Here is a 121,060-nt window from a genome sequence, read left to right as displayed (position 1 = left end):
TGGTTTTTGCTTGGGTTTTGGATCACACACCCCCCACCCCCCACCCCAGTTCAAATGGATTAAACAGTGGTGGTTTACTCTTTGAGTATTAATATTTTCTAGGCTACTAGACAAATGAATAATTATGTGGTTTGGTGATTTTAATGTGCCTGTAAAGAAAGAATAGCTACTCCCTCTTAAGTCTGTGTTCCCATTAGCAGCATTCAGTGCCGTACTCTTCTCCTTTTTTGTCACATTTCTTCAGTCACTGTTCCCCTTTTTTCTTTTACTTCTTTGTAAACCATCCCAGCAATTTTGTTACAGACTTTGGTCTCATGCTTTGCTTTCCTGCTCCATTTGCTGCCACAGTCTGGTATTTTTTGGAGGTAAGCAAACAAATCTCCATTGGCACTCTGCTGCAACATCTTCAGCTTTTGATCTTCTCCTGGAGAACTTTCTCATCTTTGTCATGAGGACTTACTTTCCTCTCTTGAACTGGAGGTCCCTGCTAGGATGTACATCTTCTCTGTGATATCTGTGGGATGTTGACTGGAGAAAACCGATTTTTTTGGTCATATTTTGGCTTTGTTGAAGCTCTGTAGAGCATTTGAAGCATATTTGAAGGGATTGTTGGTGCTTGGACCAAAACCTACCAAGCTATGCGGAGACTCAACCTCTGAGGAGCACAGAAACCCTGCAGCGCTGTGAGCTTTGGAGAGGTTAATTTAAAGGCAAAAAAAAGAGGCATTATTAAAAAATGCAGAAAAGGGCATGTTCCAAAAAATAGTCAACATATAATTCAAAAATTGGACACACACAAAACAAAAGTAGAGTTCATTTCATGATCCAAATAGAGCTACCAAGGGTGGCAGGAGCACCTGGTGATTGCAGATCCCTGCGTGATTGCATTTACTTGTCTGAACAAAACGTCTCCTGTCCGGTTCCCTGTTGAATGCCACACGTTCCTCAAGGAGAACAGGTTACATTTTAAAGTGTTCCTGCTTGAATGATCCTCTATTCCTGGATTCAAATCCACCGCATCATAGCCCATGGCCCTTTGACAGTGATAGTGCCACAGATCTTATTTACCCAGCAGCGCTATTGGCGGCCTGGATTAGTTTACATTACAGGTATTAATTACAAGGAAGGGCTATTGTTCGGCCTTATGCTGCTTCACTTGACTTTATGAAGCCTTAGGATTGTATGACTGTGGCTGAGCCTTTATACAACGAACCAGCTCAAAACTACTGTCAGGTGTTGGTTTTCCTTTGAGTGTTGTGGGTTTTGGATCACTCCGAGGGTGTCTGATGTCCTGCACAAGCAGTGGCGGAGGGGAGCCTTCATAATGGCTTGTAGCTGCGCTAAGGAGAACTACTGACCCAACGGAGATGCAAAAGCAAATGGAATTCAGGAGCCAGTTTGATATCTGCAGGCTGGTCATGAATCACTCGTGCCCCTCTGTGGACAGACCCTTATGTTCTCCCACCCATGGTGGCTTTCGTTAGGCTGGACTTCACTCATCTGTCTCTGGTGGTCTGCAGCCCCAGAGCTGCTCTGCATCCACTGTGGGTGGGACACCCTGGTCTTTCCTCATCCCTGTGTGTTATGGGTGCAGCTTTTACCAGCCAGCTGGAAAGCATTGAGTCCTGAGATTTGGTCTGCTGGTGGATTGAGGAGTGTCTCAACATGTGATACTGGAATATTTTTGCAAGGCTACATTTTGTCCTAACTCATAAAAGAAGCTGAGGTTTGGTCAGGTTAGGTGATACATTAGTTAACTGTGGACCATCTTCTCTCTGCAGTGACGACAGGCTGTTACCGCTGTTCAGCTGGTTGGGCTCTCTGCAGTGTGACCTCCAGTTTTCCTCAGAACAGGGGAAAAAGTTGCAGTTAGGTACCACCAACATACACTGGCTGTTTTTGTTTACCTTTGAAACTTCTCCCTAATCAAAACAATTCTCTGTACATGCTCTTTTACTGAGAGAAATCAGGAACGTCCATTTGCAAAGGGAGCATTTACTCACCTGGTCCTTAAAACCGTGTTCAAGAGCACAGATAACTGAAAATTAGTTCCGTCTCCTGTGCCATTGCAATTTATGCTAACCTCTGAAATTTTGGTCAAGTCTTGCTGACCCTCCTGTTGCAAATGAGGTTGAGAGCCAAGGAGTGATTTCCAGCTAGCTCTTTGGCCATCAGCACCCTGAAATTGTTTAGGATCAGACACAATGGGCTGTAAATGTGCGTGGGACAGCAGCTCATGGCCGACTGCATATTTGTAGTAGGACAGAACCATGCGTGTCACCTCGAACTGTAGAACTCCTCCATTCTCTATTTTTTCTGGGTACAGTTTAGTCTTCCTTGGTCTATTAATAAGGAATGTGTGTACAATGGGTGTGTTACACAGCACAGAACAGAGGAGCAGGGTAGTCACAGCACATGGCACACCCAGACCTTGAGGATGGATGTGTCCAACACCATTGTGTTGTGCTTATTTTTTCCGTGCTTCAGAATGCCAGGCATTGATCACTTATTCTTTTTTGTTATTATTAATATTATGTCAAAAATGGATGACAAGACCAGGTCAGGTATAGCTGTGCTGTATCTAGGGTTGGGTCTGCGCTGTCTTTTGCAGGCAGACATGAGTTTTCTGCTTTGCTGAGACAAGAACCAGCTTTGGACTGGAAGGTTGGTGGTTGTGTCGGTTCTGGCCTGGTTTGGGGTTGATATATGGTGCATCTAAGAGTTTGCATGGATATGTCCTAAGGGGTAATGGCTCTAAGTTGACACTGAGCAATCGGGAACTGTCTTACTGTAAAGGCAGATGCGTGACGAAACATGCCCGTGTGCTCGTGCATGCAGAGGGTAGGCTCGCCTTTAAAAAATGAGAACTATATTGATTATAATTACAAATGAAAGAAGTTCTGCCGATCAGGTTGCAAGTCAGCCCCCATCCATTAGTCTTTCACAAGTTTCCTTGAATCATTGGTCTGTCCCTGTCTAGGGCAAAGTTAATGAGATCACTCGAGGAGATCTGGATGTTCTGTGTTCATGGTGGGTCAGAGGAGAAGACCACGGGCAGGAAAGCCACAGAACAGTTTCCTTGGAAGGCAGGCAGGGCAGTCCCTGCAGGCATTATGAGGACAGCCTGTACACATGAAGCAGCAGCCTGTGCTGGACTTCTCTGCCTGATGTGCTTTTGAGAGCGTCTGGGCAAGCACATATAGAGTTAACATGCTCTAGATGTTCTCTGGGGTTTTTAGATCCACCAGGACCTAGAACTGGTATACTTGAGCTGGGAATGTGAGCTGTATTATTTCTTTCCTCTGCAAAAGAGGCTTATATTAAGACTTCACAGTTCATTGTCCGGAGTTTTAAAGTTGGCTGACTTGAAGACTTAGGAGGCACCAGCCTGACTGGCTTGAGGAAACACTTTGGGCAGCAGGTATTGTTGCACACTTGACTTTGGGTTGGTAGCTAAATCCTTCCTGTCCCAATGGGATCTGCATGTCCCTAAGGGCTGGACTGAATCCAACCCTAAGCTCTGGCCAATATTTCTCAGTAACATGCTGGCGCTAGGAGCTCTGAATGGGGAGCAGCATCTGGGATGTGAGGCACCAGTCAATGATGCCCTGTGGGCTTTGCAACTTGGTTTTATAAAGCATCAGGTCTGGACAGTGGGGCTGGTCCCTCTCCTTTCTCCCCTGGGTCATGATTCAAAATGAGGTGTTGCACTTCGGAAACTTCCATGACCAAAAAATCTAAAGAGATTATTTCTGAGGATGTGGAAGGCAGTGGGGGGAGGAAATGAAATATTAATCGGTGTTACCTGCTCATCAAAACTCATCTGTATTTACATTGAGAACTGGAAGTGTATAATAAGTGCAGGAAAAGGCAGCTAAATATATTTATAAAATAAATATGAGTTGTTTACTTTTGAATAATGGTGAATACCCCTTGTATTGAGGATGAAACTTGCTGCATGCTGAGATATTCAATAAACAAGGTTTGTAGAGGGAGTAATATCTTTTACCACCCAACTGATAACACTGGGGAAAAACTGTCATGCTATCTGGTACGTTGAATGTCCAGAAATGTCTTTTTTCTCACCCCCCCCCCCAAAAAAAAAAAAAAACCCTAAAAAAACAAAAAAACCCCCACAACTTTGGTTGGTTTAATAAGGATTTTACCCTCCCTGCAAAATTTGCCTGTCTTGTATCACCATGTCTAAAACAAGGCAGCTATGGACATTGTACTTGTATTTTTTTATTTTTTTTTGCCTCTAAAGATAATAAAGGCAATGAGAAATTGAAATATAGAAATAAAAAGAAACGCAGGTGACTTGTAAACCGCAAGGAAGACAAGATGCACAGAGCTCGGAAAGTGATGGAAATAGAGATTTGTAATTTTTATAAAGGACCTCGTGTTTCAAGAGAAAAAAAAATTGGAGAGGCATGAGACATCTCTCTGTGTGGCTGGTATATAGATCTATATGTGTCCAATACAAAACAGATAATGCAGCTTGTTTGTGAAGATGGGGGATAATTTTGATCAATAATGTCTAGGTATTATAATTAAGTGAACAATCAGTTTTGAAATAAAGTAACTATATAAATATCACATTTATACAAAGCAAGACTGAAGTACCGTGACAATAACATGTTTTTAAGCAATACTGTAAAATTGTTTCACTCTTCATTCTGAGCAAAAATGTTTAACCCTTTTTCATTTATTTTCAGCAATTTCCTCAATTTTGATAGCAGGAGATCTGAGGAAAGCAGGTAGCAGATATTTCTTTTGTGAAATGTCTATCTGGTTGTTTTTTAATGGGCTCCCCACCCTGGGGCTGAACTAATGAAAAATGGTGAGAAATCTTGGAGAATTAGATGAACAAAGATTTCCATGCCACTGTCACAAGGTGGGTTGCCCTGTGCTAAGCTCCATGCCTCTGCAACTAAACCGCTATTGTCTCTCAAGCAAGGTCATTCAAAGCTCACTTCAAAATGTCATCATCACTTTGAAGTCACAGTAGGAACATCAGTTTAGCATATCCTACAAGCAAAGAATCCCGCATGTGGTAGATTGCTTCTCACAGGCTTTGCAGAGGGATGATCCAGGCTGAATCCTAATACATTAACTGTTCGGAGGCATACTTCAATTTCATGCAAGAGCAAAGTGGGGCTGAAGCTCGTGGTCTCTGGCCTGGATGGCTGAGTTTGTTACAGGAGGGGCATGAGGCAGCGGCTGAGAATATTGCAACATGCAGCAGAGCAAACATGATAATTTCCCATGTGCTATGCCTCCTCTGGCAGCAGCAATAATATCTCCTAAGAACACACTTCCAGAGACCTCCTCTGAGGTTAAAGAAATGCAGAGCCAGGGTCACACTAGCCTTGCACCCTTGGTGCTGCCTCTAACGACACGCGCCCCAAAGCTGTGCAGAGGCTCTTCAGCATCCCTCCCTCACTAACACGGTGTTTTGGCAGAGGTGCTCATGGCCAAAAGCAACACAAAGCTCTTCCTTCATCAGCACCCCCTGCACCCCAGGAGTGCTTGTAATCTGCATTTCCAGTTTGAACCCTTGGTTTAAGGAGCTGTTCACCACCTCTGAAGGCGCAGCTCATTAAGAAAGATAGCTGTCGATTACTCTTGACAGAGACTATTTTCAAGCCTCTAAACCACCCCTTTGAATCCAACCCTTTCCTGCATGGGAAAAAAAAGATTTCTTTCCTAACTGTGTGCAGTTGCTTTGTGCAACCTTTTGCACTTTTTCTGCTTTTGAGGCAGAGCTAGCTCCTGGTGAATTTAGCAGGGCTCCTCTGCTTTTACAGGGGTTGCTTTAGGTTCTCATTATGTCTTGCTCTGCGTAGCTGTCTCTAGGATCCCTGCTATTGCAGTCGGGAGAGGTGTGATGATTAAGGCTGGGTGAGTTTTCCTCTCTGCAGTGTTTGCAGGGACTCCAGAGACAGGGCTGTGTGTGGAGATGCAGTAAGGCATCTGCACCAGAAGGTTGGGAGAAGCTTGTCTAGGAAGAGGTGGTGTTAGCCTGGTGGGATGGGCTCTCTCCCAGGAGAGACAAGAACTAAATTAAAACACTTGCAATGAATCAAGCGTGTTGGGAGGCTGGATCCCAGCTTTGTGCCTTAACCATAGCTGTCTAACCTTTGAAGGTTGCTCTAACCAAGAAGTCTAGCTGTCATTGCAGAATACGCTGTCAGAAGTGACATCAAGGAGCTTCCATTTTGACAAGTCAGTGTTTTCCATCAAGAAGATATTTTGCCAGACAGTTTCTGGTGGGCTGGAATGATTGACTTGATCTGACAACGAAGGACCGAGGCATATGGACGTTAAGCCACCTTCCTGAGCTCGTGCAAAAAGGCAGTGGCAGACTCAGGTTGAAACTGTGACTTGCCTGTGGATCCAGCCCCCTGCCCCTCCCTCCAGCAGCAATTCTTTTCATTTTTCACGCTAACCACAAATGTATTTCTTTGCCAGCAGCAATTCAGGGACAGTAGTGGTGACTCTCCTCTCCCCGTCCTGTCCCCACTCTCTTCTGAAATCTGCCTGCTCAGTGCTGAGCAATACAGGATGCGGCTTCAACGTTGCCACCCTTGGGAGCGCCGTGAAAACAGAAGGGTAGTTGCTAAAAGCTGCCTTATGAGAAGAATTCGTCGCTGCCTATGACTTAGTTCTTTGCTTTTAACCCAGTGTGTTTTGCTTCCAAAGGCTGTGACATTTCTTAGATGTTGGATGCTGTGCTGCTGTCCTGCTCCACGACAGGCCATGCACACGGGGGTAGGCTGGGATGTCTAGCAGGGAATTCTGTGCCCTGCAGGAGGTGATAACTCCAGGTAATGAAGCACGGCAGACTTTGTTTTCCTGTCTAAATCTGATGCTCCTGCTGCTGCTGCTACAAACTCAGCAGCTTATGCGTAAACACCCTATCTAATGCCCCAAATAATATCAGCTACAAGATTTCTTTAGCTGCAGCTTGCAGGTGGAAGGATTTGGCTGGGATGTGTCTGTGCATTTGCCATGGTTGGAGGCAGGAGAGAGGTTGCACAGGAGCACCCAGGGGTGCTGAGGCTGGCTAAAAGGAACCTGGGCAGTGTGTTGGGCTAGTGCTTCACCCTGGTTACTCGGGATGGAGACGGCAGTGGGGGCGGCCTAGACGGGCATACTGGGGGGTAGGAGGGTGGTGGCTCCGTGCCCTTCCTCCCCCCTGTGCAGTGTCAGGAGTGTCTGTGGCATCACAGCCCTTCACTTAAAATCACCCCCTTGGCTCTTGGTGGAAAGAGCCTGGCTCTAACCCACGGTGCGGTATTAATCTTTCCTTTCAGCTGCTGAAAGCTGTGGCTGATTAGTTACAGACATGCCACCTGAGTACCACATGCCTCTGCTAAATTAATGCGGTGGGGTCATACCAGCCAGTGCCACCCCACTGCTTCCCAGAGACGGCATCCTGGCAACGTGCCCAAATGCCTTCCTGGGACAGCTTTGCATGTGTCAGTGTGTTGGGTGGGAGATGCTGGGGGGGAGCCGGCCTGTCTCTAACACAGCAGACACCCAACTGTAAAGAAAAAGAAGGTGCTGTAACCGCATAGGACATTTGCACTTGTGTATTGCAATGGGAAGAGAAAAGACAGCAGAAAATAGTTGCTGCTTTTGCTACTGAATTTTTGTTAGCTGCTCTGTTCTTGGCATCTTGCAGTTTGTGCCTCTGACGCTGCTAATTTCACTTGTAGGAAAACTCCCCTCTCTGCGCTGTGCTGCAGCGAGCCTGCGCTGCTAGATGGAGTCACAGCTTTTACCAGCCGTACATTAGCATTTTGCATGTTCCCAGTGCTAGGAAAAGCATACAGAAAAAAAATACCCAGGCAACATCTTGATCTCTGTTTTGCAGATGAACTCAGAGCCATGTATTGAGATTAAAAAAAAAAAAAAAAAAAAAAAAGTCAAGTGGGTATTTTTGAAAAGATGAAGTTACTGTTTTAAATAATGCATGATTAAAGGGCTTACAGAATAGGGAACAACATCCAGCCATGCTTAAAATGGAGAGTGCTTGACTTCAGCCAGATCTCTGCCTGGCTGCAATGAGAGCCTTTTCCTGCATGCTTCTAGCAGCTGAATCCTCGCTGCCTTTTTGAGATGTAGCATCCCTTTCTATTTAAATTTGCACATCCACCGTGTAATTCTGTAAGATGTGCTGATGTGTGAAGCACAGAAGGACCCCTGAGCAGAATGAAGAGCTACTTTCTCTGCTGCAGCTGAATGCTGAATTGCTTAGAGAGGGAGAGAGTGGCTGGCAAAAATTCAGCATGGCTCAGGATTGATCCTGTTTGCTTCCTGAAGGTGAAGGAACTAAAACTGTCCTGCATGCAGAGCTGGATGGGGCAGGTATGGGGACCGGCTTCAGCGCACGGTTTCAGAGTTGGGAACATACGAAAAACATTAAGGGGAAAACCTGGTGAGCACATGCTAGGCATGATCCTGTGGTCCATGAAGCAGGCATGTGCTGTGACCTAACCAAGGACCACTAATGCTCTTGGAGTACCTTTGCCTATGGAAACACTTCTGCAAGGAGCACAGAGAAGAGGCATGCCAGCACATGCCAGGCGCCCCAGCCTCACTGGTATTTCAGGGGACAAGATGAAACCTTTGCAGCACAGTGCAACCAGCCCAAAATGATAACCCAATGCGATGCCCATCTCTGTGGGCTCAGGAACCAGCTCTGCCATTGGTGTCTCCACGCTAATGCTGACAGCAACATCGTTTGTGTAGAGAGCCCTTGGCATCACTTGGTGTTCTGAGCGGGTTGTCAAATGATGTTATGACATACCTTAGATTTGAAATACGGCCATATTGTGAAACCTTTCAAGGTGTTTGATGTGGAAAATAATTTTACCCATGTTTTCCTTGCTGACCAGGCGTATTTCTGCAGAAGCTATGTAAGGTGCCCTTCCTGCTCTGCTCTGAGTGACTGCTGCCAATTGCTCTTCAGGGACTCGCTCTCTAAATGTCCTTCTTGGTGTTCAGGCATGTGCTCAGTCATCCTTCTGGTCTGTACTTCAGAGGCGTAAAGCCTGATCCTACAAGGGTAATCTACGTTCAGCTGTTGATGCTTGTCCTCTTGTGGATCCTTTTATCTCATTGGGTTCTTCTGGCCCTGGAAAAGCAGAGTGGAAAATTAATCACTGACATCAGAATAAATATTCTAGAGGAGGTGCAAGGAGCAAATGTGGTCTGTGATTAAAGATTCCAATGTACAATAGGTCACTTTTAGTTACAGCAGCTTAGTGGCCAAACGGGAGCTGTAAATTTCACCATCTCCATCCTTGGCTAATGCAAATGAAATCCTTTGGTGTTGCCGTATCTCTAGCAAGTTGTTAGAGCTCTATGAACTGAAGCAAAAGAGTTAAAGAGGAACACTAAGGCATTCTCTCCCTTGTCTGAGCCTGGCTCTGTCATCCTCTTTCTTGTTATTTAGTATTTATTGCACTTTTATCATTATTATTTTATTTGTAATGGCATGTTTTGTGACGGGGTGCCAAGAATGTCAGCTCGATTTTTAGCCTTTTCAGAGCACATTCATTAAACCGTGACAGGTGATTTTCCCTTGTTTGGGCTCTGCCCTTGTACTCCTCACCCTGGGAGCTGAGTGCATCTTTATAATTCAGAGGATGGTCCAACAACAGCTTCTCAGATTCTTGCTCTCACATCCTCTGCCCTAGCAGGAGCATGTGCACCCGAGTGTCTGCTGTCTTTTAAAATAATTTTTAATTTACACTGATTATGGTGGAGGAGGTGGGTGACTTGCTCTGGGAGTGGTAAGCCAGGGTTTGTTATGGTCTGTGGCTCCCGAGGGAATTAATTTCTGCTGTTGGCTGGGAAGCCTAGACAAGCTTCTCCCCTAACTTTGCGCCTGCCAATGGGAAAAAGTTGCTCGCTGTGGGTCTTGGTGTATAAAGCTGTATTTTTGCAAGGGAGGTATGTGTGAGGTGGCCTGTGCATTTATGCCTTTTGCAGAAGGAGTGTGCCCAGGGCTCAGAAATGAAGAGATGATGCAATGCAGAGCTTTCAGTACCAGCTAGGCAGGGCTCAGTAATACAGGGTATAACAGATACTTTGTTGGGGACGTATACGACATCATGTACCATGCATTAGTACATTTTGCATTAATCTTCATCAGTTTTGTGTCTTGCTGTCTGCCTGCAGCACTGGTTTTGCCCAGTGGATATGGCACTAGACATCTGTCATGGCTGAGTTTGCTTGGAGGAACGAGGTAGCCACGTAGACTTCAGGGGTAGATTTTGAAAGTTGCTCATGTTTGCCCCAAATATAGTCACCCTGAAGTCCATGGGAGTTTTCTCATTGGTTTCAGAAGAAGCTGAGCTCACCCTTGCTGTGCTTTGGAACCAAGTGGGTCCCATCCTGATCTGTCTGAAGAACTTGCTTCTCAAACTGACTGACATGACATGTGAAGTGTTCATGGCATGGCTCACCCATGTGGTTTTCATGTTACTTAGTGCCCCACATGATGCAGCTTCACAGTGTCATAGATCCTGGGATTTACTCTTGTTTCTCCATTAAATGGAAAGGACTGGATTTTGTTTATTTATTTATTTGCTTATTTATTTATGAACTGGGCAGAGTAGCAGGGCGGTCACCTCCATATCTTTGTGCTTGTGCAGTGTGACTGACATTTCCTCAAAATACTTGTCACCAGCCAGGCTTAATGTAAGTTAAGCTGCAAAAATAGCTCCAGGCTAGCATTTGGGCCAGAGGGGTCAAGCCTGAGCTGGGGCAGATGGCTGGTTCAGTAACTCATTGGTGTTTTGAAAAAAGCAAGGCTGGTGCGTAGGTCTGAGTTCATTTAATGGCCATGTATCAAGATCAAAATTTGCACCTTCTTCTCATCTATTTCAGCTTTGAATGTCAAGGCTAGTAACTGAGTGACCTGTTCCTCTTGCCCAGGGCAGTCAATACGCAGTATCGGAGCTCTGCCTACGGATTTATTCCTCTTATGGAGGAGAGGGTCAGTGTACCGAGAGCCATGGTTCAGATGTGCTTTCAAGACAGCATCAGCACAGCCTGCATTGGTTTGTACTAAGATGTTTTGTATCACACGATTGAGTTATTAATGTGTGGGGTTTCTGCCTTTCTCCTTGCAGTCAACAAATACGTGGTCCGAGTTTTTACTGGCGACATTAGTGGCAGTGGAACAGATGCGGATGTCTTCATTAATATCTTCGGTGAGAAAGGAGACACAGGTATTCAAATGCAAATAATTTCCTAAAATATTTCTTCCTGCTCTGCAAGCCTGTGATCTGAACAACACGCAACACCAATCTGGCAAATGCAGAATAATTTGGCTGACTGAAAGGCACAACAAATGGTGTTGTTAGCTCTGGGGTTTCTCACATCCACAGCTTCTGGAAGCTGCGTCTGCAGAGCAGTAGTCGTGGCTGGGCTGTGAGCGTGAATGAAGTTACCTACCACCAAAAAACCCAGACCCTGGAAAAATGCAGCATAAAGTACCAGCATAAACCAGTGCAGTAAGTGCCGATCTGCTGGGGGATCCAACACCACTGTGTATTTATAGTGCATGCAGTGAGACCTGCATGTCCCATCTTTCTGCATCCCCAGATGGGTAATGCAGTCCTTTCAGCATGCAAAGGTTGTGGGTGAGCCTCCTTGCCCATTTAGAAAGATAATCTAACCAAGATTTATATTAGCTGGCTTTAAATTAATGGTGGTAGCTTTTTTTTTTCTTTTTAAATGTAGGTAGTATTACAACAGTGGTCTAGGAACTTGAATTAATTTATATTTTAATATTGTTAACTGAATAATAGTAAAAGATGTGCCCAGATCAAGTTCCCTGGGTCATGCTATAGAGGAGAGTGGGTGGATATTCCTGGAGACCCAGAGAGCAAATACTCTCTCTCTTCTGTACTGCATCTATCCTGTCAAATTCAAGAAATAACGATATGATGTCTGGCAAATGTCCTTGAACAGATTATGAAACCTAGTGGATAGGTCTCATCCTTGATTAATTCTCCAGGCTTTTACAAGGGGATTCATCTCATCTGACTGGAGACATCTGAAGGTGGGAGTCTAAATCTGAGCTGGGTGTCCGAGCACTCTGTCATATCTACAGAGAAATAGCACCCCTAGAAAATCTTTCATCCCCTTCCTAAGATAAGTGGGATGAATTTGCCCTCTGACACCTTCCCCTGCACTGATGCCTTGGGTGGGTTCAATCCTGCTCGCAGCATTGCTTGCACGGGAGTAGCGTTGATTGCAACTGAGGTCAGTGCTTCAACACTTTTCATAAAGGCAAGCTCCTGTGAGATAAAGAAAAGCCAACAACCCTGGTAGGGTCCTAATTTGAAAATAAATCCTTCCTGTGTGATGCAGCAAAGAATCCTGTGTCCTGAAATGTCAGAATCTGCAGCTTGTGACCAAAGCCTTTTTTAAACAGTTTGGAGGTTTTTTAAAGACATTGAAAATAAAAGGGAAATGTGTTTGGTATGAAAAAAAGATGCAAGAGCCATCTGCATATATATTCTGAAAACTCTGAGAGCTGTAAGTAGCTGTGACATTAGAGTGAAAATCCTGGTCTCTTGTGCTCAAGAAAAGGTACCTTTTTTATTAGAATATAAAGTCTTCTGCCTTTACCTTGAGTCCTGGTTGCAGAGAGCTGGTAGCTGGAGAATATTTGATTCCGTCAGTGGTGACATTCCTAAATATTTCTTCCCTTACAAACATGCATGTGCCAGTAACCCTTTCCTCCCTGGTTTTTCTCCATTTATTTTTTTCTCTCAGGTGTGAGGAAACTGGACAATGACAAAGACAACTTTGAAAAGGGAGCAGAGGACAAGTTCACACTCGATGCTCCGAATTTGGGAAGGTTAAGGAAAATTAATATAGGGCATAATAACAAGGGTGGCTCTGCTGGCTGGTTCCTTGCAAAGGTTAGTTACTCCTGAGACATTTAACATAAGCATGTGGTGGGATCAAAATGTCTCACTTACCCTCCTGGTGGTGAGATGCTGAGAAATACAAGGATGTTTGCTGGTGGTACAGGTACCTCGTTACTGAGAAAGGCACAAATCAAGTTTTCACCTTCCCAGCGTATATTCTCCAGGGTTTGCTTTTTTCTGCAGAGCATGGCGGTGGAGTGCTGGCAGCAGCGAGGTGCATCTCAACCAGGTGCAGCAGATTCACACTGGGTGGATAGAAAATGAGGGATGCTCTGGGTTAGGTAAATTGTTGAGTATCTCAGGCAAATGTGGAAGTGAGAAAATCTCGTTGTTAAAAGACTTGAATTTGCCTGCTCTAATATTTCTCCTGTCTTGGTGACTGCAGTTTCTTTGACAGATGAGGGGGAACGCTCCAAGCTGGAGCCTCCAAGCCCCCTCTCACTGTTGACTTAACTCATTACCAAGATGGTAAAGATACCAGGGTCTGAGAAATATCTGTTGAGTCTGTTCATGCCAGAAATTTGCAAAGACTTACAGCTTGGCCAAATTTAAGTGATTTATCATTGGCACAGCAAGAGATACCTGCCACAAAGATCCCTTTCTTCCACTTTTCTCCTCATTTTATCCTCCTGCTCTAAAGCATGAAGGTGTTGCAGCTTTTAGTGAAATGGTTGAAGGAATATTTTAAAAGGACAAATCGATGACTCTTTCCTCTAATCCCATTTTCTTTTCTCTGCTGGTGTCGTCCAACCCAGCTGGCTTTAATCCACTGATGATCTGACCCCAAATTTGTAAATCCTAGATAACAGGGTGGTTTGATGTATTAGAAATGCAAACATTAGCACATGCTTTCCCACCATCACCATATGCTGCGCTAAGAGTTATTGTGTTGGCTGTCCATGGAAAACGTAGCAGATGAAAGAGAGGGATGTTGTGCCCCCTGTAATAAATGGTGTATGTGGGGGGGGGTGGGAGCCTTGGAAAAGGAGCTGCATTCTCCCCTTACAGATGAAGTCTGCCTACCATGATTTCTGATGGTTAGGTTGCTTAAGTCCCAAAGCCTGAAGTAGGGACTAGTTGCAGCCAACACACCCATCCTGTGTTCTGCTACAGGAACCGCTGAGATGTTTGTGATTAAGTAAAAGGAAGCTTTTGCTTTTCAAGTTCAACTGGAAGCTTGGAGCTGAAACATCCCACTTATTGTTTACCGTTGCTAGATGTTTTTCTGTAGTTTGCTGTAATACTTGGGGACTCCAGCACTTGTCATCCTGGATGAACCTGCTAAGCATCATTGGAAGTTCTTCTCATGTTTCTTGTGTTTTCAGCGTGGCTTATACTCAGAGCTGGTTTTCCACCTCTAAAAATGTATGAATAAACGTATTAACAGGAACCCAAAGAGGATCAGCTGGTAGAGGGGAATCCGAGTGTTGCTATTGCTCCCGAACCTCACATATTTTAGTCTCTTAACACTCCAGCACAGCGCTGCTCTCTCATGCTGACAGTCACTGCTGTCTGTATCCACGGAGGTACTATGAGAGTTGGTAACGCCACAGGCAACAGCACAGTGTGGGATGAGTGACAGGAGGGGAAGCTCTGCTTCCCAAAGCATGGTTTCACAAATCTAGCAGGAAAGACAGCTTTCAGATTCTCCCTGTTTGCTGAGAAGGCGGAGAAAAGTGGCAAGGACTTGCTATCCGTAATAGTGATTTTTAATTTTTTTTTCCCCTCTGAAACATAAGATGTACTGGTGAGTAGAGATTTTGATTTCTTCTTTTCTGGCTGAAAATCTTCAGTACTCTTCACTGCTTGTTTAAAACGCTGCAGTAATTTATGGCAAGCTTCGGGAACCCAGAAGAAGATATTGGTAAGAAGTGACTCAGCAGGAGGTGCAATAAACTCCAAGCGGGTAACACTGGCTTAATCTAGTGTTAAAGGGGAAGATCGTTTCCTGGCTTGTTTCAATAAAATATATAACTAAATAGGTCCAAAAGCCAAATCCTTCCAAATTAGAAACTATTTCTACCGCAGGGTTTCATGGCTGTCTCTGTAAGGATTCCATCCTGGAGTAGCTGAGTGGGATAACACAATATTACCAGGTCACACAAGCTGTTTTGATGGTCTCAATTTGTCCCGAAGTTCCTTGGTATCATTTTATAACAAGACTCTAAAACTGAGAGAGAAAGAAGACAGCCTGTTCCCAAACCAGAACAAAGAGCTGCCGTTCAGCTGATGGAGAGGGGTAGCCAGCAAACAGGCTCTGGAGAGAAGGAAGACGGGCCAGCCAGCTGGTCTTGCTAGCAGAGACATCTGGTCTCGTACACTGCGAGAGACGCAGACTGAGTTCACTAGATAAAAGAGAAAAGAAAAAAAGCCTGGCTTTTTACTCGCTGATTGTCTGAAATTCTATCAGTACTAATTAGGGAGTGGAGAGGGATCTGCTCGAGTACTGAATATATTAAATATCAGGTAAGGGTGTGCACATCAAGCTTCTGCTCTTCTGTCACCTCCTCGTGTAACACCTTTGATTTCTCCACTTTGTTTTGCAAAGTGCTGCTTCTTTTCCTTTAGGTGATCATTGAAGACATCGGCAATAAATGTGTGTATGAATTTCCAGTTGGACGCTGGTTTGCTTTAGATGAAGATGATGGAAAAATCCAGAGGGACATTTTGGTTGGGGGCACTGAAGCCACAGGTAAGGTCATGGGCTGAAAACGTGGTGGGAAATGCGGAGATATGATGGCCTAATTAGTGTTACTAGCCATATTTTCTTTAGAAGATTGAATGTCTGAGGATTAGGGAGACCTGCAGTGGACCATCTGCTGGTGGCAGGCAGATTTGTGTTGGGGGTCCCTGATCTACCATTGCATTTCCCACCCCTGTATCTCACTGGGGAAGCTGTGCAGGACCTACATGCTCATCCATCTCCTGGGGCACCTGGAGAAGGGGCTGACGGGCAGAAGATGAAAGGTCTGGCTTGTACTTCAGCAAGTCACTCACCAGCTTTTGGAAAGTAAATGGCTGTCCCCACAGTCACCCATGTGCCACATGGTAGTGCATATTGTACTTCAGGTTCTCGGCTGGGGAGCTGCGCATCCTTTTACAAATCACTAAAGGCAGTGCTGAGACCTAAAACTGGATTTTTTTATTATCCAACATGGTTGGAGCTGAGACAACCAGCTGTTATGTCTCTGTTAAAAGAAACCTGGATGTAAAGTGAATAAAAGAACTTACCACGAGGCAGAAGATTATTTGGGTAGTGTTCTGCCTGTATTTATTCATTAGCATAAAGGTAAACACTTTGACTATGCACATAACAGCTGTTCTTCGCTTCATTGTGTGGTCTTCAACATCTGCAGCCCTCATATTGCCCCCAGCATGTGCACGAGGAAAGCGGTCTGGGTGCAGTCCTGACTGCAGGATGTGTGTTGGGAAAAATCAGGGGAAGATGGGAAAGAAATCTGGAAAAAAATGCAATTAATTTACTGAAAGCTTCCCTTATCTTTTACCATTCGTGACTATGCATTTTTCCCCTGCTCTCACGAGTTCTGTTGAAGATGATATGTATGCAGTAACACATGCTTGAATACAGTTTTTAACCTAAACTTCAAAGAGAGGGTTGTTAGAAGGGAGAGAGTTCTGACGTTTTTACTTCATCTGAAGTCCCTATTGAAATTTCCAGGCGATTTAAGCAAAGGAATGACTTAGCTTGGACCCCAACTGGTTTATACCTGCTCCCTAACACACTGTTATGGTTAGAGGTGTCTCTTTATTTGATGCCATGGCGCAGGTCTAGGATATGCCTGTCAGTGAGCCTTCTGAGAAGTAAGGCTTGTAGGAAGAAGTGTTATCTTTCTTAGATGACAGAGCTAGAAAAAAACAACTTCTATGCACATAGGCTTCTTTTCAGAAATATTCTTCTTTTTCCCAGCTGGACTAATACCTCTCCCAAGGCTTGTTTTGCTGAGATCTTCAGGCTCTCACAGTGACAGTGAAGGTCCTGCTGGCCTCAGCAGCATTATAGGCTGCTGACCCCAAGTTTCCAGAGTTTTGTGATGCTACAGAACATGCCCCCACTGTTTAAAGCAACCCTCCTCCATCCTCTCAGCATCCTCTGGTGATGCTCGGTACTTCTCAAAATCATGAGGTTTGGTGCTTGGTACTTCTCAAAATCAAGTGACTTAGTTGCCAGTTCAATTTTTTTTTGCCTTTCTTCATCTAATCATCAATGCAGGGTGATAAAAAACCTATAATTTTTTCCATTGGGCCATGTGACAGCAAGTTTATTGCCACAAACCTGTTTCTCTCAGACAGTCTGAAGGTAGCGGAGTGTTTCTCAGAGGTATGTGTGGGACACAACAAAATGAAGCATTGCACTGTCGAAAGCAATGGGAACCATTGGAAATCACCAGTGGGAAGACAGTAGAGCCCTATGTAAATCCAATCAAAATTATTACTCTCATCCTTTTTTCCTCCCTTCTTTTCTTCCTAACCAAATTCCTGATTCCTTCAGGTATTGTGTACAACGTCGCTGTAGTGACAGGAGATATCAGGGGAGCTGGCACAAACTCCAAGATCCACGTAATCCTCCATGGCTCCAAAGGCTTAAAGAACAGTGGGAAGATTTTCTTGGAAGGAGGTGAATTTGAGCGTGCCAGAACAGATCTCTTTAACGTGGAGATAGCTGCTCTCCTCAGCCCTCTCAGCAGAGTCACCATTGGGCACGATAACTGTGGCGTCAGTTCTGGCTGGTTTTGTGAGAAGGTGAGACTAAATTGTTCATAGGCAGCTGTCAGGCTGTTCCCTCTCCATAACCCGACCCCAACAAGAAATACAGCTTAAAAATTAAATAAATAATACTAAAAAAATCTGCTTTTATCTGGATGATGGTATCCCCTGGTTTAACAAGTCAATATTATACATAATGCATGGTAGTAACTGATTGCCTCAAAGGCACATTAGATGCATAAGTCAATCACTCGCTAATTGGGTTGATTGCCCCTTTGCAGTCACAAGGATAGAGATTATTGTTTGTTCAGCTCCAAAAGCACCTTCAGATGTTCACCCAAGGGGCCAGACAGAAATGCAGTCTTGGATTGTGCTGAGCATCTCAAAGTTTTCATCCGTACTCAGACTTTGCTGAAGTTTTCAGATGCTGATTCGGAGCTCAGAGAAAAAAAAAAAAAAGTAGCTGACCACAGCTGTTACTGGGCAGTAGTGGAGAAATAAGTGGTGTGAGGTTGTGCACAGGATCAGCAGAAGGTAGTGGGAGGGTGGAGAGGGAGGCAGCTGCCTACCCTGAAGCTGGGAGGAAATGCAGTTTTCCTGGAAAGCAAAATCAGCTTGGGATGTATCTCAAGGCTTTTTGTATCTTGTGTTTCCTACAAAACCCTACTGTGCACTGGTGTGGTGCAGGGCACATGCTGCACCCTGACATGATGGTGACTTCTGCAGCCACACTGCCGGTTCCCTTTCCCTTCCCTTTGTGGTGTTTCACCTCTTCTTGGCTGACCCATTTGGATGTATTTCTAGAAAAGTGGGAATAACAGGACAGATGGGTCCTAGCTATGCTCCAATTTGGGAACTGTGCAACCAGTGCAGGTCATGTCGATCCAAAAAAAAAACCGATTTAGAGAGCAGGACCAAGATCTCCAGCTCTGTCTTTGCTTCAGTTAGTTGAATTTTTCTTATCAAGGTCCTGCCGGCTGCCAGTAATAGAGTATTCAAACTCAGCTTCCCAGTCTCTTTTCCTAGGTGGTGGTTTACTGCCCATTCACTGGTATCGAGCAAACTTTCCCGTGTGGGAAATGGCTGGATGAAGATGAAGGAGATGGTCTCATAGAGCGGGAGCTCTACGAAATGCTCTCCCTGCGCCAGAGAAGACTGAAAAGTATGTACAAGTGCCCAGGAGCCCTCCTGTGACCCCCCACAACACCCTGAGTGTTACCCATGCAACATGACATGGTCAAGTAGAGGCTCAAGGGAATTGAGGCCCACATGAGTTTCAGCTTTGAACATCCTGATTTGGGGAATTTAAAATGAAACTTAAAAATATTTTTAAGAATTGCACTCTTCTTCTTAAGGGAAGAAAAATGGACCTGGTTCCCAGGTTCACTGGACTTTGGGCATCTCACCTTTGCAGACAAGCCAGGCTACATTTCTCACTACTATAGAAACAAAGTTCTCCTACTCCAGATGGAAAAAAACCCTAAATATAACACAAATACAAATCTCGTGGAAAACAGGAAGAAAATCCAAATTCTCCCCACTAACTTCAACATTTTTACTCTTGGTCATTGAGGAAAAGCAGCTCTCAGTCCTGCCCAGCTGCCAGTGGTGCCTCCTGAGGCACGAGTGCTGCGTTTGAAGCCTCTTCTCTAGAGGGAGGCAATGGCACACGTCTGGGGGTGCTGCTCCGTGCTGTGCAGGGCAGCATACTGGCATGTTCATCCATCCAACCCCAGCTCCAGCACCCAGCCTCGCTGGCTGGTTTGGCAGCAAGCAAAAGGGATTGCTGCCGTCTCGCCTGCGCCAGCGCGTATGTGTAAGCAGAATGTTTTAATTAGGATAACAGATACAGTTTAATCTGAATGCTTTGGGTGGGCTCCTGCTTAAACAGCAGGTCACTTAAATAAATAAGCTTTATCTAAATGTTAGTCAGTGTTATAACCACACTGTGCCTCTGACTCTGTCCATTTAACTAAAGCATCTGCAACCTTTAACCCTTATTATCAGCTCTGATTGTTATTGACAGGCTAATTCCCCTGCTGCCGCAGTGCAGGAGATAGCATGAGCCTTGAGAAATCTGTGACCTTTAGCTGCCAGATTATAGAAGCGTAAGACTTGGAGTTAGAAAAGACCTATGTCTTTTCTTATGTCATCTCGCCTATCTCTCCGTGCATGCAGGACCGTCCCCTTCTGCAGAGCTGATCAAAGCTTGGTTCAACCTCACTTTGGGTATCCATGGTGAAACGGCTCCCTGCATAGTGTTTGCAAGCTGTTCCCCCACCTGATTGCAGCTCGATGTGTAGCTTGTATTTATTCTCTTTTTTTTTTTTTTTTTTATTCCCCTTCCCCCTCCAGCCTTAACTTGAATATTATTCTCGAAACTGTAGTGTTAGGTCTAGCCCTCCCTGGTGTTTTTGCCCTGGGGAATATTTGCTCTGGCTCCGAGAGAATTTCCAAGTTGCCAGGATCCCTTGATGTGAAGGGACAGGAAAGAGGGGAATGTGCCCAGCGAACCCTGGGAGGATGAGGATGGGTATTTGGAGAAATGCTTGGACTCCTCCAGCAGCTGTAGACCCAGCTCGCCCATGTTTGTCCCTGACAGCCCTCTATCAGCATTTAATCCTGGTGCAAGTTCCCTTTCCCCGCTTCCTGCATGCATCACTCCTTCTTTCCTTCAGCAAGAGATCAGGGAGGCCAAAGCAGACAGATAGAGAAGTCTCTGGTGTCTGAGTCGCCCTTGCTCTTTTCCCTAGGGAGAGCAGGCTGCCGCACCACATGCCACACACCAGCTTGCCTTAGCTTCATTTCCGCTCACGTGAAACTTGCTTTGCAGCAAGGAGTCGTCATGAACATTTTGCATATTACTGAAATAGGAGCAAAACTTTTTGTAAAAGAGTTCGCTTTCCCCCCTCACTTTTTGAGTTGCTGTTCCCTCTTTTTTTACAGTCAAATGCTGAGTAGATCAGTAAAGATCTAATTTATATGCATGTCATCATATTTTTATATTCCATTCTGGGCTCTGAAGGTCAAGCTGTGCTCATGCAGGCTCAGGCACACCGAAAGGGTTAGCGATTCTTTCATTAGGATTTGTTAATAATTCAGCTGATGTCTGAGTCAGGAAAGAAGCCCGTTCCCTCTCCTGTAGGTGCTGCAAGGCCTACAGAAGCGAAGCACGTTGCTATCAGTAGGGAATGCAGATGAGGGGCTCTTTAGAGGGTATAGTGTCACCTTTAGATATGCAACCAGCCTCTGGTATGAAAACCAGGGTAAGGCTGCTGCAGGTTCACTGCTCCTATGGTTAAAATGTTGGGTGAAGGCTTAAGAGGTACAAAAATGCATAGCTTTGCCACAATCTTTGGGCACATCGCTTAGAGTAACGTAAGCGCTAACTGAAGTCGGGTGGGATTTAGGCATTTAAATAATTTCAAAACTGTTGAAAAATATCTTTACATTGCTCTGAGCGTGTTTGTCCCACATGATGCAGCCTGGCTAGAGACAGCTGAATGGGCTCTGAGCCAGCCTGTCCTGCAAAAGGCGTATCTGGGGTAATTGGTCCAGTCTCAGGAAGGCTGATTAGGTCAGGATGAAGAGATACACGGCTTCATCCATAACCCTCCTTGCTCCAGACTCAGATCATCTGGAGCAAATTTTAGGAGCTACCTGGAGCTGCATTGCTCTGTATGCAAGTACCTGGAGACTCTTTCTCATTGACAAAAAGAAAGCTGACTGTTTCCCTGGCTTTAAGACCTGCAGGTGTTGGGGAAGTGTGCTGAAAGTACAGAGATGGAGCACATCCCTGGACTACCGTGTTAGTAATACATAACACAGAAGAATATGGTTCACCTGGAAAGTGGTGATTTATGGATTTCTCATTTTGTTTTAAATGAAAACACAGAATTATACTTCCAAGCAATCTTGTTCCTATATGTCACGTAGCAGCTGATTACGTTTGTGCAGAAAAGGATAAATTGTCCTGGTCTTCTTACACACCATCCTGCTCTCTCTACCATAATAAGAATAAGAATTATGTTTTTTTTACCAGGACACCTTTAAACATTATTTTTTAAACAAAATGTCTTGAACCTTTCTCTGTAGAAAGCCCCTGGTCTCTGTGGATCTGGACAAGTGACATTAAAAATGCAGGGACAGATGCCACCATCTACTTCCAGATATATGGAGACAAGGGGAAGTCGGATGAGATGAAGCTGGACAACAATTCAGACAACTTTGAAGCTGGACAGACTGACAAGTTCATGGTATGAATCTTCTTCAAGTGGTAAGCTTGGCTTGTTGTTGTTTTCCAGGGCATTAGATTCAGTCCTGCGCAGAAAATCATCAGCATGAGATCTTCACCTCAGTAGATCTTTTTGAAGTGGAGGTGTAGTCGTTTAGTGGTGATGCAAATGATTTACCCACCTATGGATATGGCTTGACTTCTCCAAGCAGGGCTTAGGCTGGTGCTCCTGTGTGCTCAAGTGGTGATGACTTCAAGTCATAGTGGTACCAAGTATCACATCTCCTCTGTGGCTCCTCAAGCAGACAGTCCCCTCCCCTCAGGCACAGCCCCACTCATGTTCCAGACTATTCTGCCCATTTGGACCATGCCACTCTGAAGTTAATAACTTATCTATTTTCCCTCCGTGCCTAAGCAGTCATTAGTTATTTACAGGAGATTTAGCAGTGGTGTTTTGTCTCCTCAGTGATCTGGTCTTCAGCCTCCTTGGATGTGAACCTCCATGAATATTTAGGGCTGAGCTCAACAGCATGCTGAGTTTGGAGGCTGGGGAGGGCCTTCTTGTGTTTAGGAAGAAATACATTTAAAAGTTGATTGGGGACTGGTCAAAGAAAAATTGAGAAAAAAGGGATTTTAATGCATGGCTATAGCCAAAGCATTTACTCACTTTGCAGCAGAAGCAGCCATAGTTGCCTTCTGGGCAGTGTGGCTGTGCTTGGCAGACACTGCTCCAGAAAGAGCTGAAGCCTGAGAGCTGGCCTTAGTGCTTACTGGGAGGAGTGGTTACAAGCAGCTCTCATGATCAAAAGCGTATGGATGCAACTTATGTGTTCTCCTCTCCTGAAAAGAGAGGTGTCAAGCTACTTTTGAAGAGTTGGGTTTGTTATTTTTAAAGGACTTTTTTTTTTTTTTCCTTTTAGTATTTGGCTCTTAAAAGATGTTCAGAGGTGTCCTTTGTCTGCATGCTTTTCTGACTTACAGCAATGGATAAAGCAGTTTTTTTCCCCCTCTATAGATCGAGCTCCCTGATCTGGGCATATTTTATAAACTTCGGATATGGCATGAGAAAAGAAATCCCTTTTCTGGCTGGCACCTGAACAAGGTGAGGGGACAGCAAGGGAAGGCAGAGCTAAAAAGCCAGACTGGTTACAGAGGTCTGCAGTGCCAGTCCTGGGACTGGCCGCTGCCAGTGGCGTTTGATGTGCAGTGGCCAGAGGTGCCTCCCTTTGCAGATGGTGCTGGCCGAGGGGTGGAAGTGGAAATCCTACACAAAAATGGGATGTGAAGGGAGAACGTTGTAGTGTTGGCAAAAGTATGTGGGGACAGAAGGGATTCATTGCGTGTTTTCTGCAGGAAATTCCTTCTCCTTCCCCTCGCTCTCATTCAGCCCAGCTGTATGTATGGGAAACAAGACCGATGGGAAATGGCAGCTCCCAACAACCAGGATCAACGGTGGAAATACCTTTCCCCATCCTTCCAGCATCAGGTCACTGTAGCCCCCTCCACCACTGCTGCCAGAGGTTTTTTTCCCTTGTTCTTCAGAAAGTTTCCCACTCTTAGACATCGTTAGCATACATAGGGGCAAACCCTCTCCTTCTGTGCCCTAGTTAGGCTGGTCATAACGAAAAACTGATTGCACAGTGTGGTGTAACCTGCTGATGGCTGATGCCCCCACTGCAGGAAGTGGACATTGGCAGACTGGAGGAGCCCATGGGGACTGTGCAGAAGAAAGCAGCACTGTGCTGTCTGGGAAATAAAAAGGGTCATCTGCTTGATCTTCAGTCATGTGTCCTTTGTTCTACCAGCCATAATTATTACCATGCTGTCATCTCTGCCCTGTGTCTGCAAGGCAGCAATTTAATCTCTAAACTTCACCCATACTCCTTCTGCAGAGCTTGGATGATGTTCTCTGTACTTAAAACATACACGTTGCTTGCAGCCATAATAAATGATAATAAATCACAATTTACCACTTAGAGGTTTTCCTTGCATGCCTCTAACCTGCCTTGACAGGTCCTGCTCTCCTGCATTGTCAGGCAACTGCGAAAGCATGCACAGCCTCTCCAGTGGGGAGAGGGCATCAAGTACTGCTCTGTTCACCATATGGTGGGAGAAGGCATCTGGCTGCACTTTTTATCAAAAAGACAGTGTTGGTCAGACTTTGGGCCACTGCAATTGTCTCTACCAGTTTGTTCACAGATGAGCAAAAATGCTTAGACCTTCCATGGCTACACATTTCCCTGGGGCATCCTCTTTTGCTGGACAGAAATTGTGTTTAGGGAAGACAAGAAGCACCTGACAGCGTGTCTAGGATTTACTTTGGGCAAAACAATCTAAGCAAACCTAGTGAAGATGCTCAAAATCAATCTGCCTGTGTACAGCCAGTCTGATGTTTTCTGGCTCTATCAGGCTCATGGCACATGAATCCTGTCACTTGGGCATCCGTTTTAGCATCTCAGACCATAGACGAAGCCTTAATGATGCTTTGTTCCATCCCTCACGCATTTCATGCCAGGCTTGCTCTCATGTTGGGGCAGGCTTCCATTTTCTATTACAGGAACACAGGAACAGTCTTACTGGTCAGGCCAAAGGCCCATCTTGCCCAGCACCCTCCCTCCTGTGCCGCATAAGTGCGTGATTAGGGAACAGTGAGGAAAGGGCAAACGTTTATGATACTTTCCCCTAACATTCTTCCTGTTTCTGACTATTTCCAGTTGGAGAGTTATTTCCTGAACGGATCTACTAAACACAAAGCATTTAGTAGGTTTCCCTTCCATTTATTTGTTCAAAGGTTCCAGTCGCCCCTTGAACATTTAAACTTTTAACATCCGTAACAGCTTTTGACAAGGACTTCACAGGTTGGCTGTGTCCTTTGGTTCGCTTTGAACTTCGCTCTTTGAGCATCATTTGATGTCCTGTATTTCTTGCAGCAGGAAGAGCGAATAGTTGACCCCTCTCTGCCTCCCCCGTGTCATCTGTGATTTTGCAGACCTTCACCGTACCCTTCCTTCACCTGCTTTGCCAGCCGTCTGCAGAGCCCCACCTTGTTTGCTTGTTAGTCCTTTGGAAGATCCTGCAGATCTTTCATCGTGCTTGCTGCCATTTTCCGGGTGTCTCCTCCATGTGGCATGCCCTGATTCTGAGCTGCCAGAAGTGGCGGTGCAAATGCCATCCCCCATTTGCTCTGTGGATTTATACAGTGGCATATGACGAGCAATTACTAAAAGCCTGGGTATCCATCAAAACTTTCACAACACCATGGAGCGATTGGAGAAAGGAGGAAGAAAAAGCCATCAGTTATGACAGACTTTGCTCCATGCATCACTGCGGTGCACGAGTTGGGATGACAGTCTTGTTATTAATGCGTGTTATTCCTCTGCTGCTACCTACTCTTGCTTCCCAGGCAAAAACGTGTCAGGAGCTTGTTGCTTTTTTGTCTTTAAGCCTCTGAACTCATGCAGTGTTTTGGTTTAATGAAGGTAACTCTGCTGAAAACGCTGACAAAAGAAAAATACTCATTCAACTGCGGCCGCTGGCTAGATATAAATGAAGACGACAATGAGATTGTGCGGGAGCTCCCTGCGGAGGGATCTCTAGTGACTGAAGTCATGCCAGGTGAGAGCCACAGGCTTCATGCAGGGGCTCGCTTAGGACCTGAACAGAAGGAAACCCTCTTTGTGTAAGGGATGCACAGGCAGACCAATGCAATTCAATTAGCTTCTCTTTCTGGCACTTTCTCTCTGCAGTATTTTCTGTATGCATCATTAGCTGCATGAAGCCTCAGAAATCCCAGGCTCTTATTTTGAGCAGATTTCTCTGTGGTGGGAGGTGGAAGAGATCTGGCAGCAGCACAATTGTTTCCAGAGCTAAATTTTTCTTTCAAACTTGTATATTTTTTTAGTCTCCCTTAAAAAAGTGAACTGCCCGGTTTGAAGGGATTCTCATGGAAAGCAAGCTAAGCTGAAATGCAGTCTGAAATGTAACAATCATTTTTGGGCTCTAAAATTTTATTTAATTATATGCACATTTATGCAGTTATATGTATAAATGTATAGCAAGCTGCACAGAAGAGTTGTGCAAGGGCACAGGCACCTTTAAGTATGTGTGAGCAATCTGATTTATTTACTGAGTTAAATGTGCTTGAACTGGAGATTTGATTAAGGAAAACTGCAGAACTTTGTGTTGGCTTCCTGAAGTGGTCACTTCTGTCTTGACCTAGTGTCACAAGAATTAAGTGTACTTGGAGGGGGAATTTTGGAGAGCAGAATATCTCAAGGTGGCCGCTGGGATTTCTCTTATTTCCACCAAAGCACCCAATGGGGCTCCACACTCTGCAGAGTACGAGTCTCCTGTTTTCTGAAATTTCTGATGAACTCTGCAATCTGCATGCATCTGAGCAGTTCCGCAGAAGAGGAAGAGTAATTGTAATTGCAGATGTTATTAAAATGTAAATAAACCTGGTTTGGAAATGTATTTTTAATCAACTGTGGAGAGGGCTGCTTCAGTTCAGAAGCAGGTGCTTTCCCGTCAGGAGCGGCTGTGCTGAGCAGGGGCCAGACGCAGCATCTGCATGTTGGGCTTGCAGGCGGGTTTGGGGAGCATCGCTTCTCGTCCCTTCCTGATGCCAGAGAAAAAGGTCTCTCTCTTGAAAGCTGGTCTGTGGGTCGGTTCCTTGTTGTGAAATTTCTCCTGGAAATCCTTCACCCAATGAGGTGGGAGGGCAGGGTGGGGGCAGGAAGGTGGCAGCTCAAAAATCCATCCAGCAAAATCCTAAAGAAAGATCTCAAAGGTGACATTGAGGCAAGATGCAATCCAACCTCCTGCACCATGAGGGTCACAAGTAAATGGGGCCAGCTGGGCTTGTCCTGTCCCATAAAGCCAACAGGAAGAACCTGTTTCTCAGGTCCATGAGAGCTTTTTTTTTTTTTTTTTTTGTCTGCCTGCCATGCTGCTGGATGCTGAAAATGACATATTTCCCAAACACATTGTTGCAAGGTCACCCATCACCAGGACCGTCTTCGGAAGGCAGGAGCAGGGGGTGGAAGGACTGGGGCCCCATGGAGGCTATGCACCCCAATTCATAAGGTTTTACTTGAAGGGGGCAGAATTTTTGTGTCCTTCTTTGGAAGGGTTTTATGGGTTTTCTTAACAATTCAGGCCTTCCTATTTGGGATTTTTTATTTTCTTAGTGATAATATGGAAGTGTAAAAGTCAATACATCAGCAGAAGTATCAGCTGGAAGCATGAACACTTCAACTTAATTGCAAGTCCATGGAAAACGTAGTAAATTTAAACGGCAATTAATTGTGTTGCTGAAATTGTTTTATTAATTTATGTCTCCACAGTGATAAAGTACCGGGTGACGGTTTGCACTGGGACGGTAAGTGGGAGCGGCACGGATGCCAACGTCTTCGTCTGCCTCATCGGCGAGCAGGGAGACACGGGAGACCGTGTTCTCTACAACTGCATCAACACTGCCAATAAATTTGAGAAAGGCAATGTAAGTTCACACAGTTGCTCCTTAAGACGGGTTTTAAAGTGTGTGGCCATTTGTAGAGAGACATATATATTTCTCTCTATAATTCTTAGATGTGTATTTGTAAACTTGGTTGATTTCCTCGCCACTTTGCGCTAGGACAGTATGGAGAAATAAATCACATCCACAGAACATCATAGCAGGTTGCAATTGGAGGGAGGCTTAGGTCAGGGACAGTGTGCCCATTTGACATTGGTGTGTTCACACCAGAGGCTCCTGGTTTGCTTCCCAGCTAAGGACTGGGAATGCTAATTGCATCTTCAGGATGGGGGAGAAAAATCCATCTGTCTTCCAAGAACAAAAGGGAGCCTTCTGCCCTCTATATAATATGGGGGAAATCTGGATCCTTGGGCAAAGGAAGAAAAAGCATCTTATTTAATGTGAAAATCAGAACTGAAAGCCTAAAGCATTTATATTTTTTTTTCTTTATATTTTTTCCTTTATATTTCCTCCAGTCTCCCCTCAACCATGCTGTGCTCGGTTCTTGTGTCTTCTTTTCAATCTGGTTTTCAACATGTTTTTGTATGCCCATGTCCTGAGTGGAGGGGGGTGGAAATGGACTGAACTGGAGACAGAGCCTGTTCCCTGGGAAGCTGGAGATAATGAAGAGGTCAAACTGCAGTTAAAGCCCTCACAGCATTAACAAGCAAATAGTGTGCTGATCTGATCTGCGGGGTCAACCTACTTAATATGTATTCAATTATGAGGCATGTTTTGGACCTCTAGGGTCCAACTTCGACTGGTAAAACGTAATCAGTATCTCCTGGAGGAGATTTTGAGAATCTGATCACAGAACTCTGCAGACTTCCCATCTTTTGTGTCATTATTTGATTGGAGATTTGGATTGGAAAGAGAATGAGGATAAAAAGAGGTCACATTTTCAAAATCGACCATTGAATTAGGCTTCTCAAATATACATTAACATGTTGGATTTGCCTTTGAGAGTCCAAAATTTCCAGTTCTTCACTGAAATCATTGAGTTTTTTATACTTTGAAAAAAATTTTCATCAAGGTTTTCTTATGCCCATAAGACCTGTCCATGCAAACATGTGGTGTTTATGTACTGTAAAAGTTTATTCTGCTTCTAAATGATATCAAAGTTTGCAGACACAGATGTTGCAAACATCACATTTTTGCCTATGCACTTGCATTATAGATTTTTTTTTTTATTTTAAAAGGTAAAGCTGTAAAGGACAGCATTTTGTCAAAATGGTAACAAAATGAGTCATGCTTTCATGGTGGTTTGAAGATTGGTTCAATGGTGTTCCAAAGAAAGAAGATACAGATATTTTAAACACAGATGATGACTATTTTATTTTTACTGACAAAAATGAGTTACATGAAGGGGGGGGGGGGGGGGGGGAGATAAAAACTTTGGAAATCAATTGATGTGATTGATAGTATCCAGATGATATAAACCAAACTGGAAGCTGTTACAGGAAAACTGCTCTCTTGGCATGAGGAGCTGAATGCTGGTGAATGAATTGGAAGCTGTTTAAGGATTGATCCTGACAAACTTAAGCTCCTATATTCAAGAAACTGAATGAGTATACCTACACTGGTAGACTCAGGTACCCTATTAAAAAGAAATGTTGCTAAGTCAGTGCAGTCTCTAATCTACGGCCACTTAAACCAAGAGTATCTTGATTACCAATTTAAATTGAAAAGTTTGCTTGCAGATGCAAACTAATAGCCTGTATAGAAGGTAACATTTAAAGATGCCTCTAAATTAGGTGTTTGCCCTGCTGTAGTTCCAGTTAGTTAGCTACTCATTAATTTGTATCAGTCGTTAATCAGTAAGATGAACATCAGGCCTAATGAATTAGAGTTCATTGACTTAGACTGGCTCAGTGAGGGTTTGATACCTTAAGTCCCCAGTTCAGCAGCTTTGAGTATGTAAGTAACACTTGATCATCTATGTAAGCCCATCATTTTAAAACAGTGATAGTATGTTCAGCTGCCTTAATTTTAAAGGTCAGTTTGGAGTCCTGAATACTGGGAAAATTATGGTTGTTCTAATAAATTTGAATAGCTAATTAAAGTATTGCCTTGCCACTACGCTTTCTGGAAGCTAGCTGGGTATGTGTTACCACCGTACATGCTTCATGGGCTTCTGGGAGCTGAAGAATGAATGAATTGCAGTGTTCGGTTAGCTTCCTCTTACCTAGCCAGACAAGTCATCCAGCTGGTAACCACAGCGGTCGTGCCTGTTTGTGGGGCTATATGCTTCAGATACGCTGTGTGTTTACCCACAGTGTTTACCAGGTACGTGTGTGCATCTGTATGTGTGCCATAGGTACTTGCCTAGCCTGGTTCCCAGGGGAGCGACTCGCTCTTAATGCATCTCTCTTCTTTTAGCCATGGGGAACTGATGCTTCCAGCACGCTCTGGAGTAACAGAGTGATGGTCTTTAGGGGACATCACTTGGGCTAATCTGTTGGTTGATGATTGGAGCCCTTTTCCAGGGGAGGCCAAAAAATAATAATATAGAAAAAGCCATAAAATTTGTGTTTCTTGTAGGGTATTAAGGGTATCTAGCTGGTTCACACCAACCTCTGAGCACAGCTCATGGAGCAGCTGGAAGTACCCCTGTGCAGTTATGCCCGGTGCTTGCCCGCCAGGAGATGGCTGGGTTAAACTGTGCTCAGCGGTCCATGTAGTCTGAATTCAATGTAGGTTAATGTCTTTGAACCGTACCTCTAAATACTTCTGTGGATTTAGTCTGAAGTGACCTGCCCCAGATTTCTCAGAAAGCTGATATCTGAGCAGGGGTCTGAGCTTGGATTTCCTGCCTCACTGTATGAACTTCATAATCAAATCGCTTTTCTTTTTTACAGTTGTGGAGGGCACACAATGACATGGGAGATTTAAAATGCTGGCAGATCATATATTCGTAAATCCAACGTTATACATCTAGCACAAATATTCAGGCTTTCATTCTTTGGCAAATTAATTCATACTTTCTCCTTCATCTAGTGAAGAATTATCTTGCAGCATGGTGATGATGTTGGTTTGCAATAATAAATTCAGTTGGTTTGTTTGTTTTTAAGGGGAAATATGCCTTACTTTTTTTTCCTTCTTCTCAAAGGCTGATGAATTCTTCATTGAAGCAGTAACGCTGAAGCAGGTGAGGAGGGTGAGGATAGGGCATGATGGCAAAGGAGGAAGCAGTGGCTGGTACCTTGCCAAAGTGATAGTGAGGGAAGAAGGACAGCCAGAAAGTGAGGCTGTGGAATTCCCCTGCTACAGGTACTGGAAACAATGCTTGCAAATTATGCCTCCATCTATGCATTTGTCAGACTTTGAAGAGCCTAGCTGTTGTTCCAAGACTGGAATTTTCTGAGCACAGCTTAATCCTCCCTTTTATTTATTCATTCGTTTATTTTTGCTAAGCCTGAAAGCAAAGAGTGTGGATTGGGAGGTCTAAGATATGGTTAACTCCCCTTACCGAGCAAAGAGCAATCTGAATTGTGAACTCCTCAGCAATTAGCTCAGTAGCACAGAACATTTCCAAAAGATGAAATCCAACCTTCCAGTACCACATCCAGTGTCACTGCAATTGCCTGCTGCAGAAACACGCTTTGCAATCTGCTGCAATCTGCTAGTTTTATTGCATGCATGGAATGAGGTTCTGATCCCTCATATGCACATCCCATCTTGCCAGGAGCAATAGGATGCTACTTTTGTGTTGGGAGAATGCAAAACTTGTCACGCTGCCATCTCAAGAGCTCCTTGCATGAAGGGAAGTGCATATCATGCAGACAGAGATAGTGGCAGAGCAGAGGGTTGTGACATACCCTGTGGGTGGGTTATAAATGTATTCTCCTCTTTCCTAGACAGTGAAGTGGCCCAAAGAAATGTGCTGTGCTGAGGCTACCCAAGGGGAATGAGATGCACCATCTGCCCTGGCACTAACTAGGGTCTGCCTCAACAGTGCAGCACAAACTAGAGAGAACTGGGTGAAAACACGAGACTAACTTCGGTGTAGCTCAGTGTCCTGTAAAGTCCCCCTTGCCCTCTCAGAATGTCCACCCTGTAGGATGGAAGTTCATTGAGCTCCACCTAATAGCATCAAGCCCAGTTCTAAAAGGTCATCTCCTGGGGGACAAATGGGATTGTAAAATGCAAACACAATTATTTTTAAATTTCAAAGGTAAAACCTCTAAGCTGGTTACTTGTCTTTAGTCTTGGAAGCACTCCACTGTAATGAGGGAGTCAGCCAAATACAAAACAGGAGCCAGCCCCAGCCTCTCTGCATTGCTAAAGCCATGTCACATCAGAGAGCAAACTCACCGGGGAGACGGCACCGAGCAGCAGATGCAGTGTCATCTTGGTTGTGAAAAGCAAGCCAGTCTCTCCCTTCTCAAAGAACAAACCACCATGTTGTCATTGCTGCCTTTTGATGCATATTTAACAACCATATGTTTTACTGAGTTAAGCAAGCAAGCTAGACAGGTTTTTACTTGGACATGAAGTGTCCATGTGAAGAGCTGTTTTGCTCAGACTCCTCAGAGATATTTCTGTGTCTAACTGCTCTGTGCAGCTGGCTTGTTTTAAAGATTTCCTTTTAAATTATCTCCTTACTTGACTGTTTAACTAGGTGCCTTCCCTCAGCTTGGAGTGACGACCACTTCCCCTTACACCCGTGGGTCAGAAGCATCAGTCCCAGGGCATTTCCCTCAGGCCAGGGATTGAAAAAAAGAGGGAGAAAGAAAACCCAAGCCCTTATCCCCAAAATATTCATAGAGTGCATTCAGGCTTCAAGTGACAACTGATGGAATTCCACTCTTCTTACCTTTCTTAATGTCTTTTCCCAAGTGTTATCAGTGTTGTTTGTGTGGCTGTATTTGCTGTCCTTGTGCCAGCATTATCTCTTCCTCTCAGATTGAGAAGGTGACATGACTGATCGCCTCAAAACACAGGGACAGCTGCTCCCTCTCACTATCTTTGGTGCCTGTGTCTCTCGGGAGACTGGGGCATCATCGCAGTATACGGGTGTCGTCATGGAGTCTGGAGATATCTGAGGGCGAAGGTGCTCACCCACTGCATCCTCCATGTGAGGGATAAACACCTCCATGACCTGCAGCGTTTGGATGTTCCCCTCCAGTCCTGTAGGCCAAGGACAGCTTATGTCCTGGCTGCTTTGGCAGCTGCTCAGAGAGGCTTGCTTCACCTGCTTCTTCAGAGCCAAGGTGTTGAAGAGGGCTTGGCCAAGAAGAGCCAGTACAAGTAGGGTTATCTAGGGATGCCATCTGAGGGACACCAGTGAGCTTCAGCTTCTGTTTGTCCGGTCTATGGCCAGCCAGTAGACATGCTGATGTTCTCATTGCCTTCATCTCCAAGACGAGATTAACTTCCACCCTGCTACACAGCATGGTATGGAGCAAACACCTGCTGCTGCTGTGGTGTCCTTACTGAAAGCTACTTCGTTGACTTTCTGCCGCCTAGCTGCTACTGTGAGACAGCTAGAGGACAAAATGCCTTCCAGCAGAAACAGATCTCACCTGTGCAGAAAGCTACACAGGCTGCTTCACTCTGTAAAGACTAGGCTGTACCGGCACGTGGAGAGCAGACACGGTAGCAAAGAACTAGCTAACCAGCTTCCAGTAGAACTGATGTCTGCAGGATACCCTTATAGATCTTCATCGCACAGAACTTGTTGAAGTCTCTGTTTTCGTTATTTACATATCCATATACATGGCTGTGTTTTCTCTTTTAATTTGAAAGCTTTTTTATGACTCTGTGGGAACATCTATTACCTAGTAGTCACAAGAGCTCTATGACAAGAACTGTCTTTGTTGTACAAAGGAGCCAGGAGAGATAAAGGGAAGCTAAGTGGATTAATTGTGAGTTTGTGTCAGATTCAGGAAGAACATTGAGAAATAATGACTCCCAGGCCTGTGCTTTCAACTGTTAAAACAGTTGGCTGTAAAGGGAATGGCTTGTAGCTCTTCTTAGAACCAGTGATTTTTAAAGTGGTCATTTGATCTGTGCGTGCAAGAAGTAAATGCAGGTAATGTCTCCAAGTGTTATTTTGCAGGATTACTAGTGCATCACTTGGATGCACTGCAGTATGATTCCTCCCTTATGACCATGTGACATTATAATATCCATGCATTTAGGGACCGACCACTGACTCATTCCGTGGTGCAAATGAACAATTTATACCTCAGAATACCTGATGTGGTTTTAGGTATCATGATTATGAATACCGCTAGAAAGTTCAAGATGAAGGAGTTCACCTTTCGCCCAGAACTGGAGCCAAACCTTTCTGAAGCTCATCATGGAGTTCTTCAAATTTCATTTTCTCCTCAAGGCTCTGTGGAAGTCCAGGAATGGACTAGCTGACATTCTCTCAAATAGCCTATTTTTTATAATATTTATATCCCAGACAGAAATGAATTTTCAATCAGGCAGTCGTGAGTTCATGACAGGATAGAACTTTATATGCTATAAATCATTACAGCTCCACTGAAATCTTCAGTGATACTTCATTACTTTTTTTTTCTAAGCATATGGACTGCACCATCCTAATTTTTCTCTGGTGCAAGCATAAGGGAACATCGATAATTCTCTGAAGAACAACAGGCAGACCATGAATGGGATGATGCACTAGGAGACTGCTGTGAAAGAACATTTATTCAGTCAAATGCCAAAAGTGTTCATCATACAAAGGATCCAGAGAAATCTCCTTTGGTTACCTAAAAATAAACTGAAATGTCTATCAATTTTACACGTATTTTTATATATAGGTTATTTTTAAAGACACACACAAATACGTATGTACCTCTGAATCTAATGGATGTGCTAATCATTCTAATTGCACACAAGCTATCATCCGCTGGATTTCACATGCTATATATGATGTCATACCATATTTTTTCAAGTGCTTCCCTGACTCTGACCCTCTAGAAATTCTCTCTGAAATGGCTTTCATGTCAGATTTGTGTCTGCTTTGGATTATTGGACATACAACATCTCTTCAGAACCAAGTACGCGATACAGGACAGGACTACAACCTTGCAAATCCCACAGTGGCATGTGAATTACATGCACTGAAATCGTGTGGAAGCTCTGATAAAATAAAAGATTTTGACAGGTCTTTTTACTAGGAATATGATGGCGCTATACTGAAAAATTCTATTTTCTGCAGCCTGATGTGTTTATAATGTGTCAATTCATTTGTTTTCAGTGTAAGACTACAAACCCCTGGTTGCAATCTGCTGCTCAGCAATACGCTATTGGAATTAGATTGAAGTAAAATTAGGACATTGCAGCATATGTGCTGAAGGAAAGGAACACGGTGGCATTGTTCATCCAAATACTTCCTCTGTCACTAAAGTCATATTCTTGAGAAAATAGTGCTTCTGCCATGTCTGGTTATTCTCTTGGCTGAAACAAAGTAAGGAGCCTTAAGCCACTTCTGGTGATAAACCTCCCTCTTCCTCCTCCAGTCCAAGAGATAGTCATTCCCTTGCCATCAGCGACTACCAACATTGGTAGGGGGAATTTCTTTATCTAGGGGTGTGTCCTCCTTTTTTGATTCATTTTTCTCATCTGCCCTTGCTGCCGAAGCAGTTAGCATTTGCCGTGCTGCACACAGAGATCTGTTTCTGGTGGGATGTGTTTTCGTCCAGTGGTTCACCCAGTTTCATCCCATGTTTTCCTAAAGCATCAGCAGTGGTGAAGGTGACAGAAAACAGCAGCACATACACTGGTGGCACCAGAAACAGCAGCTTGCAGGACACAAAAACCAGCAGCAGGAGACCAGGAGTGTGTCTACCTTGTGAGCTTCTGCCTTCCTGAAGGCCATGCTGAATTCAATGGTCCTGGGGTGGTGGAGTTCAGGAATCTTGTGGGTCCTCCCAGTTAACATCCATGTACGCAGAAGTATCTTGGCTTTGGGATGATGTGATCCCCTAGCCATTGCACACCTGCCCAAGGATGTGAATTCTGAGCCAGCATCAAGAACTACATGATACAAAGGTATTAAGGACCAGTTCTAACAGGTAAAAAAAAAAAATAAATCCCCGACCCAAAACTTCAATGAAGGCTTCCTTTCTTAAGATAACATGATGTCTTAGCATGCTCCCTTTCTGCCCTCCTTGCACTCTATCTTTGCTCAATTCTTGACATCAATTTCATGGTCTTCCCCACAGATTGTTCTGCTCTTCTATCCCCACTACACCTCTCAGCCTCCCCTGAGACACACCACCATGCCTGATGTCTTCAAATGGTGTTCATGTGATCATCACATGTTCATTGCCTTCATGCTGCCCCCCTTAGCTTTTAGCCCTTTTCAAGCCACCTGCTTTACAGAGTGAAAGGGAGGAGTACGGGATAGGCTGCATACCCACCAATCCACCAGAACTTGGAGGGGAGCTGGGAGTGGAGATGTGTGTCTGTGCGGTGGGGCTGTACGAACCTCTTTTGCATGGGGATTTTGCTGCTGGTGCTTCTGGGACCAGCTGGCTCTAGCTTGTGTTTGAATTTCTTTCTCGGTGCTGTTTTTCTGCATGGTTTCTTTGTGCGTATTGCTTTCTTCTGGGTGGGAAGGGAGAGGAGGAGACTAAAGATTCTAACGTTCCTTCAGATGGATGAAACAGAGACCTAGCGTCTTTGGTCTTCCAAAAATATCTGGTTACTACCTGGTCACCATGGTGAGTCCAACTGGTCATGACTATAAGCTGTGCTGGCTTATGACCAGTGAGATACCACAGGTTTGATCCAGCTCTCAGTGGGCATTTGTTCCTGTCTCCAAATCCCTGTTAAGAGGCTCGTTTGCTGGTTTCCTTGTGTGCTGGATCATCAGCAAAATCAAAGATGGAAACAAATGGGAAACGAGCTCCCCTTCTTTCTGGTGTGAGGGTCAGCCAAGGAGAGAACACGTGGCACGGCGACGCTGCGGGAAGCTGGCAGCACATCTGCGCTGCATGTGTTTGTGCAGAAGCAGGTCTTCTGTGATCTGGTGTCATTCACACAGCTGCGTGGCTGCCTCTGAAAAAGAAACAGTTTCTAGGAATTTGTTTTTCTTTTTCTAGTTCTGGGAATTATTATAGCAATTTAAATACCTTGCATGACCTGCCAGAACTAGCTCACTTGTCCTTCGCTCATCCCCGCTGGTTTTAAGGCGTAATTTTAACTGCAAAAGACGCTGCTGCAGATAGCTGTGTACCTGGGCTTTCCAGGAACTGTGGCTGCTCTCACGACATGATGTTTGGAGACTGAAATGGCCCAGGTGCACCACAGTGGGAAACCTGACCCTAAGCAGATGCTTACAGCAGTATCCCCAGTGCTGCAGCAGTCTGGGGTTGAAGTGGAAAGTGAGAAACCCCTGCCAGGCCCTTGGCTGCTGCGGTACAGTGGAGGCTGTGTGGTGTATGATGGGGCTGAGGCTCTCATTCCTTCACCTCCAAGGCTGAAGGAGCAGCTGTGAAGGTTACCAGATTAGCAATCGGTTCCCCTCCGTTTTCCTTTCAGATTTTTTTCCCTTGAAATCATCCGGCATTTTGCTTTGTGCCCGGCTCTTCTTCTTAATTAGTCTAGTTGGATCATTTAGGCTAATGCTGAGAAACAAAGGAAATCCTTCCTTTGGCTGATGCCAGATGCCTCCACGTATCCAGCCCTGAAAATGGGAACGATGTAATTCATCCCTTTCCTGGTGGAGAGAAAAGGGTTATATACTTACCTGTAAGGAAGGGAAAAGTAATGATAGAGATTATCATGAAAAACACTAAAATAAAGGGGAGGTTTAGTAACTTAGGTGCCATAAAGGTTGTAATCAAGGCAGCTAGCAGTAAAAGCTGCAAGTACTTCTGCTCAGTGAAGGTCAATGCTTTCAAAAGACTGAGACCGCCCATTTACAGGAGCAACTTGTGGTATGGCATTCATGCTTTCCAGGCAGATGGACACCACAGCAGATGTTTACTGCTGCAAGCAGGGCTCTCATGATCTCTTTTCTTGGAAAAACGGAGGTTTGAAGTGTGGCTGCCGTAGGGTCTGGCCAAGCTCCTGCAAAGTTAACAGAGATACAGAGCCCTGTAAAAACATCTTTTTGACAATGGTGTTGATTCTTACTATATGTGGAGCCAGCCTAAATTTGCAAGGTCTAATAGGTCCTAATTGTTCAGAGATAACTTACTTCTGTTTTTAAACCAGATGGCTTGACAAAAATGAGGATGATGGTCAGATTGTCCGAGAATTAGTGCCTGCTGGGGAGTCACCAATGCTAAAAAGTGAGTTTAGCTTGGAAAAAAAAGAAGGTCTGTGTTTGGCCTGTGTATACACATATTTACTTGCTTTATTCTACTTATATTCATATCAGTTCACAGCAATTCTACTGGCCTTTTTTGGCCATTCTTATGCAATAAGCTGCAGTAGGTCACTCGGGGTGGGGGATGGGGAGGGGGGGCGGAAATGCCTCTGACCCTTGAATCCCATTTTATCAATGAGATTAATTTACATAAAAGACAATAATCCCAACATTATATATGTCGAAAGGAACTTTGATTTTTAATGTCATGATTTGATTAAGAATTGCTTTCTTGTATAGCTTTCTTTGAAAGATTTTGAATTGCCGCTCCTTTAGTAAAGTCAATTCTGTTGAATAACATGTCCCCAGAAGAAAATCATGAAAAAGATTACATTGTCCTCTTCTGGAGAACCAGGGCTCCAACACTACAATTTTCTATAGAAAACAGCACTTGCGGAGCTCAGGTTGAGATGCTTTTTGTTTTGTTTTAGATAAAATGCCAAAGCTATTGAATTATATTGTAAGTATAAATAAAGTGAAATCTCCTTGCTTGCCTAAGTTCATTTTTATGGCTTGGTAATCATCTAACAGTGAGATGGAGGAGTGCAGAATATTTTCTGCTTGAGGAGTGCGGAATATTTTTTGCTTATTAGTGTAACTGTTGCATCTCTTACATTTTGGTGAATAATTCCAAGGTGTAGCAGCTTATCCAGTGTGTCCCTGAGATGCTGGATGCACAAAGGGTGAGCAAAGCCCTCTCTGTGTCTGTAGCTGGAGCCCTCCTCCCCTATATCTGTTAGAAGCCAATTGCCTGGCCGAGCACTGGAGATGCCACTCAGTGTCTGTGTTTTGTACATTGATCTCGCTTTAGATGTCAGTTATCACATCAGCGTGAAGACGGGAGATATCCCTGGTGCCAGCTCAGACTCCAAAGTTTTCATCAAACTCTACGGTGAAAAAGCAGAGTCCGGCAAAGAGCCTCTCTTAGTCTCTGATAATGATCTAGGCAATTATTTTGAACGTGGTCGAGTGGATGAATTTACTCTAGATATGATGGATATTGGGAAGGTAAGAACTAATTGCAGGTGGCTCTGCACTTCACGCAAGTGTCTGAATTCAGAATCAATAGAACACTCAGGACGGAATGTGGTGTAAGAATGCCTGACCTTTACATTGGATATTAAGAAATACATTTTGTATAGACTATCGCATCGGCCGTCTAGCGTACAGGCATGTGAAGTCTGTTTTAAGCTTATAGTTAAATACATCTATAATTTTTTTACATGAACAGGGTGCCAGGGAGGGAGATTTTTACATATTAAATAAATTCTGTTGGATTGTTGTTGTGGGGTTTTTTTTTTTTGTTGTTTTGGGTTTTTTTTTCCCTGCCCTTTCGGTTTTTGTTTGCTTTTTCGAAGATCAACCGAATACTGATTGGACATGATAACGTGGGTCTCCGGTCTGGCTGGTTCCTGGCCAGCGTCCAGATCACAGTTCCAGTCCAGGGAAGGCAGTACATGTTCCCCTGCAACCGATGGCTCGACAAAGATGAGGCTGATGGCAGGGTGGAGGTGGAGGTCTACCCAAGTGAGATTCTGCCTATTGAGAAATGTAAGAGGAGATGCATTGAGAAGTGTGTGCTGTTTTATATCTAGTGCTAAATTTGTGTTACTAGCCTTCCTAAGGACCAGGACACCACTGTCAGACACCAAAACCAGAAAGTCCCTCTCCTAAAGAGCTTACGTTGATGAGGAAAATAAAATATTCTGATTTGTTTTCTAAAACAGTTGGAAGAACATTACCAAGTTCTCCATCTCCATTTCCTGAGATTGTATGGAAACTTTATGTCCTGGGCAGTGTAACACAGCACTAGGTGCTGTGCCTTTTCATTGCAGTATCAGTGGGTTCTGCTTTTCTCACGTTTACACGCCTCACTGCCCCAGTCCTGCACCAGCACCTGTCCCATCCTGCCCGTATTACCCCATTGCACGGAAGGGGGCAGTTGTTTGATCAATAGGGACCAAACCCCTACTGGCTATTTGACTTTTATCAGTAGATTCATTTTCTTTTAAGGCGATAGTTAAAATTTGCCTTGGGATCCTGAGAAAGGATGCTGTGGTTTTCCTCTTCTCTGTGTAATTCCCTCCCTTGTATTACATTAAGGAGATAATTTAGCCACTCTGTAGTTAATACTGAAATGAAATTCCCTTTTAAGGCTCTATTTTGCAACCCTCTGACACTGCCTTAAAACATGCAAAAGGAAAACTATTCATTTAGTCCTTAGTGACAAGTTGTGGTATCTCATATTTGGTTTGTGTAAGTGCAAATGGTTGGCTACGTGGCTGTTTGTTAAGACAAGGTAATTTAATTTTGAACCTGAGCCCTTGGGAATGCTGTTATCTGAGCTTCCATGCTGACTTGATTGCTTTATTTTTGGACTAGTGATAAACTACGAGGTGTCTGTGGTTACTGGAGACGTGCGGGCTGCAGGCACCAACGCCAAAGTCTTCATGCAGATTTATGGTGAGACTGGCAAAACGGAGTTGATCATCTTAGCAAATAGATCAAACAACTTTGAACGGGGAGCCACAGACATTTTCAAGGTATGATGAAGGCAGTCGTTGCCGCTTCTATGAGGGGAAAGAAATGACCAGCCAAAACTCAGATATCAACAGAATAATTGGCCCAATCGTACAAAACAATAGATTTTTAAAATAAAATTGCCAGGTCTGTTCATATCTGCTGTCCTGTATCCGTATTTTTGGGAAGTTTTGTATTGCTTTTGGGAAGTTTTATGTTTTGTGAAGTGACTTTTGTCTTCTGAGGGACTGGTAGCAAAGGTGTCATGCAAGAATATGGTCTAATAGCAGCACTTGTTTACCTATACTTTCAATAGGAGATATTCGTGTTAGATCTCAAAAAACCTTAAACTTACATTTTGGTCCTGACCACGTTTTATTGTCCCTTTATCTAGTTGGGGAAGAAGAAACCCCACGCAGAATGTAAGGAATCCTGGCTTTACCTGTGGGCACACATGCCATTAACCACAGGTACATGTTGTCAGCCCAGCCCTGCAGAGTTTTGCTGTTGTAATTCCTGTGGATGTGTGAGTGCCCTGTGGATTTTACTGCCTGTAGCACTAGTCCAGTGAGAACTGCACAGTCACAGTGCCCAAGGTGTACAGCAAAATCTTCCAGCTCTCGGTCTGGCTAGCATTTGGGTTTACACTGCAGAATCCATGCCTCTTTCGGAACAACGAGGCAGTACACAGAGTATTTGCAGGGGTGAAAAGCCTCAGGCACGGTGAGCCAGGAGCTGGCTAATCCAGCAAGAGGTCCTGAGCTGACAAGGCTGGGCAGCGGGCGTGCACCGCAGTGTGGTCGAACATCCTCTCTGGAGTGTGGTCTGGCTGTGCTCAAATGCTGTCCTTTTCTGGCTTGCTTGCTTGGGTTTTCTGTCCAGAGAAACCAAGGTCTTGGGGAGAGGAAGGGTCTTAGTTTTTGCCCTGATGTGGGGTTAGAGCAAGGAAAGGACGTGCCACCAGGGCATCTCAGAGCCACATCCTTCTGTGTCAAAGGAACCTCAGGAAGCACCAATATCTGGATAGTAAAGCACAGCGTACAGGTGGAAGCAGAATTTAAGGCACATCTGTCCCATGTGACCACAGCACAAGGCTCAGCACAAGGTGGTGCCTGGGTCTCCTTGTGGAATTGCAGTCCCATAGAGGTGGGATCCATCTCATCACAGTTAAGCACCTACCTGGAGCTAGTTGTGGGAGCTCCCCTGAGCCATCAAGACTGGGGTACCCTTCCCATTGTCACTGGCCATGGAGGTGCCTTTAGCCACAGCTTTACCTCAGTTCTGTAACAGGCATTTATGAGTTCACTTCGCCTTCTCCTGCCTCAGTTTATTGCTTTATAGAATGGAGCTAGTGATATTTATCTATTTTTAATGAGTTCTTCGGGATTTAAGATGACTAGCACCTTATAAACGTTTGCTTTTTAAAGACTCTATGATTTTAAGATTAGGTTCCTCTGATTTTAAAGGAAATAAACTTTCCAAGATTTATGAGTAAAAGCTATTAGCCAATATCACATTTATAACAAAGCCATATGTACAATGTTCTGTTTACACAGCCACACTTATATCCTCTCTCAGATGTTTATTGCCAGACTTGAAAGTTCTGCCCATTTTCTGTGACTTTTTTTAAAAAGCACACAAGGCAGAAGCTCTGAAGCATTAATAGACAGATCCTCTATCTCTTTCATTATACGAATATTTACAGAAAGATATGGGTGAGAATAAGATTCTGTGAGCTATGTGCTAATAGGAAATGCCATCAGTTAGGGACAGGGCGTGCAGGATGATTATAACAAATGTAAACTTACAGCAGTGTAAGAAAAGACACATTCTTTATGCCAGGACAGCTCGATCAATTTTAGTTTTCTGACAAGCATCTTGTGTGCAATTGATTTTGTTTTAATCTACTATCGAAAAAAAAAAAATGCTTCTAGACTGCAACCTTCTATGCTAAGTTTCCAGATTTCAGCCTGAAGCAAATGTTTGCAAGTTTTATAACATAAACACTACCTAACAGCATAAGCAATCATCAGGAACAAGTCATTGGTTATGGGAAGATTGCATGGAGTAAAAACTCTCTAATTTTATTAGGTAGTAATCTGGACACATAATCTAAACCAAAAAGATTTTGTATCTTCTGTATTGGCTAGAGAGATGGAAATCTCCTTACTGACAGCCTTCTGCCACTGATGCGTTGTAACCACTAATGATAGATCCTCTAATGAGAGTATCCTCTCTGCACACTACAGCAAAGTGAGAAAATACTTTCTAATTTTCCAGGTGGGAAGGGAGAAGGGCAGCCCAAGCCCACATCTGTGTCAGAGATGAGGTTATATGAGCCCAAGTTTATCGCCTTTTCGCTATAGCACTATTGCTTCTTGCTTGGTTCATGTCTCCTCCTAAGTATTAAATGTATCTTATGATTCATCTAAAAAAAGATTGCAGGCACTGAAAATCTGTAAAAAATCAGTATGGTATTTTGGCATACTCACCTTTAATGCCAACATGGAGACAATACTGGTGAGGAGAGCAATGGAGAAGTAGGGAGCCCAATAAATATGGATTCTATATTTAGGATATATAGGTTCTATATCCTATATATCCTAAATATATATATATATTAGGATATATAGGATCTATATCCTATCCTTGCCGTGGTTGCTCTGAGTTCCTGCAGCTCTGTCTGTTCAGGTGGGATTTGGTAATGGAAAGTATGAAAGAATAAAACAGGAAGGAAAAAATAAAGGTAAACCTGCATAAAAAAAATTGATCTTATACTTGCTTAGATGTTTTGGGTGATGCTCCTCACTTTTAAGAACGCATTTTATGAAGTTGTCTCATATCCTCCTGGGTGCTGGCTTTCCCTTGATGGCAGAGAGAGGCTGCAGATGTCGGCAAGATTTATAAGATTCGGATAGGCCACGATGGGACAGGCATCGGGGATGGCTGGTTCCTGGAAAGTGTCACGCTGAAGCGGCTTACCGTGAAGGCAAAGGAGCCTGATAAAAATAATAAGAAGAAAAAGAAGTCTGATGAGGAGGAAGAAGAGGAAACCAAGGTGGAAGAAGTCATGGATGTCTATATGTTTGTGGCACACCGCTGGTTGGCTAGAGACGAAGGAGATAAGGAGCTTGTGGTGGAGCTGATACCTGATGGAGAATCTGACCTGGAGGGTAAATACCAGGGGGAAGGTGCATGTGTGTGTGGCCGCAGCAGTTGCATGAAGGACGATAACCACACTGCGGTGCTTTGCAGGACGATTTCTGGCTCCCCAGCTATCCCATTGCCCCAGGCCTGTTGTGTAGCTTGCGCTGCGGTTTGGTTGATCAGCTCTGGGGAGGAAGAGGATGGTGGTTAAACTAAGGCAGAGGATGGAGCAGGAAGGCTGAAATGGGAGTATCCTAAAGGACTTCTATAGGATTCTCCAGGGCTTGTCGGGGGCACTTGGGTTGTGAGTGCCACAAGTTACTGCTGTGGCTGGGAGTTTGGCAGGCTGTAAGTGTTCACACGGTTAATGACAAGAACTAGAGAAAGATGGAGCTGCTTTTGTTTTAAGACAGATGCAAATAAACTCCAGGCAAAATCTTCCTTAAAGCTGACTGTGCCAGCAATTTTGGGCTACATCTTTTCGTGGTGAGCCATGGGTCTGACAAAATATGGCTCTTTCTGGGCTCCTCCTGATCTGCCTTTGCACTTTTACTTGCAGAGAATACGTACGAAGTCCGTGTTCTCACTGGGAATGTGTCCGGGGCTGGGACAGATGCTAATGTCTTCTTGAGCATCTATGGCATAGAAAGAGGAGACACGGGTGAGCGCCAGCTGAAAAGGTCAAATAACTTCAACAAGTTTGAAAAGGGCCAGGTAATGAATGAATTCAACTCACTCAAGCGAGCAGAAGGCTGTCAGAGCTCTCTCGGTTATCATGCTGGCCATTCGTTACAGTATCTTCTCTGCAAGGCTTGGGTTCTTCTTTCAGCTTAAAGCTCAGGTGTATTTTATTTCTGAAATATATTATTTAAAGCAAAACACCTCAAAACATTTTCCAGGGGAAATTAATTTGAATAATAAAGCTGAACAGCAGTTATACATCAGAGTCACCTTTTGCATCTGCTTCCTGCAAGTGTTCTGGTAATATACTTCCTGCCAGGAATACCTGAAAACCACAAACTTTAAATTAATATTAGAGAGTATTTGTGAGGCAGCTCAAGTATGTCAGTATTTAGATTGAAAATAAGATTCTGTATGTTCTACTCAACCAGTCGGGGAATAAAAGCAATACTACATGGTGTGCTATAATTACATTATAAGCCAATCCAATTAAACAACCTCTCTTGTAGATTGAATATTTGCCATAAAAATGTTTATGACCAATCAACAAGCTACTATTATAGCCAGGAATTGTTCAAGTTGAATAACGAAAAATTACGGAAACAATAAGCAGCTGTGGAAAACTTGTAATCACAAAAAAGAGCCTAAGGTTGTTAAATAAGCTGTTAACTGTGATTTATGAGCTTGGCACCAGTGAAACTGCAACCTGCACATGGTTCTTCGTGCTATTAGGAGAGCTCCAAGCTGCAAATGTAACGTGCTCTGCTCTTGGGAGTAGAAACCCAATGTCTACCAACAAGTTCATCACATTAAGATGTTTAAAGTATTATGTTAACAAGGACCATCGTGTCACACTAAGATGGCTAATAAATGAGCCTCTTCATTGTCATAAATGACAAAAAGAAGGAATGCTGCAGTTTGAAATAAAGCACATGGAAGTGCACAGGAGAGTTTCTGTGGAGTCAAAATGTTTGTGTCCAGTTCCAGGTTCAATGTGGGGGAAAATATTAAGCCTGAAAGGAACGGGATTTAGGAGAGATGAGATAAACCTAGAGGGAGCTGAAATTGGGATGAGGTAAAGAAAGGAGTGAAGGATTGTGCAGCTCCATGGCTGTTACTGCCTTGTAGAAGCCAAGCATGAGCGTTAATGGGAGAGCTCACAGCTCTGTGCTTATTTTAGTACACCCACCCAAAGAATACAAGGGGGACTTGCCAACAGCTTTTGTTTTAATGGGAAAAAAGTTACCCTTGGCCATTTACTGCCTTTCTTTTCTGCTTTCTGGGATGCACAGTCATTTGTCTCTTGCCTCCTGTGCAGGTGGATGTGTTCACCATCAAAGCCATTGACCTGGGTGAGCTGAAGAAGCTGCGGATCCGCCACGATAACTCTGGTGCTAGCCCAAGCTGGTTCCTGGAGAGGGTAGAGATTGTTGACCTCAAGGAGAGCACCACGTGAGCAGCCTGTTGCACCCTTTTCATACAGTCAGAAAAGGGGGCACGTTCTCAGGAGCCTGCAGAGCTGTGGGAAGGCAAAGGAGATGCAGAAGGGCATCGTTGTAGCTACTCACGACCTCACAGGGAGCAGGCATCCTTTGGGAGCCTTGTGATGGTGACTGTGCTGCTGTACTGAGCGTGGGGCTGTTCTGGGGTACCTCAGTGCAGGGTTTTGCTGTCCCAGCATCCCTGCAATTAGGAAGCCAGTGGTGTTTGGAAGGAAACCTCAGCTTCGTTTCCCCAGGGAGGAACTCTCTATCCTGAAGAGGTCCCTTTGCAGAGCCTGAACTTATAAGTTTCCTTTCAAGGCTCTGCTCCAGAAGACATTTCATTTGTTTTTTGTACCTAATGCAAAGATCTGGGCCAAAAGCAAGTCCCGGTCTAAGCAGAGTCCCACGATTTTCCCAGTCAGAGGGGTTAGCAAAGCCTAGGCTGTTAGAAACCTGAAATGCAGGCTCACCTGTGAGCTGGAAAGTGCTTGAAGTTACACACTTAAAAGTTGCACAATGCTCAGGTGGGTGGGAGTGCTTATAAGGACCTCAGGATAGGTCCCCTCTTCATAAACATCAGATGTTGGGGAGACCGGAGGTTCCCTTGAGTTATTTAGCTACTTCTGGGAGTGAAAACTAGAAGAAATTAATCATACGGGACTAACAGCTCAGAAGCAGCACTTTTCAGTAAGCGCTCACTAACCTATTCATGGATTTAGCTCACACAAACAATAACAAGGCTCAAAGATGAATACAGATGCATTGTTCAGTTTTGAGTAATTTTGTTTTATTTAAGTAGCCTCTAATCTGTGCTTATTTTTGTTATTAAAGCCTGTGAAGTCCTGTGTAAGTGCTGGGTGCTGCTGTCATTCTTGTAGGTATTATTTTCCATGCCAGCGGTGGTTAGCAGTTGAGGAAGATGACGGTCAGATTGTCAGGGAGCTGGTCCCAGTGGATGAAGCATTTGTAAAGAAAGATTCGGAAAATGATGGCCAGTCTCTTGCAACGCTGGGCCTGGAACAGAAAGGTTTATGTTAGCCTTGTATTTCTTCCAGTATGGGGTTGAAAAGGAACCAAGTGATTAGCATTGCTAAGGGCATTAGCGGTTAGTGTTTGCTGGGCTGTGAGTAATTCTGCCCCAGCCACGGAGTTTTTGTGTGTGAATGAAGTGTGAAGCGTGTGTCAGCCAGCAAGGAGCGGATACTCCTAATTTTTAGGTGATTTGATCATCTTGCAAGGTTGGACCCAAAGTGAGAAAGCTAGGAAGATGGATAGCATGTCCAGTTGCCATCTCTCAACTGAAATCCATGCTTATTGCTAAAGTCTAAGGCATAAATCCCAGCTGTTTCACATTGTGGGTTGGAATGGTTAAATATTTCAACACAAAACTGAGCAGAGAGCGAACATGACCAGAAAAAGGGAAGGGACCTAAATTTATTTCACTGTCCATCTTGCTGCTTGTGCTCGTTGTCCTCCAAAATAACTTTGCCTCTCTCGTCCATAATTCTGCACGGTAACCACAGAGCAATGACACGTTCCTGGGCCTGATGCTGCAAGATGGCAATGTCACTGGCTTCGCTGCCAGGGAAAGGTCCTAAACTCTCCCTAACTTCCCTCTCAGATGCTTGTGAATACATGAATAATTTCCACAAATTGTGTATCCAACAAATTTCCACAAATAGTTTAGTTCTTCGGTTCAGGAGGACCTGCTGGCTGAGCTGCATCTTGGAAACGTGTGTCTGAAACGAAGGAAAGGTTCCATTTCAGAAATCTTGAGTAGGTTATTGCAGTGCACTGAAGGCTATATTAGACTTTTCCATGTTTTTTATGAGTTCACTGTGCTTGCTAGATGATGGCGCAGTAGAAACCTCCCTAATGATGTGATTGTGAAGGGTGTGTTCGTGAATATGAACTATGTCGAAGTGCACATACCTTCTGGTATATGTTAGATACACATATATTATTTGGTGCTAATGGAATAAAGTGGGGGGATGTGTTTTTTTTAAAATGAAATAGTATAGGCAGAGGCAGTTTGGAAGAGCCTTGGTGATTCCCAGGGGGCAAATGGGAAGGCTGGAGCAAATTTCTTATCTGTAGATACGCAGACAATGTACTGAATGACTGGAGCAGTAGAAGACCCTGCAACCAGACAGCCCAGCTCACCCCAGGAACTACCACAGTATATGGCAGGAATTAGGGATTACAACATGGCTGTGATCAGTCAAAACAGAACCCAAACCAAGCACACATATGTAATGAAAAGTAGAGTTAATTCCTGCTCGGACTTCACACTCTTACATTATGATGTTTTATTCGACAGCTAAATCAACCACATACACAGTGAAAGTGAAAACCGGGGACAAGAAAAATGCTGGGACAGATGCAAACGTCTTCATCACTCTCTATGGAAGTAAAGACGATACAGGTATGGCTTCAGGCAGTGGAAAAGGATAGCACCTCGCTGCTGGATGTCTGAATAGACAGGTCATGGTTTCCTTTTGTTTCCCCAATACCTGCCCCTCACTCCTTTTGGGTGCAACTTGACGTCTCCGCACACATTGTGATAACTAGGAGCATACCACCAGCTGCTGTAAATCACTGTTGAACTTTGTGATGCTGATTTGCACCAGCTGCTGATCCAAAGGCTTTAATTTCAATTATAGGTGCAGCACAGTTGACTGGGACTACATTACTGGGTAGTGAATGCAGTGAGTGATTTGCTTCCCTCAGCAATGAATCAGCATGTGCCTGAAATCCAGCTCTCCTCCGCCTCTTTGAGTGGCCCAGAAGTATTTAATCAACTGATGAGCAAATCCTCCTGGAAGCAGCTGAGCTGCGTGTGCAGTGACTTGGCTGCCTGTGCGAGGGACAGGGAACTGATGGGTAGGACCAAGCTTTTTAGCTGTGAACACGGCACAACAGCATTGTCCCTGCCGCGCTGCCAGAGGACCGCTCGGGAAAGGAATTCTGTGTGTTTTGGGTCTTGATATGGATTTGGGTTCAGAGGGAGGGACAAAGCTCAGATCTTGAGATGAAAAGCCATTTTTTACATTTTAGCCACTTCCCTCATTCCACTGTAGACATTCCCAGAGGATTTATTTCTCATGCTGAACAATGTCCTTTTGCATCGCCACAACAGGGATAGTCAGCCTAAAGGCCTCAAAGATTAACAAGAACAAATTTGAGCGTGGGAAGGTAGATGAGTTTACAGTGGAGTCTGTGGACATTGGAGACCTGAAAAAAATCAAGATAGGCCATGACAATAAAGGTAAGATCACCTGCTCCTTCATGTAGTGTTTCTAGTGTGTTAGGCACATTGCTTTATAAAATAACCTGCCTCCAAGACCCCAAATGTAGTTTACCTTTTGGTGACAGATCCTTGTTGTCACTGTGGCTGCTTCTGTCTCTAAGCTAACTCCATCCACACGGCTATGGCAATCAGAGCATGGTTGTGGCAACTCGCAGGTGGCTTTGCAACCTCTCTCTGTGCAAAAGGCTCTGTAGTTTTGCAGCGACGTCTTTAGAGAGATTTCTCATACATCACCAAACCTTGTATTTTTTCTTGTCACACACCTCTGTAGACTTGTTTAATTTCTTTATCAATATTTTTGTTGTTTTGATCATCAGGTCTTGGCTGCTTTTCAGGTGTGGCTGTGTCTCCACTACAAACAAGGGAAGCTGTGGAAGGATACATGGATTCCTTCCCTATGGGGCACCAAGGGACATGTTTGTTGATAACTCCTCTGTCTTATTACAAAGGCAAATTAATCCAAGTGATGGAGTAATTAGCACTACCACATGCACATGTTTAACCTGAGGCATATAGAAATGTAAAGCATGTTAGCTCAAACCTGGACAATCGCTTGCCATGATCTTTATGGTATCTACTCTATTTTTCCATTTGCAAAAGAGAGGATGATTTATTTCGCAGAGGTCTGGAATGCAATGATTCATTGCTGTTGTCTGTGAAGGCTTTGTGGGTTATTTGCTGTTATCTCTCCAACCACAGGTAATTCCACTGGCTGGTTTCTCGAATGGGTGGAGATTGATGCTCCATCACTGGGACAGTGCTTGAGGTTCCCTTGTGGCCGTTGGCTGGATAAATCGGAGGATGATGGAGCCATTGAGAGAATTATCTTCCCTGCAGAACTGCAGACAACAGAGTATAACCCATGTGAGCAGAATGCCATTTCCTCAGGATACACCCATCATTATTGGAGATAAAATCTCAGTAGCTCATGCAGTTTTACAGGCTTGGCTTCTGCCTTGAACTGGCTTTGAAAAATCTATAAATAGATCACGTGCCATCTATTCCACTTACTACAAGAAAGCTCCTCTGGGTGCTCCAGACTAACATGTCCTGTATTTGCCAAATCAGAGAGTCATTAGAAGCCACGCAACTGTAGATGATTATCTTTTTGCTCCTTCTTGCCTTGCCATCTCCAAGCCCTCAGCCCATTCCAAGCTGTCCTCCTTGCCTTTGGTTTCCCTTTCATCTTGCTCCATTCTAATACTAGTGTTTCTCTTGTCTAAGCAGGCACTTTGGTCTTGCTTCCAAGCCTTGGTTCCCTTGTGCCTTTGGCATTGCACAGCCCTCTCTCATTGGAAGACCCTCTTCCAGAGTTTCTTCAGTGTGGAGCTTTTCTGATAGTGTTGCACCAGTCTGCCTCTTTTAGCATTCTCCAATTTTTCCTTACTTCTTCATTCACTCCCCTCTAAATTAACGGTTGGAGTAAACCCTTCTCCTGAGTACGGAGTTTATGGTCTTCAAGTCTGCTATGGCACCTCAAACTCTTCTATTCGGGCAACTTCTTTTCCTGTCTCCAGAACATCAAGGATCAGATAACATGGCTTTCTTGAAATAAATGACTGGAAACATTATTTTGCTTATTTTGTAGCCCTCTCCCTTTTCACATCCGCATTGTTGACTGTGTGCAGGGAACTCACAGCCCTGGGGCTGTATTTGACTTATCCCTCCCTGATCTGCTTCTTTTTAAGTTGTCAACAACTATTCCCTGGTCCACCTTCAGGGGACTATCAAAATTGCCTTTTCCCTTCATTCTTATGTGCCATGATGATGAGGGGTGAGGTTTGGAACCTCACAACTGATCTCCACCCCCTGCCCTGCCAGGTGCTTCCTAGGTCACTCTGAACAAGTGATATGTTGTTCACACCAAAGCTGGCTCCCACCTCATTGCATCCCTCATCGTATGCATTGACGGTATCAAAAGCCTTACCTCCTGCAGTCCCTTATTTAGACATCAAAAGTTAGAGCTGCCCAATCTCTCTGATCCTTCTTCAGTTTCCTTCTTCATAAGAAGTTGTAAGAATAACAACATAGAAGACTTATTAGCTGCTTTGGCTCCTTCTTTTTTACTGTTAACGCCGTGGTTCATGTTGAAGGTCACCTTCATGCTGCCTGACTGACCCTCCAACATCCAAATCCCTATATCCTGTAGTCTGTAAGCTAAAATCATCCTCCTTCTCCAAGGATCTGCAAATGTCATCTCTTTGTGCCTTCCCCATGCTTCGACCAAGCTGTTTTTGATTTCTCATGTCTTACTTTCTTTACCTAAACTGACTGGAGCAGAAGAATGGATACTTTTTGCTTCCTTCCTCACTTTTGTCAATCAACTGGAAGACATAAAAGTCTTTCTATCTGAAAAAAATAAATCAGCAGGTAGATGCAATGAACACGTACATGGGAGTGAATATAACTCAGAGCCCTTGTACATGCTTCTCGTCAGGTTTTTCCATGTTATCACAGTCAATATATATTTTGATGTAAAGTTGACTATATAGTTTATTAATGCCCCTGCATATTACAGTGAGGTAAATGTTCCTGGCATCTTCTGTAAACCTGATTTTTACCAGCAGTCCACATTCAGCCTTTGGAAATGGTCAGGCCTCTCCGGCAAAAAGGTCACACCAGGCTCAGTGTCAATTCTGGCTGTTTCACCATTTAAACCATTCCCACTGTGCTATTTACCACATTCTGGCTTCCTAATTATTAACCTGGGGGTTTCAGTTTGCCAGAGGTAACTAAACCAGTTTGATTTGTTTTATGATGACTCGTGACAGAATTGTTTCACCCCGAACAAACGATGAAAACGTGTCATAGGCAGCCCAATTAAAATCATCCCTGTGGGGATACAACTTTAAAAGTGCCGTGTAAATGAAATGGGCGTCTGACAGCTGGAAGTTACGCTGCTTGTGACCTTGTTATGGTGCCTCGTTGCTGATTCAGTTCTAAGCTGATGTTAGTATTCAAGCAACAAGAGCAAGTACCACAGACCTCAGCAGAGAAGATAAGCGAAGATAATTTTAAATTCATAATATGTTGCATGTGATTTTTGGTCTCCAGGATTTTCTTCCCCCCCACCCCCGACCCCGGGCATACCGGAGAAACTATTCCAGTTTACTTGCAGCACAGCAGAACAGATTTCACTGGGTTGGGCAGAAGCAGAAGGAATATTAAGTACCTCCAGGCTGACTGTAGAGGAAAGCTTCTTCATCTCTATTCTCCCGAAAGCCATATTTAGAGAGCCTGGTTTTTTAATGAATGATTAGTCTCTGATATGCATAACCAGAGTTACTCCAACAGCAACAGATACAGTTCCAGAAACCTTCTGTCTACCCTGACAGAGATGCTGAATCTGAAATAGAGCACAAAGCGGCGTGGTGTAAATAGCAAAGATGATTGAAGTCACTGCAGCGTAGGAGGATGCAGCCGACAAGAGGCTGAGAAGACTGTGGCGAGGGATGGGAAGTGGTGGAAGTTGGGTGGGTGGTGGGTGGGAGAGGGATAGCCAGGAGTGAATCCTGGTGATAGCGCTGGGTGATGAAGGCTGTGCTCATGGGTAGTGGTGTGGACTCCAGGGATCGTGTCTGCTGATGGCAGGAGAAGTCCCTGCAGGTAATCAGTGGTGCCCAAGCCTTACCTGGTATTTCCTGTCTGTAGATTTCAGAAAGGATTGAAATCCTTCCTGAAATTGGGAGATTGGAACAGGGTTCAGTTTGCCAAATGGCACTCCTGATTTTACATGTCCTTGCAGCAGTGGAACATCTGAGTTCCAATTATCATCGATCATGTTTCGTTCATAGAGGGTGATTTGGAGAATAATTCAGCTAACCTTGAGGAAGATCCCTGCATTTCTTCTCTTATTCTTTCTTCAGACTGCATTGATTTAATTGATGACAGCTGGAGATGGACACACCTATTTGCTGTTCAGACATCTGAACATAGGTTTCTTACTCTGTCGGCTACACACCATCTCACCTTGGAAACTGAGGATATTCAGCAAATCTGTAGCACAGCCAGGAACAGAGCCCCATTGTACTTCTGGCTCAGTCTTATTCCTGAGCAGCTCTGAGTCATGCTCCAGCAGGACCCAGGAGCGAGAAACTGTGAAGGCAGAACAAAAGGAGGCATCAGATTTTGTGGTCATGGGATGTTCTGGAGAAACCAGGGGAACAGAATAAGGAAATATTTAGGGGCTTGATTCTTGCTGTTCTGCATTCACCGTTGACCTGGCAGTAATTTAACCTGTTTGCCTTGGTGTTACGGAGAAGGTGGTGCAAAGAGAAAACTAGATCAGAGTGGGCGGTGGAGGGTTTTATTTCTCTTCCTTATGAGTGATCTTTGTAACTTGTTTAATAAGAAAAATAATAGGAGATCTTTTGTCAGTTAGGCTATCTTGACTATTTATATACTGCCTTCAGCTGGCTTAACTTCATCCATCTACCTAGCTGCTCAAAGAATCTGTGAATTTGTGTTTTACTTTAAGGCTTGAGCTGTTGGAGTAAATCCTGTTTCAATAACTTTAGATGGCAGGTATAAATATATCGAGTGCTTTCTGATCATGTCATTGACTCCAAAATCTCAGTAAATGAACATACATCAAGGTCAGTTGGCCTTAATAGGGTTAAAGGAAATTGCTCTGGATTCTAATAGCACTAACCAGCTCGCTAACTAAATGACCACAAGTGTGTGATTCCGACCCTGTCCTCTTTAACTGTTGAGTTTTCTAATCCACATTTTGTTCCAGTAATTTTTTCTTAGGAGCATTGGTATGCTGCTCACTAACTTCTGTTGGTTTGTTTTAATTTTCTGCTATTCCCTAAATCAGTTGTTCCTTATGAGATCACGGTCTACACCAGTGATATCTTCGGAGCTGGCACAGATGCCGATGTCTTCATTGTTCTGTACGGAACCGATGGGATCTGCACTCAGCAGAAATCCCTGTGCCTTAACAAGAGGGAGCAAAGGATGTATTTTGAAAGGAACTCGGTGAATCAGTTCATTGTGGAGGTAAGATCAAAGATGCCTGCTTTCATCTTAGGTTGCCCGAAGGGGATTAAGAAGAGAAAATGAAGTGGGAACTTTTCCACTTTTAGGGAAATCTATTCAGCATTTTTACTTGAAGAATGTGGGTTCAAAATTCTGTTCTTCAACAGACTTACTATGGACTGGATTGAATCTTTTCTCACTGACCTCCAGTTTGTAGCAGCTCAGAGGTACCAACATGCAGTGTTCCTGTAGCCCGACTCCACGCTGAGCCTTGTAAAGGCTGGTGCAATTTTATCATGGAGCTGATGTGTACCAATGCATGGACATGGAGGCTTGTGCTTCCAGATCAAGTTGAGAGCCGCTTTGGAAGGTCTTTACATCTTCTATTTCCTAGGCCATGCTTGGTAAAGAGAGGGTATCTGTCTCCATGCACGCCAGGTCTAATACGTGTGCCTCTCCTTATCACTCTTAATTGCTCACGTATCTGCCTTCTTTTCCAGTTTGCCATACTTCGAAAGGTAACAGGAACCAAATGCTTGTAGTATCGCTGAAACTAGCTTCCTTCTGTTTAGGGTCCCTTTGCAACATTTCATACTTTTATGTCAGCAGATCATGTTGGAGGGGCTGGTCCATGGTGCTCACTACTTACCTAGCACATCATTTGGGGTGGATGGTCTGTTCATTTATTTTAACTCTGTGGAAGCCTAAGCACCATGCTGTATCTTTGGGCAAAGAGACCATTACTTTGCTACAGACAACGTGATTTTTGAATACCCGAGGCTAACTTTTGGAAAGACCTTATCAAGTATTTCCTGGAGTGTTTGCCCAACTCTGTGCAAATAGTAAATCAGTGTGCATCAATAAATGAGCTTGTTTCTATTCATAACATATTCTTATTGCTGAGAATCTGTGAGGGGCAAAAATATAGGCAGTCCTGCTCTGCCCTATCCTTTTGGTACTGCTCCATGCCCTTCCCTTCCCTCCCTGGCTGCTACACCAACACTGACTTCACAGAGGACCTTACAACCTCTATGTGGCTTTGAGTTTGGTTTGTTTTTGTAGCTGAAGGCACATTTTAAACTAAACTTCTTAACAAGTTCAGATGCTTCCAGCCCACATTGTTGTTATACAGTATTGAATCATAAAATACTTCCCCAGTGTGACTTCTTGAAAACAAGGAATAAGACTTATTTTGGTGGAGTTTCCACACAGTTGTTCATAATAGAGGTTGCATTAATCCATAGGTATAAATCTTCAAGTGAGCGTTATTGTTATTTCTTTATTCCGTAAGATTTATTTGAGGTTTGGTAGAATCTGAAGCATCAGTACTTTTCTTAGATGAAGAAAGTGAAAATGCCGTTTGTTCTCCAGATTTATAACATCATATTAATCTGTCCCCAAACTTCATTCTCTCTTCACCAGTTCCTCTTGCTGCAGGAGATGGGGATGAAGCAAAATATATTCTTCTTTCACCTACTTGTGTAGAGCCATAATTTGGAGTTCAACAGACCTTAAAAACAATTTGGGGCTGTCAGGAAGCACAAACTGAGAATTGCCCATTTGTATTAGTGTTTTTAACTGCCTCTGCTGTTTGGGTTTTGCAAAAGAGGTGGAAAAAATTAGACAGTGGTCTCAGCTATGCTCCCAAGTGATGATCTGCTGAACATGCCTACAGCAGGGTAAAGAGCTCCTTTAACATGGATCTTTACTGGTCAAGCATCACTTTATTGCTATATATTGATTAAAAGCCTCATTGAAAGATGAATATTTGGAGAGGACAAAGGAGGAGAAAATTACTTTCCCCCAGTGTATACTTGCATGCCTGCATGAGTTTTAGAAATGAGTTTGGATCATTTAATTATTTTGCAATGAATCTTGTGCTGCCTAAAGTCAGGGCAGGGCTGACGAAAGCATGAGCTCCTTGAGTAGTGCAGACAGTCTTAAGGAGATGAGGAGTCTTCTAGAATTACTAACATCTTTGCTTCAGTATGGAGCAATCCTGTCAGTTGGGAAGAGAAGAAGAGAGTAGTCTCCAGTGGTACAAATTGAGATATTCCGTTTTCTCATGTTTCCAAGAAAAAAAAGTCTCTGGGTCCCTATGGACAGAAAGACAGACCAGTGTGCTTCTCCTACATGCAAAGGAGTTTGCAATGTTTTTTTAAATCTTTTTTTTTAAAAAAAAACAGCTTTGTTTTTTTAAAGGCCAGCTATACAAAAGCTTGTACTGAAATAACCAAAAGCTATTAATTTAGAAGCAAATACCATTTTTTCTTGTCAAGCTTTTGGAATGGAGGTGACTTAAAACTAATGGACTAGGAACAAATTACTCAATTAATAAGGTAAGCCATAAAAAAACAGTAGCCACTTCATAAGACAGTGATCCTGTTGCCTTGCTTGGAAAGGCATTGGGATTCCGTGGTGGAACAGGAGAGAGATGATATAAAATTCTAGGCTGTTAATATTGTACTTTGACATCAATGCTATTCTTGTAGTGTTATAAGAGTGTTTAAAAAGGAAAGGGATATAAAAAGAACAATTTAAGATGCAGCAGCATTGCTGTTTCTAAAAAATTACCTTCATTCACACTCATACAGAGAAGCCTTGAGGTGCAGGGCTGCTTCTGTGCAGCCAGACCTATCTCATACAGTGGGTAAGTTGTGTAGACCAAGATTCTCTGCTTTTTTGGAACACAAGTTTGGGGAAGCCCTTTAGCTAAAATGTAAGTTAGGGCATAACTGGCATCAATGCTAATAATTGCTCCCCTGGGACTGCATACTGACTGGACAAGTAGGAAATAAGCTAAAGAAGGAGTGTCTCAAAAGTCACCTGTTGTTCATGCCATCATGTCTCTCTCTCTCTCCCCCCTCCCCTTTTTCCTGTAGCTGGAGGATGTTGGTGACATTATTGAAAAGATTCGCATAGGACACAATGGCGAAGGGCTGAATTCCGGATGGCATTTGGACCGCGTGGCGATTCGGAGACTATTGCCAAATGGAAAGGTAGGCTGCACATCCCAGCACTCCCAAATACATTTCCCATTAGCAGCTGTTTCCATTTCCCAACGCGCATCTTCTCTATGCAAAGTGTGATTAACAGTGAAAAATTACTCCCTAAAGAACAATGCTCACTAATGAACTTGCTAGAGCTTGGGGATCTGGGGACAGCAAACATGTATTACCATGTTTTATTCTCCAAATGTTGACTATAAGACTCTGTAATCACTGCTTTTCAAAAAATGCTGTTCTCATAGTACCCCTTGACTAGAATAGAATAATTTTCCCCGTCAGTGGATGGAAGCAAAGCAGTTGTGTTGCTCCTCAACCTTTTGGAGGTCTTTACTACTCTTTATCTTTTTTATGAAGGAGCGATCTGCCTGCTGGGTTTGGAGGCAATGTTATCATGACTTGCTTGCTGGACTGAGAAGGGAGATTCCTGAGTCTGTTCCCATTCCTGTGCAAATAAAGCTAAAGAATTACAGGGCTGGGCAGATGTCCCTGTGCTGCACTGCACCACTGTCGCTGGACATCCCTGAGTGCCCAAGGCTAACTTAGAGTATTTATCTAGATAATGGTGGGTTTGGGTGACACAAGAGGCCAAAGTGTCCTATTTTCATGTGGAGTTTTGTTTTGAACAATCACAGGGAAGGAAGTGGGAATGGGTGTACCATTTTGAAATAAAAAGTATTGTTGCTAAACATGAACAAGAAATAATTTCATCAGTTCCTTAATTCTGGATGAATAAATGCAGGGAGCCAGTACAATTAAGACAAGCAAAATGCCTATCAGTGCAAGTCCCTGAATCACTCATCTAAAAACCATCAATATAGGTCTTAGGAATTTTGGTTGCTCGTGTTGGCATGATTGAGGCAGTGCAGCCAGACTGGACATCTTGATCTTGTCCACGTAGGAAACTGTTCCTTGGCCCTGCTTTTAGATGCTGGCTGTAGGAACAGGAATGAATCTGGTTGCAGGGAAGTTCAGAAGAAAATCGCCTCTTCAGGACCAGTTCAGAATTGGAGCAGTAGCTGTCTTTGGGAACACCTGGGCTCTCTCCTCTGTCTTGCTCTTTCTCCCCTTATTCTGAAGGGATGTCAGCTTACCTCCACCTCAGTGCTCAGGTCTGCGTTGTGCTGAAGTGACTTCCAATATCAAGAGTTGGTGTAAACATGGCTTGCTCAGTTATGGTGAACCTACTTCTCATCTTACGTTCTCCTTCAAAATCTCCGGGATATGTTTTGCTCTCTTTGCCTCACGATCAGCCCAAAGGTCTGCCTTGAACCCTCCTCATCATGCCTAAGCCTGTATCCTCCTGTACAAGTTTTTTGCAGCCAATACCCTTTGCCTGTTTCTCGTGATCGCCTTTCGCCAGTCAGTTGTGATCAGACCCTCTACCTGTGTATTGACCATCCCTTGCCTTGGGCAGGTTCATTAGGCTGATGAACAAGATGACATTGTTTTTGGAGATATTATTGGTCATAGGCTAGAGAAGATGAAAAGGGGGATGCACAAAGGTGTGAAAATCAAGGGAAAAGAGACTTGTGGCCTGCCTTTTTCTATACCTACTATTAACTGAGCACTTTTGGAAGCTCTTGCATGCTCTTCTGTTAGCCCAGAAAGGGTCTTAGGGCTACATGGCTCTACAGTCATTACAGCAGCTTTGAAACGCACATGGTAAGGAACCTGGGAAAGCAGAGGAAGGGAGGAAAACCATGAACAACTTTAAAAATTGAGAGATTTACAATTCTGCTGATCTTTTGATTATGGCATGGGAAAAAAAGAAGAAAGCAGAGCACTGCATGATGCCGCTGATCAGCTGCAGGATATTATGACCTGCCACAGGATAGCAATATGCTGCCAATGCTTCTAAAAGCTGTGCTACCTGATTAGACTGCTAAGATGTGTCTGGATGTATCTGTAATGCTGCAAAAGAAAAATGAGGTCAGTAACTTTTCAGATTAAATTGAAAGCACTTGGGTAGGAAACTAGGATTGTTGCATGCCAATAAAGCTCTGTCTTGGCGTGCCAATTATATCTGATACTTATATTTCATTTGTTACAACTTGGAGAAGGGCAAAGCACTGACTTTTAGCACACTATCATACCCTGCTTCTAGCTTAAGGCCAGACTCAAACTCTAATAAAAGAAATTCTGTTTGGAGCTGCAAGAGGATTTTACCATGGGTAACATAAAACTGTGCACTTTACGTCACTTAAATATTAATGCAATCACCAACAAGGAAACTCCAATAAAAACTGTAGCAACGACATGGTGATTAACAATAATGATACAATTAACTCTTGCAGTAACTGCACATTACGCCCCACTGTGCTGGCACTCAAGTCCCTAGATAGCCTATTACCGAATAAACAGTGCTCATATCAATGGCACGTACAGCCAATGTTATGAACATTTAGGAGCAGTTAAAAGCTTCAGCAAGAGACAGGATTGAAGTGGGATCTTTACAGGGAGGAGAGAGTTTCAGAAGTGAAGCATCATTCTGGAAAGCCCTCTCTTCCCAGACTAGGTGGGGAGATAAGCGCTGCTCATCGGCTCAGCGTACAGCGAGATAATACAGGTTTGTGAGGTCAGGCAGCCAGTGCAGAAATGAGCAGGCAGAAGCAGTGGTGTGGCCAGTCCTTAGGTGCTGTATTTTGCTTGTACAGCACAAATAACACTTGAGAGTAAAATATTTGAAATCATCTAAAGTGCTGCTGGTTTTGTTTGACACTGTTTTGTACGAGTCACGCTCCAAACTGCCTTATGGAGTTAAACGTTGCAAGTCTGGGGTTAAACGGCAGCACCGCGGGGAGCAGCAGAGAGGAGGGAAATGGTGTTTTATTGACAGCTGCAGATTTGGGCTGTGCCAGTTCGAAGGATGACTCTGCTGCGGAATCGAGGTGCTCGATCACATGAGCCCCCGGGAGGAGTTCAGCTCCTGCAGATCAGCTTGGCCGGGGTCTGTGCACGCGGAAGTGTAGGATGACCTGTTCATTCCAGGTTAGCAGTGACTGCAGTGCCCCCCTGATCTTAGCTGCACAACCCACCCCTCCCCAGTGACCGCATCAGGGGGAGCAGGATCTGGTGGCTCAAGGCAGCCCATGGCAGTAGGACACAGTGATAATAATATTTGGTATTCCTGCAGTGAGAGCTATTCCCTTTTTCTCCTATGTATTAATATTGCATCATTTAAATGTTAAAAATAGTGAAGAAAGAACGCTGCATTGGTTTGATACATAATTGCCTGAGAATAATTAACATGGACAGTATTCCTATGTATGCTATACGTGAAAGCAATGGCACACAGAGAACTGGAAAGAGCAGAAAGTCCCTGTGCTACTTAGGAGAGAAACAATGAAGTTGTCAGTAAGGAAAGGGACTTATTTTTCTCCCTTTATTTACTTACTGTGAGCTTAAAACTAACTTCTTGTTTCTATTCAGACTTTTGGGCTCTGCAGCTTGCATGACAGCTCATGCCCCTTCCTTTACAGAGACATGGCCTGGGGTGCCCAGCTCGCGGAAAGCCGGCTGCATCTTACCATCTTGGAGGCCTTACAGGAGTCTGTTCTTAATGAGTAGTCTGGGATTGATTTTGTTTACCAAGTGGAAAACACATGTTCTATTGTTTTTGTTTGTTTGATGATAGGAATCATATTTGTTTCCACCAAAGTGAAGGCAAAACAAAAGATCAAAAATTAAATTGCTGTTTTTCTCCTCTTAATGCATGTATGGGAATTGCCTGGAAACCAGCTTGAGTCACAGAATTATAGGGCAAAATCTCGAAGTATTGACTCAGAAAAAAAACCCCTACTGACTTCAAAGAGAATGCTGCCCGAATAAGGATTGGAGGGGGCTGGCAGAGTCCCAGTAAAACACGGCTTCAGCAGGAATGGTGCAGTCCTGATTAAGAATTTGCAAGATTGAAAGCTGGGAAGGTCAGAGATCTACTGGATCATAAAGCCGGTCTCATGTAGCCATTGGGAATGCTGTTCTCCACTACACATTCAGTGCTGCTTCTCAGAGATCTCAAATGTCCTCTTTCTAGAGGAAATATATCTCCGTATACTTTTTCAGTTCTGCATGCATGTACACATGCATACACACATGAGTTGAAAATCTTTGCCCGCATGTCAGAGTATTTTCAAAGGGGAAATGCTAACATGTTCATGTGATTTGGAAGAGATTATCTCTGTCATGTTTACTTCAGGGCTCAGAAACTGTCACATTTCCATGTGAAAGATGGCTTGCAAAGTCTGAAGATGATGGCGAGATTATCCGAGAGCTGGTACCATCTGATATTTTTACTGAAAAACTCATGAAGGACGGGACACTCCAGCAGATAGAGGAAGAAGTTGAAGACCCATTAGAAGGTAATACAATCCTAGGGGTACGTAGGGACCTATTCACCTGATTTTTGGAACAAAACACTTGGATGTGTGGTTCAGACAAATGCAGTGCTGGTACGACTGTTCACAACATTTCTTTCCCTTCCTGTTCTCTGGTCTCTCATACCTGAAGCGCTTCTGTGCAATGACACCATTATTTTCCTGTAAGGCATTTATAAACCTGTCACAGACATCCTTTCACACACGCAATTCGCACGTCTCCTATGATGCCTAATAAAATTCTTCCATCTCATCTTCTGGGCTCTGTAAACGTCTTTACTTGTTTGCCCACTTCATCTGTCCTGTCCACTCAGCCCCTTCCTTTCCCACCCTGCTAGTCTGATTTATGTTCCTCTTTCCTCCTCAAGTTGTTTTTCCTGCTGCCCTTCAGGTACGTAGGGACACTCTCTAAAAATTTGGCTCTTGGCAGCCACCCTCACCTTGTTAAAGTGCCTCTGGGGAGGAGGCTTAATTCTTATTCAGTTCTGATCCTATCTTAGAAAGCATTCCCACTCAGCGTCTGGCCCTCCTGGTAGCTGAAGCAACTGAACAAGCACTGAAGTTTCATTCTAAACTCGTTGCTTCTCTGTATGCCCAGCTGTTCCTGACTTTTTCCTCCAGGACCTCCTTTTTCCCACCCTGAGCTCCTTCTGCCCTCGAGAGAAGTCATGAACCTTCCTACATCCTGAGCAGAGCAAATTAAGTTCAGCTGCCATTTTCATTCGTGGTTCTCGCATCTGGCAACAAGATGATTCAACAGAGAAAATAATTTCTCTCCCTGTTTCTTTTCTCTCGGAGTCTGATTGGCACTTACAGAACACCATTGTCAGGCTGGAATTTAGATGGATTCTAAGTGTTTTCCATTGCCAAGTGAAGAGGCGCCTTGCTGTAAGGAAGGCTGGAGCCTTGCGCTGTGCCCTTAGGAGAGAGAGGTGTGCTCTTCCCTCCCGTTAGGAACTACGTGGTAGCTCAAGGGCGATACTTATTCCCTCAGAGGCGCAGACAGTTTTAATATCAATTAGCAAGTGGCATGACTGCTAGCTGCCTGCATGACCTTAACTTACTAACTTCTCCCGCTTTACCTTGCGTTAGTTACCATGTGTTAACTAACCTAGGTGACTCGCTTTTCCTTCTAAAGGCAAAGCCTTAAAACCAGTTTTACAATCTACGGAATTTTTGGATAACTGATGGTTTCTTTTGACTGGGAGCTAAGGCTAGGTTTGAGAATTTCTGCTTTAGCTATAAAATATCTGGGATGGGAATTATATCTAATGCATCTCTGTGAGTTCTCCTACATCTTGGGCAGTGACATGGTGTAAATGACAGCACCAGAAAATCACTTTGGGGTGTTTTGGGGATCATCCTTTATTTAGTAGGCTGCATTTCAGTCCTGAAGGTTGCTACAACCGGTAAGCAAAAACCAAAGAGGGATGCGTTGACTAATTACACTCTACACATTGCTTTCTTCAATACCAGTGCAGCGGTTTTCTCTCAAATACGAAGCTGTAACTTTGTAGAACATGACGTGAAGAGGCAAACCAGAAAGCCTGGCATTGCACCTAGCCGGATGAATGGTCTCAGGTGACGATCCTGATCCATGTCTTAGAGAAATCAATGGAAATCTTTCATGGACAATGAAGCAGAACAGGCCCTATTGTACTGGGAAGAAAAATACAATATAGATATTTTCTTGGATGCTGTTAAAGTACAAAGAGGAATCCTAACTGAGACTTTGCACCTTTTCCTCATCTGCATTGCCCTGGGATTTGCAAGGAGGCATCCTCCAAGGCTCATATGCCACCAGGGTAATCAGACTTGCACAGTCCTTAATTGCTTTCCTGGCGAGGGTGCTTTCGGTAACTGTTTGTTTTCCCTGTGTAATTAGGAAAAGAGTAGCAAAATAAAAGTAGGAGTATTTAACAGGTTTAGTAAAGCACATTTCTAAAGACTTGATGAGGTTTTATTGGATCATCATTGAGCAGCTTAAAGAGAAAGGGTACTTAAACCGCACAGCTCCAACAATTCCTTAATTAAACACTGTCTCAGCAAAAGGACCCAGAAACCTGTTCTCTTTCCGTTTGGGGAATTTATAGAGATACATGCCATTAACTCTGGTAGTAACTGCACATCTGAATCCCTGGAGTTTGTTTATGGAAAATGGAGTATTAAGAATTCCCAACACTGCATCACTTGTTCTTAGATATACGTCCCTTGAGCCTCAGTATGAAAAGGTGCTGAGTTCCCTCACCTCTATTGACTTCGCATCCACTAACAACCGTAACGATTCTTGGCACTTTTAACCATGAACTCTGGATCAAAGCAACACACAGGCATTGATTAGGTGGAGAGAAGGGAAGTCAGCACATTTCAGCCCAGTGATTCCCTAGTCCTTGGATCATTTGCCTGGAAGGACAAAGCATATGGGATTTGAAACCTCCAAGAACTGAGCGATGAGCAGAAAGTTTGGGAACCATTTTCTTAGATAAATTCAATATCTAAGCTGGACCTTAATAATTCATTGGGCCAGAAATCATGTCTCCTTTTCTTTCCGCAGTTCACATGTACAAGATCAGCGTGTTCACTGGAGATATCTATGGTGCTGGGACAGATGCTAATGTTTTCCTAAATATCTATGGAGACCTGGGGGACACAGGAGAGAGAAAACTCAGCAAATCTGAAACGAACTTCAACAAGTTTGAAAGAGGACAGGTACAAATGCAACGGGTTAACAGCACATTCCATTTCACAGCCTTTAGCCTAACAAGTCCATGACTGTCTTTATAGTCTCAGTTTTCCTATGAGGGATGAATTGATTGACTCCATTTACCATGTTCATTACTCCTTAAAATGCTTTGTATGGATTGTCAGCTGGGTATTACAACCGACAGGCACTGCAGCAAAGGGGTCGATGTTTCTGCAATGTCGCTGATAGACAAATCCTGAACTTGGTCCATATAAAATGCCTCAGATTGTTAGCTGCAGATTTGAGAGCACACAAGACCTGAGCTCTCTCATTCCCATTGCCTCTGTGCAACTGATTTGCACATATGTGGTATATATTGTAATTCACCGCAGAGCACAATAAATGGATGGGAGCTAAGTTGCACCCATGTTTGACAAAGTAACTCCAAAAGGGGCACTCTGTGGCTACCCAATGAGTCATATTCACAGCCTCATATGGAGATTCTCGGATATAATGATGGCAAAGATTGTCTTATCTGGATTGTCCATACAAACCTAACTGGATTAGAAAGGGAAGTATACTTAGACTTAAAAATCAGGATGTAAAATTCCAGGAATTCAATATTCTGATTGGTTAAAAGTGATATTTTGTGCAGTTCCCCTCATAGCAGAAGCCAGCTTCAAAATGCTTCCCTGCAGAACAGTTTTAGCGTACAGATATGCCTCTCTAGATTGCTGCAGAGCTTTTAACCAAACACCGTCATGTGAGATGAAATTTAAACACATATTGTGCTCTGTAGTCTCTGTCTGCCTTTGTTCAGTAGATGATCTGTTGAGAGCTTGTTAACAGAAGCAACTGCTATTGAACACTCTGCAGGAGGATACATTTACTATAGAGGCTGTGGACCTTGGCATTTTGTACAAGATCAAGATTCGTCATGACAATAGCATGTCCCGTCCCGACTGGTTCCTGGAAAAAGTAGAGATCCTGGATGAGACCACGGAGGAGTCCTTCACTTTCCTGTGTGAGCGCTGGCTCTCTAAAAAGAAAGAGGACAAAAAGATCGGGCGTACACTTTATGAACAGGTATGGTTGCGGTTCCAAGCTGTGAACCCAACCCACTGCTACCAATGAAAATGAAAGGATTGAATATCTGGTTGACACCTGAGACAACTTACGAGGGACTTTGTTAGTTTTGGCTTGTCCAAAATGAACTTGTGATTTTCAGACAAGTGCTGAAAGTGTGGCCACTCTCAGCCCAGTATCACTAGCTCTATAGTTTGCAATTTCAACAGAAAAATCAAGGAGTCTAAGTGACACTCTTCAGATGAGAGTCAAAGTACCTTACTGATGCACAGTAGAGTACATTTCCCTGCTGTGCTCCTTGCTGTGCTCACAAAGCAGGTTAGTTATGGGCCCCACTATTCAGTCCTCAGGCCAAAATATTGGGTCCTTTGACTTCATCCTCATTGAACTGGATGGGTTTACCTTTTCAGCTCCTTCTTCCACCACTGCCAAGCATAAAAAGTCTGGTCTGTTTCCCAACACTCAAAGCACCGAATGTTTTTTTAGTTAAATGCCCTTTCTACTTGCTAATTGGAATTTGAGGTACATGCACTAACTGCAATTAGCAAACAAGATTAATAGACCTCTCTTGCTTCTATACAGTGAGACATAATAAAGCAGCTGATTATAAATCCATTGTATTTAAGGAGTCCACTTTGCAAAATACAGTGACATTTTAATTGACAGTTACCACTAAAATTATCATCAATGAAATTGGGCCAGACTCATCCTGAATACAATAGAATGGATGTAAGAAGAGTTAGGCCATGGATGAGTATTACCATATGCTCCATCATAAAATTGCAGCAGACAATGCTATGAATTCTTGTGGTCACACTTACCCGGTTTTCATATAATTTATAATGATGAAAAACTAATCATTACTTTTTCTTTTTTTTTTTTAAATTACATCACTGTGTGGCAAGACCCTTGCATTTATTGGACAATGACACTGAATGCATTTGAAGTTACTCTTCAAATACCATCAAATACAATAGATGTTTAATTTTTTTTTCTCATCATATTTGTGGCTTTACAGTACTTTTCCTCTTATGCTCTTTGACCTGTACTAGCTACATTACTCTGACAGCACAGTGTGTGTCCTGATAAACAAACCTGACCCTGCTCCATCCATCTGAATTTTCTGTGGCTATTGCTCACACAGGTAGCAGAGAAAAAGTCACGACACACCACTGTCACTGGAGCCTGTGAGGTTCCATTATCTTTTCTTTCTTTATAACACGCATCCAAAGTGGCCTGTCAGGGTTACTAATGAAGTAAATGAATAACCTGCTGTCAATTACAAGTCACATTTACTTGAGCTATACTGAGCAAAAAGCTACCTGGGGATCTACGGGGTGTTCTTCTTATGTTGTTCTTGGAGGCATATGGGAACAGCTGACATCACTTGAGCACTTAACCTCATTACCCTCCTGTACATGCCTTCCAACTAGAGCTATGATGGCGAGCGAAACAGCCTGGGTGGCTCATCTCCCAGCCTGTCAAGTCAGGATAGCAACTCAGACCTGAAGGAGACAAAAAAATCCAGCTTGGTCAAGGCGGCAGAAGAAGGATCACGTGAGCGAGTGCCGTGTTTGATTGCACGCATGCATGTGTTCTGGGCTTTCAGTGCTTGATGGGCTGTGTTCATCCTGGTGAAGAGCAAGGAGAGGCAGAACAGCAAACTTCTTCTCTTTGCCTTGTCCTGTGACTGCTTTGGGAACAGCTGGATCAGTGCCTGTGTGTTTGTGATTGTTGCTTTTCCTATAGCTCTCCAGCCCTAACAGTGGAAAAAAGCCATGAAGTTCACAGCAACTTCAGTGTTTCCAACACTCTTCTTTCTCTCCTGTGAAAATCTGGGATGCTGCAGCTTGTCAGAATTAACTTCTCCATTGCTAGCAGATGTACCAAACAGTGTTGGGCAGTGTGACAGTATCGTTAGGCAGGTGGTTATTCAAGGGTACGCTGTCTTCTGTCACAGTGAGGTAAAATGCACAGGTGACCTCTACGGGCAACTGCAATAACAAATTGTGTCCCTCAGATGCCTCAAGTTAGATGAGTCCATCCACCCCACCAAATGTGGGAGAGGAGCTAGTCAACAACATCTGTAGGGCCTCTTCAGAAAGAAACCCACTGACCTGAAGAATCATTCTCCCTCCCCCTCCACCACCAACTTCATCACATCTAGAGGTGGGGAGAAGTGACACTATGTTCTGAACAGCAGGGTCTGATGGAGTTAAGGGAAGGATTTCTGCAAGTTTTGTATAGTTTTGGCTGAAGTTTCCTTCAAAGGATCCAATGCTGTGAGAGGGACAGTAGGCAAGTCAGACATATTATCACCAAAAGACACTCCCTTGGACTATCAGAGGCCCTTTTCCACATGATTCCTTAAAGTAGCTCTTGTTGCTGATACCAGCTTCCCCGCCCCGCCCCCCCCCCATCTCTTTGACCTACTCAAGATTATACTTCATGTAGCATATTGGATATGGATTACCAAAGGCAGCTTTGAATCTTGAGACCTTGTATGCCACATTTAAGCCATCTTTCCGCCTCGTAATCAGGCTGGTGGTGTCTCCACACCAAGGATGTCTTTTTAACATGAATTTAAACGTGACTTATTTTAGAGCCCTTCAAGTCTTCCTTACAACACATAGCTGCATCACAGCAGCTCTTGGGTTGGGAAGGGAGTGGGATACTGGGAGCTGAGCAAGAACATGAGTAAGCCTCGTGGCTCTCAGGGAACAAGCTTTGACTGAGAGTGCTCAGGTGAGTTTGTTCTTTTCTAGAAGGTGGTCTGTCTTACAGCTGGGCAGAGGAGGATGGTCTGTAAGGGCTGCTGCTGAAAGACAGGTAACCTATGAACCTGGACTGAGTTTTCTGCTCAAGTAACTGATGAAAACAGTTGGTGGCTCTAGTGTAGGGTTTAATCTTTATGCTCTGGTTCCTGAGACAAAGCAAAGCTGGATATAAAAATCTGCTTCTGGGTCGCCTCTTAAAAGAAGTGAAATATGCTGGACTGTGTCTGCAAAGGCCAGCTTTTGCTCAGGGAGGCTAGTCTCGCTCGGCTGCTGCCAATAGAAGGTGGGCAAGTTGTGCAGGTTTTTTTTCTGTCCTGGCTGTGAAGGAAGCCTGGAAAACCAGTGCCCACCAGCTAAAGTTAACCTTTGTGGAAAACTTCCCCAGTCCATCTATATTTCCTTATAACTTCATTACCACACAGACTTTTTTTCTCTCTATTTATATACCTTTTCATTAACTGCCTCTGCGTTCCAGGACAATGACTTATCATCTAAATTGTGCCTGCAGTTTGTTGTCATCCTACATGAGGTCTTTTAGCTTCAGATTAAGATTTTAGATGTATGGTTAAGATACTGTGTTGTAACAAGTAACTGTGCAGGAGCTGAGTCACAGCTACTGTGACTGTAATGTGTTCTTAGTCCACAGCAACCACAAAATAATTAAACTTAAACTTCCATGGTAAGCCAAGTGTAAAATGATGTAATTTGGCTTAGGAGTCTAAGATAGCTTTCACTGTCATGGTCCAAGGGAATTCAAACAAATGGTTACTGCAGATCAGCTGATGCCCAGCAGGTTACTGTGATGTGATACCTGGGTCACATGTCCCCCACCTTTAAGTTGTGAAGCAAACATAATGCTGCACATTGCTTAACCTGTTCTGCAACCCATGTGTCTTGTGGCAACCCTTCTTTTGTAATCCCATATTGTGTTCAGATGAAAAATAAGTGTTTCCCATGTTCCTTCTGATATTGCTTCTGTGGTGAGACAATGGATAACATCTGCCATGTTGGCATTCCATGTAGTTTCACAAATAATGGGTAAAACATCAGCATCTCCCATGAGAGCCACCCTCCAGCAGAGTTAGGATAGTTCCCATCATCCCCATTGTACCAGGGTGGTCTTTCTTCTCTGAGTCCTGGAGCTTGTCACCACAGCTATCTCTGTTGCAGTGACATGGCCCCATTAAAAAAAACGCATCCTGAAGGAATGTCAGATAAGATGGACTGTGTGAACCAGCCAGCCACCTCCTGAGCTGGATAAAAAGCCAGCTGTGAATTAGTTGATTAGGGGAAGTAGTATTGGGAGTTGCCTGGGAAATGGAGTTTGCACAGCTCAGTTCAGACTCTTTCATGCTCAGAATGGTGAATACCTTTGAGGGGCAGGAGGTGATATGAGGATGGAGTGAGGAGAAAGTTCCTGTTGACTAGAAACCCGCTTGGGTCTGAACTGGGAATGCCGCTCCATGCTGGAAGGCAGTGCTGGCGGTGATGTGGTCTGGATCCCTAAAGAAACCCAGCCCCTCGTGAGGGGGACACATGCCCTCAAACAGCCTGAACTCCCTGCAGGGACGCAAGAAAACAGGGGACAAAGGAAGATGGGCTGGAGGACCTGTGCTGTCCTTCTGTGGCCACATTCCACAGGCTTTGCATTCTGCTGTGTTTGAACAGGTAGAACTTTGAATCCCAGAGGAAGAGGGAGACAATTAAAGACGGCAGATAAACAAATTAAAGGATTGCTTTTCTAGTTTTTAGAGGAAAGAAAAGCAAACAGTGTTTTCTGCTGTCTGGTAACAAGCTACTCTGTGTCTCTGTATCTGTAATTTAGAGTGGGAAATGATAACAGTTTCTCATCATTCTTATTTTTATATAAGCCTTTCAAGTAATTTGACTTGAGGCTGTAACGTCAGTTGAAAATGCTGGTAGTCGTGTGAACTTACTCTGTCACAGCAGAACAGGATCAAAATTGTAAAAATGAAAGTTTTGCCCCTATTCAAAATATACTTCATTTAAAAGAGGAGTCTGGAGTTGTTCTAAACATGACCCCTTGATATATTCTTACAAAAATCTATCTTGTCTACAGCTAAACCCTTTCTCCTGCTAATACCAGCAGCTCTAATGGTTAGTCTGTGAAGAATGCATTGCATATCATCATGCTGATGCACACGCTGAAATGTAAACGATGCCATAAAGGTGACAATAAGTCTTGCCTAATCATCCATTCATTTTGTACTGGTACACAAAATCCTCAAACCGGGGCTGAATGAATCTCTCTGGGTTCTGCTCTGTCCAGAGGTAAGCACAGATTTGGTGAGCGTGGGTTCATGCCTTCCCTGATACTGCATGCATATTCTGAGTTTGATGTGAGTGTCTAGCAAAACCCCCACCCCAAAAGTGTTGTTAATCATCAGAAACCAAAATTAGATGTCAATCATGCAATACTTGAAAGCCAAACAAGTTTTTTTTTCTCAAGGTTTATAAATCTTTTTTTTTTTTTTTAATTGAAAAAGCGATGATGAAGCCAGGCTGAGTTTTGAGTCTGGGACAAGGCAACTTTCAGAGCTCTGAGTCTTGTCAGAATGGTTCGAACGGCCCTGCACAAATGTTCTGAGAAATCAGACGAGTATTCAGTGTCTAATTCCACACCACCCGCTCGGCTTACCCAAATGAGCTTTTGGAAAGCACTTGAAAAGCAGTCTGGCACTTCCTCCCCTTTAACAGCTGAACTGAAATTTCTGAAAACCACCAAAAAAGCTGCTAAGTCCCAAGCCTTGGCCTGAAGGTTTTCCCCTTAACCAATATTATTGCTCAATATATAAAAATATTGAGTGGCCCAGCTTTAATACAAGGATTATTCATAGTTCGCCTGGATTTGCAAAGGGATGCTAAAACCCTGAGCTGCCCCATAGATCACAGCAATCCTTGAATGAAGCACAAAGGAGAACGTCTGTGGTTGTACCGGGACATTCAGTCACTGGTGGTTCACCTTGGAGTCAGCATAGATTTATTTGCCTTTATTGAATGGTGAGTGTAAGACCGCTTTGGTCTAATAGCCTAAATAAGATTTAGGTGCTCATTCTCATCATTGGGAAGGTCTCTTGGTGTAAACAAGGATTTAAGCCCTTTGCTGTTCTGTCAGCTATTAGGGAGAGATCTGGACTTATAACCTCCTTGCAGCCAGTAGCATTGCCTGGGGAAATTAACCCTTGCAGAGTCCTGACCCCAGTGTGTATGAGAAAGCAGTCTCCCATGCGTGTTTGTAGCCTGGTGCGGTGTGGTGTTATCCCTTCTCCCACTGAGTTCAATGAGATGTGAACCTATTCAGCATGCACAGCAGCTCCTTCTGATGGGATGAGTCCCTGGTTTTCTGAAGTCTCACGTAAATGTATTTGTGTGAGGGTTTTCTGATGACTACACCTCTGTTCCTTGCAGTGATCCCATACCACGTCACCGTCACAACAGGCACAGAATACGACTCCAGCACCGACAGCCGGGTGTTCATCATCATCATGGGTCCTGGGAAAGTGCAGACGGAGAGGCTGTGGCTGGATCTCTCGGAAGAAAAAGATGAATTTGCAGATGGCTCTGTAGAGAAATTCTCTGTCTGGGGCCTGGATGTTGGGGAGATCAAAAAAGTGGAGGTACTTTGTGAGTGCGGCATGAGTATTGGAGGCATGAGAAATACGTGGCTAAAGAAAGTGCAGATTCCTGTTATTCTTAGCAGTGAGGTAAAGGCACTTGGGTCTAAAAGGAATGTAAACAGGGATGTGATAATGAGATTTCACATGTGTCTGAACCTGAAAACGAGTATTCTTTACATCTCACAAAACCAAGATCCTTGTGAGGCAGAAGATAACTTTGAATTATAAGGAAGTTGTAACATGTCCCGGTTTTCTCCCATCTCTGGCACTGTTTTTTTTTAGTCAAGCCCTGCTTTTGACAGATGAAGGTTTGCAGGATGCAATCCTCCATCAGTCTTTTCCCTAGTTGATTTTTACACTACTTCCAGTTGGGTTTCATAAATTGTGCCTGCAGTGAGAAACACACCTTGTATAATTTTCTGGCTAAACGTGAAAATTGTTTTTACGGCTTGGAGGACCCAGGCTTAGAGAAGAAAATTAATCATCGTTCATAAGTAACGTTCACAAATAGATTTTGGTACAGGACCCATTTTTTCTGCTATGGCTCAGGGAGACAGAATTTGCATAGACTTTCCATCACAGAGCTTAAACTTCACATGAATCTTCCGGAGCGTATGTGTACATTATTCTTGTTTCATATGTCAGTTCCATATCCTGAAAGCCTGCTCCAGCTTCACACACACACAGAGAGTCCTGAAACTGACAGCATCTGAGGACTTCAAAAAGCCTATTTAATTTTATTTTTACCTCATGCCTTGTGTTGCAGTAAACCTACCTGTTGATGCACACGCTTGTGTATTTGGAGGGAGATATGTGGAAAAAATATAGGGAAATCCTAACTAATTGAAAAATCGTTGAAGCTGTACATCCTGTTGTAGCAGATGATAGACTGAAGCATCCCCGTTAGTTTTCATTCAAGCAATGGATTCTGACACCTTGAGAAGTCTCCATACTACATTTATTACCAAACCATTTTCTTAATGCACTCCAAGTGCCTGCTTATTATGAGTATTAGTGGCACTTTTTACCTAGTGCATCTGTGGGTCAGACTTTGAAAGTGAATCAAGTGGATAAATCCTTCTCTTCCAGACTCTGTGCACATGGAAACAGCCATGGATTGGGACAGAGGGGGAGGAAAAAGCCAGTATAACCACTCAGTGTCAGAAAGACATAAAAAGCAGGCTGAAGAAAGACATAGAAAGGGATGCCAAAGAGACAGTGAGTAGGGTGTGGAAGGGGTAAAGGATGGGGAAAGTAGGAGCAGACACTTGGAAATAAGCAGAAGCAAGGGAAAAAATAATTTGACAAGGATTACAAATGAGAAAGAAGAGAAAAAAGTGCAAATGAAATGCAGAGTTAGGAAAAGAAATAACGTGTAGCTTTCAGGGTGGGTGATGGTCTTCTGCACTCTTTCACCCCTATCCTCAGTGATCTCACCAGTCTGCTTCCTCACCTCTTGCTCATTTTCCCCTGTTAGTTTGTAACCCCCCAGCTCATGGTCAGAGGAGCCATCTGCTCCTGGCCTTCTGCCTTCCTTCATGCAGTGCCCTCTGCTTGGAAGGTCTCTTCTTGTTGGTCCACATCCCAGTGATGACTTCGATGTGCCAGTCTGTCATGGTTGCCATGGAATTGGTCCATATTTTCCTTGTAGAAAATTACAGTGTTCAGGGACATTGCAGAAAATTGCTAGTTATCTACTTGGGAAAAGTGAGGAACAGTTCGTTCTCAGATTTGGCATTTGGCTGCTTCTGGAAGAAGGCAAGAAGTTCTGAATAGGAGTTACCATGTGAAAATAGCATAGCATGGGGATTAAGTTTCCAGATGCCCTCTGTATAACGCAGGCAGCAGACTGCAGGATTTAGTAGGATCGTAAGATTTGCAGCGTGATGCCACTTCTAGTTTGGTATTATTCTCCTGCTGCAAATGTACTCTAGTGAAAGCAGAAACAGTGGAACATGAAGTAATTTGAAAGGGGCCCATTTATACCTGTCTTGTAACTCTACAGATACAATATTTACTACCAGTGTACTTTAATAGACATGCTGACATGAAAATAAATAATACAAGCTATTTGGTATGGGCACTTTATACTGTGTTCTTAAAACAAGTTTTAATATTTCTTCTCCTAATGAATGAAAGTATTTCTGTCCCAAGGCTGCTGTTGCTGCAGAGAGACACAGCAATGTCCAGAAGAGCCCTGCATTGGTCTGCATTTCTAAACCACTTCTGGTTTAGAGCCTTTCTCCATCACAAGCACAGAGTAAAGCCAAAGACATTTAGGTGTTGCAAGTCCAGTCTCTCACTGATTAGGGATCTGATACTGCAAGACCCTCAGGTCTCTCTAGATTTCTCTGGACCTTCCAGAATAAGCAGGAAATCCCATATTTTTGAATCTTTTCCTTCCGTCTACCATTCAAGTTCTCTCCCATTTTCCCCCTGTTGTGTTTAGTTTCTATGTGATTGTGAGTTGCTCAGTGCAAGTTGAGCATCTTGGTCTTGGTGATAGGAAGTACTCAACAGTCCCTCAAGGTCTGTAGGAATGAGTTACAGCCCAAGGATCTACTTGCCTTTGAAATTCTGTCATTCTTAACCTAGTTAACCATCTCAGCCCAAAGAACTTGTGATATTGTTATGCATGTCCAGGCTACACCACTGGTGTGGCTATGGCTTTGCATCATTCACTGTCTTGGCATGGTCTATCTAAAGATTTGCTTGGAGCTGAAAGACAAATCCTGGTGCTCTGCTCTAGAAGTCCAGCCATAAGGAAGGCTCAGCACTGGATGAATTTATACCAGACTTTACAACATTGTGCTTGAGTCCCTTGGAAATCTGCTTGTGTGCAGGTTCTCCAAGGCAGCTGGATGGGCAGGATGATTTCTTCTGGCCAGTCACTGATACCAAAGGTTCTTGTGAAAGCCTGGTACCTAGCAATGTCTTGGAATGATGCTTTAGGAGAGGGCTGCAATGAAGCCCGAAGAGCAGAAGACTTTAACAGCTTCATTGGGATTTTCCCTCTAGCTGCTTTGTCCCTGCTTTGCTGCAGAGCCATTGCCCTGAACTTTCCCCACCATCTCATCTATACCATCCCACAACAGGTCTTGAGAGGTCATGTGCAGACTCAGAAGGGCTTTGGGTTTGGAGAAAAGCAGCCAAGCTGGTAGAGAGGAAATGCGAAAGCAAGTGTGATATTCCCATTCACCTCACACCCCAAGAATCTGAGTATTCACACATCCATTGTAGACTTGAATTTCCCTAGTGGTTAACTCCAATTTTCTGCAGCTGCACAGACATTAGTATAGTAATAATACTCTTAATAGCAGTGATGGCTGAGACAGATAAAAAAGATCACTTATTTGGGGGGTGGGGGCGTGGAATAAAGACACTACAGATACTTTACCCTAGATGAATCTGTTATTAACAAGTATTTTCTGAGCAACTCTAAATATCCTAATAATTTAAAAACAAAGTCAGCGAGAACTCAGGACCTCATTTTCCTAGCAATGACACAAACAACACTTGCTCTGAAAACAATGAACTGCAGGTAGCTCTTTTATTCAACCATTTATGTACAGATAGCTCACTGGAATGACTGGCTGACTGAGTTTTGTACATAAGCTGGGATACATAATTTAAATTATCAGTTTGCTCCAGGATGAATTGCCCACATTCTGTAAGAGGGATATATGCAGTTTCTTGGACAAGTTTGCACGATCAGCATCCTTTTCCTGCTGATATACCTGTAGAAACGTTGCTTGCTTCTTTTCATGGCTCTTAAGACCAGATTCAGCTCCAGGTGAGCTTTGAATTTCCCAGTCTCAACCCTGTACACTTGGGCAGTGTTTATATTTCTCCAGGTCCCCTGTCCCTGCTGCCACCTCTAGTATTCTTCCTTTTTCCATTGAAATTTTGTTAGGAGCCCCTTGTTCATCCGTACAGCCTTCCTGCCACTCTTGTGTGACTTCCTGCTCTCCAGGATGGACTGTTCTTGAGCTTGAAGGAGGTGGTCCTTGAAAGACAACCAGCTGCAGATGCCAGCTCCATCTGTTGTCTCCTGTACAAACATGGGACTTTTGCATTTTAAGGAGACGGGAAGCAAAGAAAGAGCCTGACACGTGTAGGTGACTTAGAGGTGGATTTGTGAGGAGAGGAGCGCTTGAACAATGCATGTGGGTGTTTGGCCTAGCTGTGCCTTTCGTCTTGCCTATGAAGCTTTGGATAGCCACTTCTAAGTGTTGCAACAGCAGTGGAAGGGATTGGAAAGATGGAGAAATGCGTCTGCAGAGATCCGTAAACTTGCGGACAGAGGTCAACTGAGCAGAAGCAGAGTAGTAAGAGACAGGACATGTTTGTACATAGGTCGGTCCAGCCTACCTTCCTTACTGTTGGGACTGGCCTGCCTTCCCGCACGCTCAGCAGCTGATGAGCTGAGCTGCCTCACCTGTATCAGCTGCCACGTACACTGATGTCTTGCCTGTTGGGCAGCAATGGCACGGACTGTTTCACAGCTCCCTCTGTTCCACTGTGGAAGTGGTTTGTGTGATGGTGTGTGTAACCAACACTTCTGGTCCTTCACCAGTGGCTAACACACCCAGTAAGGGTCTCTCCTGCAAAGAAAAGCCCTATAATAAGCAGGTGTTTTCTCACTGACTCTCCCAGGTAGGGCATGATGGTGCTACCCCTGAGAGCTGCTGGCTGTTGGAAGAGCTCACCATTGTTGTGCCCACAAAAGGTGTCATGTATAACTTTGTCTGTAAATGCTGGCTGGCCAGAGACAAAGGTGATGGACTCACCTCACGAATCCTCAACATCCTGGATGCAGACTGTGTTAATGTTGGCCTCAAGGTAAGCTCTAGGCTCATCTTGTATCTTCAGCTGTTGCATGGACCTGTACTGATACTGGCCGCGTGTCAGCATTTCTCATATTTTGACTTCTGTCTGCAGTTTGAGCCTTTTATTTGCAGTGGGTTTCCTTGTTATTTCTTTAGCTAAATCGTTCGGAATGGTTTAGCATCATTATCCCTTAGAGCACTGTTTCCTAATGCCAGATGGATGCAGCCATGGCACAGGCAGAAGGACAGGGGAGGGCAGAGCAGGTAGGACACAGTTCAGCAGCATGTCCTCATTTTGTCACCACACCTGGAGCACCCACTGCATCACCTGGTGCCCATAGAGTGGATGCAGCTGCAAGGTGAACACCTTGGTGCAATCTAACTCGGTCATGTTTTGTTTGAGAGGATAATTGTAACACATCAAATTAGAGTAGTGGAAGTATTTTAATCTCTGCATAGTGTGGCTACTTATCAGCTTTTCTAATAGGGGATAAGGAAACTAAATGATAACTGGAAATTGTTGAAACATGGAGATGTTTGTAAGCTTGATCTTTGAAATGAATAACTGATTAAAGTTAAATAAGCAGTGAAAAAAAGATACAGTCTTTTCATCCCGATATATGAAATTTGAAGTAATGTGTGCTATGCCGTATTTCAAGCAAGTACAAATTAGAAAGCTGAGCTATGCTGATTTTGGATGTAAGATTTATAATGGAAATAACAGTCTGGATGAATGGGACAATAATACTGTGTTTAATACCTGTATGGCAATTTAAAACCTCTATAGATGTGTTTCTATTTACAGTGAGGTTACACTTTCATAGCACATTGATTTTTCTTTACGCTGCTCTTGACTCCCAAGCTAAAGATATTCTCCTGAAATCTTTCTTCACCAGACACAGGAAAACGTGATAACATTTTTAGCATCTGTGAAGGATTCAACAGCTCAGCGCAGGTTTCAGTGAATTGACCTAAGAGGGAAAAACCTCCCTCAGACTGAATACCAAGGTTAAAATCTAATCTCTTAAAACCTTCCCATCAGTCGTTTAACCTTCTGGGTAAGGTTTCCAAACTCCTATCAGTGAGCTGATGGCTTGCCTGTAGATTGAAGTGGATGTTAATGAAGACTTATGTTCAGTCTTCCTTTAAAAGCCCAATCCTGAATATGTATTTTCATAAGCATGCCAAAAATAGACACATCTAGCTAATTTGGTTTTTTTTCTATGATATTTGGCCAGAAACTTGCTGAAAGGTTTGAAAGAAATCAGGGGCGATGTTTGAGACATGAAATCAGAACTGCACATTTGACTTTCTGATCACTCTCCTAGTTGAGGGAATTTGGGACTGTTCCCTCGTAAACAGCTGTAGTTAGAAACTGCATTTAATTATTTTTTATTTTAGAGTTCGAAGAAGACTAATACATTTAACATCTTTGGGGAAGTTAAGGCTATTTTGTTTTGCTTTTGCTTGACTCTTGCACAGCCATACATACCCATTTCAATTTAATTTTCTTCCTGGCTTGATATCCCCCCTGTGCTTTAAATTGACTATTTGCCTTCCCATACATAGAGAAACTAGTCAGTGTCCACCACAGTCATTAAAAACCTTTAATGCATCGGCAAAAGAGGTTTTATTCTCCTACCTACAGCAAATGTGATGCTTTGCTATGATTTAAAATGTGTGTGGCTGAATATGTGGTGGACAGGTTACTCAGGATTGAATAAACGTGAAAAATGTGTTTCCTATGACATTATTCCTTTGCACTGTTTATTTATGTTGCAATCACAATTCGGGCCAATAAAACTTGCCTAGCAGTGCACTATTTGAAATATGTTTTTTGGGGGCTTTTTCTTGACATTCTTTCACCTCTTCAGTCCAGAGGTCCTGTTCCCATAGGTACAATCTTGAAAGCCCCACAGTGGCCAAAAAGTCTTATTGCCACTAACAGCCACCAGGACTTGCATGCTTTTGAAATATTTGATTCTGAATCTTATTATTCACATGTCAGGAGAAAAGAACAAAGTTAGGCGGATAAGGTGAAAATGATGCAAAACATCTCTTCACAAATTGGCATTACAGCAACGTACAGGATCTGGGAACGCTCTGCGTTCGGTGCAGCAGTGTGTATCCCATGGGGAAATAGGATGGCTGCGTTTTCCTGCTCTAAGGAGAACTGGGATGCATAGGCTTCAAAACTGTTAGCGATGTTGGACTGAATGTTGCCCAGATAGACACTGAACACTTGGGGAAAACATTTTGCAGTCAAGGGAAAGAAACAATTGTGCCTTTGGGAGCTGTTTCTGTAAAAATGGCAAGAGTTCAGTGCAGTATGGGGGTCTGGAGAGCTGGGAGGCGTCCGGGAGGAGAGGCCAGTAGCAGAGGGTTGGAGACCCACCCACTGACGTGAAGGTGGTGACTCCCGTGGAGAAGCAGTTTACCAGGTCTTCAGCGCTCCCCAAGCAGAGGTCGTCAATACACGTGTCTCTCTCTGAGTCTATCTATGCAGAAAAAATCTTCAGAAAAAAACACCATCGGTGGTGCAAGGGTGCAAGGAGGAAGATCCTGTAGCAAGTTTCAATCTCTAACTTTGCCTCTGAGAACCACAGTGTGGAGAGAAACCAAGAAGCTGTGTTGTGACCATTTCTGACAAATAAGTAGATCTCCTGCAAAGCCTGCCTAGCCTTTTGCTTGGGCTTTTGCATGAGTTAAGGGCGGCTGTTCTAATGAGACCTTCTGATTGTTTCAAATCTTCACCAGATCCTCTATGAAGTCACAGTTGTGACTGGAGACATCGAAAGTGGTGGTACCGATGCAAGTATTTTCATGATGGTCTTTGGATCCAATGGGAACACTGAGGAGATGCAGCTGGATAAAAATGGAGACAGGTACAGTAACTTTGCCATTTTTGTTGGTTAGAAGTGAAATGATAACTGATTCAAGTCTCAAGTCAAGAAGCACCTGGGGCTTGGATCGTGCTCTCACTGAAACACAAAGATAAACTCATTCACTTTATAGATGAGGAGCTGGCTCCTTGTAGGTGTTGCTGTAATGCATTTAGCAGAGCAGAGGAAGGGAGAGCACTGTGTAGCCAGGGAAACCATCCCTTCTCATTTTTAGAAGTTTTGTTTAACCTGTTCCTCAGTGGGTTTAGAGATAAGCATTGTGAACAAAAATAAAAATTGTGAAGTCCTGTGTCGGCTCCAAAAGGAACTGTGGACTTTGCATGAAACCACAGATGCAGTTTCTGCAAAATGCATCTTTTGTGGAAGAATAAGTAATTTAATTTAAAAATAATTTAATGGGAGTGCATGAGTAACTGCATAATGAAAGAAACACAAACCAACATACACACACCTGCCTTGGGAAGTGCCTGTGATGGGAAGGTGCTAAGTCCTCCGTCTGCTCCTTCCCATTCCTCAGCTGGCCAGATGTCACCCAGCTTGGTCCAGAAGCCATGCAAGAGATGCCAGGGCCTGAGCTGCTAAGCTGAGGGCCCTGCTAGAAATGGGCTTCTTAGCTCACACTCTGTGCCACACCAATATGGTTTTGGAACTGGAGCTGGCTTGTCTGCAGCTGGCACAAAAGGGACATGCGATGACATCTGCCTGGCCAGACATGGCCTTATGGTGTGAGCTGTGGATAGTGCTGCACTGTGTGCTCAGATTTTAGTAAAAAGGTGAAAGCTCATGTTTTCTTCAGCAGAAACAGCTAACAAACACCATAACTCTAGTCTGACACCAGCATTTATGTGCGCCAAAAAAATTCACATGCAACTGATCCATTTCCTAATGTTTTCCTGTTCCTTTCTAGCACCTCCCTTGATACAGAAAGGTTTGTCATGCTCAAGAACGAACATGGCACTAACTGTGTTTTAGAGCTGGGCTTCATCAGACTTAAATTTAATTGACTACCTCTGGTCTTAGTAAAGCATCTACAGAGCATCAGCAGGGCTGGAGCATTTGGTCATACACCTTGAGCTCAGCCTGCTGAGGTGATGCTGGACTCTTCCTCTAACCTCCTGATGATGTAGCATTGCTTATCATGTGTTGGCTGGATAACTGGAAATAAGGATTCCTGCACAGAGGTGTTTGCTCAGGAGATGTTTTACTTGCAGTTGTCATAGCAGAGTGGGTGTCTGGGCAAGCGTGTTCAGCTAAGTTTGAAACTTTCATGTGTTTAGTTAGTAACAACCACGACCCTTATTTGCTCTGAAAAAATCATAGGGGTGCTGCTGGCTAAAATCTCCATGAGGAACACAGCTGAGTCACACAGAAAACCGTAGCTCTTGGCCCTGCTGCCCATCACAGAGAGACATCCAACATGTCAGGTAATCCACTTGGGTTACCAGCAAGTCTGGCTATCACTGACATCCTCCTTCCAAGACCCTAGGCAATCCCAAACTGATCTGTCTTCAAGTATTTTAAGCCCAACCTTCAGTTCCAGTAGGTGGGAAAATGGACCACAACTGTTCGTATTTAAAAGTAAAGCGCACTTCACATCAGGGTATGACAACCAAAAATCTCTAAAAGGGACCAAAACATCTCCAGCCCCTCAAGAGAAGGATTGAAGCTTTGCTCCACCTGGCCAGACAGGTGATACTCCTAAACTATGTGGTCTATAAAGCCCATCGTATTTGTCTATACGGGTGGCATGGATAATCTCTGAAATAAGGTTATAAAAATGCAATAAAGGAGAGCCGCACAGTTTGTATGTTGTTAGTTGCTTGGGTTGTCTTCTGCCGGTAGATCTGCAAAAGATGGTGAAAACTCATTGGGGCTGTATAAAGAAAGACGTGTAAAACACAGCTATTAATATGTTAATATATCCAGGGTGCTGTGCTGTTCTTTGAAGATGTACTGGTACATCTGCTAGCTGGAGGTGCTCTGTATCAGACCTCCAACTGTACAGAGCTCTTGTTGACTCATTAGCACCCCTCTGTAGAGGACATGCCTGTCCCCAGATACACATATTGCCTGTTTCCACACCACTCCCACCAGTCTCCATCCAGCTTTTAACAAGACAGGCTTCCCTGGCTTTTGTTTTGCATGGAAATCTCGCCAGCCTTCACGCCAGCAGTGAGGGATGGGTGAGAGCTGCTGCAACCAAATGGGAAAAGGTACTTCATCTTTTTGGGGGCTATCCAGTGCCAATTCACTCACAGCAGCTTAGTGCATTATGAAGAACAGTCTGTCTAACCTGCTGCAGATTTAAGGCAATTTTAGCTACATTACTGTTATTGCCAAGACCTCTGGGCAATAGAAATGTAAGTGCAGGCATGGGTAGGAAAGCTTAATGAAATCCTTCAGATAAATGATTCAGTGTCCTGGAAAAGGAGCAGCGGCAGTCAGCTTGTCTGGGTACTTCTTCCTCAGTTTTTTTCAGGCTTATGTTCACGTTCATATAGACTAGGGATAGAAAAGAGCTCTTGGATCACCCAGTTTGTCACTTTAGCAATTGCTTCCCTCTAGTACAATGACTTCTTGAAAGTAACAGGTGAGTATCAGCCTTACAAACCGTAAACAGAGCATTTACTGAAGATAAATAAAGGTTTATTTTACTAACAGACTAGCTTAGAGTCGCTCAGCCTGGAAAGGATCAGAGTAAGAGTCTTCTATGAAGCTTTGTAGGTAATAGTGAGTGTAATGAAAACTGATCGTGGGATTGTGGGATAATTCAGGCTGGAAGGGTCACACCTTTTTTTTTTTTCTTTTAAATAGATGTGGAAATCAGTCCAGTCCAGGCACAAAAGCACATTCTCTTTCTCGCAGTAAGACAGGCTGTGTTGCTGTCTAGTACCAGAGAAAGAAAAATAACAAGAAGGGAGTTTTTCAAAGAGCAAACATAACCCTTAATAACTAGAAATGGACTGGGACCAAAATGCCCTGTCCAAATGCCTCTGGGAGGGCAGGGAAAGCGATGCTGGATGAAAACAGAGCGCCTGGAGCCAATCCCTGTTGCTAACATCTGCAGCTATGCAGGCGCAGATAATGGCGTGTGGATAATCACATTCATGTTGCAGGGTGTAATCTGAGCAGAGGTTGGTAAAGAAATGGGTTTTTTTCCTCCGTATCCTGGCACTGCACAGCTATAGGGGGCTGAGTACATTGCCAGGTATCATCATAATGGCTTGTCTATATTATTGGCAGCGGCCTCAGTTTGCAGAGCTCCCTCCAGACCTCTCAGTGGACCCAGGTAACTCACGAGGAGAAGTTTGCACAAAGGAGGAACCTTAACAGCAGAGCGGTGATGGTGGTGCTTGGTAGGCGCCCCGGATTTGTCTGCCCTTCTGCGTAGCAAGGGTTGTATTTCCATCTCCAAGCCCACAGCAGGTCTGCCAGAGTATTTGAGGGGCAAACCTAGAAAATATGCTTGCTCTGAATAGAGTAATATTGAGTCTGAGTCAGCACTTTCTGAGAAGCAAGGCTTTCTTCCTAGCGCCACTGATGCTAAGAGGGAGGTAAGGTGGCTGCTGTCCTAGTCAGTGTAGTAGCTTCTTCAGGAGGCGTGTGTTCGCTGTTTCCCCTATTTTCCTGCTTTTTGCTGCTTGCTATGGATGAGCGGTTCATGCACATCCTTGTGCCTGTATACAGCAGCCAAGCAGAGGATAAGACCTTTCATGCAGTGTTACACAAACCCACTCTGGTTCCTACCAAAGACAGAGCTAGTTTGCAAATTAAAGTACCCCAAATTCATGAGGGGAGCATGGGACGGTTGGGTTTGTCTCCTTTCTAACACAATTTGCCTGTGCTTACTAAACTTAGCACTGGGCTCTGACTTGCAATCAGGTTGCCGTATTTAGCTGAGCTGCAGCAACTATCTCCACGGCAAATGCAAAGTTATGCGCTGCATCTTAGCAAAAGAAGTTTAAGCAAAATTGCTTTGCCTTCTAGTCAGGATGGGCTAAGGGCAGGCATGTGGGCAGATGCCAGGAGGAAGGCAACGTGCAGAAACCTGACTGTGAGCTTTTATTGTTCTGGTTACAGTGATAATGTATGCTACAGGCTGCCTGGAATGATTCCAGGTGCCTCGTATGGGCTTGATTTTCCAGAGGAGGAGGAATCCCTGTCAAACGTGCAGTGAGGTGTCTTGCCAAAAACACAGTAGCTGGTGATTTCAGGACGGGAAAGCTCAAGTCCAATAAAACACACTCACAAACTTTTTAACTTGAGGCTGTTGGCAATGCACGAGTTGCAGCATGGACAGGGGGTTGAAACGCAACGATGCCGTAAAGCAGTGGGAAACATCCTCATTCTTTCAATCCCTCCAGGTTCGAGCGAGGCCAAGAGGACAGGTTCATTATGGAGATCGCCGATATCGCACCCCTCAGGAAGATGAGGATCCGGACGGATGGGAAGGGGGTTCGCCCACACTGGTACCTGGAAAGGGTAATGTACTTCACATTGCACATCTCTTTGCAACCTGCTTGTGTTGAAGCCTCCCAGCCCTTCAGAGAGAGGAGAAAGGCAGCGAGTGACTGGCTTTGATAAATTTCCTACATTTTCCCATTTGGTTTTGCATGTTTGTCATTTTTTTTTCCCCCTGCAAGAATTGAGTCAAAAAGGAAGAGACCAAGGGATCAAGGGCAATAGCTGTGTTGTAAAGCTTCACGACTGTCTCTACTGTCAGACCGCACTCTCCCTCCCTGAAAAAGAGCCTTGCCTTGCCATCAGGTCACCTGCAATATTTTCTGGTCCCCAGGATGTACCCTCAGCTCCTGCAGACCCTTGCCACGCTCTGACCCAGTGGCAGAGTGGATCTCCCTCAGCCAGGCAGGGACAGCTAATGTGGGCCTGGGCTGGGTGGGACATTTCCAAATAGTCCATCCTTTCAGGTGAAGCATCCCATCTCTCCCCTCCACTTCTCCTTCTAGCACACAGGGGGATTTCTTTCTTTTTCATGTTCTTTTCCTCATGCAAGGAAGGTGTCGTTTTCTTCTTGCATTTTGCATAGATCGTGCGGAATGTCTCCCACAACTTCTGTTGATTGTATTTTCCTCTAGTGTCCTATCTTGCACAAAAGCACAGTGCTCTCCTTTATGTTCTCTACCGAATCACCAGCTCCTTGTAAAGATCACTTGTACTTGGGCAGTTCAATGTAGTTTGCTTGTTATGGGTCCCCATAATTATATTTCTGAGATAGAGATGGAGCGATGTGCCGATTCCACACCATCAGATGTCATTAAGGGAGAAGCACCTCTCTGCCACGTTTATTTAGCATTTTTTTTTCTGGAGTAGATACCCTGCTGGATTTCCATATCTTGACTTTTTCATGAGAATACATTAGGACCCAGTAGCCTAACCAATGGTCAGAAAGAATAGTGCATGATCTTTTTATTGGGTCCTTTATCATTTTTGACTAGTCTCAAGCTGTCCTCCGTTTTCCCATAAATAATGTGGTTTTAAACACCGGTCCTAGGTAGCCAGCAGTTTCCAGTGAAGTGATGAACTGCCCTTCATCTCCACTGGCATGGGCTAAAAAGCATTTCTGTCGTGCAGTACCCTTTTCACTTGAGCATCGGCACTTCTAACTTTTTTCCCAGTAACTCCTGTGCAGCTTTCCAAAGCATTAGACCTCCAGCATATATCTTCTGAATAGATGCCACAGACACACAATTCTTCTCTCTGTGCCTAAGGAATAACTCAATCTGTTCTCCGATTTGATTCAGTCATCTTGGTCAAACTCCCTTTGCTGGTTCCCCGATACTTTCCCCTGAGTATTATAACTCTTATTCATATCAAATGAAATCAAATAAGGCTTTTTCATCCAGAGACATTCCAGATCTTGCAGTCATGAATTACCAATAGCTCAAAGGCAAGGGATGGCAGGATCCTTAGCAGCAGGTAACACCTTCCCACCTTCCTGTCGCCAGCTCTGTCCAGTCGTTCCAACACCTGAGCCTGCTGGAGTGTCCCACCCAGAGCAAGGCTTTCTGAGGGATGTGGGCAAAAAGGACCCTCGTTTGGACCCATTGGTAGGGCTTATAGCCCTCTTATAGCCCTGCAGAAGCAACAGGCGGCCCATGCATGTGACTTTGAGACCAGAATTTTAGAAGTTTCTGAAAATGGTACCACGGTTTCTGTTTTTCTTAAAGAAACAGAGCATGGGAGGATCTTCTGACTCTAGTGATATGTAGAGAACTTTATTTATTAGTTTTCTTTTCCACCTTCCCTGCAAAGGTAAACATAGCAATTGCATTTGCAGGCAGAGGGCGAGGACAGGAGCGCTGTGGAAGGGGGGAGGAAGGATTTGTGTTCTGTGATTTGTATTCCAGCCTTGAAAACTTATGTAGCCTGGTGTGACATGAAAACTGATCTGAGCCCATTTCCATTTCTGTCAAAAGTGCATATTAAAACTGCATAATGAAATACTTGTGGGGGTAGTGCTAAACTCTCAGACAGATGGTTCACAGTTAGTGCTAACTAGCACAGTGAAATGAGAAGCTAGATTAAGCCATCAACCCCGTAATTAACCATTTGTTGCTCCATTTATCTCCAGGATATTCTCAGTTTTCTTGTTCTATTAAAATAACAATAAATGATCCTTTAATTCTCTTTGGTCTTTTTGTAAACTGGTGCTAGTCATAATTTATACTGCTTTTAGTTTACCAGAAATAGAAATGCATAAATACCAATTAAAATGCATGAATTATCGGTGATGTTGTACACAGCCGAAAGATTAAATTTACAAGCAGGGAAGTAGTCTTTTTTTTTTTTTTCTTTTTTCTGTCTAAATAAAATACATTGAAATTTCATTCAGAATCTCAGCAAGGTAATGAACTCGGTGCCAAAGACTCAAACTGCACCAAAAGATAAGTTTTAATTACTGATACCTAATCCTCTAGAGGGAACAAAATTTGATCAGTGATTCTCTTGTTCTTCTGCGTCAAGCTACCATGACACTTCTTTGTGTTTCTGAAAAATCTGAGAATAGAATCATAGAATTATTACATACTTCGGGTCAGAAGGGACCTTCAAAGTCCCTCCGGTCAGCCCCCTGCCATGGGCAGGGACACCTTCAGCTGGATCAGGTTGCTCAGAGCCCCGTCCAGCCTGGCCTTGCATGGGGCATCTACAGCTTCTCTGTGCAACCTGTTCCAGTGTTTCACCACCCTCATTGTAAAAAAAATTGTGACTTTTAATCAGGAAACTTATTTAAATGCATGCTTTGGAAACCTCCCCTGGGATAGCCAGTTCCTCAGTCCACATGATGATTTCACCTGCTGCCCAGTGTCTTAGACATGGAGTTGAAAAGCTGGAAATAAGCAGGGATGAAAGCTGTCTGAGTGAAACAATACAAATTGTGAGACTGTTGAATTCTGTAGAGTTGCTTCCCTCAGAATTTTAATGTTACTTTGTGCTGTCAAAGCCAGGCAGATAAGAAGCTGCCTTAATGAAGCACTAATTGCATTGCATTCAAACGTCACAAATAATCCTGGATGTGGGACTCGATCTTTATTCAATTCTTTTTTCTTTATATAAAGAAGATTAAGAAAATTTGAGACAATTCATTATATAGCTAAAGCTGGCTGTTATTCTTTGCAACATAACAAAGTCTTTTTGTTTTACAGTCAGAGGATCCTGTTTTTAAGCAAAGACTAATGACATGAAACAGACCTGCGTAAAAACCTGTGGTTGAGGCTTTAAAGATGAGTTCCAGGATCTACGTATGTTGGTGTCAGTGGGTTGTGAGCCCCTGTGAAGTGAGTTTTACACTGCAGCTGGAAGAAAGCTGGGTAGAGGTTAATCAAATGATTGGGCATGTCAAACCTTTCTGTGGCAGCATACAGTGCACAATTAGTTTTAAGTTGCTCGTTTAAAGTTCCTGTCAGCTATGGTATTTGCTCAGCTATGAAGAAAATTCCCAACATTTTATTTATACACACTGGTCCTGCTTTTTTTTTCCTTGTTTGTAGGTGTTCTACAGCCCAGTTAAAATCCATGTATAATTAGTGATAAAGTTTGAGCTTAAAAGCACAGAGGATGCCCAGCTCTAAGTATCCTAAAAAGTAATTTAGTTAAAGTTTTAGGTATCCTAAAAAATAGTTCAGATGCAATGTAAAGTAGTAGTCTCATTGCCAAACAGTAGCTAATTTTTCTGAGGAACAACCAGAAAATAAAAATAGTCTCAGCTCAGATCCCTAAGATGACTTTCTTGACCCTCATGGTCAAAATCAAAATCCTGCATCATCCTCCACGCGTGCAACACCCACAAACATCCCTTTGCAGGATGGGATTCATTTTGTGCTGTTTTATTCATTGAAAGAGAGAGGTGCAGCTCTTCTAGGCCTCCTCTGTAGTCAGTAGAGAGAGGGAGATCTGGGAGCGGAGATGCCTTGAGCGGCTCTTTACCTGCCCCTGGCTTGGGTGGGATGCACTGCTTCCCCGGTGGTACCCAGCTCTGACCACTGGCCGTAGGGAGAGCTGCCACCGTGCGCTTGGGCTGGATGCCTGGTGTTTAGGCAGCGCATGCTAGGGAAGGTAGGCAAGTACCCACGTCGTGACTGAGCAACCAGCCTGCCACAGGTTTCCTGCTGCCTCCACATCCCTTGCTGTGATCTCCCCTGAGCAAGCAAACCTTGTGAAATGATTCTTTTTCTCCTGCCTGCTGCCCTCTGGAGCAGCATCCCCAAACAAGGTAGCAGAGGCTGCTCACTCTGTCTGTACTAACTTCTTACATGAAGCTGCATATGGGTGAAATCAGTCATCCTGGGTGAGGGGCTGGGGATGGAAAGAGAAAGCATTTTGCTCCAGCAGTTTTAGTGGCCAGACAGTTTTTCCTAGACAGCATCTGGAGTGTTGGGCGTGGGCGGGCTATTCGTGAGAGGTCTCATCTCTCTGTCTGCGAGTGCACTCCAGCTGGCAACTCTAATCTGCCTCTACCCCCAGCTGCTTTCCTGACATTTCCCTGCAAGCTTGCTCAGGACATTTTGCTACTAACAGTGTCACTGTCATTCCTGAGCAGGGCAGAGGTAGAGCTGGCTGAACCTTTTCCAGCATAGAGTTATGCACCAAGGGGGAAAAAAGGCATTTCAGTCAACCTGACATTAATCATGATTCAAATTTGCAAATTTTAGCCAAAGACAGGTTTCTCGGTTGAACTCCTAAGAGGATATAGACATCATTCACACGTCCTTGAGACAGGAGAATTCCTTCTGGTCTGTGTCCCAGCAGAGCGGGCACCACCTGGGGTGGTGGGGACTGACTCCTGCTTGGTTCAAAGCAAGGATTCAATTCAAGATCTCTTGACTCATAAAACAGTTTTTTGACTACAAATAGTGTCACCAGCTGTGAATACGCAGCTTTTTAGAAAAGCGGGGCAGCTTGAACAATCCAAAATGTCCTCTACCTCTGTGATGAAGGTGCTGTGTTACATATCCCTGTTTAGCATCAGGCAGTGAGAAAACCCCAGACGAGTGTCCTACCCATAGAACTGTACAAAGCGTACAAATAGCACGACTGCTGCTTCAGCTTTGGTGTAGCTACTGCCCTCTTTAAAATAGTTTTTTAGAATCTGAAGCAATGTTCTTCTTTTGAACTGCTAAAGGCTCTGGCAAAGCTTGGTTGGGGTCAGCAGGAGTCCATGGACTGGGACACATGCAGTTTGAGGACAGAATTTGAGTACGTTTTATCTCAAGATAAGTTTTATAAGTTTCTTAGGCTGATACATGAGTGCAGCAGAAGGTCACTAAGATAGTCAAGGGGCTGAAGCATATGGCACACTAGGGAAGGCTGAGGTAAACAGAGTTTTTAAGCCTTGAGAAGAAAAGGTTGAGGGGGAACCTAATCACAGTCTTCTGCTGCTTAAAGGAAGCTTACAGAGACCATCGATCCGGTCTCTTCTCAGAGGTGAACACTGAAAAGGCATGAGGCAATGGACACAAGTTGGCCACAAGGCAAATCCTGATCAGATATAAGGACAAAAACTTCTCCAATGAGAGTGATGCAACCCTGGGACGGGGACCCAGAGTTCTGGGGGAATCTCCACCCTTCAAGATTTTCAAACCACAATTAGATATGGCCTTGCAGTTAGCCATGCTTGGAGGAGGAGGTGGGATTAGACACCTCCAGGTGTCCCTTTTAACTTCTCATTTTCCATGAATCCATGATTCATTTCTTCCTAATACCATGTCACACTTCTCAGATGTCTGGGCTCATGTTTCCGTGGCCTTTGCAGAGATATGCCTTGCAAGACATTGCTTGCTGATGCACTGCTACACTGGGGTGTGGTCTCTGTTTTGGTTAGATTATAACACAAATGGAAATTTGCAGCCCTGCCTCCTCCCTTCCCTTCAGCTCCACTAATTTAGTGAGAATTTACTGCTAAGTTTTTACTGTAGGCCAGTATAACACCTTTCTCCCAGTGGACCTTTGCTCCACTGAGCCCACGTTGAACAGGACCCATAAAGGTGGGCATTTTATTAGGCTTTTGTTGGAGTATCTCATGTCTTGTTCTAAATAGGTTCCTATTCTGCTCTTATCACCGCAGCATCTGAGCTCCTTCCCGTGACACGTTAGACAGTGTGACTAATATCTGTTGCATACTGTTTGTTCTGTCACCTTTTCCCAAAGGGAGAAGTGCGTGAAACAGTAAGTTTTGCTGGCCTGATTTTATCTTGTGCATTGGTGTAACTTGTTTGTGCTGGGTTTACATTATCTCTACAACCATTGCTGAGTGTTTGCACAAAGGAGGCAGGTGGAGGAAAGATACTGTGAACTTCAAGGAGAGGTAGGGAGGTTTTTGATAACTCTCTGCTACTTCTCCTTTGGAATGAATTCCATACTGGAAAGGTCTGGCTCTCTTAAAGATAAGCTTTGTCTGTAACTTATATCAGAGGAGCAAATTTCTTCCCATGCTTTACCTCATGTGTGAAAAAGTCCAGTATTATGAACACTACTTCTCAGAACAAGTCACCACAGCAAATATTGCCCCTAGGAGAGAGCTCTTTATCCCAGAAAAGCTCAGTGCTTTGGCCTCATGAGCCATGACAAAGCTCCACACATGTCCTACAACTCTGCACTTTCTAAGTTTAATCTTTGCCCTCATTCAAACAGCAGCTGAAACTTAGCTGAAGTTTTTTTCCCTTTGGCTCTTCACAGATCATCCTGAGGAACCTGACTAATCAAGAAGTGGCCATGTTTACCTACGGTGAATGGCTGTCAAAGGTGAAAAATGCCAAGGGCAGTCTTGAGTGTGAGATGCCAGCTATCATAGATGACGAGCAGATGATGGAGGACACGACGTACACTCTTCAGGTTAAAACCAGTGATGTTGGAGGTTCGTCCATGGTGGATATTTTATTACTTTTCTATTATGGAGTTAGATTTTTAGCAATGGAAAAATCTCCCTTTTAATTTGAAATTCTGTTTAAAAAAAGCATAATTTAGCCCTACCAAGCTGGAACACTGCCATTTTGGCTGGCTGTTCATCATGACAGGTGGGATTCATCCTCGTCTGAACTCTGGGCATGAAATATTTAGACACAAGGCCTAGATATGACTGCTCCCTGCTTTCTCTGAAGACACCTTAACAGAAGCTATTGCCAGACCGTGTTGCAATGGTCAAGAGCTCCGTTTCTCTTTTTGGTCAGGTCAGATCCATCCACTTAGGATGGATAAAAAGGTTATGGTCCAAGCTGGTAGGCTCAGCGCTATCTGCTTTGCCCAAAGAAGACAGCAATAATTCACTCTTCAATGTGTTTTGAGACCATTTATCTCAGGCTGTGAAAAACCATCCCTAAATGCACACCAGATAAAAGAGGTGGAACAGAGTATAAAGAAAGCTGCAGTGCTTCAAGAGCCAAGAAATGGGATTTTTATGTCATTTCCTGGGATCACTGCCTCTTTCCATGAGAACTTCTGTCAAGCTGCTGAATGAAAGCTGCAGCCACATAGAAGCTGCCTGGTGCCAAAATGGGGCGAGCTAGACATTAGCTTGCAGACACCTTGTACAAGAGGTTGACCCTCAGAGGAAATTCTGCCACACCAGTACACATAATCACCTTCTGATCTCTACCTGTCTTTCTTTTCTTTTTTTCTTCCCCTCCCCCCATCCCAATTCACCAGTGGTAATTTATGCAGCTTGTGAGGTTTGATCTGAGAATATCAAAATTCCCCTGGCAGAGTGTCTTCGTGCCACCTCACCATTTTTTATCTATCTGCTCTGCCTGCTGCTTGTCTGAAAAACACGTTGTGAAATACAAAAAACAAAAGAAGGAGAGGAAGATTTGTTTATGTATCTGGCATCCATCTGGTATAATGGTAGATCTTTTGGTGACCTTTACGTGAAATCCAGCCCTAACTTGGAAAGTCGATGGAAATAGAACTGAGAAGAGAACAGAAGATGACAGCAACAGCAGACAGATCTGCCCTTCCCATCAAATGAAGACTGACGGGTATTAATGATGAAACTTTTTATTTCATTATGAACAGTGACAACCAGTAGGAAAGAGAGGATTACAGAGAGGTTTCAGAGAGTCTGTTTATGATTAGATCACACAGCGCACTGACATAATGCTGAACTTTATCCAGCTCATCTGAAGAGGGTACAAGTCATGAACCATCTCCCCTCTTCGATCATTATGTATTCCACAATTTCTCCTGGCTGGACCAATTCAGGAAGGAAGACTTTTTATCCTTGACGGTTAGTTTGAACACACTATATCATCTTCTGCCACAGTGACATTGTCCAATGTTTTTATTTCTAGATATAAAGTTTTTCTTTGCAATAGCTTTCAATTTTCCAGTGCATCAGAGGTATTGAGGGAAAAAAAAAAAAAAAAAAAAAAAAAAATATTTCATCCCAGCTATTTGTCACTCTCCAAAAAATTATACTTCTGGTCTTAGCTCCTTCTAGTCTAGACTGCCTCTGGTCAATTAATCCAGGAGAGGAATCTTAGTCAGTGGTCTGGATCATCCTCTGGAGGATCTCTCCCAGTTCCTCTTCATCAGATTCAGACAGAGCCAGCACAATTAAGTTAGGCTAGGTGGTTAAAGTTAGGGAAAATGAATCCCACAAAAATTGTCCTGTAGCCAACTGGAAAGCATCAGCCATTGCCTCCCCACCATACACACAGATTTAACAACAGTCTCATCTTAGTTTTTCCTCAAAGAAACCTTTGAGCCACAGTTTGGCCTTCCAGAAGTCATTCCACTTGGATGCTCATGTCACATACAGAGGTTGCATCAGGGAAAGACTCCTCTCCTGCAAAGGTCAAATCTCCTCTCTTTCAAATGTCGAATCCAGAGGCCACCAGAAGTACCTCAGATGGCAGCTGTCAGAGTGCATATAGAAAAGGGGAGAAGAGCTTGTTACGGCAGACACATGCCAAGTCCGATGGGTAATCTTTGGTTAAAACCAAAACCTTGATCTACTTTTGATCTTATAAAAGAAGTAAAGCACGATCTCATTTTCTTCAAGGTTTGATCACAGACACAGCTGCAACAGAGCCAGGCAACCTGATGGTTCTTTCTGTGGCTCAAAAATGTCCTCATTGGTTCATCTATATTTATGCAGACTTTCTGTATTCTATATGCAGGCGTCAGATACATGGTAATGCAATAAAGATGGAGAAAGAATAAATACTGCTTTCTTGTTTTCCAAGCATTAATGAAGCAGCAGGTTTTTATCTCCACTGTTACAAGATTAATTAGTATGTTGTCATTTCAGCTACAGCCTACAAATTACATAATTTAGGACAGTTGGTGTCAGTTCCTAGTGCCTTATCCAAGACCCTGTTAAGTCAAAACAAGGTCATTCTTTGGCCTCGGAAGGCTGTGACTCAACCCCACAGTTTGTTAAAAATTACGCAGTTGTTCAACAAAAATCATAAAATCATAGACACTTTTGTTGGAAGGGGCCTCTGGGGGTTATTTCATCCATCTTCCTGCTCAAAAGACTATTGCCAGCACTAGGTCATGTCAGCCATCAGCTAAGACACTGCCCAGCTGAGTCTTGAAGACCTCCAGGGATAGTGATGCCACCACCTCCCCAGGCAACTGATCCAGACCTGTTCTGTTATCATAAGAAACAGGGTTTTTTTTCTGAGGCCCAGACTGAACCTCCTTAGCAACTTGTGATTGTGGCTTCTTGGGGTACGGTATGATATCTCCACAGTACATGACCCTGTCGTTATCACTGTCCTCCCCCATCAAGGGGTCCTTGTTCACCTGCCCCAGCTCATATCCCTTGGCTTCTCAAAGTCGTGTGCCCAGCTCCTGTCCATCTTGGCAACCACCTTCTGAGCCCTCCTCGGTGTCTCAACATGACCCAAGAATTCAAACTGGCAGCATTGTCCAAGTATGGGCTTCTCAGTGTTGAGCAAAGGAGATAAGACCTTCCTTTCAGCTTCTGACCCTGCTCCTCCTGACGTAGCCCAATATACCGTCTGCATTGAACACGAAGATGTTGCTGTTAGCTCAGATTCAACCTGAATATGAAAGTTACGGTTGTAACCTTTGGGTCTTCTTCAACTCCCCAGCATGAACACATGCAGGGTTTATTCCACCTCAGATGCTGAATTTTGCATTTCTCCTTCCTGAACTTCATGGGATTTCTGCTTGCCTGGTCTTCAAGTTTCTCAAGGTCCATCTGGTTTGGAATTCTGCTGTTCAGCACGTCAGCCACTCCCCCAAATTTAACATTAGCTGGAAATCTGTTGAGGATGCGCTCTGTCATTGCTTAGGCTGTTGACAATGAAGTTCAGGGCTGCAGACCCCAGTATTGACCCATATTTGCACTCATTGCCAGTTGAGGCTTGTGCAACCACAGCACCTTCACCTCTTCATCGGTCAAATCGGTTACAGTTCCTAAATGTACCTGACAGTTTCCTGGAATTAAAACCAACAATAACAGCAACAAAAATCAGGGACCCAAACAGGTGAAACGTACATTGATTCAGCAATTTCTGTTCCTTTCTTTCCCATCTCCTGCTAATTGCTTCTAAGGGAAACGTCACGGCATGAGGCCTTCATCGGCTTCTTCCTGCGGGGAAGGTTTTGCTAAGAAACAGATGGTTCTGTGCTTTTTGAGACCTTGCATTAATTGGGAGCCTGCTCCTTGTAAGGAAATGGGCTTCAGTTTGCTTTGTTCCTCACCTCAGCAAGCTTTAGGGTCATAAAAGGTACTGCCAGATGAACTGCCTGAATCCCTGATGCTTTCTCTTCCTTAAGCCCTTCCTAGGGAACTGCTGAAAATCAGCCTTGGTTTAACACTGGCAATTTTTCACGTAAACACGACATGTTCCTTTGCCTTTTCTATATATGACTTTTTCTCCATATTTTTTGGGGGGGAGGGTGGGTGGGTGGGTGGGTGTTTCAGTCCTTCTATAAGAAGAATTGTGGTTTCTTCCTGATTTCTGTATTCAAATAATTATCCTAAAGCAGTGGTAGCTTTCTCAAAAAGTTTTTAGCCCACCCCCCACCCCTCAATTTGTTTCTCCATTGTGTTGTGAATGGAGCTGTGGGAAATACCGTTCCTGTGGCCTAAAGTGAATTTACGACACCCTTGTGTAAGAAAAGGCTTGGCAGGTGGTTAGAGATTTCAAAGTAGGGCTATCTAACCGAGGGCAGCAGATGCTGAGTGTCTTTGTAAGATGGATTTGGGTATGATGATCTCATTTTCATTTTCCAAAATGTAAGGGCTTTGGTTCTGACACAGCAATGAATATCTGCCCGCATGGAATCAAATCAAATCTTTCTATGAATCTGCTTTTTTATTATGGCATCAAAAATAAAAAGCAATAATTTTGGTCAAATTATAAGTAGTGCCAGGTAAAAGTGTTGTAACGCTTTCAGCTAAAATGTTCATAAGGACACTGTGGGTGATGGTTTGGTCTTGAACTCTCCAAAAGTCAGGAAAATTGACAGCATGGCTATTTTCTGCAGCAAAGTATGGACAGTAATGGGCATATGGAATACAATATCAAGTAACAAAGATCAACGTACAAATTAATTTTTTCATAATGTGTACATAAGGTGGGAGCTGGTGGGGCAAACTGTTGCATGAGAAAATGGGACTTTTTCCTTTAAATGCAGCATGGAAAGTATTTTGAGAAACACGAATATGGAAGGAAGACCTTTGGGAGGGAAAGGGGGTCACAAGATGCCATAGTGGTTTGGTTGACAATCTCCACTTTGCTTTCAGATCCCTGTGCCGTACAACACAGGGAAAGCAGCATGAGACAGAGCCCAGGGACATATCCTGGGTGCCACAGGGCAGCTTGGAGGAGGTTGTGGGACTGCAGAAGACCACAGTGTGGAAAAGGGATTGTGGCCCAGTGGGAAGCCCAGGCCAATGTGCACTAATACTTTGTAGCTAGAAAAGTTAAAATATGTTCTTTTAATGCTCTTGCACAGATTGCTGGGTAAGTCCTTTCCTAAGCTACCTTGGAAAAATGGGAGTCACGACACTGTCAGCCTCCTCAGAGCGCTGCTGTGCACAGTGCTCCGTTAGGAGCAGATATTCCTGCTTCCCACTAGTACTGCTGGCCTCACAGTCACCGTACCTTGAATGCAAGGGTGAAATGCAGCTGTATTTTGGGGACAGGCTGGAAGGGCTGGTGTGCTAGCTACCATGGGGTGTCCTCCCTGCAGAATTCTGCGCTGAAATTCATAGCCTGTGCCCAGAGAAACCTGAGCGTCACTGCAGCCTCTCCCAGCCTGCCTTTGCTGCCTCCATTTCCATGCCACTGGAGGCTGGGGGTCACCCCTGTATATCAGGCTAGCTTCTGATGATGTGCTGTGCTCTTTCCTTCCAGGAGCAGGCACCGATGCCAACGTATCCTTGATCCTGTTTGGGGAGAATGGGGACAGCGGGACCCTGGCTCTGAAGGAGTCCAACAAGTCTAACAAGTTCGAGAGGAACCAGATGGATGAATTCAGCTTCTCGGACATGCTGAGCCTGGGAGATCTCTGCAAAGTGCGGATCTGGCACGACAACAAAGGTCAGGGCAGTGACTGGGGGTGGGTGGGTGGGAGAGGTCGGGCCAGCATTTTCACTCGAGGAAAGGCATCCTGATCCATGGACACAGGGCAGGCTGAGGGCACTGTTGGCAGCTCTGCCACAGGCTGCATCATCTCAAGGGTTTTACCTGGATCTGGTGTCCCAGCTCACCTGTCTAGACATACCCCCTTCACGCAGGACACCGTGTTTTCCCTGCAAGCTGGTGTAGCATCTGCTCCAGTGTGGCCCCAGCTTCAGCCTGAGCTTATAGCCACCGCTGCATGTGGCTGCATGCAGGATGATAGCTCCTCCAAACACTGCCACCCAGCCGGTTATCCCAACACTCCAGCTCCATTAATGCAATAACTTTTTCACAGGCCAGTATGGCACTTTCCTAGCAATTTAATGCTATCCCCCTGACACTGACACATGGGGTAATGCAGGCTGGCATAACATAGTGAGCTGTAGAAGACAGGAATAAAGATCTGTGTCTGTCTTTATTAAAATCACTACCTCAGCCAGTGAGTGTGCGGTGCCCTGCAAAGAGAGATTCTGACATTTCCCTGCTGCCGGACACCCTAAGTGGTTTCACAAACAGCAGAGCAGCACTCAGTACCACTGTCACAGTCATTTGTGTTGTTATCCAGGCACCAAGCAGCATCTTGTAATAAATGCGTCACTCCCCCTGCTGTGATGACATCTTATCCCATCTCCATCTAAAAGAGATGATCTTGTGCTGACAATGACTTGATGGCTACTGGCTGGCCATCGCTGCAGCCCAAGGGTGATGCTTGATGGCACTAGTTAGATAGACCCACCCACATCAGTATTAACAAGGCAGTTTGGACAGTAGTGTTTGTCAAAGTCCTGGGAGGACTGGCAGCAGCACGACCCAGCCTTTACATGGTTTTACTGGGACTGCTGGTTTATGGCTTGGCTGGGGTTGGTTATATGTCAGCACGGACACATGCTGGCCATTGTCTCCTTGACTTCTCCAAGTTGTGGCAGATGGGGAAGGCTGCATCTCATGCAATATTAATAAAAGACGTTACCTCTGGGTCAGAGTCTCCCATTGGAAGTTTGCCTACTTATTTTTATTAAAAAAAAAAAAAAAAGAAAAAAGGAAAAATCTTACTGTAGCCCTTGCCTGTTGTGAAATATGGGAAACACAACCATTCACCTAGTACAGTCATTTATTCCCAGCCACTGCAAGCTTTGGGTTTGTATTTATCACTCCCAAAACACAGGACAATTTAGTTGATTAACCTCTGTAAGTATCATATTATATAGATGGTGCTGAGCACAGTAAGGGAGATGCTTTTAGCTGGTATTAGTTGCCAAAAAAACTTATTTTTTGAATCTACAGTTCAGATGCAGAGATGGAAAGGGCTATCAGAATACCCAGTAGAGTTGTAGTTAATCTGATAATAGATTATCTGTTAATTAATAGATAATAGATAGTTAATATATATAATATTATTATATTGTATACACTATATATTATATTACATCTAGTATATACAGTATATAATATATAATATAACATATAAACCACAATATATTACATAGTAATATGTAAAATAAAACAGTTAATAGTTGATCTGATAATAGAGTTGATCTGCTGTTGGCGAGGGTGGTTCAGATGTTCTTTTGAGAGCAGCAAGGAATCAACATGGACTTGCAGATTCATTTTCAGATATATTACCATCTAAGATGTCTACAAGAAGAACATTTTCCTCAAGCATTGTGGCTTCCCAGTGATCGGTCATGCAAACAGAATGAAATACACCCACCAGATGAGAGCTGATCCTTAGGGCGCAGGCACGCGAACAGGCTGGAGTGTAGGAAAATGAGAACCGGATCAGGGTCAGTCAAGCCTGGCAGCCGTTTCCAACAGCAGCAGCATTGGATGCCTGAGGAAGAGGAGGAACTGAGTGAGCGTGTGTAATCTTCCCCCAGTCCTCTGCATCTTACTATATGTAGCTCAGGGCATCTCCTGACGTGAGTACTATTCTTGTCCATAAGTGAAATTTCTCATTTAAGTGCTGGTCCAGACTCTACAGGAGGCATTTAGCACCCACAGCATCCCATGGGTCCGCTCTGTGCTGCATGACAGGACAAGCAAATCCCCATTAATCCAGGCAGGTTTGCTGCCTTTTCCTTTTTGCACAAGTAATCATGGTTCACCTTCCCCATGCCACTGATGATGCTGATACGGACTGGGGAGTTACCACCTTGCAGCTGAGTTATGGTAATGGCTATCTACATGCTCTTCGTTAGTGACAAAGTGACAGAGTTTAGCCTTAGGCTAAGCAGTAAATAGGCTCAATTAGTTTAAATTTGCTGTGGGCTAAAAGCATGTACCCAGATAGCCACCATAGGTCAGCTAAAATAGTAAACCATGTGTCCAGAACCTGAAATATTAATACACATAGCAACCTTATATTCTCATTCCTTATTTCCCTCGTACACTGGTTTGTGTTTATAAGTAAGAGTTAATAAGGCTTTATGAGACCTCACTGGCTGCAGGGTTAAGCCTTGGACAAACAACACATTCAGGTTTTGTTCAGCAAAAATGTACTTGTTTTTCCTCCCAGAAAGAAGGACAACTGTAGTTTAAATCAGAACATATGCTGCCTTCATTGTTCCTGCATTAGTCATGTGAAAGGCATATCCTATCTAAAACTTCACACAACGCAGCATGACAGTTTGTTGGGTGGGTAGAGTATTTATTACTGCTGGGATCCCAAGCTGTAGCTCTCCTTTGCATATATACTTGCTTTCTATATAATTTATATAAATTGGCTGTGCCACTGGTTAGAAATTCCTGGCTCCATTTTTTTTTGGAAAAGAATAGTGGGGTCAGTGATCAAGGGTCGTGTATGGTTTTTGTCAGATGCTTGGGGAACTTCGGGTACTGAGGAAAAATGTGCTTGTATTTACCATTTCAGGCATCAGATGTTCATCATTCTTTCCTTTTTTTTTTTTTTTTTCTTTTTTGGACGAAACGGTTCCCTGCCAATGGTCTATGGAAGACTCAGTGTCACACTGGTCTACCCCGTTGCTCATCTTCAAATCACAGACACTGTCCTTGCCTTCTCTGGAAAAGCATGTCAGTTTTATGGTCCCACTTTGAATGACATTTTCCCCACAAAAACTGCTGAGTAACATCTCTGTAGGAAATATAAAGGAGGAATGAAGCCCCCATCTAATTCCTCTGACTTCAGTAAAATTGATTAGGGAAGAAGTTGGTGCTCATACTTCACAATACCATGTCAAGGAACTTATTCCTCAGTTTTTTAGGTGTTTAGAGCTCACCAGCGAGAGTCTGGTAACAATTAATTGCTGTGAATGAATTTAGTTTTAAGTTTTGCTCCATGCCTTTTTATCTTTCCCCTATTTAGTTTGAGATACTGATGTTCGACCCAATATATTTAGACTCTCTGAGCAAATTTAATCGTTTCCAGACTCCCCATCTCCTGATCTCAGATAGGCACAATGTATTTCCTCATATCTCAGTTCATTTCTTCTACATTTATGCAAGATCAGTATCTGTAGGGCTGGAGAAATGCTGGCTTTCTAAATATAGGCCTCATTTTTTTTTTCTTCGGTTTAAGGGCTAAATCACCATTCTGGAAGAATGGCTTAAAGTTTTTCAGTATCTTCAGCAATGGAATTATTTACCCAGAAAAAGCTTATTTCCCCCCCCCCCACCCCCCCCACCCCCCTTCTTTTTTTGTTGCCTTTTTCTCCTTGCAACAAGGAGATATGTGGAATCTGGATTTAGCTGCTTCATCTGCCCAAGCAGATTTGAACCCCGATGATAAGCAGTCTTTCTGAAGTCATTAATCTCAGCTTCTTATCTCGGTTGCCATCAGCCAAGGGGAGCCAGGAAGAGTCTAATTATGGATAAACCAGACTTTTCTGTGTTATTACAGGAGCAAAGACTGAGGTAAATAACAAGGTTATGCAGCCCAACTTCTTCTTTGCCTCAACAGGGTCCTCTTCTCAATTACACCAACTGCTATGACATTGTCTAATTGAGTTTTAAGTAGGCTAACTGCCCCAGTGACTCCTTTTGGGTGGCTCTTCCAATGGAGAAAGTATCTTATCCCCCTTTCTTGATCTGGACCCAAGTCAAAAACATCAGCATACCCTTGTTTTTCTTTTTCTTCTTCTGGAGGAACTACCTTTTTAAGGAGCAGTATCTTGGATCTTATCTTGAATTGCCCAGACCTTAAGCCCACAGCACCAGGCTTTTCCAGAGAGATGTTTCTGCAACTCATGGACATGATTCCAAAGCTTTTGGGCACCTGTAGGCCATAAATTATTAGAACAAACCTAAAGATCTGCCTTTTTAGCCCTTTGTAAGGATGTGCTCAGCTCTCAGACTTGAGAAGGGTGTTTTTAAGCCCTCTTCTCAGTGCTTGACTGCTGCCTCATAAACTCTGTCAATACACGTGGTGGATTTGTTGAATAGTTTCTGCTTTAAATAAAAAGTGAGAGGAAGAGAAATGAGTGTGCAGAACTGCCCAAGGAGAGGAGAGTCCATCATCTCCCCCTGTTCTGTTGATGGCTCTGTACAGAAGAAGACAATGTCAACTCCTGATTCTTTCTGGATGGATTGGAGTCAACACCTTAGACAAGGCACATATGGGCATGCACGCTGCAGACCGGTGTAGCACACCAGCAACCATACTATGGCTGCTTAGTCCTTCAGATTGCCCAAATCTGGCTTCAGCCCCTCGAGAGACCCCAGTACTGACCCCCAGGGCCCTCCTCACATGCCATGCACCTTCCTCTCTCTTCTATGGTGGGTGTTTTCCTTATGCTCAACAGTCCTATCACAAAGATGTGCTACAGGCATCACGGCACAAGCAGACGGCACTGCAAAGATCTCACAGTCCAGAAATGACATAAATTAGGAAAAAAAAAACCCCACAAAAATGAAGTGAGCAAATAAAACAGCAAGCTTGGAGAGAAGCCGAAGACTTCAGCGTTGACCTTGCACAGTCATGTATATCTTCCCAGTCTGTAACTGCAGAACCCTTCACCACAGAGTGGAAAGAGCCCAAAAGGCCAGATTTTGGCCAAAAGGCCAAAAGGCTGTAGAATTAGCAATTCTGCAAAAGCTTATTTTCTACAAGGTTTCTTTGCTCCTCTTGGGAACAAATTATCCTGCATCCTGTTAAATTCTTTTGCATCAAGTATGCCTCAATAAAACACAAAACACACTTCAATTGCAAGAATATCAGCTAAGAAACTGCTAAATCTTCTCTCTGAGCTGTTAAGTGTAGTAGTTTCTATGCAATATGTGGGGTGCTTTTTTGTCTGAGAGTCATTTATGGATGGGTTTGACCTGAGTCAAATCTTGGACTGAACAAGTTGCATGGACAACAGGGTGTGAGGGGCAGGGGACCTATTTTCTAAAACTGTCCCAAGTGTTAAGCTTTTGCTTTGTCAAAGGTTGTGAGAGGTTTTGCATTGCCTGTCTGTTCTGATGAGAAATGTTGTGGTGTGAACTAACATGATCCTAAAGGAGAGTTATACAAAATGTATCTATTTTTAATCTGCCGCTGGCTTGCTGAATGACCTTGTGTAAATCACATCCCTGTACTTCATTTTCAATTATGTAAATTAGGGATAAAAATTATTCACCTTCTTAAAGTGTTTTGCAATGTACTGATGCCAAGATTGGTGCTACAATTTTAACACCTCACAATTAATGCTCCCTTTCTAGCTATCTGATGCTGCTATCAAAACTCCCACCCCTTTCTGTCTCGTGTGGTGGGGTTTAGGGATGAGTGGTCATCTAACCAGGCAGGGGATAAATAATGTCAGAGGACACAAGGCTGGTGAACTGCCTTTGCAATGGTCATCGCTCTACGTTTCAGAAAATGTGACAATTAAAAAAAAAAAAAAAGTGATTAGGGGGTGAGCAGTCCTGTTTGATTGTTGTGAATGGCTGGGCAGCAGCAATTCTTCACTGGCCCCTGAGCAGTCAATGTCCCAAGCAAGATTTTTCTTTTACTCCTGTGGGAACATAAGCACCAGTAATGACAACTATTATCCTTGATTGGGAATCAACTGCTTTCAAAAAACATGAGCCAAAGCATATTTGCTACAGAAAGGCAAGAAATAGAGGAACATTGCTAGATACGGGTACAAATTGTGGAGGCAGTTTAACTTCCATGGACATGTGTGTATCCAAGGCTGGATGTAGTTCTGTCAGCAACGATTTAATCCCACCAGCTCTCGCTTTGCGAGGAATGGTTAATACTCACTAAAGCAAGGTCAGGAGACAGGTGCCTGGTGAGTGGTGAACCCACCAGACCCAGTTCATCCTCATTCTTTTTCTCCCATGTTTCTGCATGTGTCCGAATAGCTTAAAATTTAAGGGTTGAATATTCACGCTGGGGCAAGCGGTGAGTTTTCCCAACAGGGGCAAAGGAAAATTCTGGTGCTGCAAGTTGGGATTTTGGTTAAATGAAGCAGTCACGTCATTATTCATGGTACATCTACTACTTCTAAAGTCAGACTCGATTGCACTAATCACTGCAGATGTGGATGACAAAGAGCTTACCATCCAACCTGTCCAACATCAGGCAAGCACAGACTGTGAGCATCGCCTGGGAAAAAGACAGGATGGTCCTGTGAAGGCTTTCATATATATCAAATACAGAGGGTCCTGGCCCAGCATCACCCAGTTGTCAGCTTGGGCCCTTTTGGAAAGGAGGATAAATGGAATAAATAACTGCTCTTTTGGCTAAGGGTACTTGGGGAAAAGAATACATTTCCCTACATGACACCGTATTATGCAGAGTCAAGCAAGCAAAGTGATTCTGTTTTCCCCAAAGCTCTTCTCCTCCTCTAATTACATTTGAAATGTTTTGCATGCTATTGAAAATGCCGCTTCCAGCTGCGGACCATTAAGGAGCCTACGTGGCATAGCCACGGGTTTTATTAGGGCAAGTTGGCTGCTGGGGGTTTCAATGGCAGCAAAACAGGCCTGGAGTGAGGTACCTCTTGTTACAAACATTGAACACTTGTTATGGTGATAGGGGATCTTCACAAAAGCACAGTGGTGGCCAGGCTATTTTAAAGACTGAAACCTGCATAATGAAGCAGGAACTGCTCAACTGTGTTTTTTCTTCCCTTCTGGCCCAAAGCAGTAATGGAGACAAATGTAGCGGTCCTGGTTTGTACTGGGGTCACTGCAGCAAAGCCCACGATGCTCTCCAGGGCATTCATGTAGCTGATTTGTTCATGAGCCCTTGCTGTCCTGGTACTGTTGGTCAGGGTGTCAGTGGGATAAAACCAGATCTGCTCTGGCTTTTCTGCAAGCACCAGAAGTTGAGCGATGGAGCAGCTGTGGATTTCACAGTGGATCAGGATCCACCAACTGACAGTATCCAGGGAAAAGGCTGATGAGCCATTGCTGCAGAGATCCTTCCATTTCTCCTGCATGCCCAGGCTGTGAGAACAGTGGACAGGACCTAGGAAAGTCCTTCTGCACTGATACATCCACACCACCTTTCTGGCTCTTCTTCCTCACTCCTTCACCAATGCCACTCCATAAACCAGCTTGTGCTGAGGGTTTAATGCCTCTCGGGTTACATCCATATGGGATGTATTTTCTTTTCCTTTTCCTCCTTAGGTGCTGTCATGCCTCTGAGCCCATTGCTCTGCAAAAGCCACACAGGAACAGAAGGTGTAAGCAGAGCAATATCCTGAAACCAGAATTTCCTGACCTGAAAAGTAGTTCTCCAAATGTGGTTTCTTCTCTTTCCACTGATGTGTTCCCCAACACACAGAGCTCAGTGGAGGGGAAATCTCATGTTTAGACTTCATTACTAGATTTCTTTTTTTTTTTCCCAGATCAATGCAAAAAGAAATTAAATGTATCTTTTCCCAGCCTGAAACAAGAGAAAAACAACCTTGTGTGCTAAAGCAGAATAATTTAGTCAACCCTGAACCAATGTTTCCATTTTCATTTAAATGGGGTTTAATGCTGGGGTGGTGAAACTCTTGATGTGACACCACTTCTAGCACCAGGGGACATCGGCAATGTAGTACGATGTAGCCAGCACAGCATTCACCTGGGGTGAATAATTTCTCTTGAGAAATGAAAAGTAACATAGGATACTCCTACAGCTTCCAGGTCTCCTAATCTATGTTGCTAACCATCAGGAAGGAAAACAGGAAAAAAGAAGATGAATTCTAATAGGTTTGAAGAGATATTTTTTTTTTCATTAAAGCAGGCAGGAGGATGCTTTGGGCCAGTAACACTATTTTTCTAAAAGTCACCAGGCAGCTCCTTGATTTGAGGTACCCTTGTGCTGCAAGGGACACCCTGTTGGCATTTGTTTTTCAGTGTCATTCTCTTGAGAGAGCCCAGGGCTTGCTTTTTAAACAGTCCAGAGGTGATAAATGTGGTTGTTGGTTTGTTTTTTTTTTGTTTTGTTTTGTTTTGTTTTTTTTTTGTAGGGAATGCCAGGAAAAGCTGCACTTTGTGCTTGCTTTGCCCTCAACTCCAACATGTGTTGGAAAGGCAGCTCTGGCCCGTCTCTCCCTGTGATGAAAGAGCAGGTTTTTGTTGCAGCTCTCCCACTGAGTAGCTGCTGGGACCAGGCTGGGGAAGAGGGAGGAGGGTATGTGCATCTCATTCAGTCTCTTCTCTGATACTGCTGCTTAGCACTGATCCTGTCCCAGTCATGCTGTTCGCTGCTGGCAACGGGACTCAGATCACCGATTTATTCTAGCACAGCCTGCAGTCACTGATCTCTCTTGCTGGAGCAAGATGGGATGTTTGCTTGCTTTCATCCTGTACTGTTTTAACTAAAGTTTTGATGGAACCGGAGCAGCCTCCTGAATATCCTGCAGTGATGCTCATTGAACTTCAATGGAAATAAGCCTGCCAAAAAGATTAACAGCTGACACTGCCAACATATTTAGAATAAATTTCCAAAGAGCCCCAAGAGCAAGTTGCTCCAGTTAGAGCACAGTGGAAACCCTGGGGAACTTGGGAAGATCTGCCCAGGAGGCAGTAAACTGGTGAGGATCTTTGAGGGTACTGCATGCCATCAACCCCCAAACCCCTGCTTAGTACCTTTGTCCTGATGCTGGAGCTTGGAGGAGGTCTTGCATGTTTGGGTAGTGCGTCCAACTCCCCTGCCTGGGTGCTGCACCTGCAGTATTTGCACAGGTCCTGTCATTGGCACATGGTACTGTCCTCCCAGTTCAAGAGAGACAAGGATGTACTGGGGAGAGCCCAGTGGAGGGCTACAAAGATGATTAAGGAATTGGAGCATCTGTCATATGAGAAGCTGAGACAGCTGGGACTGTTCAGCTTGAAGAAGACAAGGCTCAGGGGGTTTTGTCATAGAATCACAGAACATTTTGGGTTTTAAGGGACCTTCAAAGTCCCTCCAGCCCAGCCCCCTGCCATGGGCAGGGACACCTTCAGCTGGATCAGGTTGCTCAGAGCCCGTCCAGCCTGGCCTTGGATGTTGCCAGGGATGGGCCATCGGGAACCTCTCTGGGCCACCTGTGCCAGTGTCTCACCATCCTCATCATAAAACATTTCTTTCTTCTATCTAGCCTGAATCTCCCCTCTTTGAGTTTAAAACCATCCCCCTTGTCCTGTCGTGACAGGCCCTGCTAAAAACTCTGTCCCCATCTTTCTCCTAAGCCCCCTCTAAGTGCTGGAAGGACACCATAAGGTCTCCCCGGAGCCTCCTCTTCTCCAGGCTGAGCCACCCCAGCTCTCTCAGCCTCTCACAGCAGAGGTGCTCCAGCCTCTGATCGTATTTGTGGCCTCTTCTGGACCCACTGCAAGAGGTCCATGACCTTCTTCTGTTGGGGCCCCAGAGCTGGAGGCAGCACTGCAGGGGGGGTCTCACTAGAGCAGAGCAGAGGGCGAGAACCACCTCCCTTGCCCTACTGGCCGTGGTGTTGGTGATGCAGCCCAGGATACCCAGCTGGCTTTGTGGGCTGTGAGCACACACTGCTGGGTCATGTTGAACTTCTCGTCCACCAATACCCCCAAGTCCTTCTCCTCAGGGCCGCTCTCAATCCATTCTCTGCCCAGCTGTATTTGTGCTTGGGGTTGCCCCACAATGTGTACAAGTAGCTGATGGGAGAAAGTAAAGAAGATGGAGCCAGACTGTCCTTACCAGTGCCCAGTGACGGGACAAGAGGCAATGGGCACAAATTGAAATACAGGAAACTCCATTTAAACGTAAGAAAAAAAGCTTTCTTCTCTGCTTGGGTAATCAAACTCTGGCACAGGTTGTCCAGAGAGGCTGTGGAATCTTCATCCTTGGAGATACTCAAACCGTGACTGGACAGAGCCCTGAGCAACCTGCTCTAGGTGAGCTTGCTCTAAGCAGGGAGTTGGACTAAATGTTCTCCAGAGGTCCCTTCCAGCCACAATGATTTTGCAGTTCTGTGCCCCCAAAATACAAGGGGCAAGTGGTGTCTTTGGTTGAGGTCTGTGCTTTGTAGGGGATGTTTCCCTAGCTTGATGAAGGTTCAGGAAGCCAAAGTACAAGACAAGAATGGCTGTGAGGCTGGTAGAGAACTGACAACACATGGTGTGGAGGGATCGCAGTCCACAGGAGCAGGGTGGCTTGCTGACATAACTCAAAATGGTGCCATAATTTTCTTTTCAGGGCTAAAGAAGATTAATATTTGCAGACTAAGGATATAGGCACATTGCAGTGAGTTCTTGGAAGAGCAAGAGCTGTTTAACGTCTCTGGGATGTAACTAATAAGTCAGCAGAGATCTCTTGTCATGAACGTAACCTTGCTTTGTCTGACTAATAACAGGCCTTGTAAGTAGAACTGTCAGAATCTCCTGTAGCCCCCGAGCTCAACAAGGGCTTTTTCAAAAAAAAAAAATCAGGAAAATGTTCCCAAATGCCCTTTTCTTCATTTTCAAGTTGGTTTCCATTAAAAAAAAAAAAAAAAAAAAAAAAGGAAGTAGAAAAATAAAAGGGAGCTATGACTCCTCAGAAGGCCCCAAGGCAAAACTTAGGTGATTCGGTGGTCCCAGCTGGAGCATCCATCACTTTAGTCTGTCCTGTGTTCATGTCCAGTCACAGCACTAGCGAATTCGCCCTGGTTGCTTGGCAAAGTCAGGACAGCATGGATAATTCCCTTGCATGTGCTACCTGGCAGGGTCAAAGGAGCAAGCTGTAATGTACTTTCTGACTTTCAAATCTGAATGTGAAGGGTTTGGGGGTAATACAGGCAATAGACAAAGATGTGAAACCCTACAGCTCGTGGCCAGCTAGCTGCCCCAAAATGTGAAGCAATCACCACAAACCATGTATACACTGCTATGTGTTTTTTAATAGCTACAGACATATGTGGTGGTGGGGTGCGGGTTAGGTGGAACATGAACTCTTATCTTTCTTTTGGCTTTAAGATTTCATGTTTCCCTTAAAACGGAAGGAGGAATTAGCTGCTCCCTTAAGCCTTGTCCCCAAACCCTCTGATTTCCAGGAGATTTCATGCTTCTGGCTCTGGTAAACTGTTCTGCAGGGCCCTGATTTCCCTGGGGCTTTGTAAGGTTTTGTTGTCCCCAGGCCACAGCAGTGCTTCTTCCTGGGACAGTTCCTGTGTGGTATGTCGGCAGGGGACACCTGGCTGTCCCTGCTCACTGCTGCTGTTACTTGTATGCTGAAGCCCCATCTTGTGCGAAGTGCTGGGCAAGGACAAGCAATGGTGCCTTGCCCAGAAAGCCTGAAATCTAGCTTCTCCAGGACCATGCTCCAACACCCTTCTATCTGATCAGAAGCCAGCGATTCCATAAAGCATGTCCTGACTCTAGAAGGGGGATCAGATCATGGTCTTGAGCAAGTCAACATTGCTTTTGGTATCAGAACATCATGTTCACTGGTGACATTATCTGAAGCAAATACCAATAATTTCTAGCAATAATTTCAATCTGGGTGCTACCAATCTGAGGTATCTCACCTCCTTACCCAAGCTGTGTGAAAATACCCAAATCTTTTTTATTTTGTTGTTTTACTAGGAATTGCACCGGGCTGGCACTTGGAATACATCGATGTGACGGACTCTGCCATGGACAAGACATTTCGCTTCCAGTGTGATCGCTGGCTGGCTAAAGATGAAGACGATGGGCAGCTCATAAGGGAACTGGCTTGCGCCAATAATGACATCCTGGAACTGAAGGAACGGACCAGTAAGTTTGGATTTACTTAGAGTTACTTGTGGCATTTGCTGAGGGACCTCAGAGGACCACATCTCCTGCAAGCTGCCCCACTAAAGGTTCCCATGCAATAGGCATTTGTATTTGCAGGCTGCAAGGGTTTGATGACTTAAGGTACTCTTTAGTTCAAAAGCACAGTGTTGTGATAAGAAAGAAACAAATCAGGATTTATGAGGAAGAAAAAGGTCCCATTCTGGGTTGAAACCTAATAAGGGCTCATCTGCAGCAGTTCAATCCAGCAGTAAGCCATAAGGACACATGGTTACGGGCCCATTAGAAATAATGGTCTTGAGTTATTGAGGTGGAAAATAAGTTCAATCCTTAAAGCTTTGTAAGTAACGTTGCTCCAGCTTCCTCCTTAACATGTTCTGGGCGACTAGCTCAAGTATCCCAGATGAATGTGACAGCTGAGCTTAACACCCCATAGCCCTGGGTCTGCTCTGGGTAATTCCACTGCGTCCAAGGTAATTACACTAGTGTCTAACGTGGTGAGTGAGCAAGAGTTATTTAACCACACTGATGATATGCAAAGTGCATCTCAAGAACTCCTGCACCGCAGTGCTCTTTTGCAGGAGAGTCGATAATCCATCACTGCAGTGTGATTTCACTCTGCCCCTTGCAAAAAATCAGCCTTGTTGTTGCCATTTTGGGTACTCGCATGCCACCACAGCACCTGAGGACATCCTGTTGGGTGTGTGGATACCCTCACCGTCCCTGTTAGGAATGGTGGCACAAAAGCTATAGGATTTGGGCTGTGTTAAAAAGGGAGTGCTTAGCACAGCAGGGAGCTGGGCACAGCTTGATCAAGAGCAGCTCCATCTACTCTTGGTAGCTGATTGAGCAGTACTCATATTTTTTGTGTACTCTACCCATGCATGACATCCAAAGTACGCAGAAGTCAAAAGTCCCACAAATTTCAATACAGATCCATCCTAATTTTGCAAATGCTTTCTTGTGTGCTGTAATAAATATTAGGAAGAGAGTTTTCAAGCAAAGTGACAGCCAAATGAAGAGATCTTTCTGGCCATCTGCTCTTCCTTTTCTGTTTAACGTGTGTGTTAATCATGCTTTAAAGCCTATGAGATTGTCACCGTAACAAGCGACAGAGAGGATGCAGAAACGAAAGAAAACATCTGGATCATCTTAGAAGGAAAGATGGGCCGCTCAAAAGAATTCCTGATGGAAAACTCCACCAAGAAAAGGAGATTTGAAAGGTAGTGGGACAGGCTGGAGGGCCAGAGGAACTCCCCACCACCTGCGTGTCTTCCACCTCTTCTCCAGGGTGGTTTACAGAGCTGTGTTTGCGCTGGGCTGTTTCTCATCCCTCTTCCAAAAAGCCTGATGGTTTCCCATTTGGGGTCAAAGGAAGATGCAAAATTAGGTGCTGATGGGCAGACACAGAGCAGGTTCAAAAATTATGGGGAAAAGGCATTTGGTGAAAGGAAATGTAGATAATATGTGTGTGTGTGTGTGTGTGTCCGTGTGTGTGTCCGTGTCTGTGTCCTTTTGTATTAATACATACAAATGAGCTTCTGGCAAGCCTCCGGGGAGGCTGTGTATTTTTGAGCTAGGAGGAGCAGAAGGAAGCTGGAGGTGGTTTTAGTTCCCTTTACAGCATCTCACTGGCAGCGGGAATCAGAGAGAATGTAAAAATAGTTGGAGGCTAAATGTTGTCAGAGCTGCTCAGATCTGACTTTCCAGATGAATCGGGGCGGGGGGGGGGGGGGGCGGGGTGTGGTGGTGAGGCTGAAAGATCACTGTCGCGTGAGGAAAGCCGACGATCAGCCTTGTGCACAGACAAGCTGGAGGCACATCTATGTAATGTGGGGCAGGTTCCTTCCCCCATGTGGGACAGGTTTTCTGCTTTGTTTAAGGACACAGCACGCCCTTAGGAGACAGGAACCTTTTCAAAGCCACAGACACTGCTGGTGTTCTGTTGTTCTGCAGGGAGGAAAGGTTTTTCTTGCAGCTCTGTAAAGAAAGGTGAAATTACAGCTGTGGACTCTGGTCTGAATGGCTGAGGTTTCACGTGGAACATGGGAGATCGGGAGGAGCTTCCTCATGACCTTAAGCTCCTGGTGGAGTTAAAGACACTACTGTCCAAAGCACTAGTCACAGTTCATCCTTGTAGGCAGATGGGAATAAGGATCAGTTGGAAGAGATAACAGATACACAGGACACGTGACAGGGAGCCAGCTAAGGGTTTGGCAGAGACCTATTGTTTCTTTACAATTTTTTTTCAAGATGAGCTTCAGGAAGGGTGGCTGAACTAGCAAATTCAAAACAGCTGTGGTGGGTAGATGTGTAACAGATACAATATCTGTCAAGAATGAATGAATAAGTGCCAGAGGGGGAATTAGTCATTCTTTAGCTTTATCTATAATGAGGCAAATTGATTTTGTGTGTGGAACAGCTCAAGTCTATCCTGGAAAGTCCTAGTGGCAACAATTTAAAGTGTTGCCCCAAATCAGAGAAAATACTACATTTAAATATGGAAATTATACTTTGTGTTGAATGATTGTAGGTCAAATCAAATGACTTTAAATGAAGGCTTATCTTCTATCTTCCATAGCTGTGTGCAAATTACTTAATGTCCATAAGAGACAAGTCACTGCCAGCCATAAAGATACTAACTGAAGCTGCTCCGTTTCCTCTAGGGGAACAACAGACACATTTCAGTTTTCTTCAAAGAACGTTGGTGCTATCGCAGCCATCTGCGTCGGTCACTGCCCAAAAGATGGGAAGAAGTCATCTGCAAAAGCTGACGTCTTCTGGCACGTCCAAGAGATTGTCATAACGGAGATGGAGCTTTGTAACAAGTAAGTGCCTTCTGATCTGCAACGAGCTGCTCCAGGAGGGCACAGGGAAGCTGAGCAGCAATGCCTGTGTCCTCCCAAAGCATTTCAGACTTAAGTAACAGGAGAAAGTCTTACCAAATCTTAATCACTTTCTGAAAGCTAAGGACAAGCTTTTTGGTGTGTTGGGTGCAGAATGTCCCTGCCTGATTTGCCTGGGCAATTTCTGAGTTGTTAGAGAGGGCATTTGCCTGTGCAGATAAGTTTAGAAACAAGTTGGCCTGGGTAAATCTCCCAGCTATGACAAATTAATGTCTCAGCTCTTGGAAAATACTTAGACTAAAATGTAAAGGGTTTGTAGGATGCTCTGCACAGACGGGCCTTTAGGTAAGTCTTGTAAAAAGAGCTCCTAGAAAAAAGTTGAGTAAGACAAAACCTGAACCTCCAATTCAGACCAGCTTGGATGAGAGATCCTTCTGGTATGACTCAAAAGGTGCACTGGAAAGGCTGCAGTCATGCATCTCAGCTACTCTGATTTAAATATGACTGATATCAGCTTCAGGTCCTACATATTTTGGTCTGAAGTCCCATCTTTGGAAGGGTGATGTTTATGACACAGGCAGCAGATAGCACAGGGACCATGCAGGAGCCGGAGAAGATCATCCATTTGCAGAACAAACTGCTTGCTCTTCAGAGAAAATATCCGCAATGTTAATTGAGGATTTTTCTTCTCCATGATATTTCCATTGCTGCTAAAGAGTTTAACTATAAGGAGTTTGCTCCAGCTGAGACAATTGAGTGCTTAAGAAGAAATCCTTGAAGTGGTTTGGGGTTTTTTTTAGAAGCTGAGAGTCTCTCCTAGCAAATTAATCAACCAGTAGAAGAGCCACAATAATATTTGCTGAATGAAAACTCAGTCAATTACATACTAAAACATGTTCTTTTCTCCTGGTGGGGAAAAACCTGGAACCCTTAAAGTCCAGCTGTGCAATCAAATCCATGCAATAAACTCATTGGGAGCAGGCTGAAACTGCTTGAACACTGTTTTTTGAAGGGGCCAAAGATTTTCTTGTAAACCCCCAGTTGTTTTAAAGTTTCAAATTAAAGAGGGCAGCCAAGAGATGTTGGTAAAGGCTGCAGCTTGTCATTGCACTGAAGCAGGGCTTCAGCTTTGCAGACACAGCACTTCACAGCGATGTTTTCTCTACAAATGATCAAATGGAGCAGACTGCACTGTAAGAGCAAGCTCTCACTTCAAGTATTCCCAATCCCAAGCATCTACCAAAATGCACCCAGTCAAGCCAAAGACCAAATTAACAGAGTTACGGGATTGCCACAGCAATAGTTTTGAATTATACTGGGATTTTTGCCTTCTACTAGTAGAACTTAGTATGTGAAAGGTCTGTATTCAGCAGATTTTATTTGCAAATCCCAGGGCTAGAAAGGTCTTTTTTCTTCTCCCCTCCTCCCCCCTGCCCACCCCCATGCCCCCCACCCCCACCCCCCGTGAAGGTTGGCATGCTCCAATATAACTCTGGACCATAAGATATTACGTAGCCCAGGAGATAAAACTGCATCATCAGGCAACCCCTCCACCCTCCTCTCATACAGTTTTTCTGTCCCTGAGCCTAAAATTTTGCTCCCACCAGAATTTCTCATTTACAAAGCTTCTTTCCAGCAAAAGGAGTGCTTTACTTTGGCTGCAGAAAATGAAAAAAGTGTTGGAAGTGCTTAAGAAGTGCAGTACTGCTGGTATCGCAGTAACCCTTCCTCCAGGTGTTTATTTTACACACATGCACTGCAATCCAGCTATGCTCCTTCCAGGAGGACCTGCTGCAGTTTGGTTGAAGGCAGGGAAGGGAGGGAAAAAAAACACCTCATTTGGAAATGATCTGCATCATTGGAAATGAAATACATCTTTAAAAGTGGAGTGCTCCAGCCTCTGGCTGGCTGCCAGGTACGCGGTAATTTATGGATGTGCTATGTGGTCCCTGCACATCACCAGAGGCAGCACTGCAGAGCCAAGGGTTTCGGCATCTGGTACCTATCATTTCTGCGCTGCTTTTTTTTTTTTTTTTTTTTTTCCTGCTAAGGATAGGGTGGATGATCTAGATGAGGAAAGATGGGGGAGGGGGTTTAAACCTCCTCCTCCCATTTTTCCCATGTCCTTTTTCCTAGTTCCTAGTACAACTTTAACCATACCTCAGTGAGGGCAATTGCTGATCTCCCTGCTTTCAGAGCAGTTACACTCCCAGTGCTGGGCTGACTGCTCCTCTTGCTTTGGTAGGGCTGTAAATGGACTTGCCATTGTATAGGCAAAAGAGGTGACAAGTGCCCCACACCAACATTCCCACGTGCAGGGTGTCTATGGCTGTGTAGAGAAATGTTGGGTCTTCCAGTTTTTCAGTGTTCAACGATTGCCACTGTCTTCCTAGAGAGAAGCTCTAGTGTTAGCACATCTATGGAAAAATGCTGAAAAAGCATTAATTTTGGCTAATTTAGTAGCATGCCCGGTGCATAACGATTATGCAGGGAAGTGACCATCCATACCACTAACGTTCTGCTGCTTTTTCTTCTGCAGATACTTTTTCAGGTGCAATGTGAAAATCCCTCTGCGTTACAAGAGACGGGACTACAAAGTCTTTGAATGTGCCAAGGTCATCGAGAGTTTTGCCAGCAAAGCCCGGAGCTTGGTGCCAGTCAAATATGAGACCATCGTGGTCACAGGCTTTGAAAAGGGTGCAGGGACTGACGCCAAAGTGTCCATCACCATCTTTGGGGTGAATGGGGACTCGGGAAAGCGAGTGCTGAAGCATAAATTCAGGAACCTCTTTGAGCGGGGCAAAACCAGCAGGTTTTACCTGGAAACGCTGGACATGGGGGAACTCAAAAAAGTCCGGATTGAGCATGACAACAGTGGTCTGGGGCCAGGCTGGCTGGTGGAGCGGGTGGAGATCACCAACACGGCAACTGGTGTGACCACCATATTTCCCTGCGGGAAGTGGCTGGATGAAAACCGGGGAGATGGGTTAATCTGGAGGGAGCTTTTTCCTAGGTACTGAGGAAGGCAGGGCTGCAGGAGGGTTTTGGTCCAGTCTGCATGAGCATTTTTCTCATTGTACTGTTTTATATTGCATTTTGCTTTTTAAAATGCTGCCTTTTATATCGAGAGATTTTTAGTAGCAATATGTGGTTCCTGGGTTAAGGTTTTGTAAAAGTAATACTGCTTTTTTTAGAGCGCAAATAAAATTGTGAATGAAATAAATACATTTCTCAATTCTTTATGATTAAAAGCCATACACTAACCTTTACCAGCTCAAATGTCACCTTCTGCTTTCAGTGCTTTGCCCTGCCAGGGCTGGGAAAGCCTGCTGGCCTCCACAACTGATGAGCTCCCCTTTTAGATGAGTCAAAAGGATAAGAGAATTGAGCCAATATATTTAAGAAAACTGAGCTTGGAGATCCCAGTTTTCCTCACTTTTGGCAAGAGTGCATATCCACACACACACATGCATACCTCCAGAAGACACTGCATTGAAAGCAGGTGAGGAAGGACCTGGTACTTACCCAGTCAGGTCTCAGGGGGTGGGATCTGGGTGGTGTTTTCCATCCATGGGCTTTCCCAGCTCTTGGGCTGAATTTGTCCAGGTCTTCCCAGAGCTGAGATCTACAGTTACAGCAGCTGGAACAAAAGACCTACTAGACAATCAATTCCACTGTAAGGAAGCTGTGGTAACTATATTCAAAGCTGTCTCAGGATAATCTTACCCTATATGGTCTGAATACCAACTCTGTTTCACAGCAGCTGTCATTCATTTTAATTTTTTTCTTTTAATAAGGATAGCTGTTTTGAGTTTTTCTGTGGTGGAGAAGGGATTTCCCCGCTGCAATTTGGGCCAGTGCTCCTGCAGACAAGCTCTTCTCAGCTACTCACGGCTCTACAGGTACCAACAAGAAAAGCTGTTTGTAAATTGTTACTTTGGGAGCCCACCAGGGAGCAAAGCAGCAGGACACACCCTTCATAGAAGAAAGGGGTGTGTGTCTGAGTCATCACAAGAAAAGCTAGTTCACCCTCCCAGCAGCTGGTTTCAAACAAGCACTTGGAGGGAATAAGGACCAAATGGGTCGAGAACAGGTTAAATCCACTGAGCCCAGTCACTCCATCAGTCACCCTGGGCTGTGACTGATGCTTCTCCTGGGACATGACCTGGATGTGCTTGGCCACAGGGCAGGACTGTCCCACAGCTGGATCCCTGCCTGGCCATGGGCAGAGAAGGCCCCAGCAAAGGCTACTGATGCTGAGACAGGAATTACGGGCATCAGTTGCACCTGGATATTTGAAAGCTGCTGTATCCCACCCAAGCCCTGCCAGGGAAGTGCTGCATCTTTATTTTCTGCAGCAGGCATCACCGAAGAGTGATTCAAGAAGAGTTTATTCAAGGCTGGCTGTGCCAGCTCACAATAGCTCAGACTAATTCATTTTAGAAACCTTTATGGTAACTGATGGTTTTGGAGCACAGCAAGTTTCTTAAATGAGCTCAGTAATCAACCTCATCAGTGATCAACTACTCACTGATGGGAGTAATAATAGCATCCTTTACTGGCTGTATTCTCCCTCCTCCCTGCATACTGGTGAACCAGGACAGAGCTTACAGGAGGAGCAGAACAGACCTCAAGAGGGCTGAAGGTAGGTGCTGGGGTCAGCAGGCATGTTGCAACCCTGGGACCCTGCTGGGATGGGGCTCAGGCTCCCTGGACAGCCAGGGGGTCCCATGAGCAGTGTCTGGAGCTTTTGCTTTTGCCACACTTGTGCAGTGTTGTTGCAAAGCAGCAGTTCCCCAGTGGGTGTTTTGAAACAAAAAAGGGGTCAGGGCCTTTCATCTGCCTGCTTTGCCTCCCACCCCAGTCTACCAGGGCTATGAAAAAAACCCTTCCTGTTAATAGATTTGTCCCATGTTTAGACAAACACGTGCTGCAGTAAAATAGGAGGGTTTTCCCACTAAAATGCTGTAGTCCCAGCCTTTCCAGTTGGCTCCAGTCAGCACCCACTTGGCCAGGCAATGCCGGAGGAGATGCGGAGATGCAGCATCACTGCATTACAGCGGTTTAACCCCTGCCAGCCCCTGAGCAAATTCACTGCGATGCACATGGGACCTGCACTGCTCTGCGGCAGCTCCTGATCCACGCACCCTTCCTGCATGGGGCAAGGAGGGCAGAGAAATCCTCATCCTGGGTATGAGATGTGCTTACATCTGGGAGTAACCACATGTAGCAAGTAGCTACAGCCATGGATAGAGGTCCTGTTCAGACAGGAATGAACATCTTCAGGGTCACCAGATCACTTTGTAGGTGACAGGTAGGATTGCAGATGCCTGGGTTAACAGCAAAACCACCTGCCATCCCTGAGTAGGCGCGTTCAACACGAAAGCTCTGCTGGCCTCCAGGCAATGATGCCCTAAAAAGAGCAGAAGGGGAGTTTGCTGATACAGGGTCTGCAACCTCACTGCCTCCCAGGATGACAACCTTGGCAAACCATGAAAAAACTCTGCTTTTTTCTTTTGAAGACTTGAAAAATGCCCCTTCGTGCAAAACCTAACTCTACCCTGGCTCTGGGGAGTCATTCTGTTGCTACAACTAATGCTACAAAAGTATTAAGGCAAGAGCAGAGTTTTTCCAAGGGCTGGATTTGCATTAAGCTGTTAAAACCAACAGGTTCCTGGCCAAGTGGAGAACTGGGGAGGAGAAAAGCCAGAGCGGTCCTAGCACTATGCCTTCGGCAGGGCTCAGGGAACCTCTGCCTGCTGGAGCAGAGCATCCCAAAGCTCTATGCTGGGCAGATGCACAGATCCTGCTCCCACCACCACCCTCTACTTCTTTTTTCCCCCTCCGTTTCTTAGTTGGTGGGGTTCTAATGCACATGCCTTCATCCAAAAAACATTAATGTAGCTGAAAATCAAGAACAAAGGACAAGGATGGTAGCAGGAGTCGGCAAAACCAGGCTATTGCATTGTCTCTATCAATATCCGAGCCATTGGTTTGGAATCCCCATGAAGTTCTGTGTTTACAAAAGCACTTGGGTGCTGCCAGCGAAAAGAAGTATAACCGAGTCCTTTGCTTTGGATGCTAGAGGGGCTGGTTGTCTCTTGCTGCAGGATGCAGAGAATTATTTGAAAATCTCTATGAAGTTGTTGTGAAACATTTTTGATAGCATCATATACCTACACTAACCTTACGTGCATGAAGTTAGAATAACTGAGGGCCGTGAAGCATACATCTTATAACCTCCCCTGTCCCATCGTTGTGTGTAGAAGTCCGTTTTGACAGAAAAAAAGCTCCATTAAAAAAATAAAAAAAGTTATTTACTGATAGGGTTGTACAGCTCTAAGCTGCAGCCTGTGGGCCAGCTGAGGATTTTAGGTACTACAAAACACAAATAAGGGCTAAGCTTCCTGACCCTGGGCAGCTGCTCGCAGCAAACAAAGCCGTTGCATCTTGTCCCGTGCTGTTATACCTTACTGGACACTACCCCCTCCCTCCCAGCACAGCCACCAGTTACTGCCCACTGCGCTCGGCAGGGCCGCTGTCAGGTCACGGCCGTGTGTTTGCTGCAGCGGTTTGAAGCAAAGCTGATTGCCATCTCAAGGAACTCTCTCAACACCGCTACCTTCCAAAGGACATCAGCAAGATCTCAGCAAGTAACTGAGGTTTTCCCCCAGCTGGACCAGTGGGTCATTTTTAACCTGTTTTCTGAATTTGTAAAAGCTTCCTATAATGGGAGCTTCGTATCGCCTCAATACGGTGCATCCCTTATGCAGCCTTTGCTGAATGCTGGAGGAGCTGGCAAGTCCCTTCAGCTACGGGAACCAAATCTCTACGATCAGCAGCTGCCTGTCTCCAAGGCTTGATTTAGCCTAATCACATAGTCAAAGCTGGAGACCGGTCTCAGCCATTCTCCATTAAATGCATGAGGAGGAACAGTCGAATTGAGAGCGGGTAAGAACAGAGACTGGCACCGTTCATTGTGGGGAAGATAAAAGCACAAGAGGATCTATGAAACGAGCTGCGCAGGATGCAAAGTTGGGTGTACGGCCCATTGGATTCTCCAGCAGGTAACGAGAGGATTGTCAAATCTGTATTAGTGTGGAAGATAATTTTTTATTTTTTGCTTCCAGTAAGTTTCTCTTTCATGAGAGAAACAGGACACCCCTAGGGAGGGAGATGCTTCTCCACCAGGAGGATGGAGGACCTGTCAGTATCTCTGCAGGACTTGCCATAGATATCTTACAGGCTCCGTGGGATGTGTTTAGAGGAGAAATCCCTCTTTATCAGGCAATTTCCAACCTGATTCCAGAAAGTGATTTTGGTACCTAACCACAAAATTGGTGCCACAGGACATCACATACCATGATGTGCCTGGTGTGGAGAGCCTCACCTTGCCTCTGCCACAGAGCTCAAGCACCAACAGCCTCTGCAAACCAGCTGGGCAGAGTGTTTTCTACCTCAACAGCATCTCTTTTGCACCTCAAAGCCCAGAGGCATAAACAGTGAAAGAATTGACTCTGAACCAAAGATACAAGAAGCGGGTGGTAGATAAGGACCAAGCGATCGTCCTGCCAGGTGACTTCTGTGTGGCACAGGTTTATAGTTAGCAATGCAGTTTGTTTTATTAGTTATAAATAAAGTACAAAAAATCCACCAAAAGTGAATCTAAGCATTTACACAATTTCTAATGTCTTTTCATTTCTTCAATGCACTATTGCTTTAATATTAATAATAAATATTTCTCTAGCTTTCTTCTATAAAATAGTCTATGTAGCAAAATGTTGCACAGCACAACAGAACAGCAGTAGGAGTACAAAAATGTGGGTGATCCTTTCACCAGCCCGGGTCATTAAAGGAGAGGATTTTTGTTCGCTCGCTCCTTGTTTTATTTATCCCTTTTACAGTGTCTTTGTGGACAGGGAACAACCGACCCCCTGTCCCCGCACAGCTCCAGGCTACAGGGGAGGAGTGTCACAGAGCAGCAAGGAAAAGCACAGATAGGTTTTAAACCCAGGGTAAGGCAAAGTCAACAAAGCAGAGCAGCACCCTGAAGGGACAGAGAGAAAAAAATTAAGGTACAGTCATTTTGTGCCTTTTTAACCCAAGAGAGAATTGCACCCAAAGCCTTTTGGGTGTGGATGGCTACTGGCTGAGCACAGGAGTTGAACCCCATTTCTGTCCATACATGGCCGAGCATCTGCGCTGACCAAGAGCAGTTATGGCTTAAAGCTTTAAATATTATCAAAGGTGCTCTAACCCTCTTGTGAAGCTCGAGCGCTTGATATTCAGGAGCCTTTCAGGAAAGGGCAGTGCGTTGCAAGAGTGGCATGGCCGTGGCTGGGGATGGGATGCTTGGCCACCGCTGCAGGAGCAGAACGTCAGCTTGGGATTGACCCCCTCCTCGGCATCAGGAAGGCTTTGGTGCAGGTCCCAGCTCTACAGTAGATTAAAAAGCTCCAAGTTGAGGTTTCCCCCCCTTAACAGGGGGGATGAAACCAACTGAGCACGAAGATCAGCGTTGAGGGCTCCATGCATGATTCACAGCTGGCTTGTAACAAATGCTCATGGCAGGTATTACAAAGGGATGCCGGATCGCTCCTGTGTCTATCCCAGCCCCTTGCTCAGCTAGACCAGGGGTCAACCCTCAAAAATTGCAATGTATCCCTCAGTTTTCTTGCCTTCAAGTTCAGGCTCAATCGATTACCTCCTTCATCCTCCCTGCAGCGCCCGGTGGGGTGCATGCACAGAGGGTGAAATGAGCCAGACCGAGCACCAACAGGCACCAAAAAACTGGATAAAGCCACCACTCCTGGGCTTCCTTCCTTGGTTTGTGAAGCAGCTTGCAGACTCCTGCACTAAATCCATGCATTGCCCCAAGCACAGCCTTGTAGTGGGGACCTGCCGGGTGTTACTGCAGGGTAATGCATGCAGCAAGAGCAGTAGCATCACCAGCAGCATCGGGGACAGGGCAGTAGCAAGAATCGACCGAAACATTTTGGTTTTGCAGAGCGCCGTTAACCACCTTCAATGCACAAGGACACAAGTGAAAGGATCACCAGAGTTTGATTATGAGTGCAAATAATATTCATATATATGTGCTAAACACAGTCACTATATTGCAGTTTTCCACTATGTCACAGCATACAGAATCAAAGGTTTGCATTTTTATGGAATGTATCCAAGGTAACAGCACCACAGTAATACAGTTTGTAATCACACACCCTGATTTTTTTCTCTTTTTTTTTTTTTGACAAGATAAGCATTACCCCCCACATCCCATGTTTAATTTTTTTTTAAAGTACCGATGCATGCAAAGCATTCCATTCCCAGAAACAATGCAAAAATGAGGTAATAGGAGTAATAAAAAAAATTAGTATTAATTTCTAAATAAATAAATTATAATTAAAAATGCAAAAAACAACTATAAAAATAATTAAATAAGAACCCACAATATCTACAAGTTAGTCATAAATTATGATTGTTAAATATAAGGCATTTAAACTCACAAAACCCTGTAAACTATCAATGTTTTGTTCCTAGACATTTTTTGTTGTTTGTTTCAATTTGTTTTTAAACTCATCCTATTATCGCAACCTACTCGTACAAATTACTTAAACGCAAAGGAACCTGACACACCGATGCATCTCCAGACGCTGTAAATTCGCACGCACCTTGGGATCAGTCACTCACATGAGACCACGGGAGTTTGGTGCTTTTTCTCACCAAAGGGGTTTTTTTTGTTTGTTTGTTTTTTTAAAAACTGTG

The 121,060-nt window shown here is 44.2% G+C and overlaps 3 protein-coding genes across 4 annotated transcripts in view; all 3 read left to right on the top strand.

Annotated features, from left to right (window-relative positions):
* LOC119141004 (lipoxygenase homology domain-containing protein 1-like) overlaps positions 1–27,588 on the top strand; it is a 33,069-nt gene extending 5,481 nt beyond the window's left edge. The window contains exons 4-12 of the mRNA XM_037372660.1: positions 11,148–11,246; positions 12,802–12,950; positions 15,528–15,651; positions 17,470–17,720; positions 18,711–18,846; positions 21,780–21,940; positions 22,934–23,020; positions 25,398–25,533; positions 27,264–27,588. Coding sequence (XP_037228557.1) covers positions 11,148–11,246; positions 12,802–12,950; positions 15,528–15,651; positions 17,470–17,720; positions 18,711–18,846; positions 21,780–21,940; positions 22,934–23,020; positions 25,398–25,533; positions 27,264–27,553 — 1,433 coding nt within the window. The 3' untranslated portion in view covers positions 27,554–27,588. The remainder of the gene's footprint in view (positions 1–11,147; positions 11,247–12,801; positions 12,951–15,527; positions 15,652–17,469; positions 17,721–18,710; positions 18,847–21,779; positions 21,941–22,933; positions 23,021–25,397; positions 25,534–27,263) is intronic.
* Positions 27,589–36,606: 9,018 nt separating this feature from the next.
* LOC119141813 (lipoxygenase homology domain-containing protein 1-like) lies at positions 36,607–48,027 on the top strand. The gene is made up of 8 exons (XM_037374445.1): positions 36,607–37,689; positions 38,578–38,774; positions 39,125–39,317; positions 40,149–40,309; positions 43,162–43,459; positions 43,993–44,147; positions 45,433–45,566; positions 47,919–48,027. Exons 1-8 carry the CDS (start codon positions 37,680–37,682, stop codon positions 47,920–47,922), a joined length of 1,152 nt encoding a protein of 383 aa, XP_037230342.1. The 5' UTR covers positions 36,607–37,679; the 3' UTR covers positions 47,923–48,027.
* A 5,770-nt stretch (positions 48,028–53,797) lies between these two features.
* Positions 53,798–114,481, top strand: LOC119141812 (lipoxygenase homology domain-containing protein 1-like). 2 transcript variants are annotated; one of them, XM_037374443.1, is made up of 12 exons: positions 53,798–53,909; positions 56,771–56,887; positions 71,245–71,453; positions 76,110–76,295; positions 79,040–79,167; positions 83,550–83,667; positions 90,379–90,556; positions 96,036–96,221; positions 108,261–108,431; positions 109,534–109,672; positions 111,116–111,277; positions 113,835–114,481. In XM_037374443.1, exons 2-12 carry the CDS (start codon positions 56,839–56,841, stop codon positions 114,313–114,315), a joined length of 2,007 nt encoding a protein of 668 aa, XP_037230340.1. In that variant the 5' UTR covers positions 53,798–53,909; positions 56,771–56,838; the 3' UTR covers positions 114,316–114,481. The 2 variants fall into 2 exon arrangements, with proteins under 2 accessions (XP_037230340.1, XP_037230341.1); XM_037374444.1 differs by lacking the exons at positions 53,798–53,909; positions 56,771–56,887 and adding an exon at positions 64,931–65,038.
* The last annotated feature ends 6,579 nt before the right edge of the window (positions 114,482–121,060 follow it).

The sequence above is a fragment of the Falco rusticolus genome, chromosome Z (genome assembly GCF_015220075.1).
Source record: "Falco rusticolus isolate bFalRus1 chromosome Z, bFalRus1.pri, whole genome shotgun sequence".
Taxonomy (NCBI): Eukaryota; Metazoa; Chordata; class Aves; order Falconiformes; family Falconidae; genus Falco; species Falco rusticolus.
This window is presented reverse-complemented; position numbering and strand designations above follow the sequence as displayed.

Excerpts from the sequence above, each read along its gene's own strand:
- LOC119141812 (XM_037374443.1), top strand. The coding sequence starts at position 56,839 with ATGGCATTTGGACCGCGTGGCGATTCGGAGACTATTGCCAAATGGAAA. Across the intron at positions 76,296-79,039 it reads GTGTTAATGTTGGCCTCAAG|ATCCTCTATGAAGTCACAGT; the intron begins GTAAGCTCTAGG and ends AATCTTCACCAG. Across the intron at positions 111,278-113,834 it reads GAGATGGAGCTTTGTAACAA|ATACTTTTTCAGGTGCAATG; the intron begins GTAAGTGCCTTC and ends TTTCTTCTGCAG.
- LOC119141813 (XM_037374445.1), top strand. Across the intron at positions 40,310-43,161 it reads GAGCCACAGACATTTTCAAG|AGAGAGGCTGCAGATGTCGG; the intron begins GTATGATGAAGG and ends CCTTGATGGCAG. Across the intron at positions 43,460-43,992 it reads TGGAGAATCTGACCTGGAGG|AGAATACGTACGAAGTCCGT; the intron begins GTAAATACCAGG and ends TTTTACTTGCAG.